Genomic DNA, 144179 nt, shown 5'->3' with positions numbered 1-144179 from the left:
TCCATACGGACGGAGTCGCGGGCGCAAGTTAGTATTTATATAATTGTCTACTTATTTCAGTTAGATATGACACCTCGTCATGAGGTCAGTGATCGTGGACTCTATGTGATGATGGCTGCAGACGCTGCACAATACATATGTGAACACAAGTTGTCACAACAAATTGCTACCGTTAGTGAAATAGTTAATGTTAAACTGACTCTAATTATATTCGGTGAACAGGAGTATTTCAAGTAAGTTTTGATTTACATAGATTTGGCTTTATTGAATTATCTTATCTAGTATGTTTTTTAAGGATTATATTTTTTTGTGTATTAATGTTTCGGCAGTGGGTAGTGACCGATGGGAAATATCACAATATACGTGATTTTGCCCACGACCGCATTACTACTACTACTAACTAATTAAAGCCTACTAGTTATCGCCCGCGATTCCGTCCGCGTGGAATTAAAAATAAAAAAGTGAGTAGCTTATATGTCCTTCCAGACTGTCTTCTACATATCCGTTCAGCCGTTTAGCCTACAAATTCTAACAAACATCCATCCACCCATCTATCTAAGCTTTTGCGTTCATAATTTTAGTGTGATTACTTGGTGATAAAGTAACTTTTTAAATCAGTACAGTGGATTTCAACTTTTTTCTATATAATATTGATTTAGATTATTGAGATTAGGCATAAATAAATACATCTGGGAACATAATATATTTTAGGACCGCTTCAAAGAAGACAAAAGGAAACAACCAAGTTATGAGTGAAGTGGACTTAGAAATGGCTATCTCAGGTAATATTAATTATGTCATAAGTAAACCAGTAATCTACATTTCTTATACTAAGTCTACATTTAATTCATTCTACAACCAATTAATGACATTAAAGTCATAAATTATGGTCAAAGATAATCGAGTCTTGTGGTAGTCTTTATAACATAAGGTGGCAAACGAGCAAGCGGCCACCCGAATCCGCCAAAATGGCGAAGCGACCGCTGCCCATAGACATCCGCAACTATAGTCTATATTATTTGCTAATATTATAAATGCGAAAGTTTGTATGGATGTATGGTTGCGGATTTGAAATTTAGCATATATGGAGAATTTTGGCATGGGCGTAATAGACAATTTTTTTTTATTTATACAGAACTAGCTGATCCCATGCGACTTCATTTGTATGAAATTTTAAAAAAATCATTTTATTGTTTACATTTGTCAAATTATCAATTGCAAATGTCAAAGTGACATGACATGATGTCAAACCATGGCAACCTTGCTTCCTTGATGTTGGCAGCAACTTATAGTCTCTTTCCCACATTAGGGTTTTTGTCCAAAATATTTACCCCTAAGTGTAATGGCGTGAAAATATATAGCCTAAAGTGTAACGGAAGTGTAGGGCTTTTTATGAAAGGAAGAGTTATCCAAAAATATGCTGTAATTGATGAAATCTTAGGCAACAAAGACGTGTGTGTGTGTTTACTCTTTGTTATATTAGTAGATAGAGAACAAAAGCTAATATAATGAATTATTTCAGATCTCCTTGTCAGTACAGGATGTGACACAGTTATTGTGAACCAAGCCAATGAACTTGCGTTACTCATTGTGCAGTTCACTAAAGCGATTGCCGAAGCACCATATAAGTATGTATGTATTATTAGACAACTTATTTAATTGATACTGTCGCTTTTAACTCGGAGCAATACCTCTCGTCAAGACTTAGGATGCGCGCCAAATCTATCCATACTTCTAGTGACATTTGACAGCTGTCAGCTAGGGACGTGACGTTTATGCCGATAATCTAGAGTTGCGCCAATTCTATAGCACGGTACTAATTTTATTCCTAACAGTATTGTGAAATGTATGACATATGTATGACCTTCCCCTCAGGATTACGGGCTTGAATTGTGTTGAAGTTAACATGTTCTAACAAGTTCTGAGCTACCGATCACAGTTGTAAGCCCATACCAGGGGTGGCCAAACTCCTTCGTATACTGAGCAACTTTTCAGAATTTAAGATTTTTCGCTAGTCGCAATTACTAGTGTCCAAACTAGTGGGCAGGGAACTAGTGTCCAAACTAGGGTCGCGCCCTGTGTGATGGATCACCAGGCATCAATTATTATAAGTGTGTATTTAAAAATGCAAAATTTTATTATAGTATCAAGTTTTTTGTTCTTTGTAATATATGGAACGATAATATTTATTTGTATGGTAACACTTAAATGGCAACTTAAGTTTTTCAAGAGCCACAAATAAATCTTCAAAGTGCCGCAAGTAGCTCGCGATTTTTGCCCACCCGTGTTCTCTATGTTGGTTGCTATATCCAATGTGTCACTTTAACCGATATTTGTTAAGCAATTTTCTATGTTTTAGGCAGTTGAAACGCGCTTGCGACGAGCAAGCGGACTTCTACATGCGTGGAGATAATAAGAAATGTGTTTCAGTAGATAAAGATGGTAAGTTACCAACTTTTTTGATAAAAATGATGTGATTTAAAAATTTTAGATCCCCATTTCTGTGTTAGTTTCCTTTTTTAATTTTTAAAGGTAACGGATTGAGTTGTCTGTGGCAGCAAATGCTAGCGGTGTTGCCACAAAGCAGCTTGGAGACATCGCGTGCTTTGTGTGCACAGTATAAAACTCCGTTGGACTTGTATGAGGTTGGGTTTTTTAATATTAAATTATCATAGCGATTATGATCGAGTAATAATACAAAGCCATTTATTAGTCTGTTGTCATTCTATATGTCAAAATACATTGATTGCTATCCACCGAAAAATTATTTATAATTCGTATGTTGAAATATATTAATTTAATTTTAGATCTTAATGCAGCCGGAAGGTGTAAAGGCAGTGGCCGAGTTAGGAGTGTCTCGCTCTGCTGTCCCGGGCAGTAGAGCTCGCAGGATCGGACCTGAATTTGCCAGAAAATTACACACCCTACTCACTGCTGAAGATGGAAATATGTTAATTGAATAGTACCTATGTATTTTGTTGACAAATAAATTATTTCATTACAAGACAATAAAGACAATAGAAACTGATATGGTGGTAGATTTATTTGTTATATATAGCTGTATACATTAAAGTCTGAAGTCCGTATCGTACTATGCACTTCTCATGTACCAGACGAGTTTTATGGGGGTTAATAATCTGGCATTGGTATTGAAAATGACATCCCTAGTCCCCACTTTCAATGTCACTCTGACTGCTGTCACTTTGAAACATCAAAACAAATTGTTTTCAATCCTATAAATGAATAAGAATAAAACTTAATTTTGTACTTTTTAAGTGTGTGTTTTAGTTGTATTTCTCCGATAATTTTTAACAATGACAGTGTATTTAACAAGAATTGCCGTAAGTGCGATCCGGAATATTTCAAACAGGAGTTCCATGCTTTCCAATGTCGATTTTTCGCCGGTGAAATTGCTTTTGCATAATAAAAACGATATATTACATTTATCACGGCAATTAACAATAAGAAAATATACTACCGATACAATCCAACCGGTAATTGCTTTAGAAAACGCTAGTATACCATTGAAAAAGAAGACGGTGCATAAAAAGGCGGTACTTGAGGATTTAACCAAAAAGGAAGGACATTATTTAACATTTGCTTACGCAACAGCGAATTCTTACGATTTGAAAGCATTAAAAGAAGCTCTAGTACAACAGAAACTTTACGAACCCGGGAAGTAAGGTTACTCAATATATTAGCTAAATTTCGATATTATGACGTAATTATTGGATGTTGTAATTTTTATGATTTTTGTTAAACTGTATAAATTCATTTTAATTAAGCACCCTTTAGTAAACTACAGTAATTAAATATAAATGATGTTGACAAAATCAAATCGGAAATTAACAGTTTAGCTCTTTTTTGCATTTATTCTATGTCTCTTCACAAAGAGGAAAGATTTTAATTTGTAATCTATCTAATAAACTCGAAAACTTTTGGACTGATTTCAAAAATTCTTTCCTCATAGTAATGTACATTATCACTGAGTAGCATAGCCTATAGTTATGCTAGGAATGTTTTTAAGTCCTTGCAAACAAAGTCATGTGCAAAACTTAGTATAGACTGATTTATAGAATTGATTGGCAACTTCTTGCCTATTTTACATCCATATATGCTTGGTTAAAATAACTGCTTTTAATATATCTTAATACTTAATTATTCATTTTGTTTCTACTCAGGTTAAAGGCACATGAAGTAGGAGATGTTGTGATTGCAAATCCTGTCTACACAATAGGCACAGAACCTAGAGAGATTATTTTCTTCAAAGAAGGTGCAGTTGTGTTTTGGAATTGCACAGAATTAGAAGCTAGCAATGTTCTCGATTTTGTTAAAAGGTTTGTATGAAATGTATCATTTATTGTCTACTAGCTAATGTGTGTGAATCTATCTATGTGGAATTTAAAAAAAAACTTAATTAGTAGCCAGTGTGTGCCTATGTTCTACATCTATGCCATTTCATTGAGATCCCTTCAGCTGTTTAGTTTTTAATAAGTCTGTGATTACATTATAAAGGTGAAATTGTTTCGACTGGTTTGTTATTATTTATAGCTGTTCACGATTTCGTCCCCATAAAAACCAAACAGAATAAACAATATAGCCTATGTTACTCATAGATAAATTACCTTTCCAATGGTGAAAGAATTTTTAAACGGCCCAGTAGTTTTTGAGCTATTACAATATAGAAATCTACTCGTAAATATATAAATCTTTCCCTTTATAATATTAGTATTAATTAGTATTGAATTTATTCATACATACTTTTAAGAATATGAATAAACAAGTATAAATCTTTGGTAATTCTTTACAGATATGAGATTGAGGGATATCCAAAAGATGTTATAGAAAGAGAAAGGGAAGTAATGACTTATGTATATCAGCCTAATGTGTGAGTATTTATTTCTAAATATTATTTACAAACTAGCTTACTCCCGCGACTTGCGGGCGTTGCATGAAATAACAAAAGTAGCCTTTGTGGTCTTCCAGACTATGCTCCACTTCTATGCAAAATTTCATAGAGATCCGTCCAGCTGTTAAGATGGTGAACTAACAAACATCCATTTATCCAAACCAGTGATTCTCAACCTTTTTTTTTGTTGCGGAACATATTTACCGATTTCAAAATCTGGCAGCACACAAAGAAAAAGATAAAAATTATTACTTACATACTGCATAAATAGTTTGTAACAAATATATGCAAAATTTGGCGGCATACAAAAGTGCCGCGACACTGTGGTTGAGAATCACTGATTTAAACTCTCGCATTTATAATGTTAGTAAAATGTAAGTTATCTTATGTTGGAAAACACTTATTTTGTATAATGAAACATTAAAAGGAAAGTTTTCAAGTAAAATTTAATATAATTGTGTTATATTTTTTGCATACTTTTTATTGTTTTTAATAGATCCAATAGTTATATCGTTCCAAATGATTTTATGAGGTTTATTTGTATGTATGGAATATGGTTAATAATATTAATGTCATATAAATTTGTATTACAGTAAAAAATGCCATTTACAAGAATCCTGCTTCGTTTTAGTACCAGATAGAGATAATTCTTTGGAAAAGTACAGTTTTAGGTAAGTAATATTCACTAATTGTTAAAAAAAACAATAGACAAATTAAAAGTTTTATTTTTTTATTTAACATTTCTATTGATGTGAACAAAATATTTTTATTTAAAATCTAACCGTCAATGATATATAAAAAATAAAGGACGACTGAAACATTTTATAATTAAATAACTTTTGTCCACGACGTCGTTAGCATGGAACCTTAAAGACTCACTAAGTATCCTATGTGTTCATCCAGACTATATCTATGCCAAAGCTACCAACTAACAAAAATCCGTCCATCTAAACTTTCCCAGTATACTAATATAAATGCAAAATTTTAGATGGATGTTTGTTAGAGTTTGTAGCCTAAACGGCTCAACGGTTTTCTATAAAATTTGGCATAGATGTAGAGGATAGTATGGAAAACACATAGGTACTCATTTTTGTTTTTTTAATTCCACGCGGACGGAGTCCCGGTCCAAAGGTAGTTTATAATATTAGTATGATATTTAATATAGGTATTCCATCCAACGTTTAATGTATTTTTATTGTTTTTTTTTACAATTGAAGTCATGCTATGGCACAGTCAGCTCGGCTCGGAGCTTGGGAAGCGCGCCTGGAGTCGCTCGCCGCTTCTGTCAGAGAACACAGCGCTATCATGGAAAGGGACGGAGCTACACATGTCGATAAGAAAGAAGTAAGTGTCTTCTTAAAAACTCAATTATACTTGAAATAACGAATAACTTCACTGTTTTAATTATTGCTACTAATAGATGGTATAACTTTAGTAGCGCCAGTGGTGGAGACATTGAGAAGCAAAAGGTTAGCGTGGTATGGACATGTTATGCGACGAAATGATGGGGACATAAACCAGAAAGTGTTGAGATTGAATGTGGATGGCTACAAAGGAAGAGGAAGACCGAAAAAAGTATGGATGGATTGTGTGAAAGAGGATATGCTTAAGAAAGGAGTGGATTCAGATATGACGGCTGATAGAGATGTATGGAAGAACAGCACATACTGTGCCGACCCTCCGTAAGGGATAAGGGCAAGTGGATGATGATGATGATGAGATGGTATAACTTTGCAATGCTTATCTATTTATATTTATTCTTAATATGTAACGGTAAACACACAATTCTTTGTAATGTAACATGAAATTAATCACAGCATATTATTGAATAATATATCTATACTTCCATACTATTATAATAAAGCGTAAACACACACTAGAAGTGTGTGTAGTGTGTAGTGAAGTGCCTAAGATGTCAGCAATTACGGCATATTTTTGAATAATTCTTTCTTTAGTAAAAAGCCCTACACTTACGTCACGCTTTATGCTATATATTTTCACGCCATTAAACTTAGGGGGTAAATATTGTGGATAAAAACCCCTTTTGTGGGAAAGAGACCGTAAGTTGCTGCCAACATCAAGTAAGCAAGGTTGACATTTAGGCATTTGAAAAGTGACATTTGACAAATAAAAACAATAAAATCAAACGATTATAATTTCATGCGGGTGAAGCCGCAAGGGAACAGCTAGTGTATTAATAAAAACCCCTATATTTATGACACGCTATAGGCTATATATTTAGTTTGGAGTGTGAATACATTGAAAAAATTTATTGCGAGAGACAAAAACTTGACCCAATATTCTATATTTGAACTTTTAAAGTAATACATTTATTTCACTGTTTTTCAGGTAGTAAGGAAATTAGGAGAACTTTTCTCTTTGCGACATCGACTGAACGTGGAATCAGATTTACTGGATACGCCAGATTTTTATTGGGAAGAAGAGGAATTAGAAAGATTGTACTCCAATACAGTTGCATATTTCACTATACCGAGGCGGACAAGGGTATGTCAAAATATTACATTTTAATGAAATCAGCTATATCTATACATATACGTTTTTAATATATTTTGGTAATATTATAGGTGTTAAACGAACGTTTATCCCATTGTGTGGAACTGTTAGAGTTATTATCATCGTGGGCTGCGGACAGACATCACGTGAGACTGGAATGGATGGTGATAGCGCTCATATTAGCGGAGGTCTGCTTCGAGTTGTTACACTTCTTTGAGAGGTACTTCATGAGGCAACATAATGTCGATAGTTGAGTAAGGGAATATGAACCTTATGTGTATGGGATAAGGTTTATTGAAAATTAATATTTATATTGTATACTTTTAAAGTCTGGCAAAAAAGGTTATATCTCTTATTAGCTGTTCCCCTGCGACTTCATCCGCATAAAATTATAATGTTTTTTTATTGTTTACATTCAAATTACAAATGTCATAATGACATGATGACAACCTTGTTTCCTTGATGTTGGCAGCAACTTATGCTTTCCCACATTAGGGTTTTTATCCAAAATATTTACCCCTTAAGTTTAATGGCTTTAAAATGTATAGTCTAAAGCGTGACGTAAGTGTTGGGATTTTTATTAAAAAGTGAATTATTCAAAAATATGCTGTAATTGCTGACATCTTAGGCCACAAATAAGTGTGTGTTTACACTTTATTATAATAGTATAGATGAGATTTTATAAAATGACAGATGAAACTGTCTATACTATTATAAATGCGAAAGTTTAGATGGAGGTATGGATGGATGGAGGTTTGTTAGAGTTTGTAGCCTAAATGGATATCGATAAAATTTGATTAGATGAATTAGATGTAGAGAATAGTCTGGAAAAACACATAGACCACTTTTGTTTTTTCTCTTAATTCCTTGCGGACGGAGTCGCGGGCTAAAGCTAGTATATATATAAAGTGAATAGATTTGTAATTTCGTATTTTTGTAAATTTGAAATAAGTGAAAAACTACAAGGTCAATTTCCAAAGTTATTTCATTTTTAAAAAGCTATGTTATAACTGTGACATGGGCTATGTTTTTTATTATCTTTTTAAATTCACCCGGGTGAAGTCGCGAGCAATAGTTATGGGATTTGATGCAATGAGTTATATCTTAACCTCATAAGAGATGTTTCTTATTTCGCCAGATAAATATTGTTTTTTATAGTCTGTAGTATTTTTATAGTTTGGTGTAGTTTTTTGGTATCTTTAGATTAATTAGCATGTTTTAAGAATAAATTAAATATTAATTGTTTTCGTTCATGACAGAGATGATTTATATTCATTATATAATTATTTTAGTTTATTTATATTTACTAACTTAATATTATTTCTTTTACATGCAACTTTAACAGAAAAAGGATAATAAAAGACGAAAAAAATAGATTTACTTAATAATATAATATAATATAATATAATATAATATAATATAATATAATATAATATAATATAATATAATATAATATAATATAATATAATATAATATAGTATGTTCTGAAGTAAAATGTATGTAATAGTTAATATAATTATGTGTTTATATATGTTATAATTTGGGTGTATTTTCTAAAATGTTGCCAAAGTTCAATAAATATATGTAGATATTGGATATTTACTATTGTATGTAGATACATTAATAAAATTTGTTTGTTATATTTAAATAAAATAGTTTTATTTAATTTATATAAATGTTTAAGGTGTTGAAAATAAATCTATTTACTTTATGATATTTTTATTTATAAATCTTATATAATGTATGTAACTAATAAACTCCAAAAGTTCAAGATTTTAAAAGTTAATTTCAAATTAGAATTCTACTGTATATCAACAGGAAGGGTATGGATATGACAGAAAAGCTGTGTATGGATTGCTAGTGTCCAATAAAATATGTAGTGGTCGCTCATTAGTCGAAATTATATTACAATTAATTAGTGTACTATTTTCTTTTATTTTTTTTAATTAAAAATATCTTTATGCATACTCCGTATTACTTTTTAAGTGCACAATATCTTAAGATCTTGCGCACATTTTTGACTAGACTATCGCACAACTATTTAGCCACGCTTTTATTCCTATGACCACATATGTAGGTGATAACACTACTCGATTTTTAGTTATGTAACTAAACAGTTGAATTGGCTGCGATACGATCGCACAACGGTTGTACGATATTTAAATGTGTGCACAAGTTCTAACGGGTAATAAAGTTTTCGATTAACGTCTATTTCATGTTCATACGTTTTCAGGAGTTCTCGCAAAGTGCGTCGTAAATCTACGTATTCAATGGACTTTGAAGACCCTTTATTTCATGACCTTTCCATCATCGATACGTAATTTAAAATCAGTTTGTAAATAAAACAAAGCTTTAATCATAAGATATTTAAGTTTAAATAAATAATTTACAAAAAAAAAACACTTTTTATTGAATCACTTGTGAATTTACCTTAAGTTTTTTCATAGCAATATTTCATTTATGTGAAATGTTGCCTTAGTAATTATTTATCGGAAGTAATTATTTTTGATTGTGATTACTTAACTATTGAAGATGGTTTATAGATAATTTAACAGTTTTTAAGCACATAATAATTATTGAAAAAGGCATCTAACTATATCGACAAAATGGCTTCACGCCTGGAAATAGTATTAAAGTTACCATACTTACAGCCGAATAGTAAACATTTAAATATGTAACAGCGTCTTAAATGATAAGGCCAAGCTTACGTGCGCACCTGAAACTAAACTATCGCACAACTGTTTAATCGCTTTGATTCTTATGATACTATGAGGTGCGCACACTACTTGATTTTTAGTTGTGCAACTAAACAGTTGAATTGTCTGCGAAACAATCGACAATCGTACAACTGTTGTTTGATAGTTTAGTTAACGGCATCGCCAGCCTTTAAACTCCAAATTCATTCATATTTGGACCTGTATCAAATTGTAATCAGAGCTTACGAAGCGTAGCATTTAAAATACGTTTTAGTATCTGGCCAGTATTATAATTGAGGTAAGTTTACCTCAGCTAAGGAGCGACCCTCAAATATGACAAGTGTGTTATTACCCTTAATTTCACGTAAGTTAATTAAAAATAATGATCAGTAATGAATGAGCAAGTTGTTCAGATAAACATCTTAAAGTTCGCTGTAAAAATCGCTTTGGTGAAACTAGCGAACGAGTTCGGAATCGATTGGCTATTATTGACATTGCATTTTGTTCTTTATTGCTAGAGGATTAAGATTGAATTTGCTACTGAATGGGTACAATATTGTATGAAAATTAATTCGCCTTCAGTACTTCAAGTCTTAAACTGATACTATCATCAAAACCTTTATATAAATATGGCTTTATCATCGTAAAAGACTGTTTTAATGTTTGTTTGCGTATTGTAATTTATTCGTTCCCGCCCTTTCTTGTAGTTCGCGACTATTTTTAGTACTTTAAAGTCTCCTGTAAATGTTAATCAAGATGGCGGACCTCTGATAGACTTTTATAGAACAGTAATAATCATTAATATTTTTTGTGTATTATTTACTGAAACAGAAAACTATAAAATGTTGCAATCGAAATTATTTATGAAATCACTCGAAGTTATATCGATTTTAAGCATATACACGCATTTTCATTGCCGAAACATCTACACAAATACATATTATGTCCCTTATTTTTTTACCGGTTATAAATAAGGTAATTGTATTGTTTAGAAACAATTTGGCAAAAGATTTGAACAAATTCTCGGCTCTCTCAAATTCTCAGTATTCCCGTCGAAAGTCCAGACTCAGCACCGCCGTTTGGGAAATGCGAGGTGGGCGATCGCCCAGGGCGCCTAACGAAGAGGCGCCGAGATGTCGCCCCCATGCCTTTATCGTATGGGTTTGTATTGCTGGGAGCTGTAGAAATTGCCCAGGGTGCCAGTAATGATAAAACCGGCCCTGTCCAATCAAAACCACATTACGTGGGATCATAGTCAAGCTCTAGTTTACTCGTCATAATAAAAGTAGTGAAAAAAAACTTTATTTGCTTATGCGACTGACCGTCAAAGTTACGACGCGACAGTTACGTCGTGCACCGGAAATGTAGACGACTGTCAACATCAACACGACGGACGCTTTGTAGGCAGTTCGTTTCACGTTCTCCGATAATATGCACCGTTTACTATCTATTTAGTACTGTATCAAGTTGCTTACTCTAGCCAATAGGATGGGTAATATACGTTATTAATTTTCTTAACATCGTATTGCAGATGTTTTTTCATGATCTTAAGAAGATTCTTAGATCGTATGTAAATATTAAGTTATTCTGAAATGTTTTAATTAGAATCATAACCGACATTTAGCATCTGTGGAACAAAGCTTAAATTCTCGCCTTTTATGCACCACGTATAACTTTTAAATCCAGCTCAGCCAACCTTGACTTGTCTGCCAAGTTGAATAGACTTAAACGGTCCATCATGTTGCATTCAAAATGAATTCGTGCTTTTCATTAGCTGCTTTTACACTCATGTTTGTTCAGTCATGGTCTCTTTGTGTTGAGATAGTTTGTAGAGTAAATGAAATGTTTTGTACGTGTAATACATTCCTTGACCTCTATATAAATGTACGTTCTAGTTTGTAAATAACTAGCTGTTGCTTGTGACTTCGTCCGCGTGATAAAAATATAGCCTATATTACTTAGTGATAACATAGCTTTTTAATGGTGCAATAATTTTTGAAATCGGTCCTGTAGTTTTTTAGCTATTTCAATACATACAAAAGTCCAGTAATTAAAATCTTTCCTCTTTATAACATTAGTATAGACATAGATATTTAAATTAAGTAGGTATCTGTTAAATAACTATTTTCTTTTGAAAATAGGCGGGAAAATATTTACTTGGTTAGACTAAATTTGCGATTTGAAATTAGAAAATTGGAGATTTGAATTTAGAATAACTTTTCTGTCGTTTTTATTAATATGGATCTTGACCACATTTAATTCATACTCTTAAAGTTGTTTTAAACATAAATAATTGTTCGAAATACAAAACTATAAAAGACTATATGGTTGAAACAACTAAAATGCGGTGGTTGCTCACGACATTTTCCTTTGTGAAATCCACCCTTATTGTAATTTCGCAAAACGCATGTCTATAATAGAGTATACGCATGCGCGGGGAACACGCTGATTTTTTTCTGCCAGTCAGCTGTCAAACGTTGGGTGGTCCTGTATCTTTTATAAATAAAAATCACAGTTTATTAGTTGCCAGTGTTAGTTAATGTTATTTGAAAACTCTTTTTGGCATATAGTTGAGTTTAGGATTTACGCTGTGATTTCTAACCTTATTTATGGTTATTATAATAAACCGTTGTTGTGGAAAATCTGTAACTTTGTGATAGCAGATTGTTGACGCGTAAAATTTAAGGTGAGTTATTTTTTTAAATAATGTCTGTTCTGTAGATAATTCAACGGTAGATGTTTGATATTTTCCATAAATTATCTTCGCCATGCTTACGAACTTATCTATGTTTTTAAATAGAAATGTAAAGAGATATTTTAACTTTATGTTCTTTAATTCTTATTTAACTGTAATCGAGTGTTGACAATTGAAATATATTCTTTCTAACAGGATTTATTTTCAAGGAAACATGAAGCCAGCTAATTTAACTTGTTATAAAAAATGAGCAAGGATTAAACCACCCTCTTAGCGGTTACAGTTTTTCATAAAGACGATGTTTTTTTATCAAAGTATGTTTTGATTTACGATTTAGTATAAGTTCACTGCTTTATAATTATTTTAATAGTCAGGTAGTTCTAAACCACGCAGGGATCGTATTCATAATGAAAGGTGTTTTCAACGAGTCCTGTCTATTTTAAGCCATTTTGTGGCCACAAAGGCACGCTCCTGAATACGAAAAAAATTGTTTTCTTTTCTAGGGATTCCGTATAATTTTTAATAATTGTACTTTTAATTTTAGGTGCTAATATCATAAATGCGAAAGGTAAGATGGATGGATGAATGTTTGTTACACTTTGTAGCTTTAGGCTACAACAGATTTCGATGAAATTTTGGTATAGATGTTATTTTTGTTTTTGTCAATTCCACGCGGACGGACTCGCGGACGCAAGCCAGTCATAAAGTATTAGTTTCATATTTGTTACTGTTAGAATGTCACAAAATAGTGGTTAATTGAATTTAAGTTGGAATTTAAAAGTTTTAGCGAAAATTTTTCAATTTTTCTATGGTAGAATTACCTTGGTGTTAGGTAAAAAAGTATGTTCTTTCAGTTCACACGGAACCCTAATAGTTAAAAAACTTATTAAAAAGTTAAGCAGGTAGCTGCGGTAAGGGTAAGGGTCCCGCTGTGATCTCTTGACCTTCACAATACCATTATTAAGAGAACAATAGGACCCCGCGGCTTGTTTTGACTGCGTTTCTGGCGTCTTCGTTGATTTTTATAAGATTTATTGAACAAAATGTCTGGATGATATTTTAACGTTAAGAGCGCGCGTCTTTTACTACTATCGCGGAACTGTTTCATCACGCTTTGATGTTTATGAGCTTACTAGCTTTCGCCCGCGACTCCGTCTGCGTGTAATTAAAAAAACAAAAGTGAGTAGCCTATGTGTTCCTCCAGTCTCTACGTCTATGCCACATTTCACGGTGGTTCGTTTAGCTGTTTAGACTACAAACACGAACAAACATCCATATAAACGTACGCATTTATAATATTAGTATGATATGGAGTACACTACTTGATATTTAGTTGTGCAACTAAACAGTTGAGGATGCGAAACAATCGACAATCGCACAACAGTTGTGCGATAGTTTATGGAAAGGTGTGCTCCCACTACTCTTTATGAAATTATTTGACTGGAATACCCTTAAAAACGAATCTCAACTTCGATGTTATATTATCGCTACAATGTATGTACTACTCGTATAGTTGCATTACAAAAGCTTATTGCGGACAAAGTCACTGTTTGAATATTTTACTAAGGATTTCCGCAGCTGTGCATTGTTCCCGCACGTGGTAGTCCCTTTGTTCGTAGCAAGTTTAACAAAGGCGTGTACAATTTTCTGGTAAATTGTCAGTTAATATAAATTATGTTGGTAATTACTTTCTTTCTAGAAATACTTTGTTAGTTTAGTTAATGAAAAATATTAGTACAGTGCCATCTCGCGGCCGTGTGCGAAATTAATCAATACAATAATAAACAAATCTTTTTATAAAATTAGTTTTGGTTAAAAATTGTAAAATATTTTTTTTTAATGTAAGAAAAATAAACAAAAAGTTATTTCTGCGACCCTGCCAGGATTCGAACCTGGAATCTTCTGATCCGTAGTCAGACGCGTTATCCGTTGCGCCACAGGGCCGTTGAGATGTAGATCTAATTTATAAAACGAAAGTCTGTTATTTTTTCATGATTCTTGAGTGTTAACTAAAACTTGTTTTATTATTTTAATATGGTGAAAAAAATAAATAGAGTTATTTCCAAATTTGAATTATTATAGTTTGGATTTCTTTAGTTTCCGTAAGATGTTTGTGGTTATTCTCTACTTTAGTGAAATACATTCACGTTTATTTTAGTTGCAATAGATGGCGCTAGTAGTCTTATAAATTATAGTTTTACAACTATGTAATTTAAATCCTCCCTTTACTCAAAGATTTTTTACTAAACAATTTTTTACGACAAAATTGGATTAGATACAGTTTTAAATTAACTTTCCTTTATATCAGTAACATAAAGCATTTTATAATTTACATGGGGTTGGGAAAATACGTGATTGCAATGAATTTCCATTCGAAACATTAGTCATAGCTATATAAGAATGGGGGTAGACGGCTAGACGGGGCGTGTCCCCATGCGTCGCTATGGAATATTCTTCTGTACAACTTAATTAATTTTAATTGCATACGTTTGAGTAAAACACACAGATTTTAATGAACTATCCGTTCATGAGATTTTAGACTAACTTATTTGTATTTCATACTAGCTTTCGCCTGCGACTCCTACTGCGACTTCTTCTAGACTATCCTCTACATCTATACCAAATTTCACCAAAAACTGTTCAGCCGTTTACGCTACAAACTCTTACAAACATCCATCCATCCATCTAAACTTTTACATTTATAATATTAGTAAGATAATGTGTAATTATATTAAAAGGAAACTTATTTAAAAAAGAAATAAATACAGTTTTATTATAACCTAGAGGTACAATAGATTGTATGGTTCCTAATTGGATTTACATAACTAAATTCAATTATATCCTTTTTGGCAATGGTATCACATTGTGGAATCCCTGGCTTTGTTCAGACATTCGGACTTGGGCCGTTTAAAACGTCCTCGATGACCTTGAAAGTAAAACATTCACTCAAGGTTAAGCTCGATTATTTATTTTACTACTACCAGTTTCTATTATTATAACATTTCGTGTGTTAATTAGATCTACTGTACTCAGAGTCGTCTAATGGTTATTTAAGTCCTTAGTATGGATATTATACTATTTATATGTGTACTAGTTAGTAGCTTAGTTTCTTAATATCGCTTTAAGTATCAAAATATACTGCAGACAGCTGAAACAAAATGTTAATAAAGGAATATATTTTCTGGTTTGATCCATTATTATTGTGGATTATGCTTTTTTGTAAATAAGTTTTTCGTGTATAGGTGGCCTAAGGATCGTAAATCTACGTATCCAACGTGAACGTTAGTCGCCCCATGGCGTTAGCGATCAATACAAACGGAAGGTCGAATTTACGCAGACGCACGGAACTGATTTTTAGAAGCACATTCTTCAATTGGTTAAGTTAATTGTCAGTTAAGTTGGTGAGCTATTGCGCCTTTTTACATTAACAATCTGGTGAGGGAATAATTTATCCTTTAATTTTTAATTATTTTTTCTCCCAGGTTGGCGACAGGCAGGTGGTTGGCCGCAAAATAAGTAAGCCAAAACAACGAGGTAAGGGTATTCGATACTCGAAATAAAATGAGGATTGCATGTTTAAGAAGGGAGTGGTGACTGAGATGACGGATGATTGAGTGCTTTGGAGGACGAAAACCCGGTGCGCCGAACTTACGGGAGTAGGATAAGGCAGGGGAGATGATGTTAATGAATCTGGTGAGGGAATTAAGGTTATAATACGACAAGGATCTTGTCACATTTATTGTATTTTTAAATGTATATAAACTACTAGCTTTCGTCCGCGAATTCCGTCCGCGTGGAATAAAAAAAAACTGAGTAGCCTATGCGTTCTTCCAGACTATACTCTACATCTATACCAAATTTCTTCAAAATCCGATCAGTCGTTTAGGCTACAAACTTTAACAAACATCCATCCATCTAAACATTCGCCTTTAAAACGTTAACTACTGTGATATGTCCAGTATTTTGTACGCAAAATTTTATTCTTGATGCCACGTCTTAAAACCAATGAAATCTAATACGGCCCCCATCCGTCCAGTCTTCGTTAAGCTGCATGATGCATTCATAAACGCATATCCGCCACGCCCGGACTAGTGACGTGCACTCGTAATCGATATATCGATAAATTTTATTGTCGTGTCGATAAACTCTCGAATTGATTAAGGTGACCTTGGCAATAACTTTTGCGTTATGATGTAACTATTCCATACTTTAATTCGATTACAATAATCCGAAGCGTTGTTTTGTTCCTAGAAGATGGACAGAGAACAATTTGTGAGAATGATTTTTCAATTAATGATAAATTGATTTTTGATTGTATTAAGTTTTGGTTTCTGGTAAGCTATTGTTACTGGATTAGATGTAACAATGAAGATGGGTCATTGTCTTACTTAATTTTTTCACTAACTTCTATATGAAACACCAAAATGTATTAATATGCAATTTATACGTATTGTATTAAATATTTCTTCAGTTAAGAATGTCGAGAAACAAAAAGGAATGCGATTTGTAGTTACGTAGCTATTTTTATAATAATCAAGCTTAATTACGCCAATATATATAGTGATGGGCTTTTTAAATGTTCGGCAACTAATTTCTAATTCGGTAACGGATCTGTAGTTCCTCTGGGGTTTGCGGAAGTCCATGGGCGTCGTTGACCACCTCTGCGTTCCCGCCGTTCGTTTGCCCCCTTCCCTTATATAAAAAAATAGGAATAAAAAGTTTGTTATCGATAGACATGTGTACATCTCTATCGGAAATGAAAGATTGTCTATAAGGGTCCAGGGGTCGATGCTGTAGTACTGTCGCTATGCGGCATGCGGGCGCGAGGGGAAATCGACAATTTATTTGTAGGTTTATTGTCTTTAATGAGGTACTCTGTTGACCGCTTCAACGGGGGCTTTGAGTGGATTCGTTTAAATCGTTCAAATTTAATTTCATGTCTTTGTTTAGGGAACCTCTTGATTTAAGGGTAAAATATTTAGTACAATGGGTACTTGTTATTAGGAAATAAAATAAGGTTATCAAACATGAATGGCTTTATTCAAAGTAGAAGGTCGCCACACCCTCTGTATGAATATTCAAATATCAGCTACTAACTGTTGCTCGCGGCATCGCCCGCGTGAATTTAAAAATAATAAAAGACATAGTCTATGTTACTCACCGATAACGTAGCTTTTTAATGATTAAAGAATTTTTGAAAACGGTCCAGTAGTTTTTGAGTTATTTCAATACAAACAAAAAGTAGTACATAGTAGTACATACTGTGTTAGAAAATTGGCAGGAAGTTCATGATGAATGGACGATAATAGTCTTTTTAATTAATCGGGAAGAATTCCTTACAATTCGTAGCAATCATCGTGTCACGTGTAACCACACCTGCGCTCGAGTTAGTTCCTCGTGCCTTATCTAGCAGATATCGTCATCAATTAGTGCTATTGGATACAATTTGATTATTGCTTATCTGTGGACTACGTGCAGCAAGTCACATACGTTAACCGCAGTTGTGGCGTTGAGGATTTATTGACTGCGGAATTGCGGATTAAAATGTCGAACTATAAAAATAGAACTGTTACATTAATCGGTTACTTGTGTTTTAGAGTGCGCACACCTTCGACTAAGCAACCACAGCTTGTGTGATTGTCGATTGTTTCGTAGCCAATCTATACTATTATAATAAAGCGTAAACACATACTTCTTTGTTGCCTAAGATGTCAGCAATTACAGCATATTTTTGAATAACTCTTTTTAATAAAAAACCCTACACTTACGTCACGCTTTAGGCTATATATTTTCACACCATTAAACATTTTGGATAAAAACCCTAATGTAGGAAAAAGACCATAAGTTGCTGCCAACATTAAGAAAGCAAGGTTGCTATGGTTTAACAGCGTCATGTCATTTTGACATTTTCAATTGATAATATGTCACATGTGAACAATAAAATAAAATTTTCATAATTTTATGCGGATGAAGTCGCAGGGAAACAGCTAGTTGGACTGTATAGCACAACTAAAAATAATGTACGCACCTCCATATAAGCTCGTAGGATTCAAAGCGAGACTAAATAGTTTTGTGATAGTTTAGTTACAGGTGTTCTCACGCTCCACACTGTTATTGAAGTGACGCTACCTTGTAATGTGCTTTTTTAATGTAGAGGTTGGAAAACAATGACTTTAAATCGATATTTTAATATAGTTTCTCTAAATAAGTTAGATTAGTTTGATAAATGACGCATATAAAGTATCGAATTCTTAATAGATAGGAATCGTAGTGACGAACAAACACGCATAGCGAACAATTTTGAACTATTGATATTCTGTTTAAATAATTATCGAACTCAACTAAAATTATTGTTTTCTTATTAACTAATATAGAGGACAATTCTGGTATTGATTATAGTGTAGAGAATTTAGTGATAACAGAAATAATTCGATTACGTACGGCTGTAGTAGTAATAAACATTTATTTACTCTCATTATTTGTTATGGTCATTATGATTTTAAGAAAATAGTGTTTTTTTTAATTCCTAAGTTACAACCATAAATCTATCGATTCCAACTTCTATAAGAACAAAAATCGAAAAACGATGAGATTCATGACTGATTTTACACAACCCATCCCTACTAAATTTGAAGTGAATTGTCAAACTAATCTAAATTATTTAGACACACTATAGTCTAGTTGGTTTTAATTAGTCAATGTTAACAACTGTTTAGGGACACACACTTTTGTACGGATGTCTGTATTCTCGTTCAAAATACAGAAAAAACATAGTAAAAATTTCAATTTAATTGTAGTTCTGCTTTAAACTGAGTACATCTCATTTTCCGTAAAATTTATTATCGAGTAGAAAGGAAATGTTCTTCGTAATTCCTTTGTTTCTGTCATCCTTCGTTTTAATTTTTCTTTTGTTTTTCTGTAGAAAGCTATGGGCATTTAGCCAACCGGCCAGACAGTGAAAATATTAATTTCGAGTCTCCTATTGTTTTCAATTGCACTTGACTTAATGGTTCTGTAAAATGTTCTTTATCTTAACAAATATGTAAAGTTGAAATATAATTTTTCTTACCGTCACTGAAAGAGACGAGCTTGAACAAGGAGGAACGCGCGAAAAATAAATAAGAAAGTAACCAAAACTAACAACTTTTAATAAAAATATACAAATTGAGAATTATGTACAATTCAGCCTAGCGTTGTGACATCTTATTGAAGACTCCTTCAATTATTTACAAAAAGAATTAATAAAAAAATATAAATTCTTATTTTAAAAAAGTATTAAAAGTAAGAACACAAAAAGGTTTATTGCGTCGCCAACAGTCATGTTGAATTACTTTAACAATTTCTTTATATTAATTTATGTACGAGACTTTCGTATTTAAAGTAATTTAATTGATGAAGTTGTTTGCATTCATTTGAATTTGGAATGTAGAAATAGTGACGTTTTATCTGCGATTTCAGCTTATCTTATTAGGCCAAATTTTCAATAAAAAATTTTAACTAGACGTGTGAAGTTTCTTTTTTGTTTTAGTTGTTAGTATATGAGATCACATATCAGGAATATTAACGTGACATTTGGGAAAAGGTGTTCATGACGTCATCGATATTTGTCTGTGATTTGTTAGTATACTTTACGGCCGTACAATACAAATACAACATAACGTTACGAAATCGTTCCCACGAATATTCAAGATAAGCCCTTATCAATAATTGTTATTGCTATTCAATTTGTTTATAATTCTTTACTAATAGCAACTGAACTGGTAGTTTGTATTAAGAATTTATCGCGGGCGGGGGCCCAGTTTACAATGTGATTTCCCAACCCGGAGCAGCATACTTATGCTAAATACACCAAACTCTGTCCGTCTGTCGTGTAACCGGCTGAAGTAATTAATTCGATATTAAACTAACCTGAAATATTCTTGTATTGCGAAACGTTCGGGCGAATTCCTGCATAGAACGGAACGTAATCTGAAAAGAACATTTGTTGTAAATAGACAGAACAATTCAGTTAGGAATTAAATGTTCCTTATTATTCAAATTATAATATAAATGAAACCACTTTCGTAATAAACAATTATTTGTATTTTTTAAATGCATGTTTTCTATTCTAATATTATAAAGAGGAAATATTTTTACTATTTTTTTATTTTTATTGAAATAACTTAAATACTACTTGGCCGATTTCAAAAATTCTTTCACCATTAAAAAGCTACGTTATCAGTGAGTAACATAGACTATATTTTTTTAATTCAACGCAGGAAAAGAGGCGAGCAACACCTGGTTTCTAAATTTTAATATTCAATATCAATCTAATTATCAAGTTTAAAGAACAAAGAAAAAATACTTAAATGTTATTTGCTAAGAACACGCATTTTTTATCGATTTTCGAATTATTAACGCATTGAATTCATTTTACTATTGTTTATCACGAAATGCGTAGTGCGTGCGGGCGTGTCGGCGCGTGCGGTCTATTTCGGGACTGGCAAGTTCATTAACGTCGCCCCTATAACTAGTGATGTACCTTATACTATCGATATATCGATATATCGATAAAACATCGTCACGTCAATGTAAAATTATTTACTGTTTGTTATATTTACAAGAACAGACGGAGAAATGAATAATTCATTGTAAATTGCAGCTTTCTTTTAAAGAGTTGGGTGCTATTCGATTCATATCTTCTCCGTAGTGTAAAGATAGTCAGTTGGCTTATTGGCACAATTGGTTCTATTTAAAAGTAGTATCATAATAGGCGTTATTTCTAATGGATTGCATCTATTTTTATGTATATGTAATGTACTTTGTACTCGTAACCTTAATAGTTAATTGTAGATCAAAGAAATCTAAATCGGTTATCAAATATCTTAACGATCGCTTTATAAATATTTATATGTAGTAGATTAATTAAAAACATAACTTATTTATGATTGATCTCTGATTGATGAGTCAGAGATTAAAAAATATAATTAACCAGATTTCGCCCGCCACTCTGTTCGTGTGGAATTAAATAAACAAAAGTAAGTAGCCAGTGTGTTCTCCCAGATTATTGTATATCTGTGACAAATTTCATCTAGATCCATTAAGCCGTTTAGGCTACAAACTCTAACATCCATCCATCCAAACTTTCGTATTAGTTAGATAGTATTATATCCCATAACAGATGACCGACTTCTCCAAATGTGTACGATTTACAGTTCCTTACAAAAGATTCTTTGTTAATGTTAACAAAACATTTCAGTTATTAAAGACCTTAAAACAATGAGGTTAGAATTTAAAATTGAATGCGATTTCAACACCAAGGATGTGTACCAAAAGGGGGACTTTTACGACGCAACGTGGCGACAAAGGAAACGGGGTAAACGCTTCGAGAACCCCGTCATTAAATCTCAAACACACAGCATTAGTTTACTGGCCAGCTGTGTCCTATATCTTTGACATGCATGTGGTTTTTAAGAAATGTTTATTAAGTATGGCCACATTTTCGTAATAACCAGAGAGTTTTTTTAGTTGGGATTTATAAAGCTAATTTTCAAGAGTTTCCAATTCTTGCTTTATTCTTATCATCATCTTCCAGCTTATCCTACTTCCTTAGGGTCGGCGAATCAGATTTTTGTCCTCCACATAACTCTGTCATACGTCATCTCAGTCATCACTCGCTTTTTGATCATGTCACCTTTCATGCGATCCATCCATCTCTTTCCCGGTGTACCTTTCCACACTCATGCCTATTCTGTCTACCTAAAATTAAATGGTGTTTTATAAGAGACTACCTGTTCTCGTACGACTTTATCCGCCAGATTCCGCATATCTGGTCTTACAATTTTTTCAAAATTACTCATCCTCTAAATTAAATAGCGTGAAAATATATAGCATGCCGCAATTGTAAGGCTTTTTATTTAAAAAATGACTATTCTGTGATTACTAATATCCTACATAACAAAGTGTGTGTGCTTTATTGTATTAGTACAGATAGCAGATGAACGCATCTGCAATGCATTGCGTTTAAACTCAAGGCGTATATACTATAAATTGGAATTAAACCATTGAAAATAATTGATTTTAAGTTTTCTTATTAAAATGGTAATAACATAATGTTTATTATAACAGTAATTCTCTAAAGACAGTATGCAGTGCGGTAAGCTCCGGCTGCGTGCTTTACAAACATTGCACCCCTCTATTTGCAGCCGCAATCAACCACAACTAGGGTTACCATGCTAAAAGTATTCCTTCTAAGTTTAAAACATATTTTTATTGTTGTTTATTTTTATATATTTGTACTGTAAGGAATACAAAAATGCTCTCTATGTGCGTTTCCTCCTCCATCAATTAAGGGTATGCAATGCATCTGAAATTGCGGATGTTTATAGGCAGCGGTCGCTTTCCATTTCGATGGATAAAGGTGGCCGCTTGCTCGTTTGCCACCTTATATTATATAAAAAAGCGAGTAAACTTGTTTTTATAAAATTTTAAAGCCTTTAGTGTTGTGCCAGTATTGGTGCCGAGCGGTGAACTAAGCCTCTGTAATCTCTTTAGAAAGAAGACTTAGGTCTGGCTTAGGTCAGGTACCGTCATACTTTATAGAGCGACCGTTTTTAATTTTATGCAATTATTTAATAATTATAATGTAACAAATAAGTAAATGACTATAATAATTATTTATAATTAAATAAATTGCAACTGCCCTTTCATGTTTTATAACCAAACGAATTTTTTGAGATTTTCTATATTATAGTGTTTAAAAATATTATCAAGACGTTTATAAAAACTATGTACCAAAAGGGAATAAAACATTTTTTTTTTAAATAAAAGTATTTTTGTCTCGAGAAATTTATTACCATGGTACCACTAGTGTTGGGAGCAATATAGCACAGCTCAATGATACGATAAATAAAGTCGACGCGCGTCGACGCGACGCGACGCTCGCATCCTCAAGTAAACATAGATTACAAGATGCATACTGCTCATAGTGATGTACCATGTCGATGTCGATAAATCTTAATTGTATTACCATCACTAGCTGTTCCCGTGTGGCGTTATCCATGTAATTATAAGAACTTTATTTTATTGTTTACATTTGTTAAATTCTCAATTGCAAATGTCAAAATTCAAATGAACAAATGTCAACACCTTAATAACCTTGCTTCCTTAATGTTGGCAGCTTGTGGTTTATGGTCTCTTTCTCACGTTTATTTCCAATTTATTTACCTCCTAAGTTCAATAGCGTAAAAATATATAAACTAAAGCGTGTCGTAAGTGTAGGGCTTTTTATTGAAGAGAGAATTATTTAAAAACATGTTGTGATTGCTGACATCTTAAGCCACGAAGTAGTGTGTGTTTACGCTTTATTATATTGGAATAGATTATCGAGTTGCTTTTATCCCTACAAACTATCTGAACAGAACTATGATAGCTGTCTGTCAGCTAATATCTGCATTTCTTTCTTAGTTCTTTTTCACTAAGTTGTAATCTTATTTACTAATAACCTTGAAAGCGATGTATGGTGTCGATAGTTCACAATCAAACGTGTTCGCGCCTCAAGCGATCGATCTGATATTGCAAAACCAATTATTCGTATACGAGATGCAAATTAATTCTGCAGTCGTTTGATCGATTGCTCTTATCTGTGGTGACGAAACTCATCTCGCAACGGTAGAGTTCTAATCATCACATCTACACGTCGCTCCAAGGCGTTCGTGATATTGCCCCATTACTTCTAATTGGAACTTAACACAAACAACTTTAACAAGGATAATAGAGACAGAGATTGTATTTGCATATTGATTTGTGTTTAAATGACGTATCCATTTAAGCTACTCCATTTCTTTTTTAAATTTCCTAAACGATAGAGTAGTACATATAATTAATTTTGCATTAAGAGCGGTCGTACTATAAAATATTGTACAACTGTTGGTTGATTGTCGATTGTTTCACAGCCAGTTAAACTGTTAAGTTGCATAACCAAAAACCGAGTAGTGTGCGCACCTCCATAAGCTCAAAGGAATCAAAGCGAAACTAAACTAATGTGCGATAGTTTTGTCAAAGGTGCGCGCGCTCTACATGTGTCTATTGACTGACTTAACATTTTTGAAATGTTTCAATGATTTCGTTTTTGTAATTTTACTAGATGTTTTCTGCATATCTAGTCCTTTTTAGGCTTACATAAATAACTCAATCCTTCTACAAACTTGCTCCGGTAACTAGCGATGAAGTTAAGGAATTAATTAAAAACTTACGCCCCTGCAAAGCACCCGGTTCTGATGGTATCACCAATAGGGTGGCCAAACTATTTACGGCTGCTATTATACAACTTCTCGTAGCTATTTATAACACGGCAATGACCAAAGGCGTCTTTCCTAACGATAGGAATGCTAGACGCGTATTGAGTGACAGCCCAAGCCGAGGTCCCCCCTCGGGGGCCCTTGTGCCTAGTCACTCCATGGAGCGACCACCGAAGCGATTTAAGGGCTCGGTGGCCTCCCAATCCGGTTATAATAACAAAGTAACAGCTCGTGCCGAGGCTCCTGAGAGAGCCCTCGAGCTCAGTTACTCATAAACGAGGTTTAGGCTAAGCGCCATCTGCGCTCGGCGACCTCAAGCCCGATGAATCTGTAAATGCCTCTTCAAGGCATACAGTGGCCATTCAGTCACAAAAAAAAACTTCAACAAACAAACCTACAAATCACCTAAGTAGATGCATAGTCATAGTATAGCTGTCTCTTTCACTCATTTAATTTCTTCAACAATGTTAATGTGAGAGATAAACATTTAGGTTTTCTTATTGATTTATTTCTTTCGTGGGTGATTCACGATAAATTACAAAGAACATTACCATTTACAGAGAATCATTCATTATTTCGGTTTATTGAGACAGTGTGTAGTTATTTCATTTGTAACTAATATATCAGATTTCGTAACATCTGTGTCTCTTACAGTCAGCATACTTGACTGGACATCCCACACTCGATACATACCAGCCACACCCTATATGTGGTTATGAAATTGCATTTTTAAATTCCAATCACCCTTTACATCATTTTATGACGTATTGTTAGCTACCAATTCTATAACTTATGTCCAGTTTCCCATCTTTATTTTACCATTCCTTAGTGTTTTTTGTTCGATAATTAAAATGCGTTTCTGAACTATATAACTTGAGTTTTACTCCGTTGAAACTTAGGTCAAATTAATCTCTAGGTTATGATAAAACAAATGGAAACTTAACCCAGGATTATTAAGAGGTTAGATAAGCTTTTTGTCAATTAAAATTAACAAATAATCGTATGAAGACAGACTAACGTTTAACAGATATTTAGCGTGGATTTAACGGTTGATCAATGTATATTTTACTTCCTTGAAAAATAAAATAAAAATAAGAAAATAATGTTTAAATTTTAAATGCTCACCGAGAACTTTAAGGTCGCTTCCTTAAATGTATGCAATTTTTAAATTATTAAACGAGATTGTCGCCACCTTAATATCCGTCAGCGTACATTTTATTTATAGCCTTGTTTAAAATGCAATTTGTAAAGATTTTATTACTTGGATTCACAGTATGAAAATGTTTGCGCCAGCTCATAGTAAAATGTCATAGTCGTAAAATAAACTGGTCTCCGGCGAGTAGTGATTTAAAATAAGTAGTTAATGGTTAAATTTGTAAGCTTATTGGAAGATTGTGCTGCTTTAACACAGAAGTTGGCAATACAATTTGGTTAGTAGCTTCCTGATGTTTAACAGAAAAAGATACCGTCTGAACTAGCAGTATAGAAAGGTCAAGGTTAAATGGACATTACCAGACATATGAGATCTAATTGATGGCGGAGACTCGTCGATGTCAATGACACGAACAGAGAAAGGGCGGGCTCCGCTAATGTTTTAACAAGGAAATGTGTATTTGATTGTCTTTTATTCAATGGGCAGTACTTGGAGATTTTTTTGTGGATTGCAATATATTTATGCTGTTAATGGTCATAAATTAATAAGATGAGTCTATGATTTTGTAATCTTACTTCTTACTAATATTATAAATGCGAAAGTTTCGATGGATGGATGTTTGTTAGCGTTTGTAGCCTAAACGGCTGAACGGATCTCTATGAAATTTGGCACAGGTTTAGAGCATAGTCTGGAAGAACACAAAGGGTACTTTTTATCCCGGGAATAGTTACGGTTCCTGTGGGATTCATTAATTTAGTTTTTTTAATGTTTACTCGATCATTATGCAACGGTTCAACATATCCTTCTGAAATTTGGCACAGATATAAAACAAAGTCTGGAGTACACATGGGATGAGGTTCATTCCCGAGAAATGTCCGATTCCCGAGGGATACGTAGCTTTTTGTTATTTACATAGTTCGTATGTTTTCTAATACCACGCAGACGAAGTCGCGGGCAACAGCTCGTAAAAAATATTTCTATCATGTTAAATGTAAGAATGGAAATTTTAATCGTAAAGTCAGATTCCAAGCAATAATTTAAAGGGTTACTTAGAGTAGTTTTGGTACAATAAATCAACACTAAAGGCTTTACTTAATTACCATTTAACGTCTCTAAGTGTTCTTCCCTTTCCACCCTTTTCTTAAGAGGAAAGGATGGGAAGGATAAGTGGATTTGACGGTGGAGTAGACGCATAGGAAGGGGAAATATCCTCTTTATGTGCGTCTTCTCTTTCGTCAATTAAGGGTAGGCAACGCATCTGCAATTGCGAAACTATCTGAATAATAATATAATTCTTTATGTTTACGAAATGATAGAAACATGAAAGTGATTGCTTTAAGGTCAATACGGTCAAATAGGTATACTAAGAGACGTGCAAACATTTCAGAAATGTTGATTGACGTCAAAACGCGTGGGTAGACATCACAAGCACCTGCAAATTATTGTTATTTGTAATCACTTAAGTGTTTCCCTGTCACTTGATGTGTATTTAAAATAATTAAAGTCATGTTTATACAAGAAGTACTTAGTACGATTATTCTTGTGATCTACATTGTTGTATTATATTGCGTTTCTTTGTATCCTAAGTTTCTTTTTGGACTAGGAGTGACAAAACAAGAGAGAAACAATATTTAAAACTCACAGCAACTTCGATATTTAAATGGTTTTAATTTGTTGGAATGTATTTGGAACTTGAATTATTTCATCAAATTTAGTTAAAACTAACTTTCTCCCCCGACACCGTCTGCGTGAAGTTAAAATAAAACAAAAGTACGTAGGCTGTGTTTTTTATATGCTTTAAAAGTTTAAAAAAAACCTTAAACGTTTCTTTTCATGGGTGATATCGATCTACACCTTCCATAGGGTGCTGTATTCAGTTAGCGCCGCTTCAAACCGTCTCGAGTACTTTAAGAGCTTTTCTCGTACCACGCTTTAAAAGACTTGGTTAATTCGTATATATTGAAAAAAGTATTTTTATAATCTATACTATTATAACAAAGCGTTAACACACACTTCTTTTTTCCTAAGATGTCAGCAATTACAGCATATTTTTGAATAATAATTTTTTTAATAAAAAGCCACTTACGTACACTTACGTCCCGCTTTAGGCTATATATTTTCACGCTATTAAACATAGAGGGTAAATATTTTGATAAAAACCCTAATGTGGGAAAGAGACCATAAGTTGCTGCCAACATGAAGGAAGCGAAATTGCAAAGCTTTATCATCATGTCATGTCTGTCATTTTGACATTTGCAATTGAATTTGACAAATGTAATCAATAAAACAATTTTCATAATTTCATGCGAATGAAGTCACACGGGAACAGCTAGTCTATTCTAATATTATAAAGAGGGACGATTTGTATTTTTGTATTATTAAAATAAATCAAAAACTACTAGGCCGATTTAAAAATGCCTCTCATTATTAAATTGTTACACCAATAAATTTTCATTTCCATTTTCATTAAAAGCTGATAACTTCAGTGGCTGTGTTTTTTATTATTTTTTTAACTTCACTCGGAAGACGTCGAGAGCAAAAGCTAGTAACTAGATAAACCTAGCATGAGTTATTATGCAAAAATATTTTTATAATAAAGTTCTGTCAATATTTTTAGGACATTATTCTCCTGTCCAGCAAATTCCTATTCTTAATATATTCAGCGTTTGAAAACGAATAAGGATTAACATACAAAAGGTACAAAGGACCTAATGAATGAATAATGACTTGAAGAATTTTATAAACGTGTTTTGCTCTATCTGTTCATATACAAGGGTGAACTGACCCCGGGAGCGTCTAATGCAACCCCGAAATATACCATCGACATCTGCAGCTATAAGTTGCGTAAGACGATACTGTTGAGATCAGGGCTGTCAAATTTATATAAAAATGATGACTCACAACTTATCCACGCAGAATTAAAAATAAATCTATTAATTAGTTACTATAGCTTACAGTAAGGTGACAACCTTATGATAATGTAGTATCCCAACAGTGAAATTATTTTTTAAATCGGTTCAGTTGTTTCGTAGCATATTAAGGCAAACAAATAAACAATCATATCTTGTCTCTTAATAATATTGCAGATTAAAATACAGGGATTACTATAAGTAATAGAGACACAATAGTTATTGCGTTTATAGAGAGGTTAGTCTCCAAGTAGGAATAACTACGTCTTCATTTTATCTGCTGTCTGGTACCGGAGGGCATTTTCTTACTCATTCATCGTTCCCACCGTCTTCTACTCTAAAAATAGTTGGAATGAAATCCACTATTCAATTGTTTTTTTCTATTACTGAAATTGATTCTATATTATTACTAGCTTTTGCCCACGACTCCTTCGCGGTATTAAAAAAATCTTAGTAAGTAGCTTATGTGTTCTTCTAGACTATGTTCTGAAATTAAAGCAAATTTTATCTAGACATTTCCAGCCGTTTTGTTTTAAAAAAACATCTGTAGTTTCGCATTTATGTGTTAAAAAAAGATATAATGATCAGCAGTGCCAATCCACTAAACATGACTCTAAGAAACATGATATCATGTCTTGTATAAAGAAATAAAAGAATGGTGATATGTTTACCATATATGTTAATATAACAGAAGGATATTGGCTATGTATCAGTTACATCACTACAATTCCGGTACTTGAAGGAATGTGCCATTCATTAGAATCAAGTTGACGTGTTGAATGTTTCTTAGTCAACATGTGATGGATTTATTTATATTGTAACAAGAATGTAACTTAATACTAAATACGGAGCAATTAAATTATAATAAATAACAGACTTTAACCTAAATAGGATCTATTGACGTCAACTGAAAGCGAAACTCATTGAAATGGAACTAGCTTTCTCCCGCGACTCCGTCTACGTGGAATTAACAAAAAAAAAGGTCTTCGTTACAGGTTAGGTCCTCTACACCTATACCAAATTTCATTGAAATCTGTTAAGCCCTTCAGGCTACGTACACTACTAAACATCCATCCATCCATCTAAACTTTCGCATTAAGACTATGCTCTACGTCTATGATAAATTTCATTGAACTTGGTTCAACCGTTCAGGCTACAAACTCTAACGAACATCCATCCATCCATTTAAACTTTCGCATTTAAATTTATATTAGTGTGATTAACTTTTGTCCGCGACTCCGCTCGCGTGGAATTAAGAAACAAAAGTAAGTAGCCAATGTGTTCTTCCAGACTACGCTCTACATAAATGCTAAATTTCATCGAGATCCGTTCAGCCATTTAATTTTCGCATTTATAATATTACTAAGATTTTTGTTTATAAATTTTGACAACCATAACACAACTTTTGCCAGACGACCCCATAAGCGGGAAAGATTTAGCGTCTGTGCTACAGGACAACGATAATGATCATTTTAAATCTTATCCCATTGACATAGAGCTTAGTGTCCTTGTTTAGGTTAATCGTCATTAACGGGTGTAAAAGAAACGGGCATATGCACTTTTATATTGGGATTTTATGATCGACGTCCTGTTTATTTTGTTACAAGATCTGTCAAAATTACGCCATGTTTGTGTGTTATTCACTGAATACATTTTTAACGTCAGTTTAAATATCTGTTTGGATTGGTAAAAAGAGTATTCTATTGCAGAGAATCTTAAAAAAAAATCATAATATTACATTAGGTACATAAACGAGTTTGTAAATAAGCAAATCTAGGTTGTCGGAAAAGTATAGTGGTACCATAAAACCCTACGTGCAATCAGTTTTAGCTGAAGAGTCAAAGTTCATTAAAACTGTGCATATGCAGGCAAAAGTTTAACTAAACAAAATTCGATCTACGAACCTCCAGTATTAACTGAATAGTTCGGCTTTTCAGTTAAAACATATGTAAGGGGTTTTCCATGACGTAAGAGCAAAAGTAACTTGTGCGATTGTCGATTGTTTCGCAGCCAATTCAATTGTTTATTTGCACAAGTAAAAATAGTAGTGTTTGCACCTCCATATAAGCTCATACGAATCAAAGCGAGACTAAACAGTTGTTCGATAGTTTAGTCAAATGCGCTTCTAATGTTACATAGGTATATGTTACTTATGTACCATTCTCGGTGTCTTTGCTGCAATCTTCAAAGAAAATTAATATTTTAAACTGCAACACACGATCCTTCCATCCGGTTGCAAATAAGTTGTGATTGAATAAACAATTCTTATGTAATTTAAAATTACATGTAAATCGAAACATTTATGTTAAATTATTTATGTCATATGGATAAGTGTAACTTCAAGAAACATCGACTGCTATTAATCTAGTTTTTAGTATTAGCACAAAATATTGTAAGCTTTTGGTTTGGATGGATGAAGATAGATATCTGTATTTATACCTACTAATATTAGAAAAAGGAAAGATGTATATATTTGGATTTTTGTGTATATTGAAATAATTCAATTACTTGGCCGATTTTAGCTATGTTATCGCTGAGTAGCAGGCGCTCTATTTGTAATTTTTTTACTTTCACGCAGACGAAGTCGCAAGGAATTGCTAGTCTGAAATAAATTTAGAACAGGGGTAGAATGCACTTTGGTTTAACAGATTGGTAGCTAACTAATTTTTGATTCTATGAGGATGAATTTGCGGACAACAGCTAGGTTATGCATAACTTAAAACTAATTCGTTCTCAAGTTGATTAAAATGGTTGTTTGATTGGAGATGTGATTGAGGTGCCCGATTGGCTCAAGAATAGGCAAAACGTTGCATTATTGTAAACCAATTGATAAAATGTTGATCAAAATCGATCAACCTAAACTTTCCACTGTATAATAATTGATCGAAAACTCAGTGGTCGATTTTCTGTTGATCGTCGATTGTCAATCGATTATTCTCGATGTATGATCGGTGCTACAACTATACAGGATAATCCGATCTTCATTTGTTTTTACCTTACAAGGAAGAATATTCACAATTAACGGGAACATACTGCAAACTAATTGCAAGTGTAATCAGTAATTAGAAGCGATTGCGTCATGATGTATGTAAGGTAGCGAAACCTGAGAGGAATATTAAAACGTTTGTTATCAGTGGATAATTGCGCAGCCGGGCTGCATGCGGTTGTAGAATTGAGCGATAATCTAGGCGCCGTCTAACCTTGCAGTGACTTGCGGTTGCTCTTAATTCATCAGTTATTATATTTCTATAAGTATAATCTACGCTCATTTGTTTTGACAGTGCAACATGAAACGCTTTCTGTATTTTTTTTATAACATAAGGTGGCAAACAAGCAAGCGGCAACCTGAATCCACCGAAATGGAAAGCGACCGCTGCCCATAAACATCCCCAATTGCAGATGTGTTGCCTACCCTTATCCGATGGAGGAGAAGACGCACATAAAGAGGACACTTCCCCTTCCTATGCATCTCCTCCACTGTCAAATCCACTTCCCCTTCCCATCTTCTTATAAGAAAAGGGTGGTAAAGAGAAAGGGACTTAAATTAGGCCTCCGGTACCACACTCATCAGATGAAACACGTAATTTCTTCCATTTCACGACTGTCTTCTGTGTGGTCGTGGTATTAAACCGGGGGTGCCGGCCCATTCGTGCTAAGATGTTAAAGCGGGTACTACCACTGTTTCTTTAATTAAAGACTCCATAGTGATTCTACAATAGTAGAGCCTGCTTTAAGATCTTCGCACGAATGGGTCGGCTCGCCCAGTGTACCACGACCACTCAGAAGACATGCGTGAAGTGGTAGCAATACCGCCTTTTGTCAAACGAGTGTGATTGCGAAAGCTTCGTTTTAGTCCCTCTATTTTTCATCCTTTTCTTAAGAGGAAAGGATGAGAAGTAAAAATGTATTGGAAGATGTAGAAGACGCATAGGAAATATCACTTATTTATTTAAAAAACCAACAGCGTAAATCTTTATGTGCGTCTCCTGCTTCGTCGATTAAGGATTGGCAACGCATCTGCAATTACGTATGTCTATGAGCAGCGGTCTCTTTTTTGCATCTTATAATAAAAAAAGGTAATGCATCTGCAAATGCAAATGATGTCTATGGGTAGCAGTCGCTTCTCTATATTGGACATTTGTTAGTTTATCAACTTATACTATAGGCATACATATATCTTAGGCATTTTAATTTATACCCTTGTTAAAGTACCGTAATCCGTAGGCAATTATTTTCAATTCACGTATGGCTACATCTGCACATTCCGCATTCAAAATTGTTGTCCTTGACATTCGGCGACAAGGACTGTTTTGAATCTTGCTTGTATTGAATATCGTCATCCCTTACACTCCCATTGAGAGAACAGAGACAACATGTGTCAACACAATGGAATTACATCTTAACACACATCATTTTAAAGGACATTAAGGGCAGATGGTTATGCGGAATTTATATAGCTTGTGATGTCTATATTTAGAAATTCTTACGTTATTTTTTTCAGTTTTATATTTCGATGAATTATCCGTTATTGCACATTGTATTTGTCCATTTATTATTCTTTACATACACTATATTTCTTACTTCTCACTAATAATATAAGATGGATGGATGATTTTGTTAGAGGGTATCTCCAGTACGGTTCAACGGATTTTGAATGTTAGGTATAGATGCAGAACACTAACTGATAAATAGGCTGTTATTTTTTTTTGTTTAAGAAACTCACGGGTAATAACTCGTTAAATATACCTTTACTAGCTTTCGCCCGCGACTCTGTCCGCGCGGAATTAAAAAACAATAATACAAGTAGCCTATGTGTTCTTCCAGGCTATCCTCTACATCTATACCAAATTTCATCGAAATTCGTTCAGCCGTTTATGCTACAAATTCTAACAAACATCCATCCATCTAAACTTTCGCAATTATACTATTAGTATTAGTATGATTTATTTTAAAATTATTGACAATTAATTGTTAATAGCGCATCTACTTAACTAAGAGTCCATTAACGTAACAGGAATGTTAATAAAATTAATAACGATATTCCAAGATGCAGTATGTTTTATTTTTATTAAGATAACGAGATAAAATTCTTTAAATACAACAGCATGTTAGAGTCGGTCATTCATCGTTCTTTACCGATATGATACTGTTCATCGTTCATCGTTCATGAATGATATCAGTAGATATCGAAGGCGCAGGTCACGTCACCGCAATTGAGATGTATCTGTGTATTTGATATTATCAACTATAAGATTTATTAATATTATGTAACTATGTGATTGAGTTGAGGTATAGTGCACCGCATTTAAGTGGATTGATTATTACCACTCGTAATTAAATTATCTTTAAATATAGGAAAACAATGTTTACATTGTTAGCGACTTCTTTTTTTATGATGTCTAAAATCGGCTCTTGACTACAATCCCACCTGTAGTTAAGTGATAATGTGGTCGAAGAAAGGTTACTTCGTAAACAGGTATAGGATTTTTCTACCTTTCTCAGAGAGTTCTGGAGTCTTTAAGTCCAGGCCCGTTTTTTGTCAATTTTCTGTTCTATATTTTATGCCTACTTTACAGTTATTAAGGTTACATTTGAAGTCTCTATAAGACAAATATTCCCTAAAACCGTAATAAACTCCAGTCTAATTCGAAAATTCCAAAAACTTCTTAGTGTTGTACCTTTAAAAAAAACGTTGGACTATAATAACAGTACGTTAGATAAATCTCACTAATGTTATAAAAGCTAAAGCAAAAGTTTAGATGGATGGATGTTTGTTAGAGTTTGTAGCCTAAACTGATCGAATCTCGATGAAATTTGACATAGACGTAGAGCATAGTCTGAAAGTACACATAGGTAACTTAACTACATTTGTTTATTTTTTAATTCCACACGGACAGAGTCGCACGTTAAAAGCAGTATCCAATAAACGTCATGTGATGGAAACATCGGCTATTAGAGCCTGGATTGATTGCTTTTAGCAATTAAGGGCAATATAAGTTCCCATCGTTGCATCGTATTGCGTTTCCATCAATTGAGTGCATGACTGCACAAATGGGGATATATGGCGCCTCGCCATGCTTTAAGTGGTGATATCTCAAGTGCTAATGATAATTTAAAAGTATGCGTTGTTTCTGTTCGTTGTTTGTTTCTGTTGTTTCTAGAATAAATGAAGTTTTTCCAGACTTTTAAGTACAGAGACGGTTTTAGCAATACCGGCGCCTAGGCTAGATATTTACGTCACCTAATTGTAATACAAACCCATACGAAAAAGGCGCCCTTTTATGTTCGGAGCCCTGGGGTGTCGCTACACATCGCCCTACCCAAGTTACGGGTGATGTATTTTGCAAGCTTGTATGTGATTTTTATACTAAAGAAATCAAACAAAAAAATGGGACCTACCTGCAAGCATTACCTTTCGGATAAAAAAAGAATTATCAAAATCGGTCCACTAGCGGCGGAGTTATGCCGTAACACACATAAAAAAAACATATATAGACGAATTGAGTACCTCCTTCTTTTGGGAAGTTGGTCAAAAAACTATACAATGTAGTACTTTTTGAGTAACCAGTCAGTGTTTTCAATATTATTAGAATAAAAACATAATATGTATATTTTATATTTATTTTGATAACAGCAACATTGTGCATTATTCAAGCGAGATTAAGATTAAGTTTTAGACCGCGCACATCTTTGACTAAACTATCGCACGACTGTTTAGTCGCGCTTTGATTCCTATGAGCTTATATTATGTGCGCACACTACTCGATGTTTAGTTGTACAACTAAACAGTTGAGGCTGCGAAACAATCGAAAATCGCACAACAGTTGTGCGATAGTTGATTCAATGTCCGCCAGCTTTTAAAGTTACAAACGTTTATTGTTTTAAAAGTACTAAATACTACGGAACATTGGTACGGTTGTTACACATAGTAATTACATCGTAAACGATTTTATACGCCACCATTTTGATGTTAAACCAAATAAAGAGAACAGCCCACATAAATGTTTTTACTCCGACCTCCCACACGGAGTTTAGTTTTTGTAACAGACAGACGGACGGAGATTTATATATTAACATTTTGATGTATATCATTAATGCCTTTGGTGTTCAATATCGATACAATTACGGTTTTGTTTGATCTACCTTCATTAAATGATGTGTGGGTTTGATGGCTTGGTACTTTTTTATTAAGTTTTTTTTAAGAACAAGATTATCTTTTTGCAAATGTGGAGGTGGACACGGCCATGGTATGGTCAAGGCGAAGGAAGTTTACTTTAATTGGAAATGAACTTAGCTGAGGCCAAAGAAACATAGCGTTGTGTCGAACATATGTTGCCTCGTTGAATTCGCAACGAGGCAGTGTCAAACACAATGCCTAGTAATAGGTATTAAGTTACGTTACTAGGTACGCAAGTAAGCTACCATTGTTCATCTTAGAACTAAGAGTCTAGTTATATTAATCTATATCTAAACTATTATTATAAAGAGAAAAGATATTGGTTTTTAAATTTTTGTATGTATTTGATTTACGCGAAAACTATTGGACCGATTTTAAAAATTCTTTCACCCTTAGAGAGGTAATTTATTTGTTAGAGTTATAGGCTATATTTTCTATTATTTTAAAATTTCATTCGAAGTCGCGAGCAACAGCTAGTTATAAAAAAATAGCGTGATAGATCGTTCGTTGTCACGAATGATCATGATAAGCCCTTTTTTCATTTCACATTAATGTGTAAAACGAGTAATTCGTATCGTAATTCGTAATAATAATTATAAAGGCGAAAGTTTAGATAGATGGATGTTTGTTAGAGTTTGTAGCCTAAACGGCTGAACGGATCTCCATGAAATTCGGCATAGGTGTAGAGTATAGTCTGGAAGAACACATAGGCTACTTTTTATCCTGGGAATAGTTACGGTTCTTGTGGGATTCTTTAATTAAGTTTTATAATGTTTACTCCATTATTCTGCAACGGTTCAAAATATCTTATTGAAATTTGGCACAGATATAAAACAAAGGAGTACACATGGGATAAGCTTCATCCCTGAGAAATGTCCAGTTCCCGAGGGATACGAAGCGTTTTGTAATTTATATATAATAGTTAGTATGTTTTCTAATACCACGCGGACGAAGTTGCGGGCAACAGCTCGTTCGTAATAAAGTTTTATTAGAAAACCAAAAAAATAAATATTTATAAACGTTAAAGCCCGTAGTCGGCTAAGTGATCAATTACAATAACAAATTTGTTATGTAGATACGTGGTTAGTATGCGAGACGCGTTATAAGAGCGATATGTTCTTGTCATGTCACTTTCAATTCAATTTACGCCTTTTAATAAAATAACAGCGTACCTTTATTACATTATCAAAGGGTTTCTGTACTAATATTATAAAGAGGAAAGATTTGTATTTTGTATGTATTGAAATAACTCAAAAACTACTGAGCCGATTTTAAAAATTCTATTATCTACTGAAAATAGAGTAGTATGGGCATGTTATGAGAAGGGATGAATCGCATGTAACAAGACGGACATTAGTTATGAATGTGGAGGGGTACACAGGAGGTAGACCTAGAAAGAGATGTATGGATTGCGTGAATAGTGACATGATCAAGGGAGTGATGACTGAGATGACGGATGATAGTTATTTGGTGGTCGAAAACCCGGTGCGCCGACCCAATGAAAGTAGGAAAAGACAGGGGAGATGATGATGACATTAACTACTGAAAATATAAAGGATATTTATCTTTTATTTCCTAAGAGAAGGGGGCAAACCAGCGGCGGGAACACAGATGTGGTCAACGACGCCCATGGACATTCGCAATACCAGAGGAGTATCTGAGAGTAACATAGGCGATATTTTTTAATTTCACGTAGACGAAGTCGCGAGCAATAGCTAGTGAACTATAAAGGCGAAAAAAATTTTTAGACTAGTTATTGGTATTATCAAAAAAAAATTAAGACCGTTTAAAAATTACAGTAATAATGTTTTGTAATAAATCTCACATGTAGCACTCGTTATATCCGTTAAAATCTACTTTAAAAATGTAAGAATTAGGACTGAGAATTTAAAAAAAATGTTATGGATATTATTTTATTTGTTTTGCAGTAGCGTCTCTTTATCTTCAGTTTTGAGCTTGTATTTAAAAAGCTAGTTTTCACTACCGAAACAGCAAATATAGCAGCTCTCTGTTATCCAAAAGAAAGGTATGAAAATATTATTTTAAACAGTGGAAACCAACAGCAAAGTTTAAAATGAGTGTCATCAAACCAGACTTGCAGAAACTGCGTGTTATTTCGCAATACACTTATGTATATGGCGTCCTTTATTGTACGTTGTAGGCGTTTGTTTATCCCACAGTACGTGGGCCACACGTTATAGAGAATTGCAATCCAAATGATATTGAACTTATTGCGATTTTTCCATACGATTACAAGGACTTTTTAACCTTTTATTTCATACTAACTGTTGCTCGCGACTCCGTCTGTGCGGAATTAAAAAAAACTAAAGCCGACGTGTTCTTCCAGGATTATGTTGTACATCTGTGACTATATTTAGACTATTATAATAAAGCGTAAACACACATTTCTTTGTTGCCTAAGATGTCAGCAATTACAGCATATTTTTAAATAATTCTTTTTTAAATAAAAAGCTTTAGACTTACGTCACGCTTTAGGCTATATATTTTAACGCCATTAAACTTAGGGAGTAAAGATTTTGGATAAAAACCTTAATGTTGGAAAGAGACCAAAAGTTGCTGCCAACATCAAGGAAGCAAGGTTGTCATCATGTCATGTCATTTTGACAGTTGCAATTCATAAATTGATAAATGTAAACGATAAAATTAAGTTTTTATAAATACCTGCGGATGAAGCCGCATGGGAGCCACCTAGTCTGTGATAAATTAAATCGAGATACGTTCAGCAGTTTAGGCTACAAACTCTAACAAACATCTATCCATAGATGTTTCAGATCAGAAGTAAGTTATTACTAGGATTGATATAAAAATACTCAAAAAGCTTGTCTGCCCTATTGATAATCGTTTAATAGTTAGCCAAGCAGTGCTTTAGTGTAGTTTTTTTCTTATTTAGCGTACTCTAAGGGAAAGTTACTGACGATTAAACAACTCTGTTTGTAGCGAATTATTCTGTAACTAGCTGTTCCCGTGCTACTTCAATCGCATAAAATTATGAAAATTATATTTTATTATTTACATGTATCAAATTATTAATTGCAAATGTCAAAGTAACACGACATTATGACAAATCATGGCAAACTTACTTCCTTGATATTGGTAGCAACTTATGGTCTCTTTCCTACTTTAGGGTTTTTATCCAAAATATTTACCCCCTAAGTTTAATGGCGTGAAAATTTATAGCCTAAAGCGTGACGTGAGTGTAGGGCTTTTTATTAAAAAAAGGATTATTCAAAAATATGCTGTATTTGCTGACATCTTAGGCAACAAAATGTGTGTTTACGCTTTATTATAAAAGTATAGATTCACGGGCAATATATCAATTTGTTAAGAAAAGTCCATAAAAGATGTTCGTTCTTTTCAACACCAATATTTCAGTTCCAAAATCAAATCAACAATTTATAGTATTTTACTACTAGACTTACCTTGACTTATTTTGAAGTTAAGATAACAGTTATAATACAAGTTAACAAGCATTAGCCTTGTTAAGAAATTGGCAAATAAGTGTGCCAAACAAACTCAAGTAGGAGTGGTTATTTACTTAGCCTAAAGTAGCCGTGAAGTAACATACGTAAATTGGTCAGTTTTGACGAAATCTACATACTGGAATGGAAATTAATTTCTCTTTTGATCGCTGTACTAGTATTTAATAGTGGTATACCTTTTTGAGTGATCCTTAACTAGTTTTAGTATGCGTAGATGTAGTTATCCTTATATGGTTTAAAATAAAAATCACAATGAATTTGATTCTAAACTGTCCTTATTACCCGAATATGGGTAATGTTTTTCGTACGTGTGTTTTCATGTATGTGCGATTGTATGTTTTTAAGTTCCTTTGTTACGGACTACAGCATAACTGAGGAATCATTGACGAAAGAGGTGTCATTTGATTCGTCTTCTTCCTGAAGAAAGTCCATCTTTTTTTCCTTCCAGGAAAGATATTTTTGGATTTTTGTATGTATTGACACTTAATAATTATTGGCTGATTTCTAAACCTCTTACACCATTAAAAAGCTATGTTATCAGTGAGTAACATAGGCTATGTTTTTTACTATTTTATTTATTCCACGCGGACGAAGGAGCAAGCAACATCTTGTCTTAAATAAAGTGAAATTACCGCGAATTCTACTAGTCACGACTTTTTCACATTTCAATATTTTTTATCATATTTATCTATTACATTTATATAGTCGTTTTTTTAATTAAAGTTAAATTGTGCTTAATTGCTTATATTGCCTTAAATGTAATTCAGAATTTTAGTTAAATGAGTATTGAGGCCAGTGATAGCTAGCCGGTCGCACGTCATTTGTTATGATAAGATTAGATTCCCGGAATCAACTAAATATACACCACTATTATGATTCATCTAACGCTTTATATGATGAGAATGTTATCTGTTCTTGTATATCAATAACTAGCTGTTGCTTACGACTTCGTCCGCGTGGAATTAAGTAATATAGCCTATGTTACTCTCTGATAACGCAGCTTTTTAACGGTGTAAGAATTTCTGAAAGCGACTCAGTAGTTTTGGAGTTATTTCAAAACACAAAAATACATATCTTTCTTCTTTATAATATAGGTATAGATAATATATAAATAATTAACAAACATTTTGTATAAAATGCCATAATTTTATTGTAACATAACAAGGAAATAAGCAATAACATCGAATTATCTCGTTTAAAGTTAAAAAAACTTGGAATAAATTTGACAAAAAGACTTTGTAAATGTCACGCAAAACAATTGATATTATCTTAATTTGATCAAAGGAATTAGGCGCCTTGTTTTTGCGATGTTTTTTACATCGTCTCTAGACATGGTCGGTACACGAACCATATTTGTAACTGGTATGTCGTTAACCTAATAATTGATTAGTTTATACGCTTGGTTTTGCTCGTATTAGAAAATATTTTTCTTATAGCCTCAAACAAATGAAGGGGAAATATTCTGTTTCCAAGCGTCTTATATTGTATCAAATAAAGATAGGCAATGCATTTACAATTATGAATGACAGCGGTCATTTCGCCATTTCAGCGAATGCAGGTTGCTTCTACTGTAAAAAAACGACTTTTTTTTAAGTTGTTTAGATAGATAGAGTACTCACTTCTAGCTTGATTGTACAGACAAACATTTATTGCGCATAAAAGTCGAATTTAAGAAATCGCATTATTATTTAACTTGTAAACTATTATATTATTATTTATTAGTGTTTATTTAATAAAAATAGTTCATTAATAATAAATCCCTTTATTCGACCTTTTATAATATATCCTTATTGTGTGTATTAAGAATTTCATTGCATTTCCTCCGTCTGCACTCCATAATAGGAGATCTACACAAGACTTGATTCAACCTCAAAGGACGGTACGTTTTATTATATGACATTATTTTTATACATTGTCATTTCCTTAGTTTAGTATTACACTTTTCAAATATCTTAGCAGTTCAAGGACCGTACCATATAAATTGTTTTATGCAGCTTGCTTAAAGTTAGAAGTTTCGAGAATCTTACTAGTATTATAATTGCGAAAGTTTAGATGGATGAATGTTTGTTATAGTTTGTGGACTAAACTCTGATCGTATCTCGATGAAAATTGGCATACAAGTAGGGGATAGTCTGGAAGAACACAGGCTACTTACACTTTTGTTTTATTTAATCCCACGCGGATGGAGTCGCGGTCGAAAGCTAGTTATAATATAATAGGAATCGAATGATTGGCTAATGTGGTGACTTACAGACGACCCAATAACTAAAATAATGTACATACTATTTTAACATATAAATTTGATAGTTACTTAAGATAGTGGTAGTTGTGGCATAGTAAATGTAGAAATAAAATAAAACATAATGAATTAAAACACTCTTGTTTTGAATGTTTTATTAATTCATCCTACGCGGGTGAAGTCCCATGCGTTAGCTAGTCAAATGACACTCGCATGTGCGTAATTACTACAGTTGTCGTCTCTCATTTGTCAAGTTAATGTTAAAATGTGACGTGTATTTAAAAATAGTCACACATTCCCAGGAACATTTATTAATAGAGGGTTCTCACTAAGGAAAGATTCACAGAATTAAAAAAAAATACTATATTATGTTACTCAGTGATAACGTAAAAGAATTGTTGAAATCGGCAAAAACTTTCTTCTTCTCAAAGTGCCATCTTCTTCCGAAGTTCGGCGATCATTAGGGCGACTTTCGTTCTTGACTCCGTAGCACTGAAAAGTAGACGGGTGCTCTTTCCATACCACTGGCGTAGGTTTTTGAGCCAGGACGTTCTTCTTCGACCTACACTTCGCTTTCCGTCAAAGACTTTGAGTCATTTCAAAACATACAAAAATAAAAAAAAAACTTCTTTTTTTATAGTATTAGTAAAGATCAACGTGACATTAGAATTATTTGACACCGCGTCTATTCCTTTATAATATTTGTAAAAATAGAGTTTTGAAAAAATAGAGACGGTATGTTTTTGCATCAATGTTTTAATGGAAACGGTAATTTCCTAGCAATTTAAACAGTTTCGTAATCTAGATATTTATTTGACGGTATATCATTTAATCCAGTTATATTCTTGGTAATCGTTGATATTATAAACTGGCTTAACAGATGTTTTGATAAGGAGTGAGATATAATTATAATATTTTTAATATTAAAATAACATTTTGACCCATCCGACGAAAACATCGTTAATAAGATCTTTTAAGTCAGGGGTAGCAAACATTTAGGCACCAAAGCGCCATTTTGTTAATGTATAATACAGTCTTAGACGTGCCATCGAATATTGACAGCGATTATTACGTCAATTCCATGTTGCACTTGCTTTATTATTTTTTGTAGTGTTTTTATGATTTTCGAGGTGACTATAATATAATATCGTGTGCCATTTATGGTACGCGTGCCAGTGGTTCGCCACCTCTGTCCAAGTCATGTAACTGTTTTGTCAAATACGTCGGTTTTATTCTTGGAAAAAATATTTCTATATGATAAAAGGGAAAGAATATTCGACAAGGGAGAAGATAGAGTGAAGAAGAGATGTTTCTGTTTATCTCTTTTGCTAAGGGACTACAGGCTAGAAGTTTCATGATTCACTTGTTTGGTTGCTATAGTATGACATTGAATTTTGCGGACAGGACATAAATAGGCTCATGGCATTGGAAAAATACCGTTTCCGTCAATGGCGCCAGTTTATGTAGGAGTGGACCAACGTACGTGAGCACCTTAAGGAGTTATCACAGATCTAAAACGCACTGTTTTAGGACACAAAAATAACCAAGTTACCATTAAATAAGATGTCCAAATATGAACCTTATGTTTACGCAGTAAAGTATAAAATCGCTTGATATTTTGTAGTAAGTGCAAACTTTGTTGAAAGATGTACCTTTGAATAGCGTATGCCAAGTTTTTTTATTATAATGAATGGAATAGTTTGTTAAAAACTTTATAATGGGCCACGTTTGTACTTAACCGGGTAATGAGCGTTGTTTCTTTTAGTATACTTCTTTGTAGTAATTGCTATAGTCCTAGGGTTCCGTAAAAATTTAAACGACGTAAATTTATTATAAAAAGCTTTCAAAAAACGAAAACTAGTATTCAATATAATTTACAGACATATTTTAGGGGAACTGAATTATAGCAAAGTTGCAAAAAACACATTTATATTTTTTTAGTACTGAAATAACTCAAAAACTACTGAGTCGATTTAAAAAAAGTCTTTCACCATTAAAAATCTAAGCATCACTGTAACATAGGATATATTTTTTATTATTTTTTTAATTTCAAGACGTCGAAGTTGCGAGGAACAGCTAGCAAATAGTTTATAACACAAAAAAATAATTTTTTAGAGTTATCTCGATTTTAAATTCATGATTGTGTATTTTGTAAACATTCCTTTAGTCATATGATCTTGATTCTTCGTATTAATAAAGGACATTTTATACGTAGTGATTATATCATTGGTGATTCCCAATTCTCTGGAATCGCAAGTCGAGAAATTTTACCGTATACGGTAACGAAGTTTACGAGTCGATGATGCGTTCGTTATTGATAGGTTTCGAATGACAAGTACTGTGACTAACAAAGTGTGAGGTTTGTAAGTGTACTAAACGCTAAATAAGGCTGCATACATTTTGTGGATGACGATATCAAGACTTTGCGACAAATATACAGCATTGGTAGAGCCCGCTTTAATATCTTTACATTAATGGGTCGGCTCACTAGGTGGAATACGACGACCACACAGAAGACAGGCGTAAAGTGGGAAAATTTCCGCGTTTCGTCTGATGATTGTGGGGCTGGAGGCCCGATTTTGGTCCCTTTTCCTTTCCACCCTTTTTCTTATAAGAATAGCATCGATAGGGAATGTGGATTTGTCGGTGGAGGAGACGCATAGGAAGAGGAAATATCCTCTTTATGTGCGTCTCCTCCTCCGTCGTTAAAGGGTCGGCAACGCATTCGCTATTGCGAATGTCTGGGCAGCGGTCGCTTTGCCATTTTGGCGGATTCAGGTGGCCGCTTGCTCGTTTGCCACCTAATAATGTAAAAAAAATGTTCGTGTTAGACCTCTTGAATATTTACAGCATTAGTACATTACTTCTGGTTATTTAAAACATCGTTATATTACGTTCGTTAGTCTTTTGTTTTAGTTTAGTTTAGGATATTAACCTTCTGTGTTTTGTAGAACATTAGAATAAGCTCCATGACGTCATCATTTCACATCTTAAGTATTTTGGATTCACAGCAGTGTCCTACAACCTCACTGCAATGTGTATACATCCCTGGAATGTCAGTATTATATTAACGATCAAAACATATAATTAAACGGACAATTATTCAAAAAATGCAGCTCGCAAAAATGTCAAAAAGACTTGATTTAAGTCAGGAAATAAAGCGACAATTACTTTAAACAACATACAATGCGATTAACTTATCTGGCCCGGCGAGAATGGTCCATCGCGGCCACCTTTTTGAAATCCGTAAAACTTTATCGGGTATAGAAAACCATACTTATATTATAAATGCGAATGTTTAGATGGATGGATGGATGTTTGTTAGCGTTTGTAGCGTAAACGGCTGAACGGATTTTGATGAAAATTGGTATAGATGTAGGGGATAGTTTCGAAGAACACATAGGCTACTCGCTTTTGTTTTTTTTAATATCACGCGGACTGAGTCGCGGGCGAAAGCTAGTAAAACATAATACATGACAGTTACAGTTCCACAAAGGTCTAATGGATTTTTTTATTAATTACATATAGGCGGTAGCGACCTATAGTCAATTTATTTTTATTTAAGCTTACCAGGTCAAATAAGTTACACTGACTACAAGTCGAGGCGTTACATTGAACCAATGGTCGACCTGCTATATTTTATTATAACGAGATATGATTTGCATGACAAATCAAATGTGTTGCCATATCAATTGGGGACAATTGAAGAGTTGCCAGCGCCAGTAAATGCAGCCGTGATGTAAGGCAACTCCATTGTGTACAAATACATACATTTGTTGTATTGAAACATCGAAATTATTAACGAACAAGAAGACATATATAATGTTCGTAAGATACGGGTTTCTTACGACGATTGAATTGTTTTAGCTCCCGGTATTTCGGCACAGTTGCATGCGCCATGCTCACGGGCTGACTGAAGTGATGCGGTAGTGTGAAAAAAAAATCCTTCGAACATTATATTTGTAAAAACCACGATAGTTTAAAGTTGAACAAGAAGACTACTGTGTGTATTTTCTAATGCCATTCATAGTCTATTTTTTGTAGCTTTTCGTGATATTAAAGCAAAACTATAGATATTCACAAAGTTACGGGTTTAAATATTTTTACTCAATAAAACAATGTACATGTATATCTATTGGTCTTACCAAACGTATTAAACATACTCAACTTCAAAGAATCCATGATAAATATGAATAAACTCGAATTAATCGTCCTCCAAAACATCACTAAAAACAAAAACATGCTGTTATCTTATTCGTCCGCTCCTAATAAAGTAAAATGTCTTGGTAATGTTATGTAAGTGGACCCTACTACTATGAAGTACTAGAAAGTTCTGTCTTCTTGGCTTTGTCTATCTGAATTACATTACCACAGCTGTACTCAATGTAACGTATAGTCATCTGTTTACTGAGAACCATACATACACGTACAAACTCGACCACCCAAATACAATAAAAACAACAGCCATACGCTGCGCCATTGGCTTTTAAATGACAGGACCTGTCTAACAAACTTTTCTTTCTGTCTAATACACGGACAATAAATTCTAGACTTGCTTATATACACTTTGTTGTTTCGTGTGTGCACATTTTAGAGCCAGATTGCATTTTTTTAAAAAACATTAATATATAGATTGTTGTTAATCTACTAATATTTCCTTTAACCATTCCAACTAAGCTCTAGGCTGGATTCGAACCCTCGACCTCAAGATCGGTAGTCCGTACACCAAACTATTAGGCTATTGGAGCTTATCATTTACTTGAATAAAATCGTCGAATTATATACCGAAATATGGCGGAATCTATTTAGTACGATTGCGCGGTTTTAGTCTAGTCCGTTCATCTATAGTCAAAGCGCTGTGCCGTCGAGTGCTAGGTCCGAGTATAAAATTAGCGACATGCTTAGGGGAGATATCTTAAACATGTGTGCTCTATTACTTCTCTACTTAACTTACAATCGATTTTAAATCTTAATATCAAAGAAATAAATATCAAAATTATAACAAATAATCTTTTACGACCAATTAAGTATACAAATAGTTCGTTTTGTACACAGTTATATTAGGTTTTATGCGTTTCTGTAACACTATTGAAATTGCTTCATTAAACAGTACTTCGACATTGAACTTTAAAAGCAATGCATTAAAAAAGGAAATTGATTGTCATTAAAAACGAGATCATGGCCATACGGATGAGATATGAAGGGTTGAGTGGACTTGTATGTTATGTAAACGGCGTCAGAATTTAACGGTGACAATAAAAAAAAATCGGATTAAAAACAGCACTAGAGTTTTGGTTTTTTAGTTCTTAAAAGCGATATATAATTTTTTCTTCACTAACTCTCATAAACAAGATTTTCTTCAAATTAAAGTTTCTTATGAGTCCTTCATTAGAGAACACTAAAATGGCTCGCCGGAAAATACGCAATTTTATACGACTACTTTGTAAAGTCCGCCACACACGTTCAGTTTTAACTACACGTGTGTACAAAACTGAGAATACCACTGCTAGTTATTTTTCGTTTACTTAAATTAACTATATTCGACTCTTCAATCAAAACAGAACGTGAGTAGCGGGCTTCACTCGTAGAATTACTTTAAAACTAAAATGAATCAATTCTTGTAAATCTCGTGTGTGTGCCAATGACCCCCACGATTAGATAAACGACACATGCTCCCTCTGTGACCCACTTCGACACCAATTGTCGGATTGTATACCGGATGTACGTCGGTTAGGACTATACAAAAGTATTTGGGTCGGATCAAATAGCCCAATCACTGAGTCCTTGTTAGATAAAACAAAATAAGCATTCAGTTATATAGGCCTTAGACGGGTATCGGCTTTCGCAATAAAAACAATATGTAAATAAAAAATTTAAATCAAACTATACAGCATTTCTATGCCATTAATTATTACGTTTAGAAACAAATATTAAATTATAAAAAAATGTCTTCCAATGTCATCAGTACCTTTGTAGTTATTTGTCAGCTTAGTAAGTAGCTAGCTGTTCCCTTGATTCATCTGTCACTTCATAAAAAAATAGTTTAATGTTCACATTCCGTAAAAATTTTCAAATAAAATTTTCAAAATACAGATGCTTGATATTTATTATCATGGCAATCTTGCTTTTTACCTATAGTTTTTTTAATGGCGTCGTTCCCCTAACGTATTTTTTAATCCAGAACCTGGGGTGCCGGTATTTCTTTATTTCAAAGTTTTTAACTTTATGCCGTTCAAACAGAGAGCAATTTCTTCCAATTTACGTACATATAATCTAAAGCGTATCCCTTAAGTGTGTGGAGTTTTATTAATAAAAAATTGTAATTTAAAAACATTCTATGATTGCTGATATCTTACATAACAAACAAGGAGGCCTAATTTAAGTCCCTTTCTCTTTACCACCCTTTTCTTTTAAGGAGAGGTTGGGAAGAGGAAGTGGATTTGACGGTGGAGGAGATGCATAGGAAGGGGAAATATCCTCTTTATGTGCGTCTCCTCCTCCGTCGTATAAGGGTAGGCAACGCATCTGCAATTGCGGATGTCTATGGGCAGCGGTCGCTTCGCCATTTTGGCGATTTCAGGTGGCCGCTTGTTTGTTTGTGTTATAAAAAAAAAAGCGTGCGTTTACGCTTTGTTATATTAATATATAGTCTAGATAGATAAAGATAATGTGACAATGTGTAGAAGAATTCATGCAGACAGCTTACGTAATGTTATTTTTAACAGTGAACATTTAAAGGTCTCGAGCTGATGACATCACTGAACTCTAACGGAACAGAGGTGATATTGATAAATGTTACAATTAATAACTGACTGATGATAACAGACATATAAATCGGCAAGCCATGTTTAGATCACTTATAGACAGACAAAGTTATTTGTCCCGGTGGGATTAATTTTAGTCTGCTGAAATATTCAGTTATTTCGTTACCTATTTATTAGTGTTAGGTTGACCAATGTTTTAATAGAGTATAATATATAGTTCGGAAACGCATTTTATTTAGTTATCGAACCGAAAATACTAAAAATAGTTAAGTGTAACTAAATTATTATAGCTTCATAGAATCAATGTCAAAAAGACACAAGTTTCTTACTAAAGCAGTCGTGTTATTTTTTCTTTTATGTCATTTTCTATGATTTATTTCTCATATTCTGTGACAACTATCCACGATAGCAGCGCCTCTCACCAGGCCAGAAAAGTCTGCCGCACTGTACTATAGTAAACTAAAGTGACATAGTACAGACGATTATTTGGTGACATACAAAAAACATTGTCGAGTCTATAAATGTTATTTTTCACACTCATAATTATTTCCTGGGTTTTTTGACATTACTTTTTATGTTATTGTAATAAACAGATACGAAAGCTCCTTCCGCATTATAAAATGTTTCAATTATAAATTGTTATTAAAATTTAGCAAAAAAGGCAATTTAAATGGTTTCAGTACGAGTTTATTGTTGTTCATATATTACAGTCGTTCGAAATAACACAGTATTACAAAAATCTGTGAATACATGCTTAATGTAGGTACGTTGGGCCATGAAGTTTGCCACTGGTATACGTCTCATGACGTGTTCGTGAACTGAATCTACTATTCCATGTTACTGGTATGTGTTCCCGCCCTAATGTTTTTGGTGGTATAAAAATTTTAGGCCAAAGTTCAAAGTCCTTGTAAGCTCTTTTTATATATTACATCTATATTTATACGATCAAGATAAATGTCGAATTCCTTACGTCCAGACGTGCAAAAAACGCGCCAAAGATAAATGATATCGCGTAACTTGAAACTTAGTTCAAGTGAGGCTTTATCTGTGTTGTGTTTGTGATAACATATGCGGATATCGGACACTGGTTGAGTGTCTGTTTAGATTCAATGTGATTTATTTATTTTCGATATGCTTATATCAGGACTTCCTCTGTTTAAACTACAACATATTATTGTAGAAAAAAATGTATGCATGTAACATTTTAATAAGATATAGTAATCATTTTATGAGAGAGAAATAGAATATGGTAAAAACATAGAATGAAAAATAAGGTGAAAGATAACTCAAGAAAAGAAATGAAAGTAGTGTAGTAGTAGTGTAGTGTTCTACATGAAGTGTTTCTTAAAACTTTATTAAACAAAATAACAAATGCTTATTATTTACCAATTATGTAACTTTAATGTCCCTTAAAGCAATAAAATTAGTGCGAAAGCTTTATCCTTTTGTCCTAGACCTACTTGGTTACGGCTATTAACGACATAAAAGTAACGCGTGGGCTTAAATGACCTATTTATAATAAACATTGTAATAAAAAGTTCTTGTACATTAGCGGTTAATTGGTCAACTATTAAGATTATATCTGGATGGCGACAAAGGTAGAGGAAGTCCAAAGAAAGTATGGATGAATTGTTTGGAGTTCGATTAGATATGCGTAAGGAGGGATTGAATTTAGACATGATTGCTGAGAGAGATACATAGAAGAGCAGTACATATTGTGCTAACCCATAGATAAAGGCAGGTTGAAAATATTGATGGTAAATTGATCACTAAGCGAGGTAACTTAACATTCTCTGAGTGAGGTAGAAAGATTGATAGTTTATTTTTCGTTGGCCTTGCCAAGTCTCACTTGGCAGTTAGGTGATAATGAATACCAAATATAGAAATCGAGTATATGTTATCACTTATATAACTTAGAAACCTCGGCTACTTAAACTTAAGTTAGTGACATAGCGCATGTTAACGGTTTACTTATTGTCATACGTAAGTATAGTTCGTAGTGTCGGGTGTCAGTGAGGCCATTTGCGAAGGAGTGTCGATTGGTTTGCTAGCAAAACGACTTTTGACTTTCACTCAACACTTTATATTCTTGTTATTATTTGCACATTATTTCGTGATATCGTTTTCGCACTGAGTAATATTTGATTATAAATATATTCGGTTATCCGGTCCCTCTATAGAATTTGACTTTAGAGGATCGTGTCGACGGAAAGTGTCTCTTGACATCAAGACAATAGGAATTATAGAAATAAGACCCTATTAAAACGTAAAGCAGTTTCTTACGTTAACTAACGTGAACTTGATATAACTACGTGTCATTATAGATACATAATGTCTTTGTTCACTAAAAATGACTAAATTATCCACACGACGCGACACTCTGAGTTCCCATAAACCAAGGCTGATTTCACAGTCGTAAGCAAACACTCGTTAGCTTTCCCGTTGTTCTAGGAACGATAGTGCACAACTAAAGACAATATACATTACTGTTTTCCGATTAGGATCGGTTTCTATTGGACATCACTATGTCCCGATTATTTGCAATACGAGGATCGATTTAGTGAGCAGAATATCAGAATATAATAATTAGATACTTGAGAGACTAGTATCAGAATTTTGTATCCGATATCAATAAACAGTGGTCTTTTTATTATTTTGGCGAATGTCTGTGTCCGATGCTCGTTTGTTACATTATCGAAAAAACACTGTTAAACAAACATCAAATAGTTTCTTAATATTCTTCTGCATCAGTATTAAACACACGTGGTCTTGAACTAGCGGTCTATTCGTGGAGCTATGCCACTGTGGTACTATTCTCGGCCCTGCACTATGTACATACAGAGGTCAAGACCCTTGGTGGAGTATTTAGTACTGAATGTTTTGTTGTAGAGATGGAAGGAATTTCGAAAAGGATAATTCATTAAAACTGATTTAATACATTAAAGTAAAAGCTAAAATGTAAGTTAACATGTTCTCTAGTTATTTGGGGGCAAACTTTAGCAAATTAGATGTCAACTATCAATTCTATTATAATTTTTCACAGAGGTTTTAGTTAGTAATCATTGATTGAATATGTTAAGTTTTTTTTACTTCTTATTACATAAGGCGGTATAAAACTAATCGGAAATGTCTGATATATTCTTAAAACATACTTTTTTATATAAATGTCATTGAACATAGATAAACAATAAGGTTAACCATTTAATTCCAAGTTTATAACTGTGTGTAAATCGCCACTGATCGTTTATTGTTATCGCCGAAGTTCTTTGACTTATTTTCCTTTGGTCAATATTTGAACATGCATTTGAAATAATTTATCTGTGCAAGAACATCATTTTAATTCTACTTCCCTTTTCTCTACATAGTGTTTCACAGTACTATTCCATACATCTGTATTAACCGTCATATCTGAATTACCTTCTGACACATCCTATTTCCTATTAAAAAAGAGCGTCGGTGGCTCAGTGGTTTGAACACTTGACTTGTAATTTACAGGTCTTGGGTTCGAATCCCGCCGTGTACCAATGTGATTTTCGATTTTTCGAATTTTGAAGGAAGTGAAGGAAAACATCGTGATGCAACCTGCACATATCTGCGAAGAAATTCAAAAATATGTGTGAAGTCAACCAACCCGCACTTGGCCAGCGTGGTTGACTATGACCTAGTCCCCCCTTATTAGGGTAGGCTCCGGTGGGGACGTATAGTCAGATGGTAATGATGATGACATCCTATTTCGCACAACTTATTCCCACTTCAGATATCTTTATCTTTGTAGCCATACATATTCGATTACTTTCTTTGCAACAAACACACGAATATAAATGTATTGCTGTCTCTATTATTTAACATAATAGGAAATGAGACGAAAGAATACAAGCAAACGAGAATGCTGATGCTGTTATACAAGTCTTTCGACAGTGGAAATATAGTTACTGGCCTAACATAAAATTAGTCCGTAGTAATTATTACCCTGTCGGCAGTGCAAGGGAGCAATGCGGTATGGAGACTTTTGGAGTCGCGCCAAAATCAATACCCAACGTTTACTAGTGAATGTACTCGGGCTTACTTATACACTACTTTAATCATAGCTTTCGGAACGAGGTAATTAAATTCGGTAATAAGTAATCTATACTATTATAATAAAGCGTAAACACACACTTCTTTGTTGCCTAAGATCTCAGCAATTACAGCATATTTTTGAATAATTCTTTTTTTTAATAAAAAGCTCTAAACTTACGTCACGCTTTAGGCTATATATTTTCGCGCCATTAAATTTAGAGGGTAAATATTTTGGATAAAAACCCTAATGTGGGAAAGAGACCGTAAGTTGCTGCCAACATCACGGAAGCAAGATTGCCATAGTAAGGTAATTGGTATTTTGACATTTGCAATTGAGAATTTGACAAATGCAAACAATAAATTTATAATTTCACGCGGATGAAGCCGCACGCAAGCAGCTAGTTTAAGATACTTTAGGTAAGAGGAATTGGTTGTTTATTTTCAATATAATTTAATAAGAGAAATTTAACCATATGGCTAGAAATATAAATATTCAAATATCACTATACCATTACATATTTTCTTTTTATTTAACGTAATTAATTAAAGTTATTATTTACACTAGTATAATTAATTTTTGACAATCACATACAATTAATCTTCAACGAGAAAAATACAATAACCAGTTTGGATTTTATTCTACAGTTGAAAACAAACTTCAGATATTAAAACAGATGTGAAATAATTATGGACAAACAACACCGATTTAATTTTATATATCAAACATACTTTGTTAAATTCAGCAGGCGCCGTTGGGAATTTCTTGACATAATAACATTTCATTAACTGTCTGCGATTCATCTCGGATTCTCAAATTTGATTCTAAATGTCAGTTTCCACTGCACGAAAAGTGTTAAAACATCGTTGGTTGAGAATTGAGTCTAAAACAGCGCTGCAACTGGTTACTTTAACCGCTAAGCTCACAGATATTTAATTTACAATTATCTCAAAATGGTACAAGGATTGGTGAATAAGTTTTTAATTCTCAGTAATATTCATACTCGACAGCGACCTCCATACATCACCTGACCCCTCTCTTTAAAAAATTCCTTAACAAGTCAATAAAATGTTTCCTCAATCTGACACCTGGTATAATTAACCCCTACCATTTGTTCTCACATTTACGAGTAGTACACGATTCTTATGTAATTAAAAATGACATTTAAATATTCTTATTCGTACTCACAGTCGTTAAGCGGTGACATTTCTCATACTAAATCTACACTAAGGGTGGCTTGAGTCTCTGAATGTAGTTTAGGAAGCAGGTATGATTTTCGATTTTAATTTAATTTAAGTTTTTTCTCTTATAGAACACTAGTTATTTGAATTCTATTTAATATAAATTATTTATTATATTAAAATGCAACAGTCTCATGCAAATTATGACTCAACAAAATTACTTCACATTAAATTTAAACTGAAAACTTCATACACGTTTGAACTTTACCTGAGTAGTTTTGCTCTCTTGCGCAACTTTCCTGAAGCGTCTTTGAAAATAAACCTGAGTAAAGTTTTCAGTGAACGCGACACGTCACCGTTCGTTTTACGCCCACTACTATTGAAATATTAGATGAACTTAGTCATACCGTTAGCGTGAGTTTGTTATTATTGGTTATCTCTGTTTTTTTCAAAGAGAAAAAGAAGGACGACATTATGTTTCTGCTACCACTTCAAATTAATCTCAACAGTTGGATGTCGTTCGTTAAATTTATAAAAGAACTAAACAAAACAACAAATGGATAATTTTATGACAGACTAGCGGTTTGTCCCCGCTTTGTACAGGTGGAAATTTATTTTGGGTTTTAAATTAATTTGAATAACGAAGTTTTTGAATGTATTCGTTACATACAAAATTATAAACCCCCTTTATAATATTAGAAGAGAAAATAGAGATTCATGCCACCAAAACGTCAAATATATTTTAAACTAAACGCACTGTCAAGTGTCATGAAATGATGTCATCACATTCTATAGCAATAAATAGTGAATGTTTTAATGTCAGATAACGTAAATATTTTGTAACGGGTTTAAAATTAATAAAAACGTACTAACAAATAAAGTGTCAATCAAATGCAACAATACAATTATAGTAGCGATCGAATATAATTATATCTACAAAGCGAAACTGTGTTCCGCAATTCCTTATTATTTTGCTTTGTGTAAGAACAAACAAGTCATTTACTGATTCGATTTAAAACAATTACTTTAGTTTCACGAGTTGATTTTTATATAATAAATAAACTTTACTTGTTATTAAAAAAGTAGAACATAATAAAACAAGTCAAGGTCATTGAGATTTACTAAGTTAAAACCAAAACTAAGTTATAAACTATTTTAGGAAAGATACTTTAACTAAAAAAATCTGAATCTCGTGTAGTATTTAACATCATAAATGAAAACTACTAAAACAATGAATAACATTTGTATTTCCCATAAATTGTTTGTTACTTTTATTTTTTTAACTGATGTTACTTATTTTGAGTTTTTCTCGCTTGTGAGTTCGGATCGAGTTGTTGTCGAGTTTCCAGTGGTAAGAACTCAGTTGTGCCAGTGATTGAGACGGCGCCTGGTCGCTTCCGCAAAGCTTACTCACATCGTCTGGACACTTGCTCTTAATGATATTCTGGCTTTTATGAACACTTGAAATAACTATGCTCGTGTCTTTTTATGGACTTGACAACGGAATGGTTCTGTTTGCGGTTAAACGCGATTTGCGTTGCGGAAGTTGTCCAGATGCTTTATTGTTTTGTGTTATTTTGTACATTGGTTAGTTTTTGCATGTAAATAAGTGAATCAGTTTGATGGGTAATTCAACTGCAGGTTAGCTTTCCGTTCGTATGAGTGAAGTAGATCATGAACCGGATCGTAAATCAGTTCAATTTGCACTTGCATAGAGGTAGCATTTGCGTCAGCTGCGAGGCACGTGGCATTTCGCGGATTGTCGGCTCCAATAGTTATAGTATCAAGTTGAGCTGTGAGCTGATTTATTTATTGAGCCACAGCTCGGAATCTGATCTGTTGAATTGGTTATGAGCTGATTTACACACGTCAATTAGATAGCGAAAAGGCACTCTTTGTTCTATCGCTGGTTTTTTACTGATATTGAATTGTCCTTTGTTACCCAGGATTAAAAACAAACTCACCTTATTTAGATGTGTATCACATCGGTCAGCCATAATTGATAATACCATCTACTACAGAACACTATCACATTGTTATCTTAGTATAGATAATATTTATTACATATTTAATTATCAGAAGTGAAATTATTTACTTCAAACTTCAACCCTTCATCGTAGTTTAAAAATAGTCCACATTATGATATCGTGGTGCTATCGTGTGACACATTCGTTATCTCAGATAGCCGTATCGAAAGTGCATCACATTAAAGTGGAAAAATCAGTCTTATCCATAGAAGTAGGACTGGAGACAAATAAAATATTATCGTTAAGAACAACTCTGATTTACATACGGCTTTAGTACAAAACCGCAACGTGACACTACAGTTAACACTCTCTTCAGAGAGTCCGTGCGCACACCTTTGACGAAACTATAACACTGTTTAGTCGCGCTTTGATTCCTAAGTTTAAAGAAGCACATAGTTCACAGCAGTGATTGACAGTTTTAAATTGTTTGGCCCAAAGAAATCCGCTATAGACATCATAAGAAACACAGACGCGTTTCTCAGTTGCGATTAACTTTTTACATTGGTTCTGGTTCCTTTTTGCTTCATATTAGGAGGTTATAGTCTTAAAAGATTTTTGCTAAATGCATTATAAAATATAAACACAAGCTAGGTAAACTTCAAAGACATGAATATCTAACGTTTGAGAGTTTTTTGTTTTTAAATTGTAAAGCATGAGAATGCGCTCTTTTTAGAACAAGCGCAATGTAGGTTACTATGCACTTTTTAAAATGAGAATGGAAAAAATGGCTTTGTAGCTTGATTAATGTTACAAAGGATAATTGCTTAAAGGTATAAGGGCTTTGCGTTAACAACCTCGTAATATGAAATATGGTCCGAGAGGAAGATATCTTTTCCTACTAATGTTATAAATGCAAAAGTTTAAATGGATGAATGCATAGAAGTATAATAGAGCTTAAAAGGTAAAGAGCAGTGGAAATTCGGCATAGAAGTAGAGTCTTCTTCTTCATATCTTCATTGCTGAAGGTCATGCTTGCCCTGGTAAGACTTTACCGAGTCATCGACCAACTGCCTCTACGCCGCCCTGCCTTCGGTTCATCTCAAGGCAGTCGGGATGTTGAGTCTCAGTAAGGACTGCACTTCATCGGTCCATCGGGTAGGTGAACGGCCCCGTAATCTTTTGCCCTCGATCTTTGCAACCACTACCAGTTTGTCCAAATTGTCAGGTTGTCTTCGAGTAATATGTCCAAAGTATCTTAGAACTCGTCGGTAGCATATTGTGGATTGCCTGGTAGATATTTTTAATTGTTCAAGAATTGACTTGTTCGTTCTCTTTGCAGAAGTAGAGTATGGTCTGGAAAATCACAAAAGTTAGTTACTCTCTTTTTATTTTACTTGGACGGAGTCGCGAGCGAAAGCTAGTAAGTTATATATCTGTACAAAAAGAGTAACAATGTATAGTAATGGAATGTATAGCAGTTTCCATGCCTTTCCCATGTTAATCAAGTTTTCTAATCGACAATGGGTAAGAGCGGTGACTATGCGACATAACTCGTAATTGTACTCTTCTTTCACACGAATTGATTTAGTGATGTTACACGGTTTTTATTTTATCGATTTAATTAACAAATATTTATGAATCGCAGTTTCCATCTGATTTATCGATGACCAGCTTTTGCTAGGATTCGTCTTTGTCTGTTTGGAGTTAAAAAAATCTAGCAATTTAAAAGCCTATGCGATAATCTAGCTTTCTAATGGTTTTCCTTAATTAGGTCTAGTAGTTTTTAAGTTTATTCGTTACAAACAAATATACAAAATGCTAATATTTTTTCATAATGGTATAGGAGAATAGAATAGAATTGGAATTTAAATATTTCCCCGTCTCCACGGAGGAAAGTTGCTAATCTACTAACCTCCCTTCTGCTAACACTACCAATTTTAATAGACACTCCTCATAAGTATCTTAATTGTTAATACAGGAAGTATTAAACGTTGTAATTGCGTAGTTAAACTACACAAAAGTCTTTTTATACGTCTAATTATATTATTATAATTTAATGTGGGCATATCGCGTACTTTATAGTTGATCTTTCGTTCATCATTTATAGTACGTCGTAGGAAGTTTAATTGCGTTTTTCATTTATTTTACCGTTTTCATCTGTTATCTCTTTTTTGTCCAAGAGAATGACTGAGATGCATATATTTTTACAAATAATTCGTCTCTAGATATGGTTCGTCGATTTATAACCCGACTAATTTAAGATGAGTAATATTCTTCAAAATTATGTAATTCTTTTTAATTGTTATTGGTTCATATTGTGATATTAGACAACACTAGTCAAATACAATGATGGGAAAATTGTATTAGAATATGTTATGTGGCTCGGTTACGATTGAATCATCAGTGGTGAGAATTTTTTTGTTTTAGTTACGACAGATTTTTGTAAAATGTTTTTGCTCATATTGTTAACCATTATAGGGAACCTTTGTATTCTAAATTCTCAAAGTATACAAAAATACTCTAGAAAACAAACATACATTTTTAAATAGATTTTAAGAAGTTACTTTATTAAAATGACCTGTGACATTCCAGTTATCCGAATTTTGTCATCCAACAGATTACAAACTGAATCGTAATTATCTTATTAATTTGATAAAGAGTTTATATCTGTTTATTATTTTATTATATTTGTGACCAATTAATAAGACGAGACCTCAAAGTCTCGAGACCCTTGGCATTAAAGGTCTTTTTAAACCGACGCCTTACCAAGTTGAGTGCGACAGCGCAAAAAGACACAATTAAGATAAATCTCGAAATTGCATTCCGTCAAGGCCACCTGCTTCTGTTGACGGTACTAGTTGCGCCCGCGCATCGCACGCGCCGCGAACTTCAGTCGATCGCTGACGCTCGTTTGGTGTACACGTCTGCTCGATCGTAGTGGTGTAGCTATCGCGATTTTTATCGATAAAAGTTGTGTTGTGTTTATTTTTTTTTATCGAAAAGAGTAAAACAGATTTTTTAGTGCTGTGATTTTGGGCTGGTCTGTTTCTTTTTCTGTAAAGGTATGTCTTTTTTTTAAATTTTATAATTAGTCATTTTTAATTGAATGACAAATTAATTGTGTTTTTAGGTTATGTTTTTCTTTCTTTCTTTCTCTCTCTTTGATTCGTACAATGAATTACAATCAATATTGTTATCAAAAAGTGAAGTGTTTGCGTCAATGTATAATCTAAATAATCCTTGAAGTAGGTACCAATCGCTAACAATTGAATAATCTACAAGATCATTTAATTTGTTTATGGTAATATGATTAATGTCTATGGATTTATCATTTTTTCAACTGTTTTTTTGGCGTTGAACACTGGTATAAAAATAAAAAAAATGTCTTGTCAGTTAGGTGTAAAAAATTGATAATATTTTTGAACACGTTAAAAACATTAACTACAATTTATTAAAAGTATTCTGCATAAAAGAATTATAATAAATAAATAAATATAAAATTTGTTAGTTTGCATTAGATAAATTATTCAATACATAAATAAAGTAATAAAATTTTGTATTTTATTAAAAAAAAAGTCGATACAAACCTGTTAGTAAAATAATGACATTTCGAAATATGTTTTGGCTTTGTATTATTCATGGCTATATGCTGTTATAGTCAAATTATGTTAAGTATTTCAAAGGAAATAAAATATTCGGTCTCTATTCCAAGGAACTCTGCGCCATTTAAACCGTCTGGGGGATATTTTGTTTATTTTTAGACGTTTCGTTGCCATCTTTGGGCGAAAGTATTCATTTATTTATATTGCTTTATTTGTCATTCTCGTGTTAACGATGTACAAAGAATTTCAAATAAGACTATGAATCAATAACTTCGATTTTTCAAAATATCCTTATAATTACGTATTTATGGAATCCCTCTCATTTTTAACAAAAAACATAATTTGTGCCTTCTTTTTCTACACATTATCTTAATGAATTTGATTTCAAATCCATAGATAGACAATGTTTAATTTTTTGTGTAAGGTATTTTTAAAAAAATCTACGAAAAAGCCCTCACTTTAACAATTCAAAATAAAAAGTGTTTTCAGATTAAAGGAAGTCGTCATTAAATTAATCTGCTCACGTCAAAGGGAACTTCTTTTTCCAGTTATATATTTAGCGTCTTCTTTAAAGTGACTTATTTCTTTTGCCTTTCGTTAATATTTATATCTTAAATAACTAATCAATCTCAAACGTAGAATTATGCTAATATAGATAAAATCTTTAATTAATTAACTCTAGATCTAGTCTAGATCTCTACCTAGATATTTTTTCTTCAGCACGATCATTAGTGTTCTGTTCGTTTACATATATGTTGTTTTTAATACGTATTTAGTAACTTACAGTACAATAACATAGGTGTGAAATCAATACGTAGGCGTTAATGTTATTGGTCAACATATTAATTAAAATGACACATCCATATCTGTTCGTACGTAGGATGTTTCGTACTCCTTGTTTCTATCATGCTTCGATTGTACACAAAAAATATGATTGCTTTATCGTATTCAAAAATTAATATGACAGGATTACTCAATGATAAACATTTGATAAATATTAACTAGCAACAAAGAAAATGTATATTTTTTTATCTTAATAGTGTTGTATCTATGTATTTATTTAATATTTTACTAGACTTTAAAGAATCGCAGAGTGGAGAAACACCCTTCGAGAGAGTGTCACGGAGAGTGGTCGCGACCCTCAGGAATTAGGAAACGATCCGGAGAGAGAGAGAGAGACTTTAAAGACCTTAAACTTGGCTTAACCTTTAAACTATTGTGTCTTGAGGTAAAACTGTATGTAAATTCCTATTGGAGTTTCTGTATATTGCTGGAAAGACGGCCTGAATGTGGTCTTTGTTCTGGGGTATTTCCAAATCGATAGCATAGTTATTCCAGAAATGGGGCGTATTTTCTTCTTTATAGTGGGAAAAACATTTTGAAGTTCTTCGATATGAGTGCCGTACTTATCAAAAACTAGCGATGTCCGTCGATTTCGCACGGGTTTTTCAAATATCGAATAACAAATCTGGATTAAAAATTACGATCGCGTTTAGTACATAAACACTGTTTTTAACTTTTTTAAATAAAACTTAAATATTACTATGTTTATTTACGCAAGGACAGCGACAAAGTAGAGACGTCCGCGAGTCTATCGATAACACACTTTATCTTACCAAAATGGCGGACCGATTGCAAGCGTTTTATCGACCGATATGTTATTGTTTTATTTCCTTTCATGCGACTCTCATATCGAATATCGTATTTGCATGCCTGGAATTTAATTTATAGCACCAATAAATTGTTTGTATACAATTTTGATACGAAACAATTAGCTAATAAACTTCGAATTGTCAAAGAATTAAGTATAATTTAGTCTAGTTAAAAACAAATCGTAGGACACTATTTGCCATTTTACTATATCTTATCTTACTAGTTTTATAAATGCGAAAGTTTGGATGGATGTTTATTACTACTATCCAGAACAGCTCAACGGGTTTTACTGAAATTTACCAAAGATGTAAAGTACTATAGTCTGACGGAAAACATAGGATATTAATTAAGTTTTTTTTTTTACTTCCGCGCTGATAGACTCGCGGGCAACAGCTAGTTAAACTTAATTAGGAGTGGAGAAAAAGAAATCCATCCGTGCAACTATTTTTAAAATTCAATATACAACAAACAGAATCTCTCTTTCCAATCACTATATGTACATAATGCATGTACTTTCTAATTGGGAGTGTGAAATGTAGTTGTATTTGAATACTCTTATGTGCTAGAAATTTAAATTGGCTTTAAGATATCATTGAAAATAGCTTTTTTTTAAAAAAAAAATCAAGTATATAAGTCATGTGTAATTTGATATCATATTCTTTGTACGTTGAGTATAATAAAATGATTAATTAAAATTTGGTCTGTGGCACTTTGAAGTAAATGAATCGATGTTAGGCACACCATTCGGTATTCTATCTACGCATTGGATTGTATTTTAGCAAACTTTAGTAATACGTTCACAGAATCGATACATAACATACGGTTTTTTACGTAAAGTTATTTTCTTCTAATATGTATTCGTTTAATGTTCTTTGGTAATTTGAAACCAGATTGATAACGGAATAAATTTCTCTACATAAATTACTTTATAATAGACTTTTTATTTTTATCGATATATCGATAGTTACCTTAACATGTCAGTGACATCACTTTCCTGTTTGTTACAAGGTCGAATTTGGCGTGAAGTTGTTACATGCGTTTGTTCGTATTTCACGCTCATCTGCCAATAGACGCAAATTCGATGTGATGACAAACACGACCGTATTCGAGGGTACTATTGCCTATTGTATGTAAATATTGGTAACTATAGTGGACACTTCAGTTTTGTTTTGTCAGCAATTCAAGACGTGTATGGCAACTAATGTGAAGTGTGTAGATATGTTAAAAAAGTAAAATATAATATCGTATTCTATATTCAATGTAGTCAGAGATTAGTCTCTCCCTGATTGATTTCGAATATAAAATCGTTTTATTTAAAACAAGTTTCAGGAGAAATTAAGTTGTTGATGTTATACTCAACAATAATTCGATAATATTAACTTATTAAAATTTTCTTTAGACATTATACTATATGATTTATAACACGGCTAAAACTCACGTGGAAACTCGTCGGTGCCTACACCGAAAGTTCCCACGTGAGTTTTAGCCGTGTTATAAATCGTATAATTCGGGACCTTTTGAAAATTAACTTAGGAAAAATATTAAAATATAGTCTAAAAAAACTAGCCCGCGAGTTATCTCTTGTAGGAATTTTCTACATTTCATGGAATTTACGAGATTTATGATTCACAGTAGCGAGGTATAAAAGATTCCTAGAGTTAACTGTAATAATATGAAAATACTTAAAAAGAATATAATTTTCATCAGAACAATCGCATTTAAAAATCTAAACAAAGTGCATACATATATTATTTAATCTTAAAATTTATAATCAGATAAGAAACAAATTATTGCATCACTAAATGAATATGCAAAATAGAGCCGCTGAGTCACATTTGAATTTTGTGCGAAATTAAAACGTAACATCAATTACTATCTTCGTACCCACCACTAGTGAAACACGCATAGAATAAAATAGGCGCAAAGAACGGGCGACGCGCTGTAAACAGATTAGCCTAGTAACGGGTACCGTCAGCATAATACAAACAGTCCCGATATTTTTTGTAAAACGAATGAAAGGAAAAAAAACGAGACCATTTTAAACAAGTAACAATGTTTTATTTTGTCGTTGCCCAATGGTATTGACATCAAGTGTGATGGTACTTACATATAAAAGCGTGAAATAAGAAATTGTGTTGTGTTTTGACTTAATTGGACAGGGATAATGAAATGATTAAGATTCAAATCATAAACGATCTGAAATTTATTTGTTCTTTATACTTTTTTGCGGACGCTACATGTAAAGTGACAACGGAAGTTAGCGGAGCGCGTCGTTACGCAACCGGATCTCGGAGCTATTGTTTCTGCCGACCCTACCGGGGACGTGTTACAACCCAACCTGCCTTACTAGCGTTGCCGAACACGTCTCCTGTTGAGGTCAATCTGCTTTGTTCTAATTAATATCGGTTTTAATATCATCAGACAATCACAATCGTTGCCATTAAGGGTTTCTCTGATGAGACGTTGCGTAAGAAATCTTAAGACCCTTAGGACCTGCTTGAATGAGTAATAAAGCTACAGCAGTTCACATTTTTTAAACTGGTATGTTTAAAGAAGTCTGTGGTCAGTAAATCAAAATGTCAAAAAATTAACCAAGAAAATAATAAAATCAACATTTTAATTTCAATTGTAACTGTTTTGCAAAATATGAACAATAAAGTGTTATTTCGAAATACTTTGTCGTGGTAATTTTGGTTACATTAAAGGGCCACATTCGGCTCGAAAGTTGTCGGTGAGGACACCAGACAAGTGCGTAAGACGTTTGAAACGAAGGATGTTTTCAAATATTGTTTACTTTTCTTACTAAATCTATGGCATGTACATAAGTAACACTTACTATATATGATCAGAGTTATTTATAGATATATCAAACGCATTACAAACGCGTATTTCTACGTAAAACCGCGTCTTCGTTACATATGAAATAATCTTAAAAACACGTTTCACGTCATTTGCCACAAATATATAGTTTATTCATTTACAGTAATTTCTCAAACATCGTCAAGGAAAATTTGGGTTTAATTACAAATAAGTAAATTGCGTAAATACAATAAATGTGACGCATAATGGAATTTTATAGTTGTGCGGTTTAAATGACAACATAATATACGAAATTATCAATTCGACTGCAATTTATATGAAAGTATTGTATCACCTTCTTATTCAACTCCCGTAAAATCGGTGCGACAGGTTTTTGTCCTCCACATAACTCTATCATACGTCATCTCAGTCATCACTCCCATTGATCATGTCACCTTTCACGCAATCCATCCATCTCTAGGTCTACCTCAACCGTTGTATCCTTACACACTCATAACTAACGTTCTTTGTAACATGCAATTCATTCCTTATAACATGCCCAAACTGCTAACCTTTTACTCCTTACATTCTCTACTACTTGGGCTATGTGAAAGTAATGTAGTTTATTGTAAAATAATTTATTAAAAAAGAGCCAAAAAACAGCTCTTTCTCAAAAAACCTAACTGGAATTGTCTATTTGTAAGAAAAAGTTGATAATCGTAAACTTATTTAAAAGTGTGTTTTTTACGACACTAATAAAGAAAGCCTATCGTCAATACATATTTTTAACTAGCTGCTGCACGCGACTTCGCCCGCGTTAAATTAAAAAATATAGCCTATGTTACTCACAGATAAATTACCTTTCTAACGGTGAAAGAATTTTTAAAATCGGCCCTGTAGTTTTTGAATTATTTCAATACATACAAAAATACAAATCTTTCCTCTTTATAATATAAGTATAGATTACACGTAGGATTAGTAAAATCTAAATAATGCAACCTAGGTAAATTTAAATCTTTTTATTTATTTCTTTGTAAAAAGATAGATAATTTTATTGTGTTTTTTTTTTGTATTTGATGTTTTTGCAATGAAAACCCACGTTAAATTCCTATACGATTTCCAAATCACTAAGGAAGTATTTAGACTAAGTAAAGATTAGACACGGCACCATTATGTTCCTTCATAAATCAGTGACGTCACTGGTCGTGAGGACATTGACCTTTGAGTTTTTTTACATAATTTGTACAGAAGATTAACCAAAACATTACAATTAGTTGTATTTTAAGTAACAATAGTATACAATAGTCATATTATTCGATTTTGTAATATTTTGGTTATCTTCTTGTCCTTAACAATACGTGGGTCTAAAATGACAGTCTATAATAGTACAGTTGTCAGATTTGGCAGCTCTAAATTCCGCGAATCTATGCAGAACGAAATGTTTTGTCTAGAAGAGCGTAAATCATGCAGCGGAAGGCAATACGTACATCATCTAAGACTAGTTCGCTAAGATATTTGGGACATTTGAATAGAACTATAATAAATTGGGAATATTACGATAATTCTAATATTTCTTGTCACAATGGATAGGGACACAATAAACCATTAACAAAAAACAATAAGTAAGACAAAACTACATATGGCCGATTCAGAAACTAATGAAGTGATTGATGAGGAATTTTTAAATTTATCCTTTATTTAATTACAATCTATCTTCCAAATTAAAGAAACAAAAGAACGTCAAATTTTAAACATTGCGGTCAATACGCTGATTATGAATGTTTCCCTGAATTGTTAAAACTTAGAATCCCACGTGTTCTTCGATACATTAATCGTTTTTTGGAGAAACGTAGTAACTAACATCCATCTCTCCAAATATAATTAAGATAATATTGGTATTAAGTGTTTTGATATTGCATAATATTACGGAAAACTGTTTTACTTTAGGAATTTAGTTATAAATATTAATTCACGCATATCTCACGCTTCGTGTGGTAGGATAGCGTGGCGTTGACGAGCCGCAATTATGAGAGAGTGCGATAATTCCACGTACTCCAGTTACGATGTTTGATAGATAAATTAAACTCTTTCCGTTAAAAAACGTTTCTTCCGCGACAATTTCTTTAAACATAGAAATTATTTGTAAATACTTTAAGATTGTGCGCACATCTGAAACTAAATTATTGTAAAACTGTTTAGCCTCGTTTAGATTTTTATGAGCTTGGAGGTGCGCATACTACTCGATTATTAGTTGTACAACTAAACAGTTGAATTGGCTGGCGAAACAATCGACAATCGCACAACTGTTGTGCGATAGTTTAGTCAAAGGGGGGCGCCTCCTCTAACATGATTATTACCAAGCTAATAGTCAACATATTTTTACAAACATAGTTTTTTTTACAAAAGTATACACGTTTTTTTAGAACGAACGACGCTGTTACTTGTTTTCTTTATTTTAAGGCCGGTTTCCCAGCTACATTTAACCATTCGTTACTGTTTTTGATTCGATAACATTAAAATACATTTCCGAATTAAGTAACTTGAGTTTTAGTCTATTGAGGTCAACTTAATGTTAGTGTTAAAATAAATTCAGAAATTTAATTATATTCAGAAACTTCAGCAACCCAGCATTAAAGATTCACATTATATTAAAGTAAGTACTCATAAATGAGGTGACATCGATGCGTCAAATCGACGGACGTCCTCTATGTCCGTTTTTGCGTTTCAAAGATAAGATCGAAGGAAGTCTTAGCGACGTACTTCACAGAGTATTGAACCGAACTGTAAGACCATGAGCTACTTAAATATCAGTTGACTGTACATCAATTAATGCAAATTGCAATTTAAAGGTTATTGTTTTGCGGAAATTACAACGAACTTGACACTATCTTAAGTGAGATAATAATTTTCAATCAATTTTCATTTAATTTTAATGAAAGTTCTTACAATCGCATGCATATAAATCTAGGCTCAAGTCAAAGTATTACATCTAACTATAAGCGTCACAGCCATGTTATGCTTTAATAAAATATAGTCTTCATTACCTGTTATGTTTTCTTCCAATTTGCACAAAATAACCTTACCAATATGGCCGTCGTGTCGTCGAGCTAATGCAACACCCTTATTTTTGACATCCGACTACTATCCGATTATTTAATTACACTAAACGGATTTCGATGAAATTTGGTATAGTTGTAGAAGAAAGTCTGGAAGAACACATAGACTTTGTACACGTACACTTTGGCTTTTTTTTTAAATTCTTCGCGGACGGAGTCGCGGGCGAAAGCTAGTAATATCTAGTGGCTAATGTAAGAATCATTTCAGCCTGTGGCCAGGACAATGGTAAAACTTCGCAGTTGGCGTTGTTGCGTGACGGCCGTCTCTACGAAAAGTACTAGGATGTCATAAAAGATAGGGTTGTTAAGGCACCATATTTTTATGTAAGTTTTTGAGTTGCATGTATAATTTAAAACATCCTGTATATGAGATTTTTAGATTGTCTTCTATTCTATGGTGTTAGATGATGTCAGTGACGAGATTTAAAGACGTTTAGATATACATGGCTGAATTCAGCAGGTGGTTGAAAATTACTTGTTAAATAAACCTGTTTCGTAATATTGTCGGAATTATGCAATCATTTCGATTATTCATCCTATTTGTAATCAATCATTCATGAAATTGAAAATTATGTTGTTAACGAACAACCACAACTTCCTATCGAAGATTGTGAATCGTAAAAGGATACAAAATTTTACTTTTGTCAAAAAAAAAAAAGATTTATGTATAGCATTTAGTTACAATAAAAATATAACAATAGGAAACTTGTTGTCAATCATAAGTATAGTTTATTCGGTTACAATAGAGCTCAAATTGCAATCAAAATGAATACCGTGACAACAATCTAATTAGCTCAAGGACTAATCAATGATAATGCTTTGTTAATCTTACTAATATTATAAATGCGAAAGTTTAGATTGATGGATGCTTGTTAGAAGTTACAGCCAAAACGACTGAACGAATCTTGATAAAATTTGGCAGATATGTAGAACGTAGCCTAGAAGAACACATAGCCTACTAAGTTAGTAATAGTAGTAATTTTATATTACAAAGACAGACAAATAATTTTGAATGAAAAATCAGAAGATAGGGTGTCTACATTTTTAGGGTATTTTAAAATGTCCCGATTATTCGTACAAAATTCCATATAGAAAAGTGTAGACCACCCAAATAGCTCGCGACAACATTATATTTAAAAAAAAAACTTGTAGAGATGTGTAAGGCAATTGACCGATTAACATCACTGAACGCTCAATCACAGTTCTGCCATGGGTTTTTTGCTCAGTCTAGACATTACGAAATCTTGCTTTTAATTGACAATAGACCACGAAATAATGAATGATGGCTTCAAATTGTATGAAATTCCATTCAATTGATGTTTTTTAAAATAATTTATTGCTGCCAAGGTTTTACTAATAATGTTCTAAGAATATGGTTTGCGTTAATTACTCGATATTATCCTGTTTTTGTGTCATGTAATAGTCTCTTGAAGTATCGTTTTTTTGCATTTTCAATATTGATATGGGTTTATAGTCTACGTTAATAGATTTCACGGGCATCGCGACAGCTACCTCCCACTAGAATATTTAAATAATAAAATAAAACAATCTGTAGTTAAGCTTTATTCTTTTGTTTCAGAACCCGTTATGTCCAATTGAAGACCAATAAGCGAGTTACAACGATGGCGGCCGCGGGCGCTTTGCTTCTGGAGACGAGGCCGTTCAGGCCCTTTAAGTCCTCCGAGGAGTACTTGTATGCTATGAAAGAGGATCTTGCGGAATGGTTAACATTATTGTACCCGGAACTGAGGATAACAGCTGAGAATTTCCTTGATAGACTTGACACAGGCGTCGCATTATGCCGGGTAAGTGCTTATCTAATATTTGATCTGCAAAGTACACTGTTGATGAACGTCGAACGATCCTATACGTTCCTTGAGTCTTGTTTCGTAAATTATAAGTTGACTTGGCTTCAGAACAAGCAACAAACAAGCTTTTACAATTTAATTTTATAAAAGAAATTGAAAGTAAACTTACTTTGAACGACAGAAGTGATTCCAATAAAGGTACTGATAAAACATTAAAGAACCTGAGATTTTAAAGGCATTTGAAATTTGTAACTTTTATTTAGAATTTTGATCGATCCAGTGTTGTTTGATAATATTAATGGCTGTACAGTATTATTTACAATTACAATATAATAACTTCTTATACAGCGCTATTTTAATGGTTGTCCTTTGTTTTATGTCGTTCGTGTTTCGATTTTCACGTATTCATACATGATTTATTGATCCTTGATTAGTTACTGACAATTGTTATTGAAGGAAAAGTGTTCGGAAATGATGAATGTTAGATAAGTTTTAGCTATTCTAGTAATTTATGTATTGAATATTTTATCTATTTGTACTTTTATGCGGTACCTTTTATCTTCGATAATATTTTCTTGGCCTCTTTTCCTACGATAAATTATACATGTTATTTACATTAACAATCGAGTTTTGCACTTCAATATAATTGATTCTTCATAACTACAATCAACAAATCTAATTTTCATCATAAAGACACCAGCAATTTAATTGTACAGTTCAACTTTTCAGTTAAAAAATCTGTAGCAGGCTTAATTAATAAAATAAAGATAAATCTAAACTATACGTTCTCATTTTATAAATTAAGATATAAAGGAGCCAGTAAAAAAACATATAATGCAAGTGAGTGTGAAAGTGAAACATTTACAATGATTTCATTTTCAGACAAATTAAAGTGATAAATGTGGCAACTATACTGCTTCATAATATTTTGACGATGTCCTTGTCGGTTGAGCAATTTCTAATATTCTAATCCTTTTGCCACTTTCTAGCTCTCTCTTTAGTTCCATAACCTTTATCTTGGTCTTTCATTTTCGTATTCTCTATTTTTGTTATCACTTTTATGTCATACCAGATGTTTCTAAAATTGTTCTATTTTTCCTCTGTAAGTAATAAGTATATGGCTACCAGCTTTTGCCCACATCTTTGTCCGTGTGGAATTAAAAAAGCAAAAGTAAGTAGCCTATGTGTTCTTCCAGAATTTGGTCTTCACCTATGTCAACTTTCATCGAGACCTATTTAGTAGTTTAGGCTACAAACTCTAACAAACATCTATCCACCTAAACGTTCGCATTTGTTATTAGTAAGATTGAGTTAAAAACGAAATGTACGTGGTTACGTTGATGTAACTTCGATGTAGGAACGCTACACTTTTTGTCGATATTATGCATTATTCAATGTAACAAATAAGGAAATTGTGTGCAACACGGGTGTATTATCCAGTATCGTTTTAGTCTCGCTTCATAACGACTTATCATGCTTGGTTTTTGTAGTTACGTCGCTTTGCTGTGTACGATACTTTTTATGGAAATTACGTTGGATATTAATTTTTAGTTAGCTGTTATGTTCTTTAGTTCATAATTGTAAAATAAAATATACATTAACATATCTTACGAATATCATAAATGCCAAAGTTTATATGGTTTTTTCTTAGAGTTTGAAGCGTAAACTGCAGAACTGATTTTTATGAAACTTGGCATAGATATAGAGGACAATCTGGTAGAACACATAGGCTATATACTTTTGTTTTTTGTTGTAATTTCACGAGGACGGAGTCGTGGCCCAAAGCTACTCCTACATTTTAGTCAAACCTCCAAACTGCATTTTTCTTTCATAAAGTTACATACAATCTTATCCACTTATGTCTATCAATAATTGTTTCTTCAATGTTTCTTAGTTATTTTTCACTTTCGGTGACTTAAAAATGAATACTTTTTAAGTTCTTTTGTAGATTTAAACTTATTAAAGCATTCAAGCAATGGCGTGGTCCAAGGCGCGCCATTACGACCGGTGTTTCTTTATGTTCAGTTACGACACTTTTAATTGCCACAAGCCGATGAAGTATTTAAAGACGATTTTAATTTATGTGTAATGAATTTTAACTTTCAGTAAAAAGTAATATGACAGGAATTATACGCACATGGATATTGTAGAATTCCAATAAACATTGAATAAGATGTTTACTTTCAAAGAATTCGTGATGTTTTTAGTTGAGACATCGATATCGATGAATCCGACGAAAAATCGATATTCTCTTATACGGTTTATAAATGTAATTATTTTGATATTAAATCATCTGTTTGATGAAGACGATGAAGATGGCTGAAGGACGGGGAAGAAGAGATTCAGGGCCTACAAATTGTAAATTGTCTGATAACAATCCAACGTGTAAAATGTGATGGAAATATCGGATTTTGTTCCCTTATCTGTGACGTCATTTTTAAGCTATCTGAGTCTCTATCAGCCAGTGGTGGGACAGGGTTTAACATTTTATTATTAGTGATATCAAAATGTTGCCTATGTTGTTGACGAATTAAATAAATTACTGCTGCACTCATAATTCAAAAGTCAGTTCTGCAGTTATTTAGTGTCGATTTATTGCTTTGTTTGTGTTGATATTTTAAAATTAAAAGAGTTGGTTTTCACTATCGTTTCAAATATGTGAAACCACCTCTCTCCTCTTTCATCTCTTTGAAAAAGAAAGGGATAGCAATACATGTTGTTCGGTATTGAATTTGCGTTTGTTATGAAATAACATAACATTCTCTTATCGTATCTGATCTTTTTCACAATCATACCCATCGGTTACGGACCTATGCCTCGGGCAGATTTTTGTACATTTATATCGCAATATACGTATATAAATGTAACATTTCAAATGCGACATTTAACAAAATAGCTGTCAGATTATTGTTACTAGTACTTAGCACGTGCTAATAGTTACGAAACTGGATTTATCGAAGTTACTAAAGAGCTGTTACTTTTTTCAACCTTTATGAATATATTATATATTTGATAGTCAATTATGTGTTGCTCAATCGTAGGAGGTTGAATTTATATTAGCTTCGATTTTAATATTAAACTAAATTGAATCTTAACAAAATTAAAACGTTACTACAATGTCCCCCACGTATGTATTCTGAAGTACGTTACTCTACAGGACTGAATTTTTAAAAATGCATACGTATAATAGGTAATTGAATATTTTTCCGAATAATTAATTAGACTTTCTTTTCTTTTTACCATTTCAATTAAGCTTACAGCTTATTTTATTAACAGTCGAATAGAATTTGAACCCATGATTGCAGATCGTTAGTCCGTCTTTTAAAGGTAAATTAACTAATTCTTTTACATCATATAATGTATAAACTAGATTAGTAATTTAGTCAAGTACCAACTAACTTAGTAGTTAAAATACTAATTTGTTTATTTACTCGACTGAATTGTTTAGTTACTTAAATACTCGAAACTATACTAAATTTCTGGTGCGAGCTAGCATAAGAGAACTCTATCAGTAAGGTTTAAAAACTCAGTAGAATGATATTGCCAATACGGTTTCCCAATAGAGTTATTTTGTCTTCATTTATTTGACGTTGACTGAAATTATCATTATAGTGGAAACAATTGTTTCACAATGCGTTGGGTGGTATTGCGACAAAGCACTCGCTAATTCGTTTCAACACACCGAGGACGTTGGAAGTCATAGATTCTTCTAATGAGCACTTTACACTTATCGATAATTTACTTATCACGATATACCTTTCGGCCCTAGAAAATAATATAAATATAGTAGATACGGTTTCATACGATATGTCACTTATGGCTTTAAAACAATATAATATTTTCTTTCTTCTTTCGACTGTATAGTGTTGGTCCCTTATCGTTTTTTTTATAACATTAGGTGGCAAACGAGCAAGCAGCCACTAGAATCCGCCAAAATGGCGAAGCGATCGCTGCCCATAGACTTCCGCAATCGCAGATGCATTGCCTACCCTTATATGACGGAGGAGGAGACGCATATAAAGAGGAAATTTCCCCTTCCTATGCATCTCCTCCAGCGACAAATCCACTGCCTCTTCCCTACCTTTCATTAGAAATGGATGGTAGAGAGGAAGAGACTTAAATTAGGCCTCCGGCACCACACTCGTCAGAGGAAACACGGAATTGCTTCCATTTCACGCCTGTCTTCTGTGTGGTCGTGGTATTACACCGGGCGTGCCGGCCCATTCGTGCTAAAATTTAATTTAAGTTAATAGTAGTTTAAAATATCAAGTAAACTATAATAATAATATGGCATGATTCACATAATGTATACCATAAATATGTTTTGACTAACTGATACATTCTATGTTTATTCGTGGAGTATTACAAAATTGCGTGTCAAGATGCGTGGAATAATTAGTCTCTCTCATACTCGATCTAACGACTCTAAGGTTCAAGTTATAATGACTATGACATAGTCAACCACGCTGGTCATCAGCGCGTTGGGTGACTACACATCTATCTTTGAATTTCTTCGCAAATTCACACACCGCACAGCCGCGTTGTAGAACGGTCTGTCCTCGGCGGTATTTCCAAACCAATACGACTTTTGGTCCTTCAAGAGGCAAGCTTACAATTTCTTTAAGGACTGGCAACGCATCTGTAGTTCCTCTGGTGTTGCGGATGTCCATGGGCGTCGTTGACCACCTCTGTGTTCCCGCCGCTCGTTTGCCCCATTCCCTTATAAAAAGCAGTACATATATAGTTTGCACCACGATGTTTTCTTTCGCAGTGTGATTGTTAGAGAAATATACATGATATTCGACCAACACATGGATAAATGAGAGGGGTCTAACTGGACACTTTTGGGCTATAGTGGGCTCCGATTAAACGTTTAAAAACTGCGCCAGTATCTTTCTAATCAATTATGTATGTTTGTCTCATCGACACTCCAATATAAACAATACTTCGTTTCGCGTATGTGTAACGCAAATCGTACATTTGTGTCTGATTCATATGTTCTTTCAAAGAAATTCCCTGATTCATCAGAACCGTGCTATCTTGTCGGGAAGTGTAACATTTGTTTTAGCCGCGGTCTACTTTCGTTATGATATTGACTCACTGTTTAAACGTAGAGGGATAAATGAAACAAGAGCACTGGAACGGAGAAAAATCTTTCTTATTAACAAAATATTTTGATTTATGTTTTTTCTTTTATGCCAGTTATATACGGTCAGTTTTCACTAAACAGTTAAACTGAGTTTCTAATAACTTTCAATGTTAACTGTAGGTACATGTAATAAAATTTTGAGTGTGTAATATCAAACGAAAAATGCCAGATTGCGGGAAGATAACAAAAATCGCATTTAAGCATTTATTGTCAGTCTGTCTGTCCGCATGCCGCGTTTGTTCCTTTTTGAACTAGCATTTGAAAAGAAAAAAGTAGCTTATAATATGCCCGTCTATGTCTGCTTCCCTTCGGTGAAAGTCCGGTCGAAACCAACCCAGCCGTTTCGAAGATTGTCTGGAAAAAACGCGGCTTTCGGACAGACGAAGAAATTTTAAATGCGATTTTCGCTATCAGCAAGGGAAATACCTCATCTTCCTGAAATCTGGAAATTTTCTTTTGATGTTGATAACAGACACTCCAATTTTATTATATGTATAGACACATGTGAATTTAAAAAAAAGTTCATTTACTAACCTAAAAGCTGAGATTATTGAATATTATAACAAAATTTACATTTAAAGCAACGTGGTAACTTTAATGCAAATCTTAGCCATTTGACCGCTCTGGGCTAGTTGAAATGCGTAAAATATGTCGATATTTTCAAACAGATTAATATGATAATTATATAGCAGCATTCCGCCTAAGGTCAGTCGTGACAGACGGAGGACACGTGGTGTCCTGGACCTTATAATTAGTGTTGCCAGTAAAGCCGCGGTGGCGATTCGTGCGTGAAATCCACCCGATTGAAAACATCGTGTGTACTCAAAATAATTTCCTTTGAAATATTATAACATAGTTCATTTATTATTAGTGTAAAGGTCATGTCAATTTAATTACATTCACATATGTATATAAATTGTTTGATTATAAAAGAAAAGTGATAGAATCGATAAAATATACATTACAAGCATAAAACTAATAATAGCTAAGCGTAACTTTTTATTTTTATTGTTACATAATATAAATTTCTTATGATAGCTCCTAAAATAAATATTTATTATAATAAATAAATAAATCGTTATTTTATCGTAATATCAAATTGTCAAAATGCTAAATATAGTCAATATTAATTTGACCTATAATAACTATTGATTAATGTACAGTTACAAGCCATTAGTAAATCAATACTGTTTAAAACTAATACTTATAAGAGTATTATTACATTACTCAATTCTCTTAAGTTGGCGCCACTGTGAATGACATGTAGGGTTGCCAGTTTTTATGTTAGACTTGAGAGATAGAAATATGTGTTTTCCGGACAACAAATGTGAGGTTTATTTTTATTAATACTAATAATAATAATTTATTTCACTTATGTAACAGAATATTACACATATGATATTTACATTGACAGAAGAATTACATATTACATTACACACACATAAAGAAAAGGAGAAACTAAAATTAAAACGATCTAGGGGACCTGATACCGGCTACGCGCAAATGTGCGCGCCGCCAGTGTCCCATGATCAGGCAGTCGGGCTTGTTAGTTAGCCCTCTTAGGATGCTGTTGGTACTCTCCCGAACTCTGCGTAAAAGAGAAGGCGTACGTTTGCGCAATATATTGCAATAAAATTAAAGTAATGTATTTAGTAAATAACCATCGCGTTCTTGTTTTAAATATGGTTAACACTCAGATTTAGTATTGTAAAATGTAATGTCATGCTAAATCTACCTTAATCACCGATTAACCAACTTCGATGGCAGCAAATACAATACTTTCTTTTATTTATTCTATAAATGTTTACTAAAAACTTCTGGCAACCCTATCGTGAACCTGAATACGTCTCCGCCCTCGCGCCTCCAATGCTGGGATAATTGCCGTCTAACGATAGATAGCGATCAGTACAAGGCCACGATATGGCCTTACTTCGATTGATTCTTTCTCTGCTCTGTTACCGATACTGCTAATTACATGTCAGATGACGTGTTAAGTCGGATTATTAAAAAAACTCGATTAAATGAAATGTTACTTCATTAATCATACTTCATACTTATATTATAAATGCGAAAGTTTAGATGTATGGATGGATGGATGTTTGTTAGAGTTTGTATTGTAAAGGGCTTAACGAATTTCGATGAAATTTGGTATAGATGTAGAGAATAATCTGGAAGAACACATAGGCTACTACTTTTGTTTTTTTTTTTTAATTCCACGCAGACGAAGTCGCGGGCAAAAACCAGTAAGGAATAAAAAAAACCTTATATTACATGTCTGTAGTGCGATTTGTAACGGTTTTAGTATAACGCGTCTAAGAGAAAATGAAGGAAACCCCCATTATGTATACGTCCTTTCACTATTTTCTCGAGCATTTTTTTAACAAGTTTTCTTATATCTTGGGTAACTGTTAAAATTTTTATGGTTATATTTATTTAAGATGTTACAAGATGTTCACCTTATACGTAAAACTTTAACATATAACATCATTTTGAAAAATGATATTTTTAAAAACCAAAAATAATTATGATTTACTAGCTTTTGCTAACAACTCCGTCGGCGGGATTAAATAAACTTAGCAACTTAGCATATGTGTTCCTTAAGACTATGTTCTACATCTGTGCCAAATTTCATCTAGATCCATTAAGCCTTCGATCCAATTTAGATGGATAAATTTTTGCATTTATAATATTAGTAAGAAGTATCATTTGGGTCGACTTGCCCATTCCTTTACGTCCAATAAAATCAAATTGCTATGAATCACACATAGAAAATGACATTCCGAAATCAAAATTCGCTTCGCAAACCATTGGTATGATACTATCTTATTCTCACGCCTCCCGCAGTGCGACTGCGAATACGGAATGTTGACCGTTAGCAGTCATTATTTACTTTGCTATACAGGTCACATGGAGCACGATAATATCATTTTAATCTAGGTATTGTTAGCGCACACATTTTATTAAACTATCGCACAGCTATTGTGCGATTGTCGATTGTCGCAGAAAAAACTGTTTAGTTCAACAACTGAAAATCGAGTACTGTGCGCACCTCCATATAAGCTCATAGGAATCGAAGCGCGACTAAACAGTTGGTCGATAGTTTAGTCAAAGGTATGCGCACGTTCTTAGACTGACAGGAGGTATACTCGTATATTATAGGATTCATACGTTACGTCCCTATCCCACTCACGTGCGGTAAGCGCACCAGTTTTTGATCCTCCTTGTCTATCTATCTTTCGTTCTATTCTCTGAAGATGCTATATTTTTTGACCGACTACCCAAAAGAAGGAGGTACTCAATTCGTCTATATGTTTTTTTTTTTATTAAATAAATTTGAAATTAAAAAAATGAATCTTTATAGGCTTATCTCTAACGGTGTACGGGGAGTACACCGTTAGTGCTACACACTCATAGTTATGACTATTATTTTGAATACACTGAATATTGTAGTGTCACAGGCAAAGTCACATAATCCTATTTATATCTTAATTCAATCAGAATGGAGCAATGACAATATATTCTTTTACAACAGTGGAATCCCATATTATGTATGATCGTCATATAACTTATTCTATTAACAAATCACGTATTGCATTGTATTGTTTTTTATCAATTGTATTGGCGAATGATTTTATGCAGATCGATTTCAACGTAACCGTAGAATTTGCTGTACATATACTGTGGTCCCTATTTTGTTAAAACGAATGAAAGAGATGACACTATTAGTATACAAAGTTATGGCAGTTCTACGTTTATTTTGCTATGCGGCTAGTGATCGAAGTGAATTTATGTTCGTTACGTTGGTATTTTATCGGACGTCGATTAGCGTTTGTTGATTATTGGTTATTTCTCATATTGATTGGATACACTCGAGTCCTAACCTCCTTATCGGTCTCTATAAATACACTTTAGTAAACAGGTCGTTTCTTGTTATCGTTTTTGTATTTAGAATTTTTCATTATAGGACACCATTTTACGGTTACTTTTTAAGATATCGATAAAAATGTTTTGCCAATCCTATCCTAAATCTAATGTCAAATCTGATTATTCAATGATAAAGCTGACATGGGTTCTAAACAAGAGGGTAAACGTACCAATTGTCGACACGTCTTCCATAAAACAATACATAAGTGAATTTCGTCCGTAATTAATTTATTAAAACTAACAATCATAATATAAGCTATTTTACAAGCTTATTACATTTATTCCACGTAAGTGACCAAGGATATGAACATACCATTTAAGGTATCTGCTAAAATTGCCTACAAAAGGACTCAAGAACAAGAGAATAAAGGTTAAGGCAAGATTCAGTAAAATTATTGTTAATTAATATTTTAATCGTAAAATGTAATTTACTGAGAATTGGCCAATTTTTAACACGATAACTGACATTTCGTTGGTAATTTTCGTACCGGAACTTTTCGTAAAAATGCCAAATATTTCCATATTAGCGAATTTCAGATTATTCCGTGTTTATTAATTAACGTTTGAGATAAAATTAATCGCAAACCTCGACCTGTGAATGATTTGTATGTTCTTTAAATGTCACTCAATCAATCAAATAATTCAGGAAATAATTAGGCCTACACGTACCATTTTATGGTAATTCTTTTTGGCAAGCGACAATTTTTTGCTTCTTTGACATCTGTCAACTGTGAAACTCGCTCGAAGATCTCTTTGAATGCTGTGACAATATGATTCATAAATCTGTTCCAGACAGTAGTGTTCAAAATGACAAGGCTTTGATATTGTTATTTTTTATTAGTTAAAATAAATTACCTTGAGGCTATTATAAAATAGATTGTCTATAACTGTACTTTTATTGCAACTAATTATCTACATTTTGTCTGTCTTTTGACGGTTTCTATTTTTACCTGATTCATTCAAGAGAGTTTTTGTCGCAAACCCTTTGTACCTCATCTATACTTCTCTATTAATATTCTAAAGAGGGAGATTTGTATTTTTTATGTATTAAAATAACTCAAAAACTACTGGGTAAATTTTTAAAATTATGTCAACATTAAAAAGCGACGTTATCAGTAACACTATGTTTTTCAACTATCTCTTATTCAAGCGGGCGAAGTCGCGAGCAACAGCTAGTGTACATAAACCGCTTTACCGATTGCAAAGAATCATATGCCTTACTATTAGTATCCTTCCTCTGTCAGTTACTCACTTTTTAATATTCGTTATTTAAATTTTCTACTTAAAGTTTGTTAGTTGTTTGTTGTTTTTGGGTTCAACAAAATAAATAAAAAAAAAAAAGATAAAAACATATACTGTCTACTGTTGTTACTGTTGTTGTTGTTGTTATTTTTCTATGTATGTCGTGTAAACCTATAATTAGGACAAATTATCTGCATGTTACTTATTGTATTGTGTAAAAATGTATGTGTTATAATTTTGTCCTGTTGGTTTATCTTAATAAATAAATAAAAAAAATAAATAAAGTTTCACAAGTACAGACTTCAGTGGCATATCTGCGTAATGCCCTTAACCAACTTAAACCCAACCTGTGAATGCGCTATTTTTGACATTATGGCACTCGTAATGGCGGCACCGGTGCAGTTTTTCGCGCCTTTAATGGTTATTATTAAGCGTGCGAGGGAACACATCTGTCATTGTCAAAGCTCATTGTCATCCTGAGCGTCCATAGATGCGGGTGCATCGAAAAAAAGTCTCCGTATTTATGAATGTTAATGGAGTTGTCTGCTTTTCAATTTTTAGATCCCTTGAGTATATTTGTTAGAGATTAAACAATCATTCTTAATACTAATATTATAAATGCGAAAGTATAGATGGATGTTTGTTAGAGTTTGTAGTCTAAACGGCAGAACGGATTTCGATGAAATTTGGCATAGATGTAGAGGATAGTCACTTTTGTTTTTTATTAATTCCACGCGGAAGAAGTCGCGGTCGAAAGCTAGCGCTGATATTAGGTTTAGGTTAGAGTTAACCTCTAAACTGGTAATTTAAGTATTAGATTGTTTTAATCTGTAATATTAAATAACATTTTATATTTTGTTATCCAGTTATGCTTGAATAATTATTAAAAAAAGCTTAATTCATATTTAAAATTTTGATCTGTTCATTTCCTGCAAATTCTCAATCGACTTTGACCTCAACTGACTGTCCTTTAAACTTTTTCGTACTATGAAAACCTTTTCGTTTCCGTGGCAATAAGACATGTTTATTACCGTTAAATTACGTATATTATATAAAAGGCATGAGCGGAACGTAGACGATGATTGATGCTTGATCGAGGATTATGACCGTGAGGTGCGATTTATCGACTTTTATACAATTTGTAAAAATAATCTCAAGTTCACATGTTTAAGCACGTTTTAAATTTCGATACTGCTTAAGATTTGCATAAAGTTTAAGCTTCTCTTAAAAGATTTACCACTTTAATGTAAGAAGTAGAATCAAATGAGATACATCAAAGAGTAAGTAATCAACTAAATTTTTATGCGATGTTTTTTCGAAAATAAAGTACGGTTTAAACTAAGTGAAAGAGACGAGCTTGAACAAGGAGGAACGCGCGAATAAATAAGAAGAAAATAACCAAAACTAACAACTTTTAATAAAAATATACAAATTGAGAATTATGTACAATTCAGCCTTGCGTTGTGACATCTTATTGAAGACTCCAATTATTTACAAAAAGAATTAAAAAAATATAAATTCGTATTTTAAAAAAGTATTAAAAGTAAAAACACAAAAAGGTTTATTGCATCGCCAGCACTAAGTAATAAATATCATTATATTGTCGTGCTCAATAAATAAGAAATTTCTGGTTAATTAAATGAGAATTATGTTATTATTTTCACAGAGACGAAATACAAAATAAAAAAGCGAAGGCAACTGCAGCTATTCAAATCATTGGCGCTATAATTAAACACGTCATATGATTAAAGCCAAAACAATTCTTGTTAAGGTGAATATAAAAATACTATAAATCAAAAGAGATCTCTGTATAATTCGGGCTCATGTATATTGAACCCGAGATGCGTAACTGCGCCTTATAAAATTGTCAATTATTGCCTGGTAGAATTTTTTATTTTGCGATTACGACCTTATAGTACTACTTTTAGGGTTGATAATTGTAATTAAGGAGGATGGAGGCGAGAGAGACTTTTACGTAGTTGCAAGGTCTTTGCTACATATCACGTTGAATTATTATTCGTCATTAAATTCTTTTTACAGTTTATATAACGACAGTGTCATATTTTATGTCACTTTAATAAAAGTATGAGTGTTTTTTTATCGATTATTAAGTGGGTGAATCGATTAATTATGTTTATCGATTCGATGTATCGATGAGGATTCTATTTATTGTCAGAGGTTGTCCGAGACCTATATTGTTGCCATTTTAATGATGATTTATTTATTAAGAAAATATTACTTAATATTTATTTGTTTACTGTTTTATTTATGGCCTGCAAATATTGTATTTACTTAAGATTAAATCGACATAGTTGCCGAAGATGGAAATTGCTACCTAATTCATTTAATAAAATTGTATTATTGTAACAATACATTTTAAATTTTAAGCAACGACAATAAAGGCCAAATTACAACACCAAGTCTATCGCAGTAACAAACGGTTCCCTTCTAAACTATACCTGGTATAAAATGACCGGTTGCAAATTTGACAAGTTCAAGCAATAATTGACGTGCGAGGGTCTAGGTTAACTGGACAAGAGGCATCAGCGAATGCAAACAGGATGTGCCGGCGACGTGAGTGCGGTCATAGATCAAGAAATATAAATAAACAGACATGTCATTGATTTGTGAGAGGTGCCATAGATCAAGAAATATTGACATAACTTATTACCATTATTGACATATTATTAACAAACGTTTTTGTGACAAAAAAAAGACATTTTTGCAGATATTATCATATATTCAAAATTTACAAATAAAATTATTTAAGTTAAAAAGTAAAACGTAGACTGGCAATTATGAAACGTACGTCGGCGTGTTGCTATTTTAAAACTTGTCTAAAAATTATCACAGTATGTTCACAACTTGTTACTATATTAATGCACACGGAAAACACATCCTGTATCTACGCCGGATGACCGATGAAGCAAGATTAGAGGAAGACCTCATTAGTTAGAAACAATATCTACGACTTATGGCTGGTATCCTAGCTACTTTTAACCATTCGTTAGTGTTATTGGTTTCATAACTTCAACTAATGCGTTTCCAAACTACTTGACTTCAGTTTTACTCCGTCAAAACTTAGTCCGACTAATGAATCAGTAGACAATGTTATAAAAAGGAAAGATTTTTGTATGAATTGAAATAACTTAAAAACTAATGGGCCGATTTTCAAAATTCTTTCACTATTAAAAAGGTAATTTATCAGTGAGAAATATAGGCTTTTTTACTTTTTCAGTTTTACGGGGACGAAGCGAGCAACAGCTAATGATAAAGTAGATAGTAAGATTGAAACTTGATCAACTCAGCAGTATTGACTTTGACTTTGTGCATGTATAATGTAACAATTACTGTTACCAATATCTACTTAACAATGAATAATTAATTAACGATATTTTATAGCGGATTATATTAAGCTAAGTATTTAATGGCGCACGTCATAAGACCATTTACGTTCTGTCAAGTATGGTTAGTGTTTGACGCTTGTCTTATGTTTTGGCGAAGTTTTGCAGTGATCAACATTTTTAATGAGCTATAAAACTATGATGCAATGTAGCCCGGAATATAGGGGACATATGAAGGATACGAGGGGAAAGATTCCGTCATCAACCGATGATCTAAGCTAGGTCGTACCTATGGAATGATTTCTAGTGTCCACATTCTGATACTAAAGTATACTTACGCTTGTGTTTAGATTGTTAGGATGTACAATATTTTGTATTAGCTTTTTTTGCAACTTACGCGACAGAGGGCGTTTGAAGGACATTAAATTTAACTTTCTAATCATGTGTTATCAGTCACGGAATAGTATATAATTAAATACATTAATAATACAAACAAATTACTTGTAAGTTTTTTTTTGTTATTTATTTTTATTATTATATTTATTATTTGAGCATCGGTGGCTCAGTGGTTTGAACACTTGACTTGTAATCTACAGGTCTTGGGTTCGAATCCCGCCATGTACCAATGTGATTTTCGATTTTTCGAATTTTCATATGTACATAATTAACCCGACGTTCTTACGATGAAGGAAAACATCGTGATGCAACCTGCACATATCGGCGAAGAAATTCAAATATATGTGTGAAGTCAACCAACCCGCATTGGCCAGCGTGGTTGACTATGGCCTAGTCACCCCGTATTAGGGTAGGCTCCGAGCCCCTTAGTGGGGACGTATAATGAGCTGGTGTTGTAACTTGTAAGTTGTAGACTTACTTTTAGTTAGTATAACTTGTATGTATATATTACCTTATGTATTGTTATAATCTAGTCGTTAATATGATATAACATATTTTAATGTATTAAAACAGTGACTCATGTTTACGGAAACGTATGGCTATATGAGTCCAATGTCCAATTCGTTATAGTCAATTAACACTGATTTACTACTCTTATTGTCACGATTTTATTATAAAAAAAAGGAATTATTATTTATGGACAGTATTTTAATCACATGAGAATTATAGTTAAGGAAATCTTATTTATTATACTGGGAAAGTTTAGATGGATGGTATGTTAGAGTTTGTACTCTAAACTGCTGAACGGATGTCGATAAAATTGGCATAGTTGAAGAGGATAGTATGGAAGTACATAGGCTTTCTTTTTTTATTTCCACGAGGACAGAGTCCGGCGAAAGTTAGTATATAAATTCAGTTTTCGAATTTATTCATCAAGCAATATAACAATATTGTACAAGTAAGATTCGAAATGAGATAACTGAAAAAATTTACTCGTCAACAATCGTATCGATACGGGCGAAAGAATAGATCGAGCAAAAACCATTAAGCATCGAGAATTGCAGAAATTTACCTCCAAATCGGGTGAAGAAAGCACGGGCTGGCCATTGTGAGCAAACAATACCCGATAACCTGTACAAGGGTATAGAAATGTTCTACGCCCCCGGCATATCCGTATGAAGTTTTATACTAGTATTATACGATTCAAACTTTTTAGACGCTCGTGGTTAGCTGCGAGCGGTCATACCTGACTTCCAAAGTTGGTGCCTAGTGAGAAGTACATGTAGATAGAAAACGTTCCTAAGAGTGCTTGCTCCCGCGTGCTGTGGATTTTGAATGCATTTATACTTTTATTAACACATGTTATTTCTGTCGTTTCCGACTTTAAGGGACGACAATATCTGTCAAAAATATGCTTATTGCTCTTAACGAGTTTACGATCAACGCCAATGCAAGCGACACATACAGTTTTATCCTCCGGATGTTTACATTTATGATGATGAAGCGTTTCTTATTACATAAGGCGAGCGGTCATCAAGTTTGGATCGCATTATACTAGCTGTAAACACTTTCTTTATATTGCTCTACAATTCGAAAGTAAGCTTAATTGTCGCAACTCGTTTTGGCTCGTCATGCGCTTCAAACTAATGCGATCGATATAAAAAACCTTGTCCAAACACTTGTCTGATAAAGTAACCATCAAAGACGTGTCCGACGGCTCGCATGATTGAAACGTTCGATTAAATATGTTTGTTATTTTTTAATAAGCAACGAATACGGTTTTCACTTGATGGTAAGTGGTCTTTGAAGATTAGAAGCACTAGAGATGTGGTTATTCAAAACGGGACTGAATTGCAATTAAAAATTCACAAACATTTTTATTCTTTAAAGTTTTAAGCAGTATTAGAGGAAGTTTGAGAGTAGCCCCAGTGGTTGAGAAAATAGGGTGTAAAAGGTTAGAGTGGTATGGGCATGTTATGAGAAGGGATGAATCGCATGTAACAAGACGGATGTTAGTTATGAATGTGGAGGGGTACATCGGTAGAGGTAGACGTAGAAAGAGATAGATGTATTGCGTGAAAGGTGACATGATAAAGAAGGGAGTGATGACTGAGATGACGGATGATAGAGTGCTTTGGAGGACGAAAACCCGGCGCGCCGACCCAACGGGAGTAGGATAAGGCAGGCGAGATGATAAAAGTTTTGAGTAGTTGTTTTTAAGCATAAAGACAATGCACATTTGATCTCTGAATTCTCACACTATTTGTAAGTACCTACTAAGAGAAATTACTTAATTGAAGATGTTAGCAAAAAATTCTCAAGGAACAAAATGCCTAACGAAGTCATTTTTAAAAGATCGAATCTAATAATTGTTAATAATACCGCAAAACTCCGACAAGTTGTATTGTAACACTAATTTACTGGCATTGTTTCATAAATTCCCACAATTTTCTCTTATTTTTAATTTACATTCATATTACAATTATCAGTCAAAGGAATCGAAATCACTAAAGAATACGAAGTTTTTGAAAGTTGCCTTGGAAAAGAATTTTAAATTATAAAACTTGCAACACTTATATTGTTTGCTGTAATGTTATTAAACAACCAAGAAATACGGCTAACGCAATCAATGGAGAGTTTAATTGGAACAAACAGACTGTAAAAAGTATAAAAAATGTAGTTAACAATGAATTCCTTCACCTCTAATAGGATCGATTTTTTATTTAATTTCATCAATTAAAAAAAACGCTAGACAGAAATAAAATATCACTGGCTGATAGAGTCACAAATAGCTTTAAAATGACGTCACTGTCAGATAAGGAAACAAAATCCGATTTTTCCATCACACATTTTACACGTTGGATTGTTATCAGACAATTTACAATTTGGTGGGATAGTCCCTAAAAATAATGCACATTAGGAGAGAATGCTTCAACAGTTCAGCAAACTTTAAAAATACGTGCAATTAATTAGTTAAATTCTTGTTACGAATGATATATACTCGCAATATGTAAGGGAAGTAACGTCGTCCGTAAATCAATTTCATTCATGTCCTGAATAATTTATTCCTTTCTGTGACTGACACAAATTGTTCTACGATGTCACGCGACAGGAATTCCCAATTACTCCTACGGGCTTACGCGTAACGTTGTCGTTTTACTAATCCTGGTAACGGTTTTCGCGTTGCAATATCTTTAACTATTTGCTACACTGACTCAAAGACAATAATTGGACACTAAGGGTTGCTTGTTTTCCAAATGAACAGTAAAGGACCCAACGTCTCTTAGCTAGTCTGAGATAGCTAACAATAAAGAATTTACTAAATTGAGCTTCTTAACTAACAGACTAATTGCCTTATAAAAGGGCCGCTACAGGATGTTCAAAATTCCCTTTTGTTTTTATTCGGCCTTTAATGTACAGTCATTTGTCTAAATGTTGTCCAAAGCAATTATGTACTAAAGCTAAAACGTCTTGACATCATTTCTTAATAATTGCGTTGTTTTAACCTTGTTTGCATTCTATGCTGTAATTTGTATTGTTGTTTTAGATTTAGGGAATTCCTTGTCCTTGTAAAAAGGTTATTTCTACAATTATTTCTTAAAGAAATAATTCACTAATATGTGATGTAGGGTTGATTTTACCTGCCTTTCGGACTTCTAAGAAATTCCATTTTAAATTATTTGAATTTCTATATCCTTTTTAAATTTGATTCTAATTGATCTTCAGGGACTTAAAAGCCAACAAATCATATGACATCTATTAGTAATGATTTACCGTCTATCGTATGACATGCATGGACTTTATTAAAAAAAAAAACTTAATTTAAAAACTTCATCAAACAATTGATGGCTACAAGGAACTGTCACGTCATCAGATACATGATATTAGCAACGAGGCATCAATCACTAGCGGTAGTAATATTTCGTGGGCTGGCGCGTGCTGTCGACACGGGTCCATCAATCTTACGAAGTATCGAAGCTGAAGGGTCTGATAGACGTCCGACCTTGACCGCGGTTCGACTCGCACTGATGTAATGAGTTACATCACTTAGTTTGAACCTCAGGTACTTCAAGGTTGGCAACATTGATTACTTTCCTGAATTTATTGACTCGATTAAAAGATTTTTTGTTAACGATCACTAAGAAGTCTCTTATTGCTCTTTGGCAATCAATTCCTCGGGAGTTAGAGGACTGAAAAGATAAAGATTCAAAGCATACTTAAAGAGACGAAAAAGGACAGCTTTATAATTGGTTCGTTACGAAGTCTTTGTAAGAAGCCAATTGATAAATTTTTGATAACGTTAACTTTACATTTTACGTTACGTTAAGTTATAAAAGTAAATCAACGATATAATACTATGTTATCTAAAATCTAATATCCGACTCTAAGATGAAAACGTTACATAAATACAGAGACGTTAAATGTAACTCGCCTCAGGTTCTCGTTCATTGTTAAATTTCACATGACATCTTTATATTACACTTGAGAGCCATTCAATTAAGTTCTCATAACCGCATCAACATTTTTAATCTTAAAAGCGACTATTTTGTTGCAAAATTACTCTAGTGATTGCTCTGATATCGCATAAAAAGCTACCATTCTATTTCGGCCATATTTTTATTACCAACATTGGATCAATTCTAATAAATGTTGCTAAGAATTTGAGATATTAATGCATCGGCTTGCGGTAATAAATCGGTAAAGATATTGAAATGAGATCCAGCGACCACAAACGAACACTTCCATTCCATTCATCTGTAATAAATAATTATGCGTTAACGACCATACTTTCTTACATCGTCGCCCGAAGCGCCGTTCAATGCCGAATAGATCGTAACGATAATCGATTACACTGAATCGATTCATTCGTATCGAATAATCGGCGATGTATCGTCATTTAGCGAATTAATATCGAAATGTGTCGTCACTTTCATCCGGGCTCTATTTCTAACGTCATAACTTAGTTTATGAGTCAAGTTTTCTGTTAGAAAGTCATGGGAAATATTTTTACTTTCGTTAATTTAGCTTCGGGGCAATCTCTCTTTAATAATACCCCTAAAGATTTTAGTTGCATAACTTATTTATCATCATTTTAGATGAGGTCGTTGATAAATCCTACAAATAAATCCTAAAGAATGTTAAAACTCGAAACAAACATTTAATCTAAGCATAGAATGTTAATGTACAGTTATGGAATTTGGCGGTATAAAAGTTATCGTCGTTTGAATGTTGCATTGAGACGACGAGGATCAATAACCAATAGGACACCGCTTTTTAAAGTGTCATAGGTTTGTTTGCTAAGCGGATTATTTATTATTATCTTGACGTTTGTGCAACTCACTGCTACAAAATTGATTTTTTGTTACGTTGTAAGTGAAACACCGTTGATTTACTCAACTGTACCTAGCATTTATTCTAGCCAATTTAGGTTCGTCAAAGCAAACCTTTAATAATCAAAATGGTAACTTATGGTTAAACAATTTGTTTAACCACGTGTATAACAGAGGGAACTACGAATAACAGTGTTTTGAGTGCAATTTAAAGATAAATTACGACCAAAATTAACCGTTGAACGAATTATATGAAATCAATCCAATATCAGATAGTGAGGTAGGTTAATGTACCTTATGTGAGTGCGAGCGACAAACCGCAAACTGCTAATTTCGATCTATCCATTTTAGATTCGTAGAGTTCTATAGTTACAGAATTACAATGTTGCGATGTTCAGATACCTTAATAGAGCTTACGTCCTTGTTTTGTTTTTACTGATATTACATATCTTTCATCGTTTTCACTTAAGAATACATATTAGGTTGTTTGTTTTAGGTTCGATAAAATTGTCACGGGTGCTGTTTTTATTACATTTTCGACTCTCCAACAACAAGAGTTTTATTTTTTGAACTTTTATGCTTATGTTTGGATATTTATAGAAAAAATAAATATACTTTTCAGTGTAATTTTTACGAATGATTGAAATATGTTGTCTCAACCTACGAAAGATCTACATATATATTAATCTGTATTTTTTTGTTACAGGTATGTAATACTTTTACATTCGTTATTGGCATCCGTAAGTAATAACAGTAAGCAACACCTTTGGTGTCCATTAAAGGATTCTAATACCAGTTTCTACCAAACAGATCCTAAAGGATTCTTAGACTTTTTTTATCTAAATCTTTAACAAAACTATACTTAGTACCGCACACGTTGGTGAAAACGAAATTTTCACTAGAAGCCCCTAAATGATGCTTAAGGGATCCTTAAACTTCAGGAACTTAACGTTTGGAAAGTGCAGCACATTTGTGAATTCAAAAGCTAATCCATGATTTAAGAAAAACATTAAAATCATTTTTTTAAATCCTTTAAAAATCGATATCAGAAATCGCTTAATAAAAGTTTCATACCTAACCGATACCGCAATATCTAATAGTACAAAAATATTTCACGATATATCAAGAATGCCTTTGTAGTTTTAAGGCTTGTTTAGGGCGGGCTCGTAAAGGAAACAAAGGCTTATGAGGGTTTTTCCATTATTGACATATATCGTGACAACAAGTCATTAACCTGTGTTCATAGTAACTAGCTTGTCGATTGTAGGGTTACATAAATTATAGAGTAGTTATGATTATCGATTTTCTGATGTAACTTAACCGGGTTTTCATATACCTTTAAAAATCTATACTATTATAATAAAGCGTAAACACACATTTCTTTGCTGCCTAAGATGTGAACAATTACAGCATATTTTTGAATAATTTCTTTTTTAATAAAAATCCCTACACCCTACACTATGTCAGGCTTTAGGCTATATATTTTCACGCCATTAAACTTAGGGGTTAAATATTTTGGATAAAAACCCTAATGTGGGAAAGAGACCATAAGTTGCTGCCAACATCAAGAAAGCAAGATTACCAAGTTTTGTCATGTCATGTCATTTTGACATTTGCAATTGATAATTTGACGAATGTGAACAGTAAAATGAATTTTTTATAATTCTATGCGGATGAAGTCGCATGGGAACAGCTAGTATAAAATATAAATGAGAGATTTTTTGATGATGCATGAATGAATGATTTTTTTAAATGACTAAAAGGTCTGTTTTCGATAACTTAAGTTTATCTGCTAGCTTTTTATAGTTACATGATTTGAATCTATAACTGAGATTCAATGTCCTCTTTCTTCGAAAGTTTCATCTGTGAAGTACTCTCAACCTATTAACTAGAGGTCCGTCTCACCTTTGTCTTGGTGGCAATGAATCTGTCTCATCTTCTCTGTCTTATCTAGACCCTTCATATCCTATGTTACTCACTGATAAGTGTACCTTTTTAATTGGGAAAGAATTATTGAAAAATCAAGTTAGTCGGCTCAGTATTTTAGCCTATTCAATGAAAACAAATAATCAATTCATACATTTTTATAATATAAGTATAGATAATAAACTACAAGTTCTGTTAGTATCCAACGTAATAAAAACATTAAGTTAATTCGTTACCGAATTCGGCTTCGCGTAATTCGTCTAGCGTATGTTTCCGCTCTTGTGTGAATAATCGTCATGACTCAGACTGTTTTCTGTGTGTAAACACGTTGTATTTGGCAATAATTAATCGGTCGATTGTCTCGATCTGACCTTAGCTGTGCCCGTTGTGCAAAGGTAACGTTTACAGTATTTATTTTCTTCGTTGTTAACATAGAATTGATTGAGTTACTAGCTAGTTTTTTTTTCGAGAATTGAAAATAAACATGTTATGGTACTGCTATCATAACTTATAAAAATTGATCGCGCTGTTTAGGCTAGAGAATGAAAATACTTATATGTTCGACTAAGATCTATATTATTGCACAATTGTTGGACGATTGCCGATTCGCAGCCAATTCAACTGTTCAGTTGCACAATTAAAAATCGAGTAGTGTGCGCACCTCCATATGAGCTGAAAGGAATTAACGCGAGACTAAACAATTGTGCGATAGTTTAGTCAAAGATGGGCGCGCGCTCTAAGGAATTAGTAGGTAATACTCCGTTGAACGCGTTTTTTTGAACATCCTGTATTAAACATATTCAAAGTTTGAATTTCGAACAACAGTATCGACGCATCTAAGTTAGCGATGTCCATCGTTTTTTCGCCAAATGCTTAATTCGAATTTTAAGTTAAAAAAGGTTAATTCGTTATTCATTCTCGTCTCGTAGTCAACCACCTGTTGAGTGTTTCCTGCCTTTGAGCAGGTGGCTTCATGCTAAATGTGATATTTTCGTTTAAAAGCTTTCGCAGTTTGTAAAATAAACACTGAGGCATATCATTTTTTTTATTTAAAGGATGTTTCCACTTCCCGTTTTTAAAATAAATACAATATAAAATTTATGCGTTTTCAGTAAATATACGAATACTTAGTCCTACTTTTAACTCACTTTCGTATATGTTTTTGTTTTGTAATAGATCAAATATACTATTTAGTTACAAACAATAGAAATGAGTTAAAATAACTGTCTTTTCGGTTAATGGCATGTCTGTTTTCATTAGATTGTTTCTAACAAAAACATGTTTACATATAACGGTTACCACTTTAAAATTAACTTGTTTATTTCCCTGCATCCATATTCAACAACAAAAGTAGTTTAACGAAAAAGGTTATATTAACACACACCTAAAATGTAGATTTCTCACATAACTGGCTTCCATAATAGACTGAAGAGTTCAAATACATAAAATATAGTCACACTAACTTATCTGGCCTGTTTGAGAGTGGCGATATTATTGTTATTAAATTCCCAGAAAATGAGGTTCTTGTTAAGAACAAAAGATTTAAAACACAACCAGACACGGCAACAATAGGACGACAAGAGGTTTAACAATTTTGGAGGATCTAAAGAGCTGTTGTACTTTTTTCCAACGGGCCAGATAAGTTTGTCGCACTAGATCGGTAGCTTTCAAGTTAACTGTTACCTCCCACGCGGCCCTTTAACCAAAATCTATAACATCTACATACGTGTTATCTTTCTTTCTCGTTTCTATTAATAACGGTATCAAATGATATTGGTTCTATTTTTATCTCTCATTGTAAATTGAATTAAAGGAATCGATTATTCGAAATGCTAGTTCTTGGCTTCTTTGCTTTTTTATTTCTTTAATTCTTGTTATTTGTATTTATTTCTTAATTAAACCTCTTAACTGCACCTAAGCCGTCTCTAATGTATGCCTTGACCTCTTGCTAGCTAGGCTGGAACAAAACGATTAAAGGAAATTATTTTGCGACATAGCGCACTATTGCATACTATCGGCCGAATACTGAAACGAAATTTAAATATGTAACAGCGTCTTAAATAATAATTCCACTTTTAAACTCTAAACTCCATTGAAATCTCTACGTTTGTTAGTTTAACTGCGTTTACGAAGCGAAGTATTTAAGATTTAATATTCGGCCGTTAGATTTTTCGACTCATGTCACGGTAATATTATAATTATAGTTGATTTTAAAAAAACCACACCTAAATACAATATCCAGTTATCAAATTACCAAAGCTTATCGAATAATTACACACAAACAGACATTTGACAAATTATTATTAAACGAATTTCTCAATAGATGCAAATTACTTGCCTAACAGTGGTATACATTACACGGTATTTAATCGACTCATAATTAACCAAAGTTACTGTTACCGACAAATCGTGAACGCAGCATACCCATAATTTGCCTAGACTCGACTCGAAAATTGCTTTGAACTAATCCATTCAAATGAAATATCGTTTAGTCAATTTGTAACCACCAATAAGATTGTTTATTGCCTGCACAGAAAATTAGAATTATAATCGATATATGCTGTTTTCCTATTATTATTTTTTGCCTAAGCAAATTACTAATAACACCTGTTCACATTTTACCTGTGACAATCCCAAATGTAGTCCAATTTTAGGCGTGGGCCTGGCGAATGTTTCGCAAACTCTCAAATACTTATGTCGCCGTGGGTTGGACAAGTGTCGCCGGTACTTGTCTCCAAATTACCCGGTTCATTCATAAAATTGTACCATTACAAACTAGTTGCGAACTAGACTAGCATTAGCGTTCGTTAACCGTTAGTTTCCACTTGTAATTGTGTAAAACATATGAGATAGTAATATTGATGGATAAGATAGCAGTGGAAATTCACTTTTAGTTCAATTGTTTCTCCATTCATCAGTAAACACAATATCTTGAATTAATAACAGAGTGAGATTTATTTACTGTGTGGCAGCCCTATTACCCATCCTATTGCTAAATGCCTTCATTTCTATTATTAATTGTTGTAAGCTTATTGAGTTATTGAGGCATGCTTGTATCCAGACAGGTACAAATACTGACAACCCTAATATTACGAAAGAGGTGCAAATATCACTTGAATAAAAATTTTATTTTCGTACGTATTAAATTTTTTCTATGATTTTCGAGATATTTAACTCTTACTTTTAACTGTAGGTTCCTTGCAATTAAGGATTCCACTCATAAACACATAAAAACATATTGCTGTCCGTTTCATTTTTGTTTGAAGTAATTGAGACAACGATGTCATTGAACGACTACATCATATGTGCCGGTAAGGATAACACTACCATACATGCATAGTTGCTCAACAGAATTGTTTCCGTACATCCTGTATACGCAATAACGGACAAATAAAATGACACTTAATTCTAAGCTATTATTTCGTAACCTCACACAGCAATATCCTGGCTACAGAGTGTTTCAAAACAATTATAAGCATTCTTAACGGCACAATAAATCCGTTTGCCGGTCGAGACAGGATATTTGTCACTTCTATTAGAAACTAATAATAAATTAACACCTACCTTTAAGTTACAAAATAATGATGGAGAAATATGTCGTATAGAAATTGTCTCTTAATTTTAACAATTAATTTATAACCATTCCTATAAAGTCAATATTAAAATAATCTATTTGTTATCGAATAATCTATTAAATAGAAAAACTGCCCAGTACTTGCAAAGTATTTCCAAAAGTTACACTTATATTTACTAATTACACCATTTTATCAAATGGGATATCGATTTTTGTATTACATTTGGCGAAACCCTGATTAATACCTGACCTTTGACCTGAAAATCTCAAAACAAAGGCGATCTCCAGACAACCGTGTCTTAGAAAGTAAGTTCACGTACCAAATACAGCAACGCCATGGCGGCGTTATGACAAAAAGATTAAGCCAAGTCTTAGCTAACAAGCATTTTAGTTTTCAAGTAACAAAAGCCGGGCAAAAACAACGTAGCCATCGCGACAGTGGCCAGTCATGCTAAGTGGCCAATAAGACTTATGTGGGCTTTGTAGTGGTTGCTTGGTCATGTGGCCCGTGTGGCCATGTGGCCATGTGGCCAATGTGGCCGTCGTGGGAACAGGCGCGGCCAATTACAGCAGGTCATGGGTTATCATCGTGCATGCGACACCGGGCCATAGAGACCGACAATCGCGGGGTCGCAATACAATTTTATGCAGTGTCCCGCTTAGAATAGATTGACGGACTTTCTGTTTATAGTTAAAGCATATATTTCAAATGCATTAGATTTGATACAATTTTTTTTTTTGACACTTTTTGATATTTTAGTTTAACAATTCTGGTGTACTAAATGCATATCAATTTCCTTACAACACAGTTAAATAACTCAACGCATTGTAAAATACTATGTAACATTAAATAAAACACAACTTGTACACTCATCTCACGTATGCTCGGTTCGGTCGAGCAACAAAAAACGTCGGTCCTCATACTACGAGATGTATGGGCATCGCAATCCGCGCAATCCGCACGATCACGACCCACCGGCCGCGGCGGGCGATCAAAGCAATACAGACTTCCCGCGCGACCACACGAACTAAACCTAGGGTTGTCACTTATTACAAAAAAATAATATTAATATTTTTATAACGCCAAAAATATTGCTGATTTATCTATCATTTGATTGTATATTTGTATGTTAATGATGCAAAATGTATAAAAACAATCCTTGGGTACAAATATTGGTATCTAAGTAAAAAAAAAAGTTTATCGTAAGAAACAAGGAAAACATTAAAACAAAATGTATAATAACATAGTAATTTATTCGCATATTTTATTAAATAGGTAAACAATACGAATAACTTATCGCATAAATGTTTTTGCATAATCAGCGTACTAGTTTTATCTTGACTATTATGTAGAAATATATTGGGTCATTGACATTTCAAAACTGATAGTAAAGATTCATTTCGCTCCCCTACCAAGTTGCGATGGTGGTGTAATGGTCAGCATAGTTGCCTTCCAAGCAGTTGATCCGGGTTCGATTCCCGGCCATCGCACATTTTGATATTTTTTTTAGATTATTTTTAATATTGTATCATTATTTTTTTAATATGTATTAATAATTTTAATTTCATGGGAATAATTTAATTATTGTTTTTTATATAACAAAAATTCTTAAAAACACGCACATAGCTTTGATATGAGATAAAATATTGATTACAAGCAGGTTAACTAACGATAGCATAATCGATGTTTTAATCGGATGCTCGTTATTTAAATCGATAAGTAAAAGTGTACATAGCAGTTAATCGATTTCTGATAACTTCATTGCATCAGCCATCGATCAAACCCGAGTTATAATTATAAACGAATAGAGTCTGTCGTGTGTTAAATACCAAGACCTGTTCACTACAGTTTTCTTTCACCGTAAGGACGTCGGAAAGTACATATTATAAAATAAGATAATCAAAATGTATATAGCGGAGGATCTTGGACGTAGAAGAATTCGGTTTGAATTTAGTTCATTACAAACTAACTTTCGCTCGCGATTCTGCGTGGAATTTAAAATAAAAACAAAAGTAAGTAGCCTATGATTCGTTCAGCAGTTTAGACTACAAACTCTAATAAACATCCATATAAACTTTCGCATTTATAATATTAGTAAGATGAAATTACATACTTTAGTTAAGTATGAATTTTCTGTCAAGTTCCGGTAAAGTGCATTATTTATGTAAGTAGCTCAAACCGGAACAAAATTTCACACATACAAGTACATTTCAAAAAAGGACTTGTTGACAATCGTTACTTCCTGTTAGCCTATTATAGTATAAAAATATAGTAAACTCGTTTAGCATTGTCAAGAAGGTCATCAGAAGCACGTAAATCGTTTCCTACGTGTGAGTAATGAATGCGAAAAATTTAGATGCAATTAAACTCGGTATGAAGCCACCATCGTGTAAGCAACCATTATTACTATATAAGGCTCGTTCAGCGCCACCCCGGATCAGTCGAGGCCAATCAGTCGCAAGGCACTTCCTCGTCCAGGGGTAACAGACTCATAAAAAATCTTACCGATCTGATTTACGACTTTGATATTCCTCTTCGGGACAACGGAAGGAATCGTTTTAATGCAATTTATTCTGATTAATGGAATGAATAAAGTCATTATCGTATTACAAAACATTGACTACTGAATTCTTGAATGATTTAAGATATATTACCAGTATGCGTTCCAAGATTTATTAATGTGACAGTAATTATTGCCTTTTTACTTTTGTATGCATTTCATTTAGTAGCTTTTGTTAATGAACGTTTAAGAAACAAAAGAAACTGCATTATCATCTTCCCTCCTCCATCCTGCTCCCGTAGGGTTGGCGCGTGAGTTTTCCGTCCGCTAGATAACTCTATCATCCGTCATCTCAGTCATCACTCCCTTTTGTATCATGTCACCTTACACGCAAACCATCCATCTCCTTCTAGGTCTACCTCTATCGGTGTACCACACTCATAACTAAAGTTCTAGTTACTGATTCGTCTCTGCTCATAACATGCTCACATCGTGTTCAACTTTTACTCTCTAATTTCTTACAATAATCTGTTGCAATTTAGGTATCAATAAATCAAACCAATAGAAATCTAGCATTCTCTCCCATCACTCAACAACTTCGACATTCGCCTTGAAATCGATTATTATGATCATTAGTCGATATCTCCGCCCATATAAGGCGTTCCGATTCCGACTCACAACTCTATTTGTGGATATTCAATTAATATAATTGGTAGCTGTCACTTCCTACTGCAATTATATTATTGAAACGTATTATAGATAGGTTGATAATTATTCTCAAAACTAATAATATAGCAGATTATATAATAACCACAAATTTAAATTAAAATGTAATGATATTAAGATTTAACGTAGTTGTCAGTTTCGAAATCATCTATAAAAAGCGTTTATTTTTGTATTGCATGCGTTGAACTCCAGAACAACTGATTGATTTATCACCATTGACAAATATACTCCCAATAAATCACCATAATGTAAATAATTAATAACGAAATATCGATATTATCTTATACAGGGTGACACAGAACAATCTCTAGTTAATTCATCAAATGTTGGAACAAAAGACAATAGGAGTCAAAGCTCGCACTCAAGCGCCCTCAAACAAGTGAATAATTTATAATCAGTGGTAACTGTCAGTTGTCACTTTTGTTAATAAAAAGATGAGATAAGGAACGGCAGTGGCAAGCAATTGATTCTTATCATCTTAATTCCTCTCCAAAATCGTCTTCTAGAACATCACGTAGGAATGTAGATGAAATTCCATTCTTAATGCATCTAAATTTGTCAGTCATAGCCAAAGAGATAAAAAATACATAGAGTAGGCATAAGGACTTGAAACACTTTCATATAACCTCAGAAGCACTGCTGGTGTCCGATAGTCCAAATCCAAATACTAAGAAGCGTTTTGGGCTGTCAAATTTGACATTGAAATATTACCGTATAAGTTACCGGTGTAAAAATGTTGTTCCCTGTCTACTCTATACATTTCTTTAATGTCTTTAGTCATTGCGGAACTTCTAGTGTATTTTTAAAATCTATTTGAGGGATTACTTAACAACCGACACTGTCGACACGACGCGATAGTTTTTGTCAAAACAGATGACAAACAAATGGAAATGCTAAAGATGTAGTTAATTTTTGATTTCATTAAATTGGGTAATATAAAAGAGTGCAAAATATAACATTAGTGCAGTTAATATCCAGTGGTCAATGTACAAAATCTTTACATGCTTGTTATGTCAGCCGTAAGAAACAGTTTGGCGTCGAAAGTGAAAACGCCAATGTGGAACGAAACACGACCTTGAACCATCCGCTTTGCTACTGGTTTTGCCAGCCGGTTGTCGAACTTCACAGTCAAGTGCACGAGGTGATTATGTCTTGATTCCAATTAAAATGACAGTATAGTGTGAAATGCTGACGACTTGAACGTTGACAGTTGACAGTCTTACTGAGGTGATTATGTTACGATGACAATGGTGTTTAATTATTAAAGACTAGCTGTTGCTCGCGATTTTGTCTGCGTGAAATTAGCTAACCTATGTTACTCACTGAAAAGTAGCTTTTTAATCGTAGAAGATTTAAAATCGGCCTAATTGCTTTTGAGTTATTTTAATACATACAAAAATACAATTTTTTTACTCATTATAAAAAGTTATATTAGTATAGATATTGAGGAACGTTTGATAACATATATTGTAGGGAAGCGATATCAGACATCTTCAAGCAAGTCATTTAGTAGTTCGTTTAAAACTAAAATTGTGTCAAAATGCCTTGATTATCTTACTTGTTACTAATATCATAAATTTAAAAGTTTAGATGGATGGATGGATGGATGGATGTTTGTTAGCGTTTGTAGCCTAAACGGCTCAACGGATCTCCATGAAATTTGGCACAGATTTAGAGTATAGTCTGGAAGAACACATAGGCTACTTTTTATCCCTGAAATAGTTCATCCCCGCGAAATGTCCGGTTCCCGAGGGATACGTAGCTTTTTGTAATTTTTATAGTTTGTATGTTTTCTAATACCATGCGTACGAAGTCGCGGGCAACAGCTCGTATTTAATATTTTTGATTTATTTGACCACTGCTACCAAAAGTTATAGAGTAAAGAACTAGAATGGCCGCGTTAGGCGACGTGGTATAAATACATTTCGGTAATTATTCTTAATTAGTAAACGGCCAAAAAAATCGTTATTTACAAACAAGGGAACGCTAAAAATATCTTGCCCAATAATCTTAAGAATAATAAAACATTCTTAATAAAATAAATTCCTATGTTACCTTATTTTTTACGCTTTGAAGTTTTTATAAACATTATTAAGCGTTTATTATCGAGTCGGTCCGTTGCGAATCCATTACCGTTTGGTTTCACCGATAACAATCGCGATATGCTTTGCGGTATAAACTGGCTTTTGCTAACGAAATACTGTTCTTATAGCGATTTAATAAAATAGAAAAGTTATTGTGATTAATAATCTAAATATCACAGAGACACAGCACTATTGAAGTAAAGACAAAGGATCTCCCATTACGTATTATGAATCAAGAATTTCAGCATGAGAAACCTCTGACAAGGGTTTGCTTATGTAAGTATTAAGTTAGTTAAGAAATCGGTCTTTGTGCTTCCATGTAATCTTACTAATATTATAAATGCGAAAGTTTAGATGGATGGATGGATGGATGGATAGATGGATGAATGGATGTTTGTTAATGTTTGTAGCCTAAACGGCTGAACGGATCTCCATGAAATTTGGCACAGCCTTAGAGCATAGTCTGGAAGAACACATAGGCTACTTTTTATCCCGGGAATAGTTACGGTTCCCGTGGGATTCATTAATTTAGTTTTTTAATGTTCACTCGATCATTCTGCAACGGTTCAACATATCTTATTGAAATTTGGCGCAGATATAAAACAAAGTCTGGAGTACACATGAGATAAGCCGAGAAATGTCCGGTTCCCGAGGGATACGTAGTTTTTTGTAATTTATATAGTTCGTATGTTTTCTAATACCACGCGGACGAAGTTGCGGGCAACAGCTCTTATTTTATATTATTAAAATAAAACATGTCATATGAATTTAACGATACTTTTTATTGCTAATTTAATTAAAAAGACAAAAGATCATTAGAATATAATCAAAATAAAGGTCGAAAATGTATTTAAAACGAAATGAAAATGATCTAATTAACATATTCATCGAACAAATGTTTTATTGCCAAATAAAATCAGATCGACAACCGAATAAATTAATTTAATTTTTCAATTTGTTCTTTCTACCAGTGTGTCACGACGTTTAGATGAAATTGTATCTTAATTTACACGTATTATTCGGTGGGTGGACGCCGTCCTTGATCTAATTAATTCAATTCGGAACTAATGATCGCTCGCTCGTTCAACAATCGAATTCATAATCGTTTTATTGAATCGATTAATCGAGTCTGGCGCCGTCTGCTGTAATACTCAAACTTACCATTAAGCTCTTTATGTCCATAGATATAAAGGTAAAAATCTGATAAACGAAGATTTTGAATATTCAAGATTTGAACAACTGCACTTTATTAATTTGAAGTTTTATTTAAAATACATTACAAATATTTAGAGGCACCGTCTTTACTTAATTGAAAATGACGTATTTATATGTTTTTTATTGTCGGCACATGCCAAATTAGCAATCGAGTAGTTTAGTCAAAGGGCATACACCTTTGACTAAACTACTCGATCTTTAATTGTGCAACTAAACAGTTGAATTGGGTGCGAAACAATCGACAATCGCACAACAGTTCAGCGATAAATTAATGTTCAAGTCACTATTGCTTCCTTACTTAAGCCCGCAACACGCAATAGTTTAGTCAAAAGTGTGCGCCTGCACTTCAAAGAAGTCAAAGAACGACATTAGGTCCGACGCATTGCTGTCGAGCTTAGTAAAATATGTATAATAACATAGAAAAGTAAAATAACAAGGCAAAATACGAAAGCAATCTTGTGACAGTTTTTCAAATTTACAGAAGGGTGCTAGTGAGTTAATATAATTTATTTTGATTTATGTTCACCGGGTCGGATAACTTTGTCGGTTTATAATCAAATATACCGTATACGGTAGAAGAAATAATCAAGTAGGGTTGGCGACAGGCAAAAAAAAATACCGAATCCAAAATAGGTTTTTGATAGAGTTATGTGGAGGACAAAAACCTGCTGCGCCGACCCTACAAGAGTAAGATAAGAAAGATGATGACTGTATACAATGTAACATTAGAAATTAAACGAAGTTTCGTCTCGTAAGATGATGGAAAATTTTTTGTAAGCGCTAATGTAAACAGTTATGATTTCTATGATACAATAGGCTAATGTTATGACTACAACACTTCTGTCTTGTAAATAAACAATTATTGTTTGATAACACACCTTTTATATTTATTATGCAGATTGTTGCATCCTCACTATTTAACGTAACATCTTAAAAGACTTAGGGCCTGTCCCACCAAATTGTAAATTGTCTGATAACAATCCAACGTGTAAAATACTTGATGGAAACATAGGTTTTTGTTACCTTATTTGACAGTGATATTTTTAAGCTATCTGAGCCTCTATCAGCCAGTGGTGGACAGACCCTTAAGGTACGAATTAGCTGAATACAGTTTAGAATAGAATACGAATAAGACAGTTGAATAAATTACCTTAATATACTGATAATAATTATAAAAAAGGTTAATGAACGATAAAACATTATAGGGGTGTGAAACAATGTTATTTAACCAAATTAGTTCTAATTTGATTAAATACCCGCATTGTTGAAATATTGCTAAGCGAAGTTTTAAACATTTGAATAATTTCAAAATGTTCAATTCAGTATTATGAACTATATTTACTGTAAACATATTTTCAAAGGAAAATCACCTAAAACAAACCTCGCTTAGTGTTTTGTTTCAACTCGAAACTACATAAACAAATGACATACGTATGTAAGACTTCGTTTACATTTGTATTCAAAGTTGGTTACAAATTCAGAGCGAGTTCGACGTGCTTGTTACAATGGTGAGGAAAACGGTCTGCGAATAAAAGACTTTAACGCGTTCCTTGTAAATTGTCGCTACATTGCGTGTTGCATAATATACTGACATCTTTGAATATAGAGAAACGGACTAGGCAAATACCTGTTGCGATTAAATTATTTTAAAATATTATTTCTTGTAATCAATTGTATAGCACACGAAATACTTTAGGAAAGGTTTTTAAACAGTTTTTTGATAATTAAAATCGAAAAGTTCCTAAAATATACACAAATATTCATATCTAATAATATTTTTAATAGCGTCAATGTTAATTGATGTAATCTTATTTCTGATCAAATTGTATTTATTTGATAAGAATGCGTTTATTTTTAGTCGAATAGAAATATGTTATCTAAAATATATACTTTGCATAATAGATAAGAAAATAAAAGAAGGAAAAACGAGACAAACAATAGCATTTTAAGAATCTATAATTAATATAAAAATGTTCAATAATTAATTTATTTCAAAACGTAAATTATAAAACATATAGCGATTAGCCACAACTAGCGACATCTGTGGTAATTCTGTTTGGCAACAAAACATCGTTACATGAAGTACAACATTTCGCTTTGTAAGTTAGTATAATAATTCAATGTAATAAATCTTTGTATCAATAACGATCGACACGTCAATTCATCAAGAGTTAACTTTTTATTCTACACGTGTTTGTGACCGTACTCGAATGTCCACAGCTTCACGGTATAGGGGATTCTGAGAAAAGCTTACTATAGCAATAGGGCTGCCTCACATATATCAAAGAATATCAACACACCTCAACTTATGGCATTTAGCAATAGAGATGAATTCGATTTACAACTAGTTTAGTAGCTAGGAAGGGTTCTTATGAGATTGTCAATAGCGTTATTAGAGTAAAAAAGCGTTTTTTTTTACTCTAAACTTTTATGGCAAATTATTACTAAATTGGATGATTTGAAATTTAAAGCAACAAAAACCTAATAAAAAAGACAAAAAGCCTTATAGTAAGCAATTCTTAAATAGCTCTGAGAGGTGTCAAACTTTTCGGTGCAAATGTGACGTGTGTCCATTCTATCTGACGACAAATTTGATGAATATTTTTTGACAACCCTACAGTAAAGTACCATATTAGCGCTAGGATATCTGTTGGCACACGTTAGTATGCGCAGTCATGAATATTAACGAATAGTTTTTAGTCTACTAGTTGTATGGCGTTAAAATTATTTCACTCCATCAGTAGACGGCTTCGAATTAAATTAGAAAACCAGCATCGACGCACATTCCCTTACAAATAAAAGTTTCTTTTATTTCACATGACTCTTTCTTGAAACTTGTTAAGATTGTTGATTAAAAGCTTTCTTTTACATGACACAAATTTCCATCTTCTCCTACAATTATATTCTTAACTTCGCTTTAGTACGAAATCTTTACTACCATAAATTCGAAGTTGCAAAGGCTCATAAGGAGTTTATGGATAACAATAATATTACCAGTCGTTTACGTAGAGAATAGGGATAGTTAAGGTTGCAACAAAAAATGTTCAATAGCATTTCTACCACTGATAAGAGTATCCTGTCTTATGGAATTTAGTGGTAGTATTAGTTCAGTCGTCTTAAAACGTGACATAACGCGCTTGCTCAAGGCCACTGTAACTAATACTTTGACCTTAGGTCAGTTGAATCGCATTGCAAGTCCCCGGACACTCCTTTTACTATCAAGAATTTGGGAGTGGCTGATTACATCATATGCATGCCATCATTAAAGTAATAGTATACAAGCTTGTTATATATTTAATTTCGTAAAATTGCGTAAAATAAATTGTCTTTTGAACAATTTATCAAAGTATTTAAGGTATCAAAATTCTGTAGCAATTGTTTAACTGTTTTCTTTTTGTTACAGCATGCAAACGCAGTAAGGGATTCCGCTCGCCTGATCCTTGAATCACCGGCTCCAGAAACAGAAGAGGCTGTAGTCCTGGCCAAAGCCCTGCGGTCCCGACCTCCAGTCAACATGCTCCCAGCGGCCAAAGCGGGAACATTCTTCGCTCGAGACAACGTCTCCAACTTTATTGAATGGTGCCGCCGGGCGCTCGGTATACTCGAATGTCTACTCTTCGAAACCGATGATTTATGCCTTCGAAAGAACGAAAAACACGTAGTCCTTTGCCTTCTAGAAGTAGCTAGGAAAGGCGCCGTGCTTGGAATGCCTGCTCCTCTGCTTGTGCAAATGGAGAAACAGATCGAAAGAGAATTAGCAGGAGAAGAATTGAGACCGGATGACTCTGCTTTGGGCTTAGTCCCCCTCGGTCCTCAACCGCAATTGGTGACAAATGATTTAAGAAGCTTGGACGAGCGTGTCAGGGATTTAGTCGAGCGATGCTCTTGTCCTACACAATTCCCAATGGTCAGAGTATCTGAAGGAAAATATAGAATTGGCGACACCAGGATTCTGATATTTGTTAGGGTGAGTTTCTTTATTCGTTTACATCCTTAAAACATAAGTACACTGGACATCCTGTTCTGGTCTAATCAATTTTATAGTAAGTAAACACCATTCCTCTTTTGGTCTATTTCTCATCCATTCTTGTCGTAATCGGCAGTGCGATAACTCGCTTTGACAGCCGATATATCATCCAGATCAGATTACACATCCTGTACATTGACTACAGCCATAACTTTTTGTTTTTAACACTCTGTATAAAGTGTAGGAAAGTCTTTTATAGTTTCTTTAGTTGACAACTCAAAAATTACCTTTTAAACCCAAATACTCTTAACTTAATTTAGTTGGTGTTACGCTTAAGATTCTCATTCAAATCTCTATGATTGTACGATTTATTTAATGTCTAGACACGCGACTTCGTCATGAAATATATTCAATAACTATGTATCTATTATGGATCCATTAGTTAATTGCCTAGACTCGACTTATAACCTGTTCGAATATCGCCATATTTGTCAACCTGCGCTATTCCGCTTTATAAGCATTAACTTGCGGTTATTTAGGTCAATCGATCATAAACGTTAGTCGTTTGTTTTGTTTCCTGCTCACCTCCGTGCGGCAAAGCGTCGCCGTTGCATGTTGTTGCGTTGAATACATTATTGTAGTGACACCATGAATGCTCAGGGAATATTTTTTCAGACTTTGTTTATTCATGAGTAGTATTAATTGGTCGTTAACCGAAAGTCGAATGTTTAATTCGTTTGCTATCAGATTTTTTAGTTCAATTTGTGTTTAGACATAGGCATAGGTATGTTTTCGTACTTTTTAAACTCAATTTTGGGGTTTAGGTTCACTATAGTAAAAGTGAAAAAGAATTCCGTTTTAAGATCCGAATATTAAATTAAATTAAAAACTCTTCAATGCAAGCAAAATCTCATCATTATGTCTTGTCCATTTTTTTTAAATCACTTAGATGTCACATATCGCCATATTTTTTCTTTTTAAGAGTTTTTAAGACTTATCCGCTGTTTGACTATATTATGGTGACTCTATTAGCGCGTGTATAATTTAAATAATTTACCATACTTAGTATATGAACAGTGAACATACAGTACTTATTATAATAATCAGTAGGTGAGAAAATTGATCGACGATTTAGTTGTGTAATTGCTCGTTAATTTCTGCATAATCAACGATAAACGGACAAGTTTATAAGTTAATAATATAGTTGATATTTTTATAAAGAAAATAATAATGTTTTAATTAAAATCTACCTAATAATAACTATACAATGGTGATGTTGACTATAGTATGCACCAATTTTTATGATCGTTTTTAGCCGAAAAGCTAGGGTAAATGTAGGTGCGCCCCCTGGTGTTCCGGGTGCGCCTTGCGAGTAGTCTGGGGACCCCACCCCCGGTAAGCAGGATCCGTTAACGCGGACGACGCTGGCTGGGTCGCGGAAGATTGCTCAAACATTCCCGTGACCCAGCCATTGGCGAAAAAAAAACGGGTAAATGTAGATGGTGGCATCCCCTACTCGCCCCGTTTCTTCCGACGTCCATGTCAGTTTTGTGTTAGAATTCTTTTGATTAATAGGATTTACTTTAAATCTTAAAAGCTGTAAAATATTTGCCTAACAGAAGAATAAGTAGTGTGTTTTACTGAGACGAAAATTTTCACGAAATGTTTGATACTAGCTTTCGTCCGCGACTCCGTCCGCGCGGAATAAAAAAACAAAAGCAAGTAGCCTGTAACTTCTTCCAAACTATATTCTTCATCTATGCCAAATTTCATCGAGATCCCTTCAGCTACAAACTCTTACAAACATCCATCCATCCATCTTAACTTTCACTTTTATAATATTTTATACTTTTATAAAAAACAAATCTAAGATTATTTTATAGAAATACCTGACTAGATTAAGATAAGATAGTTATTGATAAAAAACATGGATGGTTGAACGTTATTAAACAGAGTTCAATTTATGCTGGCAATGAGATAAATAGACAATAGGCTTATCATGTTCACATTAGGCATTGATTTTGCAACTGAGGCGTGTCTGCATGTCTGCGTGTGTGCAGGATTCGCGATTCATGTAGCCGCCGCGTGGGAAAGCTAGGACCAACCTTGAGTGGTCCATTCAATACAAATGGTCTCGAACTGGTGGCCTCGTGCGTTTAGGACCTCGCCTTGTGACCCTTAATATGGAGCGTTCGATAAACTGTATTGAACCACCAGTATAATTTGATCTCTATTGCCATTCAAATACTTAATCCAGACGATCATTGAGAAATGGTTACGATAAACATCTACCAGCTTACGATGACCTGCCTCTGAGTACGTGTTGTTACATTTCAAATGTCAGTTGAATACTGGTTGCTAATAAGGTCGAGCTCCTAACGTTTTCTTTACAATATCGTACAGGCTTTGATTTGACCAAAGATGGAATCGAATGCCAGATATGAATCATCGATCTGCGAGGCTTTAATGGAAACGAGTTGTTTGTATGGTTTTATAAATAAATTGGTGTTTCGACTAAAATAGACATGGCCGACCGTACCTCACGTTTGTAACTTCGATACGCCCGATATGGATGTGATATGCGATTGGCAAAGAAATAAAAATACATTTTGCTTCCTATAAGTCGTTAGTGTATGATACGTATGTACAACTATAAACTACGAGCTGTTGCCCGCGACTTCGTCGGCGTGGTATTCGAAAACATACAAACTATATAAATTACAAAAAGCTAGGTATCCCTCGGGAACCGGACATTTCTCGGGGATGAAGCTTGTCCCATGTGTACTCCAGTCTTTGCTTTATATCTGTGCCAAATTTCAATAAGATATGTTGAACTGTTGCAGAATGATCGAGTAAACATTAAAAAACTAAATTAATGAATCCCACGGGAACCGTAACTATTCCCGGGATAAAAAGTAGCCTATGTGTTCTTCCAGACTATGCTCTAAACCTGTGCCAAATTTCATGGAGATCCGTTTAGCCGTTTAGGCTACAAACGCTAACAAACATCCATCCATCCATCTATCCATCCATCCATCTAAACTTTCGCATTTATAATATTAGTAAGATAAAAGCTATGTAAGCTTAAAGAATATTACATATGTCTTATTTCATAGTACATAGGCATAGTTCACAACAAGAAAAGATCGAAATAAATACTGTTTAAATCGAAAGTCGTTTTAAACATTACTGAATACTACGCCTTTGGCAACTATAGCCCTTTAGAGCAATCCTGCGTGAAATTGCTACCACACCCCACATAATGCCGAGTTTTTCTTAGTATCCCTTCAGGCTCTTACTCTTTCAACTTAGGTCACCTTTGACCGAACCCTTAAAGGTCTTCAGATGTTGGCCAACATTAACCATAGACTATTATTTTAAAAACAAAGATTAATTTGCAAATATTTTCTTCACAGATCCTTCGTTCCCACGTGATGGTACGCGTTGGTGGCGGTTGGGACACACTCGCCCACTACCTGGACAAACACGACCCGTGCCGTTGCCGCACACAGCACCGGACCTCACTCTCCGCACGTCTGGCACGACCCAAACACGACCTCGCTGGCGCTACCGTCACTTACGAAAGACCCGACGCTAGCCCAACATCCCTCCCATACACAAAAACCGAAAAATACGAACCAATGTCACTCCAATATTCTCCAAAAGTTTACGAGGAACCGAGAGCACATTATCAATCGAATCACAAGCTAGATGCTCCATCCAGTTTACCATACATGGGGGAGATGGATAGGGCATGTTCTCCTGGTAGAAAGTATTTAACACCTCGGGCAAACAGCCCTGGTAGATGCTCCGCTTCGCCTGACAGAAGGACCAAAATCGTAACTACCAATCACTTGGTACCATCACCTCATGCTATAAGGAATAAAAGTCCAAGGCCGGTGTCACCCGCACCAGCCACAGAAAGTGCATCTGACAACGGTTCAGAAGTATCCGATGAGGGTTATAGGAGCCTGGGAGTGGTCGCCGGGTCCACACAGGGGTCGCCGTCAACGAAAACAACCAATCGATACTCGATTCATAGTCAGAATTCTATGGATGACGCAGATTATAACGGTAAGTTGATAATTACTTAATCTTAAAGTATAGACTAAGTAGTTGAGGTAGGAATAACATCATACTATCATACTAATATTATAAGTGAGAAAGTTCAGATGGATGTTTGTTATAGTTTGTACCCTAAACGGCTAAACGGATTTCGATGAAATTCGATATAGACGTAAAGGATAGTCTCAAAGAACACATTGGCTACTCACTTTTGATTTTAAATCCACGCAGACGGAGCCGCGGGCGAAAGATAGCTGGTGCAATACTGGCACACAAACTTTACTTTAAACGTAATAATATAACATAAAAGAAAATGTCATATTTTCGTATGAATTTTGATAATAATTCATCACATGTTTGACAGCTATATAGAACATCAGAGGTTGTTTCTCAACATCCTGTTATTGTTTATTGTTATAAATAAAACATATTAATTGTAACTCGTGCAGTAATTACCATTTCCATTGTCTTCCCGCCCGTTTGCTGAATAAATGAGACAGGTAACAAGTACGCATTTCTAATGTTTTAATGCTCAATGGGAGAAACGTAAAGTACCCAATGAAGCCGCGGTACGCGATCTCCCTATTGATAGTTTGAATATTGTGGTTTAAGTAAGACGAGGTAGCGATATTAAAATTATAATATTAAAAAGTAATCATCTTTAAAGAAAATTAGAAATCAAATTAAATGGTGTCCTCAAAATATTTACTAAATAATCTGTAATGTAACGTCAATTCAATGTAATGTTTGAAAGAAAATAGAGACAGGTTGATTCATTAAAATATCTGACTTGTTAATTAATTTTCCTATATTTACTCCAATAAATCGTATGGTATAATGACTGTACAGGTTAAAGTGCTTCATGCGCCCCGGGCAGTAATTCTTTGTTGCCTCCTTATTCAGCACTTTTGGGGGTTACGTGTGAACATGGTTACCCACGACTGTAAATTACAGACCTGTGACGCCCTTTTCTATCGAGCGCCCTGGGCGGTTTCTAATCTCGTCCTACTTTAAAGCCCTTAAACACCACAACCGAAGATTAGCAAGTTTTAATACTCCTACATTCACTTCAATACATTGATCACAAAAATTTAAAAACGATTTCAAGCATTCCAAAATCGCTTCAGTTTATAACTTATCAAACAGCGGTCAATTCCGCTACAATAATACTCGTGGCCTCTCTTCCGTTAAATTGCTGCGTTATGCATCAATGCAATTGGAAATGCATACGGTCTATAATATAAACGCACATACTATTCGTAAAATACATAAAGAATCGCCTCATTGATAAATTTATTCGTAATTCTTACAACCGTTTCTATAAAACGTAAATACAAAAATTCACTCTGCTTCGCTCGAGGCTCTTTAAAACTCACTATAAAAATAAATGGAAATCACAGTAACCGTGGACTTATAATTTAACGCTATTGTGTCGTTTCACTATTCGGCCGTTAGGTTTTCAATAGAAACGAAATATACTAGTCATAATGACTAATGTGGTATTTTAATTATTTACACTAATAGGTGAATAGTTAATCTAATGGTCCAAATACTAAAACTGCAAACTGCTTTAGTAATTTCTATAAGACTGGCTGTAAATCTAATAACACCATTAAACGTATTGTCAAAAAAGAATGTATGGAATTCCAGGTGTGTTAGGAAAAAAATGTAAAAGAAAAGAAGCCTTGGGACAGCTGATTGTCAGTCTTACGCCAGTCCATTATGCTACGACAGTCAGCTGTTTTAACACAATGAGATTTCCTACAGGGATATTGTGTCCATGCAAATAATACAGTCATTCAATGCTTGACATCTGTCCCTTTCTAAGTTCGTAGAAATTTCTTTTCATCTCTTTCTAACGTAAGCGTGAGGGAACAGAGGTTTAATACAGATTTTTACTTTTGTGATGTAAATTATGAATGCTTTCTGGTAAGAATATGCGAGTGTTATGCGTTTTTGCCTCGCCCTATTTCGCGCTCTTTTGCACTTATTGTTCACTCTTGATGCAGCATTTATTTAGAACGTGCACCTGAAACTAAACTATCGCACAACTGTTTAGTCCCGCTTTGATTCCTATGAGCTTATATCGTTGCTCGATTTTTAGTCGTGCAACTAAACAGTTGTATTGCCTGTGAAACAATCGACAATCGACAATCGACAATTGCAAAACCGTTGTGGGATAGTTTACTCAAAGATGTACGCTCGTTCTTACTCTGATAATGACAGGCTAACAGCCTTGTGTCACAATTTTCGTATGCAATTATTTTCAAGGTCGCGAGACTCTGGCCAATGATTCATCTAAATTTAAATTTTATTAAATGTATTTTTGGTTGTCATATTAACTTTTCTTTGCCTAAAAAGACTGGCTGAAAAGAAACGATTAATAATTTGCATATTACGTATGTTTTGATACCAATATGGCCGCTTGTTTTGCGTCAGTTTTGGACTGAGACGCTATTGTATTGATTGACGTCTTTAGATATTATTTTTAATTTGATATGTATTAATTACTACTGAATAAGGGGGCGCATAGTAAGGGGGAATATCTTCTCTCTGTGCGTCCCCTCCTCTGTGAATTAAAAGTTGGATTACAACTTCAAATGCGGATGTGGGCAACGGTCACATCACTATTTAGGTGGTTTTAGGTTGCACATTACTCGTCTTCCACTGTAAAAACCATTGGTCGAAGATATTTCTAATAAAAACTAAGAGACTGGTCAAGTTACCCTTAATTAACTCTGAGAACTACTTTAAGAATTGAAGTAACTATTATAATTTATGTGTGGGTTTCCGTAGCGTAGTAATGAATTAAAAACTTAAAAATAAAACAGAACGAATTCCTTCTTAGAGTTTCAGAGAGAGTCGGTATGCGTCTGTTTTGAAATATTCTCACGTGGTAGCCATTGTAGTAAAGTTACCCCTTGCTTAGCGATTTTCGTCCTTACTTTTTAATGTAAAAGGATAATAATCCCATAGCTGTTCGAGGTCTGAAAGTGAACTTTTGAAAGAGGATACGTAGGCTTAAAGCGTATTTCATTCCTCCTGTATTTGTTATTCGAACCAAATTATTAATTTGAATTGAAACTTTCGCGCTATTTACTAAGAATTGATTTAGAAGATACTGGCATCAGCCATCAGGCTACAACGTCCGCTTGGAATGTAAAAAAAAAAACTTTAATTAGTAGCCTATGTGTTCTTCCAAAAGATGTTCAACATCTGTGCCTAATTCAAATGAGATCTGTTGAATCTTTGATGTGAAAATGTTATCTCTCCTTCTCTAAAATAAAGTTTACAGAAGTATGTCGTGACCGAAAACGAAATTCATTTTTGTATGTGACTGTACTTAATAAAAATTACAAGAATCGAATCACCGATTTCTAGACTAATCTATCACCGCCATGACAGATCATAACAGTACTTTTCCATGATTTCCGCACGTGACTGTACTTCTCGGATAGTCTGTGAACAATCTGGTCATGCCTTTTACGTGAAGAATGCGGTCCGGACTTACGCGGGACTAAAATGGATCAGACCTGTGATACGGGGTTCATTAGGCGACTAAAAATAGATTCTGTCAACTTAACTTAGATCTTAGACCATTCATTAAACAACTCTTAATGAAAAACATTTGTAAAGTAGTCGCTAGTTCCTTAATATTTTGTACGGTTAATTGACTCCCTCAGGCACCAATTAACGTCTCTAAGTTCACTAGAGGCTTTAAGTAACCATTCTACTCTAGATGTGGAAATAAGAGTTGTAATTATGATTTCGAAAGTCATTCTAGTAGTTTCTAGAATAGGAGTTTACTCATTACGAAGATAACTCGTTCTTCTTTACATGAACTTACACGTAAACTTCCATTACATTGTAATACTGGTCTGTTATAGCCCCTAAAGAACGCTTTATAAGGCAATATATGACAACCGCGCACTTTATGGCCCAACAGGAAGCATACTGCACATAATAACGCCATTAACACGCAATGAGAATGTGATAACGTGATCATACAATTTCACCAATATTCAGATTTAAATTCATTTTAGCACGGGAAATCGAGCTTTATAGCTAAAAAGATTTTCTTAATAGGTGAAACACGCTTTCTTCTATTTAATTATGGTGTTCAAATTGCTTTCGGTACAATTTAAGTCTTTTCGTTATTATTCCAGAGCGTCTCGAGCACGATGACGGCTGCCACATGGACAAGAACGAGCGCATTGACGACTACGTCAGCCTGACCACCGGATTACGCAAGACAGACTTCTCTGATACGTTCTACGGCGGACAGAGCAGGAAGACCAGTTCCGTCGATGACAAGTCCAACCGCGCCAGCCCCGAGTGCATCATCAGCACAGAGAGCAACGACTCCCCCAGCAAGAGTCTCAGACCTAACAGAGAAGTCTCCGAGTCACCAACAAAGACCATACGCAGCAGACAAGCAAGCAGAATCCCACATTCCCCAGTTAGAAACAAAACCCCCAGCCGCGGAAACACTCCCAGCCCAAAGCACACAGCCAGCCCAGTCCAGACATCACCCAAACTGAAGCCCAAGCTCCCTCCCACAGCAAGAAATACCTGGAGCGGCAGGACCGCACCCACACAAACAAAAACTAAAACCAGACCTACAATTGGTGCCGATACATTCGATAACCCAAACAAATCTCCGAAAGCTAAGCCGAAAGTCGGCCAAACAGAAGCTTTCAAGCGTAATTCCCCTTTAAGAGCAAGCAGCGCTACTCTACGTTCCCCACCGCATCAAAAGCAATTAAGCCCTTTATTGGAACAGATCTTAAGGTCGGCGGAGTCAGCGAAAGATGACGCCACCGTATTAGAAAAAATGAAAGAGATCATCAGAACATATTCCAAAGGTGATGACTCTTTATCAAGGACAAGCTCAAAAGACTCCGATTACGCTGACTTCACATCGGCTTGGGTGATGTCTGATGGTAAATTGGAGAGGTCTACCAGCACCAGGCAGTTAGCTGCCCCGAGGAAGGACCCTAGGACTGGAGCTTCGAGGATACCAGCGCCGGTGTCTATTGGCTGCAGGAGGTCAACGTCGACGTCGCAATTCCAATGACAGCTGTCGCTCGAAACCACGTCGAGTGACTCAAAGACTGAGCAAGTGTAAGTGTTTGTGACTGTGAATAATCAAACATTGGCGCAAACTTTTGGAATGATCGAGGATCCAAATATAGTGGACGGTTATTTCCAAACCTTCGATTATGATGGATTATATGTATTTATTAACAATAATCATATCTTCAGATAAATATTTAATATCTAAATTGTAGTGCTAATGTAGAATTTTACGCGATTTTCGCTATTTGATTCGAATATCAAAATCACTAGTGTACTAACAAACTGTACTAATGATTCATTTTAGTATAGACAATTTGTACTAATAATTGGTAAGTACATTGATGAGTAATCATTTTTAATTTAATCTTTTAAAGGAGACGAAAAGAGACGAACTATGATTGACATGACATTGTGTAAAGGAAGATGGTGCTAAAAGATCAAGTTAATTTGTTAAGTTATATTTATATTTAAGATATTTTTAATTTGAACTTATATAATTTAACAATAAAGTTCTGTTACAAATAAGTCGAATACAAATTGAATACATTTTTTCATATGTTTTTTATAATTGGATTTAGTTAAAAATGAGTTGAACTCGCACGAGATTTTTTTTTATTTGACGAAATTAAATATATTTACGATTTATGTAGATTAAGTTTTGTAGCGTAATATTTTAAGTTATTTAAGTTTCTATTGCTATCCCGGTCAAATCTAACATTTTTCCTACTAATATAAATTTCTGTTATTTTACAGCAAACAAAAATGAAAATTATTCTTTATAAGCCGGGAGTTTTGACAATTTTTTTCTATTTTTTTAAATCAGCAATCTCATTGTTATTTAGGTTGTGAAGGGCATAGAGCTTATATAAGAAAAAGATTGGCAAAATTGAATTAAACGAACTATTTCGATGTAATTTTCAATAGGATATTCTATAAAATAATTAAAAAATAACGTAATTTTAATCTTGTCCGTTGTAACGTAAATTTAAAGATAAGATACAATAATCGATATTACTTAATAAGTGTAAAAAATCAGTAAAAAAAAATATTTTTTCACTTCCAAAAAGAATTACCGTCCAGTTTAAAGGAAATCTAAAGAGCCGCTTCATTTGTTCTTATATATAATTTAACTGAATCGTTAAATTAACAAACGAAGCGACTCTATTCCTTTACTATCTATGGTCGATTTTGTATTTTGCCAGTTGTTTACAATTTTTCACGCAATTTTAATCTTTATATCTATGTGCATTAGATGTTATTTCACTGTATCCTAAAGCTACGGCGATCATGCTTGGCTCACTATAGGTGTCGAGTGACGTCATTATTGTATACTTGTCTCTTTCTTTTCTAAGAGAATGAAAGAGATGTCATCAATACTAGTGTAATTCAATTTGTCTACTGAGAATTTTTTTAATTATAATTAATTATAAAGCCAATCTTATAACGCTCTACCCTGAACTATTATTTATTTATTGTTTTTAATATTGTAGTAAAAGCAAGAAATAAGTAATAGTTTATTACGTTGATATTATGAATATTATCTAAGAAACGGATTAAAATTCTGTAGATAATATTTTAAAAATTCAACAATCTAATTTGCTATTTATTGTCGGCAAATATTACACTAAGATAATAAACCGGTTTAAACTGATTGATTTACTTTACTCAGAGACGCTAAATTATTACTAAAAAGACCCTTAGTGTGGAACTATATTTTTTTTCCACTAAGACTACTTAACCTTTAAATGGGACTCTTTCTCGTGAGTTATTTTTTGTTATTAGTGTAATATTTGTTGATAAACGCTAGAGGCTAAGTGGAACTTTTTGTAACAGTTTCTTCTAATAACGTTACCAGTGACTATGCCATAGAAATTGTTATGATTCACTCAATAAAACTTATAAGACAAATTCTTCTTTTATTTTACAACCTTTCTGTTACTGTAAAGCTTGTATGGTAGAGCAGTGCATACTGTGTCGATCTTCAACAGGGACAAGGGCAGGTTGAAAGGATAAAGTTTACGATAATTATATTAGACTAGCTTTCGCTCGCGTGAAACTAAAAAAATACAAAAGAAAGTAGCCTATGTGTTCTTCCAGAATATCCTCTACATCTATGCCAAATTTCATAGATATGTGTTCAGCAGTTTAGGCTACAAACTCTAACAAACATCCATCCATCTTAACTTTCGCATATATAATATTGTATTGTACCATAAAAACCAGGAGGTTAATGATGATATTTTTTTTAAATATTACAACAAAAACTAAAGATTTTGATTCATATTTAAACTATTTGTAAACATCGTTGTGGCATAATGGCAGCTACTTCTTGCGAACTATCAAAAAAAACGTTGTAGTTGAAATCTGTCAAATATTAGAAAATAAATAAAATAAACAACTTCTGGTGAAAAATTATTATGGATGTATGATCATTTGGAAGAATTATTTACAAGAAAGTGTAAGTTTAATGCATATAAATTTAATATTCTTCACAACATTAGAAATATATTTCTAAGCTTATAAAATTTTAACCTTTTTGTTTGAAGGAGTAATGATATAAGTCTTGTAAAAAAAAATAATTTTCTTTATAACAGTTTCAGGTTTGTAATGGATTTTGAAGCAGTTGCAGTGGGGTTATTCTTTTACATAATTTGCGTTGCATTGTGTTAGTATGCGTATTAATTCTTTCAATTATTAATCGTAGCTATTGTGTGCTAATCTACCTTGAAATACCAAAAACCAAGATAAATCATGCATAAATGGTTTGAGAAACTGAAAACTAATTTGTATCATGGGACAAGGAACTTTTTTAGCCTTGAATTTTAGTTTTGGGGGCAAATTAAAATCTTTTTTATGCCGCCCAACCTAAAGCCTACTCTACCTTACTTTAAATTCGAATAGCTATTGCCTTGCTACGGTTATGTGATATCTGAATTTGATGTCAATTTGTTCTTAAATTTCTTTATTTAATGATGACATTTTAATTTTGCAGTAATACTCGTTAACGAAATTTTTTGTAAAAGAGCTTGCTTGGACAAAGCTCGGCGAGTTGCTGACGGAGAGTACAACGAAAGTCTATCTAAAATACCTCCAAGAATAATGAAATACACTTGCATACCAATTACAAAACCACCGAAATGTTCTCCAGGAAGTAGAGAAATAAATTATACATTGGTTACTTAAATATAGCAACTTGACACTAGATGGCGTTAGTAATATTCGATATATCTTTAATTTTATGTTTTGTATGTAATATATTTTTGTTTAATTTCTTATTATTTAATTAAAATATCACTTATTAAATAAAACTCAATTGTTCTTATTATTTACTTATAATTATTTAAATCAAATTTTATTAAAGCGTTTTTATAAATACAATAATGTAATTATACTCAGACATTTTGTTGGTAACTTTTTGTTAAAACTTACTTCACTAAACTTATATTTAAATCACTTTTATCGCATATCTGCATGAATTGTAGAAACTCATGCCATTAAAATACACTTAAATGTAAATTTTTGATCACAGCTATAGTTATTCTTCTGGGAAAATCTTATTCATTGGAACTTTGTCGAATATTTTATTTGTAACATCCTGGAATACGGAACTGAGACTCTTCTCATAGGATTCCTTCAATTCATTGAAAACTAGATCTGAGTTTTGGTTGAGGAATCTGAAATGAAATTAGATTTGTAAAAGCGCCATCTAGCGGCCAGTAGAGCATATTCCTGTGATTGTATTACATATTTTAGCGCATAGATGGCGTAAATCAAAAATTACTCACTTGTTCATGTTGTCTCCTAAAGCCTTGTCACCGTTAAATAAATTAGAGAAATGCAAAATAACCCTCTCAGGAATAAATTTGACTTTGTAATCTTTTATGTGCATGTAGGTTTCGCCGTCTTTTATTATCGGTTCACCGATCAAATCATGTTTTACAACTAAATTAACTGAAACAACAAAGATAAAATTTAAAGTTTCTATAATTTGTAAAGAAATCCAATAATGTCACTCGAAAAGCGACCACAATAAAACAATTTTAAGAAATCTAATGTTGCTTGTTAATTGCAGATGGCGTTGAAAACAAACATTAATGTGAAAAATTTTTGTTTATAAATATTTGTTGCTTTTCGACAACAGATGGCGCTGACGACAATTAAATCTAGGTCCATTTTTCAGACTTGATAATTTCTACTATTCGTAAATAGAAATAGAAATTAATTGTTACTAGATTAAACTACGTACCCATGGTAATGTTGGCGACTCCTTTACCCTGGATTGGCAGAACCAATATTCTTCCTTTCATCACATAATCCGCGATGAAATCCATCTTAGGTGTTATTGAATCTGTTCTCAGTCTGTAGTGTTTGAGATCTGCCCTGAAAAAGTAATTTAAAAACATATCAGCGTTATAAATCGTAAAAATTTTGCTATGCGTTTTTGGACAGGCGCAACCAAACAAACATTTCACAGATGTTTTAAAACGACATTTAATTAATAATGGTTCCAGTAACTCTTTTTACTTATTTTTTTCTAACTTAACTAAGATTACCCAAAGCTGATAATATTGTAATAAGAACATTTTAGTCAAATATTTTACTTGTAAGATGTTAAACGGGAGTCTGTAAGTCCGTGAAGCTGTATGTTGCGGTAGACCTGGCTGATGACGACAGGCCCCGCGCCCGTCTCGATGTTCATAGCGGAGACCAGTAGCGGCTCCAGCGGCGGTACTGATAGCGCCGGAATGCCTGCCAATTTTTAATTACAACTTGCGTTCATAATTATTTGCTATAAAAATCCAGAAGGAGCCATTTTATTCCTTTTTAAATTATTAAAAGTATTTGCCAGTATTCTAGTCTTGAGGCTCAAATAAGAGGAAGGTTTTAGTTTTTCGGTATATATCTTACGTCCTTCCCATTATAACATCTAAGATTAATGACGACTAATTTTGATGACTATTACAGAGTTCGAAAAACTTATTGCTTTTTTTTAAATATGTTTTTTTCTAAATAAGTTCTTCTTTCTAGGTTTACTTGGTTTCACAGATCTCTATAAATAGGTAGCTACGAACCGTACTATTTTATGCCCATTTTAGCGGCGATAGTTCCGGTCGGAAGAATTAGAATTAAAAACTAGATAAAGACTGAACTGTCAAAATCGGTCATTACCAAGCAACCTATCCATTCTTAGAGATCCACGGTGGTTGGTTACCTTTAGTCATTCTGCGGAGCGCATCGGGCACGGCTCCCTTAAGGCAGTCATTCAGCTTGGCGTCCTTCTGGCGACATCTGGTGAAATCTTCCGCTGCAACATATGACACGTTACTACGCAACTGAACTCTCTGAGGCAACTGACGCGTGTTGCAACGTCACATTATGACGATATAATAGCCCGACTTACGTTGCGACATTGTTTTGGAGTTTATGGAAGCATTAAGCTTTCATCATGTCTACGAAATAGAGCTTACAGTCAAACAAGGATGTGTCGTCAATTGAGGCGCTACTATCGATTGGTTTTGGCAGATACCTTCAACATACATTGATATAGTAAACGGTATATAGATGGCGCTAGCGTCATAATTTTGTTTGTAAAAACCCTGGACTGAGGGCGCTTCAATCAATATCTCTATTAAGTTATTATCTTCGCGCGAAGAAATCAGTACCATATTTTTCCGCAAGATGACGAAGATATTAATATTTCCGGTCAGGCGAAGATACGAAGATATTAATATATATTTTTTTGATAATTACTCGTGCGCAGAAGCTTTGCCGATGGCTTTATGACGTCACGCGTACTGACGGTACTAAGCTGATAAGCGCGGGATGCAGTAAGTGTTAATGGGCGGGGGAGTCATCGGCAGACCTGACTAAAAGCGGCCGCATACCTTTTGAGCGATTGTCTTTTGTTTTGGAGTCAATTCAACTGTTTAGTTGTACAACTCGAGTAGTGTGCGGTCCTCCATGTAAGCTCAAAGGAATCAAAATCAGCCTAAACAGTTGTGCGATAGTTTATTCAAAGGTGTACGCGCGCTCTTATAATGCCAGATTTTAGCACTATGTAAAAGCCATTTGTAAAATAAACAAATAGTCAAGTCATATTTATAACAATTTGCTTTGTTCTTGTTTGTTTTAGTTATGCGATGCGTTTGCATTTACGTCTAAAATTGGCACAACAGTAGGACAATACTCTAAACAGAAAGGAAGGTCCCTATTGTACCATCTTCGTAACAAATCGTGTTAGAAATATTAACTTTGAATGAGTCATGTTTGTGTCGCCACGTGGATTTTAGAAGATGAAAATACTATTAAAATTCATTAATTTTAGTTCACACGTTAACCCACTAATCATATTAATATTATAAATGTGAAAGTTTGGATGGATGTTTGTTAGAGCTTGTAGCATAAGCGGCTGAACGGATCTGGATGAAATTTGGCATAGATGTAGAGGATAGTCTGGAAGAACATATAGGCTACTTTTTTTTTGTTTTTAATAATATGACGCTAACGGAGTCGCGGGCGGAAGCTTGTGATCAATAAAATCGATCTGTACATTTTTATGAGATTCCGCGTGGTCAGTCAACTTTTTTCTTAACAGTTTTAGATTTTTTTAGTAGAACAGATAAAAAAACTGTCCTTTGTGAATATATATGTTACCAACAACAATTCTCTTACACATATACAAAAGGGTGTGCGATTACTGCATTGCAACGGTATTGAAATTACAAAATATATTAACAACTCTGTTCGCTCATTACTCTGTGACGACCTTGTAACGGATTGTACCGACTGTACACTGTACAGTCAGCGACAATCTCGTAACAGTTGTAATCGTTACATTACAATTACGAAAGTTACTGTTGCACAGAACCGGCGATAATCATCATTAGAATAGTTCTTATCATCATTATTTCCTCAGTAAACTCTTTAAGATGTAAATTCCGTGTTTTTTTGTTTATCTGATCTCGATAGTCTTTGTAATTTTATTAGGAGTTTCAATGATAAAATTTTCGCTCACGCTGCGCTAGCGCTCTGCATCTGGCGTCTATGTACGCAAGCTTTAAGACTGATGGTAATTAGAGGTCAATGACCCCTTGTTTAGTTGTACATACTTCTTCGAGATCTTCTTGAGAGAGACTTCAGTGATCCTCGAACTTTCTTCACGGAAGCTAAGATCGAGCTTTTACCGTAACTAAATATATGATGTGAACTTGTGTGTTGTGTGTGCTTTAAACCGTTTTTTGACCGGCTTTCCAAAAAGGAGATACTCAATTTGTCTGTATGTTTTTTTTTAATATTTACTCGACATCTTGAATATACAAAGACTATGAAATAGTTTCAAAATTGGAAAAATGTATAGTGTAGACTAAATCATGTCTTTATATTTTCGTCTAAAATCATTATTACTAATTATTTGTAATGTTTTCATAGTTACAGCATAGATAAAGAAAATTTTACACTGCATATTTAACTATATATAACTTACTAATCTTATAAACTAAATAATGTTGTAAGTTTGCATGGTAGGATGGTTGTTTGTTAGAGTTTGCCGCCTAAATGACTGAATGGATATCGGAAAAGATGTAGAGCAGTCTGGAAGAACACATAGGCTACTAATATCAATTCTACAGGGACGGAGTAGCAGGTTAAATCTAATTTCTCGATAAACATAATTGTCATTGACCTATCCCAACACGATACGCTTTGAGAGAGTTTGTTAACGTAATATCGAAAGTAAGTTACGTAACTGCAGTGAAATTATACGCCAGATGAATGTTCATGCTGGTTTTAACTAGGATATTAAATAATACACTCTCAATACTAGTTTACTCTCAACGATTCTTACGCCGGCAGAGTCTGATGTATACAATGCAGATATTTTACTCATTTTTATCTAGCAAATGTAAATATAGTAACTCTAAATTCGATAGTTTCCAGTGCGACAACTAGCTAAAACTATTTAGTTTAAAAAAATCTATTTCATTCATATATCATATCCAAAAACATGACAACAAACATTTTTTTTTACTTCAAAAAACTCCGTCGAATTAAGTGTTAGCAATGGCCGACATGACATTAGTGACCTCTGGTGGATTATTATGACATTCATGTAGAATCAGTGTGAAGAGAGGAAGACCTTAGTGAAATTTACGATTTAATATAATATAACGATAGTTGTAGAGCCCGCTTTATTTTGGCACGAATGGGCCGGCTTGCTTCATGTAATACCACGATCACACGGAATACAGGCAGTGGAAGCTATTCCGTTTTCCTCTCCTCCCTCTCTATACTACTAGAAGGGCGGCAACGCAACTGCTTACTCATTTTTTTTTTAAGTTTTTAAGCTAGCGCTTGAACACGATCCTACTGACTGAGTGAAGATTTGGTCGAAACTTCATTCAGTCTCTTCTTGAAGGCCCCCACGTCATATCTAGACGGAAAAACTCATGTTTATAGGCCGCGGTCGCTACGCTATTTTGGTGAATTTCGATAGCCGCTCTTTTATCATTTTATAACCCACAATAGACTATATGAGATAATGAATACTTTATGATTTCCGTTATTAATTTCGATCGCATATTTTACACTCGCTAGTCGAACTTTAAAAACATTAATATTTACTATGTCAATGAATTAATTGATTTTACAATTATGTTTAATACAATATAAATTGAAATAATTAAGAAAAACATCGAAAAAAAATAGCTTTAGTACCGAAAATAAGATGAAATGACGCAACTGTCCCGTAATCAGAGTGGGCCGGCGTTGCCACACGTGCGAATCGACAAGGTCGACTTGCACAAACATTGCAGCGACCTCACGTGGCCGCAACGCAATGCTTCTGTGTGGATACGTCTTTATTATTTAAGGATGTTTAAATAAAGAGAACTAAGATTTCATCTATACTAATATTATAAAGAGGAAAGATTTGTATTGTTGTGTGTATTGAAATAACTCAAAAACTACCGGGACGATTTTAAAAATTGATTCACCGTTAGAAAGATAATTTATCTATGAGTAACATAGGCTATATATTTTATTTTCACGCAGGCGAAGTCACGAGCAACAACTAGTTAAATGTAACGCGACATTAACTATTTACCAGGGCGAATACTAGTGTATTTTTTTTATTTCCGCGCGTACAAGTTGTGGGCAAAAGCAGACATTTAGTATATCGTAAGATATATTTAGCTTGTTAGAACAATCGTCTATTCAAAGGTCTACAAACATTGCAATGGTATATCAAAGCCAGAACAAGTTCAGGCAAATGTTTTCGTAAATCGTTTCCTCATAGCCAGTGTGGAAAAGTTGAAAGCATCTATATCGCAATATAGTCATATAAACTTGCTCAAATTGTGTTAAATATTTCAGCATAGATCGACATAACATTTGCTGCTGTTTTTGCACGACTCGAGGGCAACATTTTGCGGGTATTTTGAACTTTGAAGGTCTCGATGAGAAATTGGATTTACGATTGGCACAAATCATTGTTTTATTTTTAATCGAAGTTAGTTATGAATGCACACCGGTAGAGGTAGGCATAGAAAGAGATGGATGGATTGCGTGAAAGATGACATGATCAAGAAGGGAGTGATGACTGAGATGATGGATGACAGAGTTATTTGGAGGACGAGGGAGTAGGATAAGTTGGGGGAGATGATGATTAGATTAGAACACAAAGATGCTTATTATTTTTTTAACATTAGCAGATTTTTGATAATCTTCTTTTACCATTTCAACCAAGCTCTAAACTTGTGCTAGGGTATGGTTTACGACAAAACTGTCGATCATATAATCGGAAATTTGTACGCCTATCCATTAGGCTATTGGAGACTATAAGTCGAAACTTCGAGTACATAATACAATGCTATTGTTAATATTTGTGACATATCGTTGTATGGAAAACTACAAGTGACTTTATGTTTTGTTGCAAGGCCATTCTGAAGCAACACGAGCATTCTAAAGGAGTCAATTCATAATACAAGTTACAATGTTAAGAAATTTGACCGGTTTATTGTAAAGCCGTTTAAAGATGTTGAAAAGACGATGTGACAATATCATGTATAAGCCTTCTTTATTTACGTACGTAATTATAAAAAAGGTAATAAAACGTTTAACATAAAAAATTATTAATAAAATTCATAAAATTAGTGTAATAAATCTTACTGATATCAGAAATGCGAATGTTTAGATGGATGTTTGTTACAATTTGCCGCTCTAAAGGGATGGATCTCGATTAAATTTGACATAGACACAGAGCACAGTCTGGAAGAACACATAAGCTAACTTTTGTTTTATTCACGCGGACGGGGTCGCGGTCGAAAGCCATACATGTTTTCATATCAAAAAAACTACCAAAGGGATTTCTTTAAACTTTATCCAAATGTAACATGTAAAAATATTTTTTTATAACTTAATAACTGTTGCTCGCGACTTCGCCCGCATACAATAAAAAACATAGCCTATATTATCAATAATAACGTAGTTTTTTAACGGTGAAAGGATTTTTCGAAAATAGCCACAGTAGTTTTTCGAGTTATTTCAATACACCCAACAATACAAAATACAAATCTTTCCTTTTTGATCAACTTCCCAAAAAAAGGAGGTACTCAATTCGTCTGTATATATATTTTTTATAATATTGGTACCTATATACATAGATGACTGGTTTCTAAGAATTTTCGTGTCAACATAAATTGCTCATAGTAAAGACTTCAACGACATCAACGACTTTGAACATTTTTCCTTATTTAAAAAAAATTACCATAAAATTTTCGTAACAGTGATATAACCACATAACCACTATAATAACTGTTGTTTTAATGTAAGTAAAAGCTAATTAAATCGTGTGCTAAAGCGTCATATTTTTAATTAATTTAACGCAATTACTCGCGAAATTACAATTTTTTAATAAAATTGTTATTAACGTTTCCAAATTCATTTAAACATTGATTATTTATATTTGTTTTAAATGAAAATATCACAAATTATGAAAATATATCTAGTTCAGAACAAATAAACTTGAATATCTATTTATCAGTTTCAATATTATAAAGAGGAAAGATTTGTTTTTTGTATGTAACGGATAAACTCAAAAACTACTTGAAAATTCTTTTAAAAACTATATTACTACTGAATAACATAGTCTATATTTATTACTTGAATTTTCTTCTAATTATGTGCAGACGTCGATTACCTAGTCTATATCTATGCTAATATTATAAGGAAGAAATCTTCGTATTTTTGTTTGTATTGAATTCAAAAACTACTGGACCTATTTTGAAAATTCCTTAACCATTAGAAAGTTACATTATCAGTGAGTAACATAGGCTACATTTTTTAATTTGACGCGAACGTTAGACGAAGACACGGAAGTCGCCGACAACAACTAGTCGAATATAATCAACTTGTTCTTGTATTAAAAGGAGTAACAGTGGTAGAGCCCGCTTTAACATCTCGCACGAATGGGCGGGCTCGCCCGGTGTAATACCACGACCACACAGAAGACAGGCGTGAAGTGGAAGTAATTCCGCGTTTCGTTTCATGAGTGTGGTGCCAGAGGCCTAATTTAAGTCCCTTTCCCTTTACCACCCCTTTCTTATAAGGAGGGGATGGGAAGAGGAAGTGGATTTGACGGTGGAGGAGATGCATAGGAAGGGGTAATATCCTCTTTATGGGCGTCTATTCCTCCGTCAATGAAGGGTAGGCAACGCATCTGCAATTGCGAATGTTTATGGGCAGCGGTCGCTTTCCATTTCGGTGGATTCAGGTGGCCGCTTGCTCGTTTGCCACCATATATTAAAACAAAAAAAAGTTTTTTTTTTCTAGTGCTCCTCCAACATAAATAGGTCAGAGTCCTAGTTTGCTTTCAAGTTTTTCCTATTGATTCAAATTATTTCTTGTTTGTTTTAAATGTTACTGCCTCTTTAATTTCTTCTACTTTATTTTACACTTCTTTTAATCCTTGGTAATTGTGCTAGTTTCTTTTAAAATTAACTACAGTTATAAAAGGAGTATTAACTATAAACATTCTTATCACGTCTATAAAAGCGGAAGCTTTTTCCATCGTTTTCCAATACCGTAGTAGTCGATTATATATTTATTTGTCATTTGCAAGTCATTCTCTTTGTGTTTTATTGTAATGAGGATTCATCTTTCTGTAGACGGAGAGATCACGTATTGAATACTAATAGTCATTTTATGTGTCACTGGCTTGGCTTCTATGCCCTTGGTTAAATAATAAAGCTTAGTTAATTTACAGTCAATCTCCTTATGTTCAGACCCAAAAATCGTGTGCAAAATGTACATATCTATTCTTATATACTAATATTATAAAGAGGAACGATTTGTAATATTGCATGTATTGAAGTAACTCAAAAAAGGCACGTTCGCAAACTTTTAAAAAACTTTTTTCACAAATAAAAAACTACGTTAGCAGTGATTAACATAAGCTACACTTTTTTAATTTTTGCGGACGATGTCGCGACCAACAGCTTGTCGAAAAACATACAGACGTATTGAGTACCTCCTTCTTTTGGGAAGTCGGTCAATAATAAACACATACTAATATTTAAAATGTGTAAGTTTGGATGGATGGATGGATGATGGATGGATGTTACTATATATTACCAAAACAGCTTGAAAGATCACAATGAAACTTACCAGAGATGTAGAACATATTCTCACACAAGTTACTAGGTTTTTTTTTTTATTTGAACAGAGGTGGCGAGCAAAAGTGCTACATGTACAACAATTGGACGGAAAGAATTTTAAATCTTTGAAAACATTAAATTGAATATTTATAAACTTCTTTGCAAGTTGGACCACATTTAATTGACCATATTCGCTGTAGCCATCTGTTGAAGGTCAAGTAAGTAGTATGACCATTGAATTTTAAAGACAATGCACCGATTTACATTCCACGATGCGTCCACCTTAAGGACGTGGCTCTCTTCAATCGATTTAATGTTCTATAATGTGACCTTTGGACTCTGCGGGTGGTATAATGGGATGTTTGTCCATGATACAAGTTCAAATACTACCATTAAACTAATGGCCTAGTGTTAGGATTATCGATGAATATAAATATCACTAGAGTATACTGTTATGGCGCTGCGCACTGAACAGAACAAAATTTTTTAAGGAACAAAATTAGTTAAATTTTACAAATTCCACTCTTCATTTAATTTTGATAAATCAAATTCAAGCTTAATTTGTAACTGGTGACATAACAGAGAACGCATGTTTAATTCTTCTGTTAAATATAATAATATTGTTTATCAATAAAACACTTTAAAAATTACACGCCTTTTGAGAGACAAAACGAATAATTTCAAATCACACTATCAACGCAGCAACCAATTTTACTTTATTATCTTAGTAATATTATAAAAGTAAACGATTATCTGGATAGATGTTTATTAGTAGATATATCCAGAAGACATACAAGAATATAATCTGGCACATAAAGGCTACTAATAAGTTTTGTGATGCCGCGCGGACAGTCGTGGAAAATTAGTAAGGAACTAAATTTTTATTTTTTATTTTTTTCTTACCGGCCAGTATGTCAGCCAGTTATATTTTATAAACATGCAACCTCCGTGGTGTTCTCAAGTACATTTGAGTTTGCCTATTCCAATCTCGCGCAATCCTACTGAATAATTCCCAACTTACACTGAGTACGGTAACATTACGATCGCTTGTTACGTCTTCAGTCATGTAATAGTATTGCCTAGGTGTTTTAAATTCTAATTGCGTAATAAAATAGAATCAAAAATAGCGCCGTGAAAGGCTACACTATTGGTCTGCTGAACATAAAGTTTGAAATTAGAAATTAAAATAATTAACAAACAAACCATAGACATTTTTATTAGATTAATTAGAATAAAGTTACATAGAAAGTTTAAGTAATGAAATGTCCGTCGCGTATGCCGGTTAAATGTTTAGAATGAAAAATCAATTTAAAAAAAAGAACCATTAAAACATTTTAAAAGACAATTTAAAAAACATACAAACTTGTCGTAACATTCAATTAATATTACCATAAACAAATTGGAATTAGGTTAGTTTTTGTGACTTAAATAGAAAAATAAACTATTTAAAAATGTAATACTGTAGATTGTAGTAAACGGGTGTTAATTAATAAAATAAATATTCATGTATAATCATGAAAAACAATTCTTACGATAAACTAAAAAGTTTACAAACATAAAAACGAATCGTAATTATTTAACTGTACCTACAAGTTTTGTAAGAAATATAAAAACTCGTTAATGTTTAAAATTTAAACCTCAAGATTAAAATGAAAAAGAAAACAAAAATTGCTTACGTAATAAGTTTTCTCCTATCGCCAATGTTGTTAGCGAAGCGAATATAATAATTGAATTCTTCATTTTTATATTTTTATGTCACGAATAAACTAACACACCGATTACGTTCGGAAACAACAGCGAAAGTGACAGTTCAGACGCAATGGCGGCGTAAGACTGAATTCGCGCGCGTTTTTCCCTCCTATTTATTTACTTTGGATTGCAGAAACATAACATACAGGCTCGTTCTTGTGACAGATGCGTTGATGACACTACATTTTTAGTATAGGAAAATTTATTTAATTAAATCTGTATCCGATCTTTTAAATTGTATTAAAATTTGAGTGTCTGTAATTAATATTGAAAAAAGATGTAATACTTGAACATGATGTATTTTCCTAGTCGACAACAAAGGTAAACATTAATCATTTTGTCGGTCTGTCTACAAAACCTAGTTTGTTGCGGGTAATCTTCGAATCGGTTTGACCTAAACCATTTTCACGAGATATAGCCAATATTATAAACTTGTTTGAATATTGTAAACTTTTATGGATACATTGAGAACGGTTAGAAAAAGATATCGACAAATATTTGCTTGCATCAATTATCAAACCGGGAAATAATATTTCTTAAACCGAACATAATAAATGAGCCATCCTGTTTTGACCTTGACTTATAACACATAACTTTACTAAACAATTCTCAATAACCAAAAAGAGTTAGAAAAATATTTTTCCTACAAACAAACAAAAAATACAAACTTGTTATTGTGTAAAGTATACTTTTTTATGTCGCGTTTACTTTTTTAACGAAAACGTTTTATGCCAGTGTCAAAGTTTAATTCTTAGAAACGTTTTTTTTTTTTTAATTCCATGGTACTATTATGAGCATATTGACAGAGAGCATACAAATGGTTTATAACTAGGTTTAGAATTACGCAAATACGAACATCAGACATTCAAAGAAATATGACCGTGGGTTTATATGGGCAAAATGGTCAAACAAAAACATTATTGTTATACATAAAGCATTTATGAGAGTTTATTTCAATTATACCAACCCAAGGTTAAGTTTCTTAAAATGAGATAAGGCTGGAAGCATGTGCGTCGGCAGGCGGGGGTAGGATGTGTAACTGCCACCTACCTCCCCTCTCTAAAGACTCCAAAATTATGCAATAAATATAAACACTGCTGTAAGACCATTTTGTTGATATTTGCACCTAGACTTAGCCTAAAACACTGGCTGGCAACACCCATGATTACTCTAACACTAATTATAAGAAAGTAGAACAAATATTGTTATAAAGAAATTAATTAGGCAATTAATAAGAACTCAATTTATTGGCAAAATCTTAATTATAAGAACAATGATAATAAATTAAAAGTAAATAAAAGATTTCTCTTTTTATCTTTTTTTTAAATTAAATAACAATAACATCTTCACTATCTACACAATCATATTTATAAGTTTCAACATTTTCAAATTCCCTATAACCTTTTTGATATCTTAAGGCAAAAGAATTACTTGGTTGAGTACTATTGAACATTGAATCTCCATCTTTATTTAATTTTATAAGACCAAAGTACAAAACATCCGGATTTGTATTTAGAAGTTCATTCCTCCTTTCTTTTATTATAAGTGGTTCTTTTACTGGCAACATTAAAAGCATATCTTGTACTTTTTCATTTAGTTTTACTTTAGCTTGTATTGTGCCGTTCAGGGACTGTGATAATCTTTTCCCATCGAATGGTAGCTTACATTCAATACATCTAATGTTTTTTTGATGATCAGTGTTCAATGGTACCGGAAATAACCGTTCATTCAAATAGAATCGGTACAAACATTTATGTTCACCTAAACTAGTTGTACTGGCTTTTGTTTTAATTCTAGATTTTGCAGAATGACATTCAAAGTAATTCTTTCGTCGGAATTCATTTATTTCTTTGATGTTATTTTGTTTATCTAAATTGTAATAACCCATTTCTTCAGGTATGGTTTCCGGATGTATTTGATATAAAAACTCCTGTGATGACTTTGGTTTAGTCAATGTAACTTCAGAAGTCTCTTTTATAGTACTTAATGAGGGTTTTGTTATGTTTTTACTAGTCCCATGTACTGATTCTGTGGATAGAGCAAAATTCTCATTTTTATAGTACTGTTCCACAATTTTATAGTTTATATTAGGCATATTTCTAGATGTCTGTTTGGTTAAGTTTTGTAAGGGAATGTGAGTAGTAATATGGTTGCTTGTTGTTGCAGTAATATCATCCTTATGGTTTTTATTTATCTTATTGTTTGGTTTCTCAATAACTTCATCTCCACATTTCTTACAAATATCTGGTCTAGATTTAATTTTCGGTATATCTTTGTTAAAGGTTTGATCTGATTTTGTAGTTTTTCTCGGCCTCGACAAAGGTTTATCGGGGTGGTTTAGTATACCAGTAGAACAACTTTTCTTGTCACTTGTATGTTCGTGATGAATAATGGTCTGTGATGGAACAACCTTCCTCAAGGTTTTAGGCTTAAACAAAAACGGACTTCGCCTTACACATTGAGACAAATTGTACGGATTATCAAAAGGTCTGTTGAAACTCGATATATTGTTCATTTTCTACAAAATAAACAAATGTCACGCGTCTCTCCAATAAAACTGTCAATGTCAAAGTTGTTATCTGCGTAACCATGACAACAAAAATAAAACAGCCAGATAAAACAGTGCTTTAAAATTAAAAATAAAACTGGTTAGTAGATTTTGTAAATTACAGAATAAAACTTTTTCAATTTGTTTCACTTCCTAAAAATATCTGGATAATATTTTAGTGCCATCTAAGTAGGATAACTAAAACTATAAGTTTGATTTGAATACTAAGTATAGATGGCGTTGTACTAAAACATCGAATTTTTTTAACAAAGTTTTTTTATGCTAACTTAAACATTACATTATAATGTCTTAAAGCCGATTTTGTAAAAAAATTAATCAATTTCGTACAATAACTTATTGTCTGCGTAAGAAAGCGGTATTCCCACTTTCTTTTAGTGACATTTAATAAGGATACGTGACCTTACCTGCTTACCTTACCTACAAATTAAGTAATCGTTTATCGTACATTTGCCATGTCCTTTCTCTCGAAAGCGATGCTTGAGTGAGAATTTTTCATTAGAAGTTCTGAAAAAGTTGGGATATCAATTGTTTTTTTTTTTATTCAGATGGATTAAAAAGTGCTCACACTACACTGGCAATTTTGTGACTGATTTGTCACTGTTTGCCTTGAAGAGGCATTTACAGATTCACCGGGCTTGACTACACTGGCAATGAATGTTTTAATCCAAGCGATATTTTTGAATTTTAAAACATTCAAAACAATGTTAATATTTTTTATAATTCAGTAATTCATTTCTCGTCCAAATAGGGTTGGCAATTAAGGCTTGTAAAAACTAGTGGGCCAACCCCAATGAATTTAATAAGGCGATGAAGATGACTTAATCATACTAATATTATAAATGCGTTTTAGATTGTTTTTACAACGCTAACTTATAAAAACTGGAACAACACATCGGTTTATTAGGTATTATGTAATTTAGAGAATTACATTCTAAGTGTACATTTTGTGCCTATTTGTCTTAAAAGTATGAAAATAGTATAATCTAAACAGCAATTTTCTTGGTTTTCCTAAGGATTAAGGCATTAGTGTAACTTACGAGCTTACTTACAATTTGGCAACATTTGTAGTTGCTGTAAAACTTTTTTCATTTGCGAACAGGCCGACCTCTATCTTTAAGTTTTCCTCTGAGAGTTATTTCGGCTTTGTACTAATGCTATTTGCGGTGTAATAACAGTTTTGTTCAGAAACTTCAGTAACAATAATTCTTTGGCAAACGATAGCTCGGTAGGGTTGCCAATTATCATCTATTGTTTTAAAACTGTAAACAATTTGATATCATACATTTTGATTGAATTAGAAATGACTCAAATGATTAAAAAGGTCAAAGTTATAAACTGATATGAACATAATAAAGCTTCGATAATTTTGTATTTCCTTCAAAAGAAGAAGAGAAGCGAGAAGAAGAAGCAAAAACGCTTCGTTTTAGATTTCAACTTCAGTTAATTTATTGCACAACATAAGCGAAATTACAATAATGGTTAGTTAAACTAAAAATTATATTGTACTAGCTGTCGTTCGCGACTCCGTCCGCGTAGAATTTTAAAGAAAAAACAACACTAAGACCTATGTGTTCTTCCAAACCTAGTTCTATATTCATGCTAAATTTCATCCAGATTCATATAAACTCTCGCATTTATAATATTAGTATGCTGTAATTATAATATCAATGAATGAGCTGACTGCACTTAATTGATTAACCGATCACGAAGGGATGCGCACGCGCTGAGGTCGCATTTGTAAGGTGACCACACATTTTAAATTTCTTAACAACTCTAACAGTATTTTAAATATATTTTTACGAATATGTTGAATAAATATACAATGTACCACATATGACAGTTTTATGTCTGGTTTAATAATTAATGTTATAGTTAAAAAATCAATCACTTTCACTATTTATTCAAACCAGAATCATATTTCGTTTTACTATATTTTTTCTGATACCACCCTATTAGTACCTCAATACTAAAGTAATATTTTCTACAGTAATATTTAAAATGAAGGATAGCTATAATAGTTAAATGTGACAAAGGAAATTAAATAACTAACAAAATAGTCTATAGAAAGTTCTAAAACCAGTTCCCTGCGATCATTGATAGAAAGTGACGGATTTGATAACGTTATAACTTTTAAATATATTTAAATAAACTTTAATGTCCATTAGTATTTTGTCGTCTGTGAAATTTAAGATAATTAGTTTTTAAAAACAAATGTAATATAGATATTTTATAAGTTTAACGTATTATATTTTATATAATCTTGATTATTTATTTGTTTTAAGCTGTTTTGAAGATTTTATAACCTTAAAATTAGCATAACATGCATAAATATATTTTTATTTGACTCTTATTATTAACATTTAGACGCTTGTTAGTTTAATTTATTCATTCAAGAATGAAAAACAAAAGAGAAGATATTTTTGAGATTTCATCCAATCAGACATTGATATAGTTTTCGCCAATATTTTGTTGTAGTAACTTTTCATATGAGTTTTATGTTTATTATCAATAACCTTTTAGGATCGTATTTTTTAATCTATAGCACTTAAATATATCAATAAAATAAGGTTTAATAAACAGGAGCAGTTCACTAAATTTGATTTTTGTAAATTATATTCACTCTATGAAAATGTTTATCCGAATGTCCTTGTTCATAAGGGCCACCCTACATCTACGATCAGTAGGATGCTCGTGCGCACACCACTTGTGATCAGATGTGCGCGAGTGTCACCCGCTTGTACAGACTTTGGCGTTTCAAGAGGAACAAAAAGCGATTCGCCGTTATTAAACGTTTATTTCGAAAATGAGATTCATCGCTGTCATCGCTTTCGGTTTACTGGTGAGAGTACTTAATTTTTGATTTTTTATGTTTTCATGTTACCGCTTTAAGTAAAGAAAATTATTATAAGTATTATAAACTAGCTTTACGAGAATTAAAAAAAAAGAAAAGTAAGTAGCCTTTGTGTTCTTCCAAACTACATCTATGGCAAATTTAATCGAGATCCGTTCAGCCGTTTAGGCTACAAACTCTAACAAACATCCATCCATCCAAATTTTCGCATTTATAATATTAGTTGCGAAAGTTTAGATGGATGTTTTGATGTTTGCCGTTTAAACTGCTGAAAGGATGTCGATGTTTGGCTTAGATGTAGAGGATAGTTCGAACGAACACATAGGCTACTTTTTTTAATTTCATAAGTACGGAGTCGCGAACAATAGCTTGTTATAAGATGCTATAGCTAATATATCGGTACAATATTACGTATCTTAGGTGAAGGAGAAAGAGCGGGACAGTCTTTGTTATTATACTAGTGTTTCTGGTTCCGTCTAAAAGTTTAATCCAATAATACTGTTGTTATGTATTTGTTTCGAACATCCATATACATATAAAATCTTGCGGTAAAGAGTAATTAACATATCATTGTGATAAGGGAGTCTTTGAAATTGTTTAATTAGGAGTTAATAAAATTAACTTCCTATATTTGGATCATCATCAGCATTATCATCTCCTTATCCTACTCCCGTACGGTCGGCGCTACAGGTTTTTGTCCTCCTCATAACTCTATCATACGTCATCTCAGTCATCACTCCCTTTTTGATCATGTCACCTTTTACACAATCCATCCATCTCTTTCTAGGTCTACCTCTACCGATATACCCTTCCACACTCATATCTAACGTTCTCTTTGTAACATGCGAATTATCCCTCCTCATAACATGCCCATACCATGCCAACCTTTTACTCCTTACCTTCTCTACTACGGGGGCTACTCTCAAACTTCCTCTAATATACTCATTTCGTATCTTATACATTCGTGTTACCCCACACATCCATCTTAACATTCGCATTTCTGTCACATGTAGTCTCCTTTCATCCGTTCCTTTTACTGCCCAACATTCAGATCCATACATCATGACAGGTCTTACGACGGCCTTGTAAATTTTTCCTTTTAGTTTAAGTGGAATTTGAGGGTCGCGTATTACTCCAGTGATCTGTTTTTGGATAATATCTAAGCAAATTAATTCAATATTAAAATAAGGGTTATAATACTTCAACAAGTAATAATTTTCAGAATCTGATCTGTACGAGGTTCGGTGCTTGAGGGTTTCTATATAATCTGACGTACTGTTTGCTTAAATGCTCGCCTTGTAACATGTTACCTTACACTGTGTAACATCGGTCACCTTAACAGTTCAATGACATTACATAGGTTCTCGGCCTTAAGGCCTGTCCCACCAAATTGTAAATCGTATGATAACAATGGACATGTAAAATATGTGATAGAAATATCGGATTTTGCTCCCTTATCTGTAACTATCTTTCGCCCGCGACTCCGTTTGCGTGTAATTAAAAAAATAAAAGTGAGTTGCCTATGTGTTCTTCCAGACTATCCTCTACATCTATACCAAATTTCATCGAAATCTGTTCAGCCGTTTAAGCTACAAACTCTAACAAACATCCATCTATCCATCCATCCATCCATCTTAACTTTCGCATTTATAATATTAGTATGATTTTCTATCACCCAATGTTGGAACACACACATAAAGCAACACGTTGTCATTCTGCTTGTGGTCATTGTTTTTTTTTAAATAAGTGATAACCAAAAATATAGGCCTCAGCTGATTAAATATTAAGGAAATTTCTTATCTTTTGTGTGCCATGATTTTTTACCGACTTCCCAAAAGAAGGAGGTATTCAATTCGTCGGTATATTTATTTTTTTTTTTTATATTTTTTTTTTGTAAAAATGCATGAATTAATAGGCAAATAATAGGTGGAGGCTAACTCAGTTCCTTAGTATGTGAACTAGTATTTGAGCAATTAACGCAATATATTTAAGTGCATTCTTTGCCGTAAAAATAACATTGTTCTTAAGTAAGAATTTTGTTCGATAACGGAGGCATGATTTTTAAATCGCACTTTTATATTTGAAACAACTTTAAAATCATGCAAATGTACAAAAAAGAAACTGCTTGTTTCTATTTTTAATAGTAGAAGAAATAAAGTACATCTATTGCTGTGTTGATGTTTTAAAAACATTACTTACTTTGTAAATAGCTTGAAGAAATGTAATAAAAGGGCAAAATAAGGAATTTAAAGGTTATTTTATGCGTAAAAAAACTTTCTCCAACGTGCCGCAGTGACAAATGTAGTTTTTTCTAGTTCCCTACAGTTACTTTAATAGTTCAAGTATAATATAACTCGTTACCTAACTGCCAGTTAGACTGTTTTACTTAGATGATGCTTATAATGGATTTAAAATAACGATGAATACTTAAAACATAAAGAAAGAGATACAGGATAAACTAATTTGCATGAAATACTCTTTTACGAAACATATTTTTTTATTATAAGGTGGCAAACGAACAAGCGGCCACCAGAATCCGCCAAAATGGTAAAGCGACTGCTGCCCATAGATATCCGCAAAAGCATCTGCTTTCTTGCATGCTGCTTCAGATGCGTTACCTACCCTTGATCTACGGAGGAGGTGACGCATACAAAGAGGATATTTCCCCTTCCTTTGCGTTTCCTCCGCCGTCAAATCTACTTTTCCTTTCCATCGTTTCTTCTTAAGAAAACGGTGGGAAGGGAAAGTGACAAAAATTAGGCCTCCGGCACCACACTCATCAGACGAAATACGGTATTGCTACCATTTCACGCCTGTCTTCTGTGTGGTCGTGGTATTACACCGGCCGAGCCGGCTCATTCGTGCGAAGATGTTAAAGCGGGCTCTACCACTGTAAAATTAGTATAAAATTTAGCATCGATATTCAGTCAAATGATTGTTTACAACCTATTATAATATAACTTCTTTGGTAGACGTAAACATTTCGAAATCTGATGTAACTCTACAATATTATTTTACTTTTGAAATATCAATCAAAACATAACATTTCCAATCGATTCATAGACAAAACGTTTTCATCCAATTGTATTTGGTACATTAAATCATAGACAATCATAAACAAACAATAATAATGGCTCAATAAAAAAAGATATTCCATTGACGATGGTTGTTGGCTTATATAGGTCGGGGTACGTGATTCGAATCTTTAGATATGTGGCATTGGCGCCAAGGACCTAGGTCGGTTAGGTTTGTTTATTTGGGTTACGATTTTGATTTATTTGATATCACTTCGAAAGGTGTTTCTGTCGTAGAAATATTACATACATATGCTTTCTCGGAGAAGTATGATGCTTCGTAAGTTAGCACAAAAATGTGTTGTCTCTAGATTTTTCAACGAATGTGAAAGGGATGGAGATGATGTTTTTCTGCATGTCTTTCGGCACTGGATATCATAGAGGAACGACAGATCAGAAGGTCACAATAGGCATCGAAAGCAGTTTCCAAAGATTAAACAATCAATGTGTATATTCCCTTCTATAAAAGTCACTAGGCTCAATTTCAATTTGTCACTCCTATCGGCTGTTTAATGCGACGATGTTGGATTTCTTTGACTCATGGATCGAACAATCTTAATCCTTGACGTCAATGTTAGACATACTGTATCCCTATCACGTATCTTTCAGTAGCATTCGGTGTAAACAACCTATTGAATAACTTATACCACTACGTGTGTATAGAATTTCTTATAGTCATACTCATCTCTTGATACTTTCTTTGGTACAGGATAATGTAGTTAAATTGTTAAATAAATAAACATCAAGATTATCCCAACATAAGTGTCTTGAGTCTATTTTTATGAATCTAAAGACGATATTGTTAAGTACTTTTATCAATAAAGCCAAGATTGAAGTTAGTAATTTCCACAAGCACTAGCGGGCACAATTTGTATGGATTCCTTTCCTATTTACACTGACTCGCAACTGCTTTGATACACAATTCTAGCTGCATGTCTTACGTAGTTATTGTCGTTTTATCGCGCGACTAACCGCCTAATGGAAATAAGGACTTAGTAATATTCCGTCATTGGCGATAGATGTATTACTAGCATTTTAAATACTTCCTTATATTTTAGTTCATATGTTCGTTTTTGAAAAATTGCTCGTAATTTTTTACAGGCGTCACAACAAAGCAGCAGCAGAACTCTGCCAGATGATGATTCAGTGGTGAGCGTGTACGCAAAAGATGCTACAAAAGACAACAGCAAGCCTTCATTAGCGTATTTGCTAGCCAGCGGTCTCGCCAGCAGAATCGCTTCTCCGTTTTCTAAGTGAGTGTAACTAACAAATCATAAAAGTAATCTAGTTTGACGGTCTTTTACTGGGTATTTCATTGAGACAGTTTGTTGTCAACGGCTACTAAAAAGTGTAGTATCATTCCATTGTTAATTCTGCTTTTTTCATTACCAGTTTATTGAACTTCGGCAAGAATGTAACCACAACGATGCGACCGTTTCATAGAATCGAACTCTACGATGATACGGAACATGCTGCAAAATCTGATGTCATACCGCTGAAGAATGAAATATCAAATGACAGGGACGTAGAAGAACTCTCAGACGACAGTATTTATAAAAAGACTGGTAAGAAACCAGAGAAAATAGTGTTGTTCTCGAACTTTCTGCCGATGAAAGAGAAATTGGAATTAAATGGTACGGTGAACGAAGTAGATGTTGATAATGAATTTGATGATTTAGAGTTTAGTGATGAAGACGACATAGATGAGGTTATGAGATCGAATGATGGTGGCATTGTTTATGTATTAGAAGTAATAGGTAGTATAATACAATTGCTTTGGGGCGGATTCTTGGCGTTATTCCATCCTTCATCGTCTTAGTTTATTGAACTGTATAGCTTTGGTTTATGATTTAACTCTATTGTAGATATACATAAATATGTTATTTATTCTTTGGAGGTCGAATAGATCTCAGTACATTTTGGCTTATCTGAGATATCTTCGAATCCATTTTTTTTAATTGTACCGATCTAAGATCGTAATAGCGATCTAAAAATGTAAAAGAGGACAATTTTTAAATCTTTCTTTATTTAGAAAATTGTAATTGTAAAAGGAGTTTTAATAAAAAATACGATACTTATTGGCATCAAGATTTTAATGTACAGAATAATATCGATATCAGTTGGAAATAAAGTTAAATACAGCGACTAAAAAAATATTTTTAGATAACTTTGTTTTAATTTTGTAACTTATTTTTGTCTTTTTCTATTTGTCTACCACCGTATATACTTCTTTACAGAGCTTATTGTTTACCGAAATAGTTGAGCAGTATTTGTTTTAGAATAAAATCGAAACAACCCTCATGCAATGTACACGCTCGGGAGTACAATTTGATCAGACAATGTGAATAAGCTATTCAGTTTCTGAACACATGTGAGATGTGATAAATTTGTCCCTCGTCTCGATCATGTGTTTTTTACATTGAGTGGAACCTCTTCTTTGACCTTTCAAATGTTTTGTATCGAAAAACATAATTGAGGTGTACATAATCCTTGTAACAAAGAAGTATTAACTGTGGAAATATAAATATCCGGTGTCCAAATAGTGTGACTATGTAAATATATGTTTTTAAAATGATTTTTCACTTCATGATTAGCAATATATCTTTGTAAATATAATGTATTTAAAGTTCGTTTTTCGTTTTATTTCGTTCTTACTTTAATACACTATTATAACGAAACATGCAGTGGAGGAATCTAAATGGAAACAGTTAAAATAAACAGACGCCTTCCGTTTGTTTAAAGCAATGTGTATGCTTTGTGAAAATTTGTTACTAAAACCACAGGCGCTTGTGTAATCAAAACTAGCACGAAACTCAATCATGTCATAGTTTTAATTATATATCTTCAGTTTACATGAAGGGATTACATACGAAAATATAAAAATAAAATTAACTATTTCTTTCACAGTTAATGTTAAGAACTGCTAAGTAGACTTGTGGCAGCATAGTAATGGGGTCACGCATAACATCGCAATGGAACAAAAACTTTGCTTATAACATGCCAGCAAAAAGCTAGGCACATTTAGGCGTTCCACAGGGAAAGATTTATAGCCGAGACGTCTAGGCTACTTAGTATTTGGCATAATTTCAGTGTTGTTTGTCGCGTATACTATGAAATTCTAACCTGTAAGTGAACCATTTAGCATATTTTGGAACGACATACAAGCTAGCGTATTTGCGAGAAAGTATTGGTAACATCATTGACAAAATTTGTATAAGATTTGTCGTTGTATTTTAAGCCCGATAGAGGCGCTGCATGAATCTAATACAAATGTCGAAGATACGAATACTTTCTGAAAAATTTTCGTGCCAGGTCCTCAATTCTAATCATAGTTAAGGACAAGGCGACACTACATACCATATAGTCAAAAAAATCCTCTACATATTGGCAACACTGAAGATATTTCCAATTCTCGTGAACCATATTACCATACGAATACAGTAACATAAAGTTTCATTGTATATGTTATTGTTAAAGCAGTTGTGGGAATACAGAATAAAATAAACAATTCCCGTGACTCCGGCACTCTATGGTAGGAGGGCTCCGAGATTGCGTATCATTTGTTGTACTGGCTATCTATTACACCGTAGAGAAATTGAACTTAGATATGTGTTTAATAATCGCGATTTAAACTTTAAAATTTATATTTTTCTGCCACTAGTAAGTTATGGCCATGGCTTGTGATTTTTTTTATTTTATAAAATATCTTACTAGTTTTTTTGTTAATTTACTAATATTTCCTTTAACCATTCCAACTAAGCTGTATGCTTGTGCTAGGATATGGTTTACGACAATAGCCGAATGGCGGGATTCGAACCGTCGACCTCAAGATCGGTAGTCCGTACCTCACACCTTTAGGCTATTGGCGCTTATAAACTGATTATTGACTAAACCTAAATGTAAATGTTAAATTAAGTTATTTTGTGTTGTCGAAGTAGTAGCATTAGATGAAGTGTAGTTAACTTTGTTACTGTTATCGAATTTAAATTCGTAACGGTGTAACTGTCGTCCACGGATGCCATTCCTACAGAGGTTGATGAATAACATAGCTCACGAACACATTACGACGTTGAATGCTGACGTATCATTTGTTACCTACTAACTACGCAATCTGGTTTCTGGTAACGTCCTAATAACCGCAATTCCGCTGCCTAAAACATATTGCTTTCTGTCTTTTTCATAGAGAATGAGAAGGATAGCAATGTTTCCTCCTTAACATAAAGTGCCTTATACATTACACACCTCGTTAAAGCTGAGTATAAGATGCGTTTATCATGAGCAGTTAAATTACGAGTATATGTAAAGGTGTGAATCCATTATCTGACTTAATCAGTAGCATATATTACGGTAAAAAACATCAAAAATTATAAAAAACAGCTTTTTTTAAGAAATAAGAAAAATCTTCTTATAAAACTTTGTATATATTTAGTAATTTAGTAATTTAGTAACTTAGGCTTAGCTTATAAATGCAGACAAGAAATAAATGCGAAAATCACTAGTACTTATAAACTAAAGGCTGGAGATATCTGATCTCTGAAGATAATTTGGACTCGTCTTTCGCAAGTTCCGCTACCATTTCCTTAGCGCGGTTGTTCGCGTATTCATGTTCACAATCGTGACGGTCGACCATTTTAGATAGAGCCATTCTTAACTGTTCTCTTGCACCGCCGCTAGATGACTCTACCAGAGTTTTCATTACATCTGGAGAGAAACCCTGAAAAGATAAATGAAAACTTTATATGTATACTAGCTTTCCCCTGCGACTACGTCCGCGTGGAATTAATTAATCTATGTGTTTTTCCAGATTATGTTCTACATCTGTACTAAATTTTATCGAGATCCGTTCAGCAGTTTAGGTTAAAATCTCTAACAAACATCCATCCATCTAAACTTTCGCATTTATAATACAAGTAAGATTAGTAAGACTAGATTTTATCTTAATAAGTAGCCTATGTTTCTTCCAGATTATGTACATTTAATGGTAATTCATTATAAAGTCTTAGACAAGAGAATAATCTATAATTCTTTTTAAAATACTCACATAAATATCTTTCTATTTATTGACCTATAAACTACAATAAACTTTATCTATTGAAATAGTTCTTATTATTCAAGGAATACTTCATGCTATCTTATTAAAAGTACAGCGTGGGCAGATTCCATGAAGTTATTTGTATAAAACATTTTTATTAAAAGATGTTTCAACCTACGTAAAATGCAAACAAGCTTACAAAGTAAAAAGAACAGAAATAATATGATAATTTTCTAAATCGAGTCTAACAAACATTATTTTCGTGTTTTATTATTTCGATTTAAATAATATAACCCTTGTAAAGGGTTTAAAATCGTTTTACTTAAAAATTATACAGACGAATTGAGTAACTCTTGCTTTATAAGTTACTAGCTTTCGTCCGCAACTACATCCGTGTGGTATAAAAAAAACAAAAGCGAGTAAGTAGCTTATGTATTCTTCCAGACTGTACTCTACATTTATGTAAAATTTCATCGCGATCCGCTTAGTAGTTTAGGCTACAAACTAACAAACATCCATCCATCTTAACTTTCACATTAATAATATTAGTAAAATTATCCTTTCATAGGAAGAGGTGTTTATCTGCATGGTTTACTAAAGCACAATAATTCTTTACTTACACTATAGTCTGAGAGTCGCTGTCTCTTCGCTTCTCTGCTCAAAAGATCGTACAAAAGCAACAGACGTAGGTTTGAGGACGATAGTTTCCCTTTAGGACCTGGTTCTGCTGGATTCGCTCTCAGTCCTTCCCAAACGTCAACTAAACGATCATCATTTGGATCGTATGCCATTCTGATCATTTCTCTTACATTTTTGGACAAATACTGAAGATTATCTTCAGATATTTCGTCCAAGTCAAAACCTTTAGAGCGACTTGAAATCTTGTCGAAGTCGGATTCAAAATGAGGTGGTAATAAATGAGATGCATCAGGTGTCGGTTCTAATAATGGCTTAACTTCTTCATGATGTGCAGACAATAATGGCTCTTCACTTCTTACGTTTTGGGGTTGGATTGGGTTGTATTGTGGAAAGTCGAATGTCATGACCCCGTATTGTTGGTTTTGTTGTGGGTATTGCTGATTTTGGATCAATGGATTGTATTGTTGAGAGTAGAAGTTGGTTTGTTGATTCTGTGTGACGTTGAATGGTTGGTTTTGGAATGGAGCATTGTATTGTTGTTGAATCTGTGGCGGGAAATCGTATTGTTGATTTTGTGTCTGAGTGTTATACTGTTGCGAGATTTCATATTGTTGTTGACTTTGCGTCGGAATGTTATATTGTTGCTGATATTGTGTTGTAAAGGGTTGTTGCTGGTTTTGTGTTGAGGAGACATATTGTTGCTGAGTCTCTGGTTGGTTATTGTATTGTTGTTGGTTCTGAGTCGGAATGTTGTATTGTTGATTTTCGGTTGGAACATTATACTGTTGCTGACCCTGTGTCGGAATATTATACTCTTGTTGACTTTGTGGCGGAATATTGTACTCTTGTTGATTCTGTGGAGGAATATTGTACTGTTGTTGATTCTGTGGAGGAATATTGTACTGTTGTTGATTCTGTGGAGGAATATTGTACTGTTGTTGATTCTGTTGTGGAGCATTGTATTGTTGATTTGGTGGTGGACTATTGAATTGTTGATTCGGTGCCGGAATATTATTTTGTTGTTGGTTCTGTGGAGGGCTTTGGAACTTGTACTGTTGCTGTTTTTGAGCTTTAATCCTTTCGGAGGGCTTGGGTGGCGCTGAAGGAGCGTAGTATCCAGGCCGATGGAAGGGTGTTGTCACATCTCTGGAATGTTAAACATAAAAATGTAATTATAAATCATTAATAATTGCTTACGACAGTTATTTTCTTCGATATAAAAGGCTGTATATCAGTATAGACAACTACGGATTAAAAACAACTGAATATATTACATTGGGTATTTAGACCCAATACTTACGCAATAATGACCATAACAAAAAGCTATTTTCATTCATCATCATCATCATCATCACCAGCTCACTATACGTCCCCACCGAGGGGCTCGGAGCCTACCCTAAAACGGGGTGACTAGGCCATAGTCAACCACGCTGGCCAAGTGCGGGTTGGTTGACTTCACACATATCTTTGAATTTCTTCGCCGATATGTGCAGGTTGCATCACGATGTTTTCCTTCACCGTAAGAACGTAGGGTAAATTATGTACATATGAAAATTCTAAAAATCGAAAATCACATTGGTACACGGCGGCGGGATTCGAACCCAAGACCTGTGGATTACAAATCAAGTGTTCAAACCACTGAGCCACCGACGCTCTTCATATATTTTCATTCGCAAGGGAGGAAATTTAAATCAAGGTCGAAATTATTGAAACAGAATTTGTACAATGAAAGTACAATGAAATAAAAAATCGTCAGTATTTTTTGTCTGTTCTGAAAGGCGTTGATTTTCCTTCTTTTATTTTGCCTTTCGTATTCGTTATATTTCGTACGGAAAAACACGTCGACACTTCTCCAGTCAATTGAATTATAATCTGTTGAAATTGTAAAGCCTTTTGAAGATGTTCGATTCTAAATATAACTGACATTTTCCGAGCGATCTTTGTTCCTTTGAATTGGATGAATTGAAGCGGCATCTCGATATCAATAAATTTTTGAATACAAAGTAAAGAAGGTAGGTGTCTACTGCTAGAACATCTATCTCTATTTGTTTTATAGATAATGAAAGAGATGGCAAT

The 144179-nt window shown here is 33.5% G+C and overlaps 6 protein-coding genes, 1 long non-coding RNA gene and 2 other non-coding genes across 11 annotated transcripts in view; 6 read left to right on the top strand and 3 right to left on the bottom strand.

The window, feature by feature from the left end:
• Positions 1-3030, top strand: part of LOC106109153 (crossover junction endonuclease EME1) — a 5845-nt gene extending 2815 nt beyond the window's left edge. The window contains exons 5-10 of one of the 2 annotated variants that reach the window (XR_001225991.1): positions 61-233; positions 712-782; positions 1523-1632; positions 2360-2442; positions 2533-2645; positions 2808-3030. Coding sequence is in view for 1 of the 2 variants with exons in the window: in XM_013290561.1 (XP_013146015.1) it covers positions 61-233; positions 712-782; positions 1523-1628; positions 2360-2442; positions 2533-2645; positions 2808-2963 (702 nt within the window). In the remaining variant the exon portion in view is untranslated. The remainder of the gene's footprint in view (positions 1-60; positions 234-711; positions 783-1522; positions 1633-2359; positions 2443-2532; positions 2646-2807) is intronic. The other variant, XM_013290561.1, reaches the window with a different exon arrangement.
• A 153-nt stretch (positions 3031-3183) lies between these two features.
• Positions 3184-9788, top strand: LOC106109168 (required for meiotic nuclear division protein 1 homolog). The gene is made up of 8 exons (XM_013290575.1): positions 3184-3679; positions 4182-4337; positions 4811-4888; positions 5503-5580; positions 6127-6253; positions 7259-7414; positions 7495-7643; positions 9657-9788. Exons 1-8 carry the CDS (start codon positions 3315-3317, stop codon positions 9742-9744), a joined length of 1197 nt encoding a protein of 398 aa, XP_013146029.1. The 5' UTR covers positions 3184-3314; the 3' UTR covers positions 9745-9788.
• A 4897-nt stretch (positions 9789-14685) lies between these two features.
• Trnar-acg lies at positions 14686-14758 on the bottom strand. Its single transcript has one exon. It is a non-coding gene; the product is annotated as a tRNA-Arg (tRNA).
• A 44161-nt stretch (positions 14759-58919) lies between these two features.
• Positions 58920-115447, top strand: LOC106108523 (GAS2-like protein 1). Its single transcript, XM_013289710.1, has 5 exons — positions 58920-59101; positions 68789-69014; positions 103832-104395; positions 107812-108469; positions 112627-115447. The coding sequence occupies exons 2-5, from the start codon at positions 68832-68834 to the stop codon at positions 113535-113537; spliced, it is 2316 nt and encodes a 771-aa protein (XP_013145164.1). The 5' UTR covers positions 58920-59101; positions 68789-68831; the 3' UTR covers positions 113538-115447.
• Positions 95322-95393, top strand: Trnag-ucc. Its single transcript has one exon. It is a non-coding gene; the product is annotated as a tRNA-Gly (tRNA).
• A 430-nt stretch (positions 115448-115877) lies between the features above and the next one.
• On the top strand, positions 115878-116796 carry LOC106107146. Its single transcript, XR_001225852.1, has 3 exons — positions 115878-115997; positions 116134-116204; positions 116532-116796. It is a non-coding gene; the product is annotated as an uncharacterized LOC106107146 (long non-coding RNA).
• A 187-nt stretch (positions 116797-116983) lies between these two features.
• LOC106106670 (protein takeout-like) lies at positions 116984-128031 on the bottom strand. The gene is made up of 6 exons (XM_013287293.1): positions 127866-128031; positions 118752-118844; positions 118141-118288; positions 117786-117919; positions 117325-117490; positions 116984-117213 (listed from the first exon to the last, which is right to left on the bottom strand). The coding sequence occupies exons 1-6, from the start codon at positions 127927-127929 to the stop codon at positions 117075-117077; spliced, it is 744 nt and encodes a 247-aa protein (XP_013142747.1). The 5' UTR covers positions 127930-128031; the 3' UTR covers positions 116984-117074.
• A 5172-nt stretch (positions 128032-133203) lies between these two features.
• LOC106106972 lies at positions 133204-138417 on the top strand. The gene is made up of 3 exons (XM_013287638.1): positions 133204-133346; positions 137534-137685; positions 137825-138417. Exons 1-3 carry the CDS (start codon positions 133311-133313, stop codon positions 138249-138251), a joined length of 615 nt encoding a protein of 204 aa, XP_013143092.1. The 5' UTR covers positions 133204-133310; the 3' UTR covers positions 138252-138417.
• Positions 138418-140863: 2446 nt separating this feature from the next.
• LOC106109712 (putative cyclin-dependent serine/threonine-protein kinase DDB_G0272797/DDB_G0274007) overlaps positions 140864-144179 on the bottom strand; it is a 13513-nt gene continuing 10197 nt past the window's right edge. For both annotated transcript variants that reach the window (XM_013291315.1, XM_013291322.1), the window contains exons 4-5: positions 142085-143249; positions 140864-141146 (exon numbers count right to left, since the gene is read on the bottom strand). In XM_013291315.1, the coding sequence (XP_013146769.1) occupies positions 140928-141146; positions 142085-143249 (1384 nt within the window). In that variant the 3' untranslated portion in view covers positions 140864-140927. The remainder of the gene's footprint in view (positions 141147-142084; positions 143250-144179) is intronic.

The sequence above is a fragment of the Papilio polytes genome, unplaced genomic scaffold, assembly GCF_000836215.1.
Source record: "Papilio polytes unplaced genomic scaffold, Ppol_1.0 DF824269.1, whole genome shotgun sequence".
Taxonomy (NCBI): Eukaryota; Metazoa; Arthropoda; class Insecta; order Lepidoptera; family Papilionidae; genus Papilio; species Papilio polytes.
Note: the sequence above shows the minus strand (reverse complement) of the source record. Positions and strands in the feature narration are given on the sequence as shown.

Coding starts and splice junctions, on each gene's coding strand:
- LOC106106670 (XM_013287293.1), bottom strand. CDS start 127,929: ATGAAGAATTCAATTATTATATTCGCTTCGCTAACAACATTGGCGATA. Junction 118,289..118,751: donor GCTCCGCAGAATGACTAAAG/GTAACCAACCAC, acceptor AAAAATTGGCAG/GCATTCCGGCGCTATCAGTA. Junction 117,214..117,324: donor TTAGGAGACAACATGAACAA/GTGAGTAATTTT, acceptor ATTTCATTTCAG/ATTCCTCAACCAAAACTCAG.
- LOC106108523 (XM_013289710.1), top strand. CDS start 68,832: ATGGCGGCCGCGGGCGCTTTGCTTCTGGAGACGAGGCCGTTCAGGCCC. Junction 69,015..103,831: donor CAGGCGTCGCATTATGCCGG/GTAAGTGCTTAT, acceptor TTTTTGTTACAG/CATGCAAACGCAGTAAGGGA. Junction 108,470..112,626: donor GGATGACGCAGATTATAACG/GTAAGTTGATAA, acceptor TTATTATTCCAG/AGCGTCTCGAGCACGATGAC.
- LOC106106972 (XM_013287638.1), top strand. CDS start 133,311: ATGAGATTCATCGCTGTCATCGCTTTCGGTTTACTG. Junction 133,347..137,533: donor TCATCGCTTTCGGTTTACTG/GTGAGAGTACTT, acceptor AATTTTTTACAG/GCGTCACAACAAAGCAGCAG. Junction 137,686..137,824: donor ATCGCTTCTCCGTTTTCTAA/GTGAGTGTAACT, acceptor TTTCATTACCAG/TTTATTGAACTTCGGCAAGA.
- LOC106109168 (XM_013290575.1), top strand. CDS start 3,315: ATGACAGTGTATTTAACAAGAATTGCCGTAAGTGCGATCCGGAATATT. Junction 3,680..4,181: donor AAACTTTACGAACCCGGGAA/GTAAGGTTACTC, acceptor GTTTCTACTCAG/GTTAAAGGCACATGAAGTAG. Junction 7,415..7,494: donor CTATACCGAGGCGGACAAGG/GTATGTCAAAAT, acceptor GTAATATTATAG/GTGTTAAACGAACGTTTATC.